Source organism: Drosophila persimilis, unplaced genomic scaffold, assembly GCF_003286085.1.
Source record: "Drosophila persimilis strain 14011-0111.01,24,50 unplaced genomic scaffold, DperRS2 tig00000002-arrow-pilon, whole genome shotgun sequence".
NCBI classification, from domain to species: domain Eukaryota; kingdom Metazoa; phylum Arthropoda; class Insecta; order Diptera; family Drosophilidae; genus Drosophila; species Drosophila persimilis.
The window spans coordinates 18920370-19051016 of NW_020825289.1; the positions used below are offsets into that span (position 1 = coordinate 18920370).

General features: G+C 48.7%; 7 protein-coding genes across 9 annotated transcripts; 4 read left to right on the plus strand and 3 right to left on the minus strand.

Moving 5' to 3' along the window:
* The first annotated feature begins 8179 nt into the window (after positions 1-8179).
* Positions 8180-53752, plus strand: LOC6592513 (la-related protein Larp4B). 2 transcript variants are annotated; one of them, XM_002017635.2, is made up of 8 exons: positions 8180-8521; positions 35021-35073; positions 37189-38371; positions 38441-39931; positions 51579-51741; positions 51817-52073; positions 52152-52355; positions 52422-53752. In XM_002017635.2, exons 3-8 carry the CDS (start codon positions 37298-37300, stop codon positions 52677-52679), a joined length of 3447 nt encoding a protein of 1148 aa, XP_002017671.2. In that variant the 5' UTR covers positions 8180-8521; positions 35021-35073; positions 37189-37297; the 3' UTR covers positions 52680-53752. The 2 variants fall into 2 exon arrangements, with proteins under 2 accessions (XP_002017671.2, XP_026842691.1); XM_026986890.1 differs by lacking the exon at positions 8180-8521 and adding an exon at positions 16181-16814.
* Positions 53753-59173: 5421 nt separating this feature from the next.
* On the plus strand, positions 59174-60438 carry LOC6592512 (CDK-activating kinase assembly factor MAT1). The gene has a single exon (XM_002017634.2). It carries the CDS (start codon positions 59341-59343, stop codon positions 60301-60303), a length of 963 nt encoding a protein of 320 aa, XP_002017670.1. The 5' UTR covers positions 59174-59340; the 3' UTR covers positions 60304-60438.
* Positions 60439-60562: 124 nt separating this feature from the next.
* Positions 60563-67552, minus strand: LOC6592511 (ubiquitin-conjugating enzyme E2 W). Of its 2 annotated transcripts, none has more exons than XM_002017633.2 (5): positions 67366-67552; positions 62345-62436; positions 62043-62145; positions 61744-61975; positions 60563-61666 (listed from the first exon to the last, which is right to left on the minus strand). In XM_002017633.2, exons 1-5 carry the CDS (start codon positions 67387-67389, stop codon positions 61653-61655), a joined length of 465 nt encoding a protein of 154 aa, XP_002017669.1. In that variant the 5' UTR covers positions 67390-67552; the 3' UTR covers positions 60563-61652. The 2 variants fall into 2 exon arrangements, with proteins under 2 accessions (XP_002017669.1, XP_026840780.1); XM_026984979.1 differs by lacking the exon at positions 67366-67552 and adding an exon at positions 63155-63581.
* A 377-nt stretch (positions 67553-67929) lies between these two features.
* LOC6592992 (D-aspartate oxidase) lies at positions 67930-69430 on the plus strand. Its single transcript, XM_002017632.2, has 4 exons — positions 67930-68318; positions 68381-68504; positions 68594-68739; positions 68798-69430. Exons 1-4 carry the CDS (start codon positions 68131-68133, stop codon positions 69345-69347), a joined length of 1008 nt encoding a protein of 335 aa, XP_002017668.1. The 5' UTR covers positions 67930-68130; the 3' UTR covers positions 69348-69430.
* Positions 69431-69709: 279 nt separating this feature from the next.
* Positions 69710-75077, plus strand: LOC6592990 (ras-related protein Rab-3). Its single transcript, XM_002017630.2, has 5 exons — positions 69710-70317; positions 73482-73740; positions 74088-74206; positions 74283-74454; positions 74537-75077. The coding sequence occupies exons 2-5, from the start codon at positions 73516-73518 to the stop codon at positions 74681-74683; spliced, it is 663 nt and encodes a 220-aa protein (XP_002017666.1). The 5' UTR covers positions 69710-70317; positions 73482-73515; the 3' UTR covers positions 74684-75077.
* Positions 71599-73435, minus strand: LOC6592991. Its single transcript, XM_002017631.2, has 2 exons — positions 73269-73435; positions 71599-73204 (listed from the first exon to the last, which is right to left on the minus strand). The coding sequence occupies exons 1-2, from the start codon at positions 73410-73412 to the stop codon at positions 71771-71773; spliced, it is 1578 nt and encodes a 525-aa protein (XP_002017667.2). The 5' UTR covers positions 73413-73435; the 3' UTR covers positions 71599-71770.
* A 2857-nt stretch (positions 75078-77934) lies between the features above and the next one.
* LOC6592987 (protocadherin-like wing polarity protein stan) lies at positions 77935-120273 on the minus strand. The gene is given in 5 exon segments (XM_026986491.1): positions 77935-79277; positions 81503-83398; positions 83461-90799; positions 91590-93324; positions 120150-120273. Coding segments are annotated over 4 exon segments (10980 nt in total). The 5' UTR covers positions 93127-93324; positions 120150-120273; the 3' UTR covers positions 77935-79069.
* Positions 120274-130647: the final 10374 nt, after the last annotated feature.

Genomic DNA, 130647 nt, shown 5'->3' on the forward strand with positions numbered 1-130647 from the left:
TATATTAGTTTCTCCTCATTGTCTTTATAACTTAAAGTCCCCTTTCCTGTATCAATAACCGCTCCGATTTTCTTTAATAGGTTAAATCCTATTAGTAAATCTGCCTCCATTCCATCTATTTCATAAAACACTTGCTTTGTGTTGAAAATTGTTATATTATGGAAATATTTAATTATTGAAAACCCATTCACTGTAGCAACTTTCTTATAGATTGGTAATTCATTTTTATTGTCGTAAATTCCTTTTTTTATATAACAGGAAGTTGCTCCCGTATCTATCAAAACTTTTAATTCTCTGTTTATTTTTTTGTCTACTCTTTTTAGGTAGGGCAGACCTACTTCGGGGGCTGATCTAAAAAATGATCCTCCTCAATGTTATTTATCCTCATTGCTTTATTAGCCGGTTGTTCCGACATTTCGTTTAGTTTTCGTTTCTGCGCTGGATTGTCGTTAGACTGATTATTCGGGACTACGTTTGCCCTAAAATGCTGGGCTTGGCTATAATTGTTATTATTTCTCCTAAAATAACCGTTAGTATTCTCCCGATAATTTCTATTGTTATTATTTCCCCTGAATTGATTGCTGTTCTGTCGGTTCCGGATTTGTATAGATTCGTCTACCTCCATTGGTTCTGGGGCCTGATTTTGTTGTCTATTACCCAAGAAATAGGGTTGTCCCCAAGACATGTTATTCCTCTGCAAATCCCTTTTTTGGTCGAATGGTGAACTGTTAGTCCTAGGTTGTCGTTGGTTGAATCTTAAGGTATTAAAATTATTATTCCCTGAATTTCTGGGACCGCTGAATTGGTAGGCAAATTGGGCCCGAATGTTATTAGATTGCAATTCCTGTACCTTTGCTAAGGCATTCGGTAAATCTGGGGGATTCAATGAAAATAGGATTTCAGCAATGCCGCCGTTTAGGCCAGTGACAAAAATGCGTAAGGCATTGTCTCTAATTTTTTTATTTGATTCCTTGGTGATCTCACTGTCCTTTCCGTGAGTCATTATTGTCTTATTTATTAACAAGGTCATTTTCTTGTTAACCTCGTTATAGAAATCTATAATTGAAAGGTTCCCTTGTCGGAGAACGCTTAATTCCTGTTCTATTATGTAAATAGGTCTCTTGTCACTGTAAACAAAGTCAAGCCGTGAAAGTATGGCATCAAAATTTAGAACTGTCCCGTGGTTGGTCAGTGCGTCATGTGCTGGTCCTGTTATTTTGTTTCTCAAAATTGTTAATGCAATATAATATTGCTTACTTCCTTTCTTATATAACTTCACTGCAGTTTCTGCAGCTTCCCTCCATCCTACATATTGGTTTAATCCACCATTAAAAATTGGTAGGGATTCTATTACCTTCAATGTGGTGTCGTCTCTTATTGTCTCGTCTATTGTTTCTGCCTGATAATCCGATACCTGATCGGATTTAGTTTCTATTTGTTGTTTTAAATTTACAATTTGCTCTTGTACTTGTGAAATTTGAAGTGCTATCAATTGTTTGACCAGATCTGCTGTGAGATCGGTCCTTGCTTGAGAGTTAATCATTTTTAGTTTTTCAAAATCTAAAGTTAGCTGATCCACTTTTAATTTTTCTTATATGTTAGTTTTTATAATCTTATATATCCTAATTGAACTTATATATTTATTAATACAACTCTTGCTCACGAAATATCCGGTAGGGGTCGTCCTTCTTAGTTTGGCAGATCTTCGAACGGGTCTTCCTTCTTAAATTTCTTTGCTCAGCTGGGTCTTCTGGGGGTCTTCCTTCTTTGGCTTCGCTGATCGTTTCACTTTCTTTGTATTTTGGTTTTGTCGGTTTTGTTGGTTTTGTTTTTTTAAAAACTTTGGGTTTCTTTGGTTTTTTTTGTATTTACGAATTGCCTTGATTAGCTTTTTGTTTTATTTGTATTTTGCGTTGTATTTGTATTTGTATTTGTATTTGTATTTGTATTTGTATTTGTATTTGTTTTTGCACACCCTAAGCTCCGGTTTGTTTCCTTTTTATCTCACTTTTTTTTATCTATATCACACAGTCACTCCGCGTTTTTAATTTTGAAGGATTTATTCCATTAATTAATTGTCCTTCGGGTTTCGGCACGACGCAACACTTTTATCATTCGGTGCTTTTTAGACAACGTCGCCCCACGTTGGGCGCCAATTAAACAACTGCGGTAGCGGATTGTGTTTTTAAAAAGTTTTTATTTTACTTCGAACTTCACTGATATAGATTTAAGTAGAGGGTCACAAAGGAATTCCGGGCCAAGGGATTGCGCGATCTTAATAATTAGCTAGACTTTGCGGTGTCGCTGCTGGATCAAGACTGATTTGAACTTTCTGATCTTTGCATCGTTGATCCCTTTCGGGAATCGTTTTTCTATAAACATTTCAATTGATTTCGCCATCCCGAGTATTAGATTTCGTCATCCAAAGAGAGAACTGTAAAAGGCCTAAAGTGCAGGATCTGCAGAAAGCCGGGAGTGAGATTGTTTATGAGAAGCCGGGTGTGGGCAAACATTGGTTTTCCATTTAGGCGAGTGTCAAAGAATGGGATTGCGGCGGGGGCGCTTGAGATTGTACATCTTAGAAATCAATTAGGCGGAGGCCCAAGATTGAAATTGTTTTCGTTTTGGAAAACCAAAGATTGTTTACAACTCGTATAAGAGCTCAATGGAATTGGGTACGTTAACTTGCATATAAACATAACCTCAACTATGGAACCTCAACTATCATCAATTGTAAATCATTTGCCAGAGAAAAGAAAACCAAAATAACAATAATTATTATTATTTTCTTTTGAGGACGTGGAGGGGCGTGACAAAATTAGTAAATGCATTTGTTTCAGTGTTGTATCCTGGGAGTTTCACTACTCAGAGATCTAAAACAAAAGAATGGACAGACAGACACTGATCTGGCTGTTAAATACCTCTATTATACAAATATATTCTTTGAGTACTGGCGATAACAATCCTTATCGGCGAAACACGCATCGAGCATCAATATTCCTCGTCATGCACCCAACATGTATGCTGCTTTTGAAGCATTCTCTTCAGAATTCGTCTGCCGGTTGTCGAAGAATCAATCTCGGGGCAATGGGAGCAAGGACTAGCCCACCGCGGATACACATAGTAGTAAGTATGTAGTATGTGTGCCAATATTTCCTTTGCCATTTGCTTAATTGGCGTATAATCGCATCCGACCTGCGGCACCTGCCTGGGTCAGTATCCCGCGGCACAGCACAGCACACATCCTGCACTCATTGAGTCTAGGGCTAGTGGCGGAATGGGACAGTGAAGGACGAGTGCAATCGATGACTTATAAAATATACACAGATGCACGCCCATTTGCGTGAGTGTGCCGTCCGGTTTGGGGGTCACTTGGGTAAGTGCCCATCGCCATTGGCCCCAATAGTACCCACAGCGATGGCTTTTGTCGGGAGTGGGGGGTAGTCGTGGTGCATGTAAAGTGATTTTGCCTCTACCCTGGCTTCCGCTTGCACTTGACATTGGCTTTGGAACTGGGCTTGTCGCGACTTTTTTGCTCATTCATGCGAGGCAGCAGTACGGCGGAGAGAAAGATGCACGGAACAGCGAGAGACAGAGAGTGGCAGGATTGGCCTGGTAGTGGCATAATCGCCTCTACGCTCCATCCCCAAACGCCTGTCCGTGCCCGTGCCACGTGCCGTGCTGGGGGGACTTTGAACAGCAGCCAAAAACCTTGACATTAGTTCGTCGGGGCACACAGTACTTACATATACCAGTCCGGGCAAGGATACGACGGATACGATACGTACTTGTGCCAGTGTGAGTGGCTGGGCTTCAGTCTTCCGTGGCAGCCTTACGCTATCCGTGAACCACCAGGCCACCAGGCCAGGTTAATTCCAATCAGAGTACCGTCAGCTCTGTGTGGGCCATCAATTATTCGACAGGTATTTATTGAAACAACTGTATTCTGTATGCTCCATTCACCACAATCGAATTGAAGTCGTTGTCGTTGCCTCTCTTCTGCCTGCTGCCCGCATAATAACAAAAACACAGATGTTCCGTCAGTCAGCAGGTCGCTCTCTCTCTCTCTCTCTCTCTCTCTCTCTCACTCTGCGCAGCCGCTGCCTGTACTTTCGCAGCACGGCAACACTGGCCCCAGAACCGTTAGTCGAGTCCTCCTCTAGCTTCCATTCCATACGCTTGCGGAACGCGCCTCTTAACGGTTGTGTCGACCCGGCAAAGAGTGAAGCGGTCGACGGTCTAACGGTTCAAGCGTGCAACTTCCGGCGGCATACAAACAGCTGTGCGTGGATATCATCAAGGAACAGGCTCGAGCGCTGTTTGACAGCTTCAAGCCAGATTCTAAGAAACGAAAATAAATTGTTAAAAATAAGTCTGTGCCGTGGATAGGATCGGTAAACCGAAATTAATGTAAATAATTCAAATACCAAGTGCTTTCTAACTAAAGTTATTCGCAAATATTCGCATTTCCTATTCGATGACAGACTGAATATCGATTACGAAGAGTCGATTTGTCGAAACTGAATATCGATTACGAAGAGTCGTTTTGCCGAAACGTTTTGTAAGTGCCTCAAGCTAACTGTTTCCCCTCCCCCCCCCCGCCCTCACAATCGGCCAGCTAGGCCGTTCCGACCCTTGGATTTATTGTGCTCTACATTCCCTTCTTGGCTCTTTGTGTGTGTGTGTTTATGTATGTTAATTAAATTACCGTTATGTGTGCTTACCACAGCACACACAAAGAACAACACTCACACAAAAAAAGCATACATATATCCCAGTAATTATACAAAAATAAAACCGAACCATCAAGACGCTCTATTCGGCAGGCCGAAGTTTATATACCCTCGATTTTGATGGATATCAATAGATCCATCTCTTCTGTGCTCTAAGGCTTTGAGCAGACAACAGAAAACCTTGTATAGGCAGCTCTACACCGAGGCTCATCGAAAGTCATTGCTTGGAATATCATCGTAGAACCACGATAGTTTTTATAAATAGATTGGGCATGGATTTGTTTTTTCATTTCTATATTAATCCGACTGAAATTGGACTGCCCTGCAAGGGTATAAAAACACACACAAAAGAGAAATACAACGAGCACTAAAAATCCATTTCCCATTTTCTTGGACTTACCCCGCGCTCATTGCATGTTATGCCCGCCCCGCCCCGCCCCGCCCTGCCCTGCCCTGCCCTGTCTGACACTTGGGGCACATTTCCAGTGTTAACTGGGCTGTGCGTGTGTTTATTACTGCGACTTGGGCCATTGGCACGTACTCCCCACCCAGTGGCCGCCGCCCCTACCCTAGTTACAGTTATTAAGCTCCTTATGACAGCTCTCATCAGCCCCTAACAATGCTATAGTTTTTGCTAATGCCACTCTTAAGAGTAGAGCAGAGCAGAGCAGCAGAAGTTGCTCTGAATGAGTCTTTGATGTGGCTCCATTCATACATCATCAAGGACTCTCTCTCTCTCTCTCATATATAGCCACATATATAGGTATATGTATATATAGACAGAGGGAAGAGGGAACGTATTTTACAGCCATTTGTAGCTTGTTTATGTTGCTTCCGCGCCACGCCCATCAATTGGATGATAAATGACAAATTGCGGCAATAAAAACGCAGAAGGGCTAGGACAAGTTGCCTTGGAAAAGGTCGGAAAAGTGACACAGCTGCGAATTTACAGGTGGCTTTTTATGTTCAATTATGTAGGTATATATGTATATTTCATAAGGAAATTCGATCTTGTCTCTGATGTTTGCCATGGTATGGGCCTCCACTCCCGCTTCGCCCCATTTTCGCACTTTGATCTGTCATTACATTGATGTTGAAAGCTTTTCAGTGTTCTTTTGTTCAATTCCCATTAATTAGAAAAAGTTCGATTTGAAGCCAGAGGGATGGCTGTTGCTGCAGCTGCTGGTTTTTCTCCTCTGGTCCTTTGTTCGTTGCAGTTGAGAATTGGCAATGAATGCGATTGGATGGGATACCTTCGGCTGGCACATTCGGGTATCCGTATGCAAATTGCGACGTAATCCTTGCCGAGCGTCGAGCGTGGGGGGGAGTCCTTCCTAATGATTATCAGCTCTGCATACTAATATCCTCGAATCGGACTGCGACTCCGACTACGGCTCCACAGTTCATTGAAACCGTATCGAGTCAAAAAAAGTGACAAGCCCCATCCGTTTGCTCCACTGTTTGTTTGTCGCCCTCGCCATCGCCATCGCCCCCGCCATTGCCATCTCCGTCTCTGTTTCTCCTTTCAGTAGCTCCATCTCTCTCTCTCTACCCACCCATGTGTGTGTGTGTGTGTATCTGTGTGCGCTTAAGTAGCTCAGTATGCGTGCATCTGTGTGGGTTTTGCGATTTCCCTGACGGCGTCGCCTTTTTTTTTCGTTTTTTCTTTGCCTTTTGGTTGCCTCTTTCATACGTCGAACCATTTGTGGCAATGAAAATGTTGTGCGTGAATTCCGAAATGATTACCTGAAAAAAATGAAATCTCTAGAGAGATTCTGTGTCACCCATGGATTTTTTGGTGGATTTTGGCAAACTTCTGGCATCAACAACTTTCGAGTTTTCTGTGGGAGAGCAGCACTTCTTTTTTAAGCCGCTTCATCGATGTTTTGGTGTGACTTTCGATTGGAGATCTCTCCTACGATAGAGCATTGGCTGTTAGAGATGTCATAGCGGTTTTTCTACTCACCTACGATTTCAATACGGGTATACGCTTGTTAGAAAGAGACCCACATTTTCTGAGCCACCTTCTCCTTCTATTCTCGTGCTTTTCGTTTGTTTGGCAAGTGCCAACTTCGTCGTCAACGTCGCTATTGTTTTTTCCCGACATTTTCCACTCCCCCGTACCCCGTTTCCAGCGCTGTTTCTTTTTTGTCCTGCCCAAGGGGTGTTTCGGTGTTTTCTCACATTACGTATACGCATTTAGTTCCAATTTTGGCTCCCCTTTTCCTTGGGCTAGCCTCTATTTTGATCGGTTGGCGGGTAAATGTGTGCCGGGAGGGGCGAGCGGTTGCTTCCGCCTCGAATGCCCGCCTGTGTACATACATATATTTCCGCTGAAGTCATAATGGGCAACAGCTGATAACACACGCCCCCCACAACCTCTTTCTTCGAGAGAGAGGCGGGAACGGGGCTATAAAACTGCTCGGGTAATGGGCGTTCTTTGGGCTTTGGGAGGATTTAGTTCCTGCTGTTATTGTTCTCGAGTGTTGGAGCATTGATTTGGCCCTCAACGGCTTAAAATATTGCCTTGAAAGTGAAGCTTAAATGCAAATTGCAGGGTGAGTGGCTCGAAATCGATTCAAGGGCTAAAGCCTGCGTCTGCAGTTTGCAAATCTCGGCTTAATGATGAGAAACAATTTGCACAGATATTTTGTTAAAGCATTCGCTGAAGGAGGGTAATATCTTAAAATATGAAATTTGATTTCATTGAAACGGGGAAATCTTTGAATGAGCTATTTTTCAAAGTCCGTTTGAACATGAATATCGAGTGAGTGCTCACTCCAGATTCCCCTACGTACTCCCCCCAGGAGCCTGCGAATAGCTCCAGAACTGGCTCGATGCATTGATGGATTCCGAGCAGCGCAGGCCGCTCAATCAATCATGCACGAATCCATGAAACTCGACTGAAACAGGCAGAAGAAAATAAGAGTCCATGGAGGGGCGGACTCTGGCGAACATCGCAGCTGTCGGCTGGCATTAAGAGCTGTTTGAATGGCGAATTATAATTGCATTGGAGCATTGGCTGGGAGCTGGCCCGGGTTGATTTATGTTGGGAAGAATGCGGGGCCCACGGGTCGTATGATAAAAGACGAATTTGTTGGGCATGGAAATGAAATTACAGAAGTGCTCGAAGCGGGCAAAAGCCCGCAGATACACACACACTCGCACACACACTCGCACATTTGCAATATTAATGATGTCTCTGCTTATGTAAATTGAAAGCAGAAAGGAAACCGCAAAAGACCAGAGACGGACAGGGAATCATCTGAATCATCATCATCGTCAGCTATAAAACAGTTTTTATTTATCCACTTTCAGTCGAAACGAAACCACAAAAGAGAAACTTCGCAAAGGGAAATCAGAGCAGACAAAGGATATCGGCATCCACTACAGGGAGATACAATCCAGTTGTGTACTCGTGTAAAGTATAGGCCAGGCCAAAAAGGACACGATAACAAAATCCCCCAGGCAGCACTTAAGGCATAAATCTCCCAGCTCAATCATCCAGCAGTGCGAGAGAGAGATAGAGAGAGAGAGAGACAGGCGACACTCGCCTCTGGAAAGAGACAAACGATATAAGTGGCTGCCTGCTGCTGGAAGGAGGCTGGAGCTGGCACCCTTATCATCGTCCTGCATGCTGATTCCGTTTGCCGAGGCTCTGTAAACATGCCACCACACAGACCGCACACCGTCTAGGACATAGGACGTACAAAGGACTGGCAGACAAGGCTCTCAAGGACATTGGTGGTGGCCCCAGCACCCACCACCCAGCACCCAGCCATGGCCAGGTAAGTCAAGTTTGACTTTCTCAAAAATGTATTCTGTGGTAATTTATACATTTGTGGTTTGGTTCGTTCCTTCGCTTTTGTTTGCCTGCCGCAAAATGTTTCCAGTTCAATGCCGAAGAAAGCCGTGAATGTCCTGAAAGCGGCTTTTGGGCTGGGAAAAAAAAGCTGTATCGAAGCGGCAGGCGAGCCATTTTTAATAATACAAATAAAATTGCCATTCAATTGCTTATCCGACCCTTGGCTGGGCGCAGAGGGAGGGCTTGTATGGCGCCCCCAAAACCTCTCGGGTACTCTGAGACCTGGACGTTGAGCAATACGAAGTGTCATCAGTCCTACTCTACGCATTCAAAGAGCAATAACTGTGAGGGATCTCCTACAACACTTCATATTTTGGGCTCCTAATGGCCTTGGATATGTGCGAATAGTTGTGGGCGTTTGCCAATAAACTGATGGTATTTGCACTCGATTTTCGCTCGACTGAAGGGCAATACATTGCAAAAGAATTTACAATGATTTATGAGCCCTTGACAGCGCCGTTTGTTATGGTTTCCTTTTCAATGTACAAAAGTGTTTAACAGATTGAATGTTTAATCCATTTACTTTCAATTACATATGGATTTCTATATGCCTTTCAATTCACAAAGTGACTTCTCATTCAAAATCATTTTATTCCATTTTTGAATGCCTTTTATGGTTTTCTTTTAATGGAATTTTCCATCAAACCCACCTCAGATACATTTCTGTAGTCGATTTTGTAGCAGAAGTTTGATTTTGTCCAACCGCATTTTGTGCCTGGACTAATTGATGGTCCTGCAGGACATGTCTCGCTTGGTCATTGGCATTTCTGTGGAAATCAAATGAAACCCAAATACCGCAAAACCTGGCCAAGCAGTTTCTGGCTGGAACGGCTTGTTTGATTTGCAAATTGATGAAGTTTAACCAAGGCCAATGCGGTTTCGGGCCAAGGCAAAATTCAATCAACGATGCTGTTGCCTGATGCGGAAGAACACAGCTGTCGATGATGGCTAATACGCGTGGCGTGGGGCATCAGCTTTACGACTGTTAATGGGTGAGTACTGGTCCCAGCCTTGTCGATTGTCGGGCCAATTGTAGTCCTTCGAGCGGCAGCAACACAATGGAAAAATTCCAAACGGATATGGATACATATCCGGCGCGTGCTAAGTACGCACCAGTGAAAAGACACTGAGGAATTGTTTGTCATTAATTTAATTCCACAGCGGAAGACACACACACACACACACACACACACACACCCCCCCCCACACAGACAATACACGGTTTTAAATTTCCTTCCCAGCCATGGGGGGAAAGCCGTCCGCCGCTTGGCAGGCAAAAAGGCAAAGGCAAGTAATTGGGGGGAGGAGAGTGCAGTGTTGTTACAACATAATACAAATTGTATGGGGGGGGGCATGGGAGGCGTGGTGGGTGAGGGGGCGAAATGACTGGCATGACTGCGAGGGAAACGGATTAAACGGATTGAACATTTCTCCCAAGGCTTTTACCTTTCAAAAAGTACAATATATCTAATGAGATTTCAATGAGCCGAAGGTTGTACTGGGTGTACTGGGTATCCTAATTCCCTTCCAGAAGATCAGGTCACATGTAGCGAAGAAATGGACTAGAGTCCCCTCAAAGTCCTTCGAGCCCAGAGGATGGTTGGATGGCTGCCACAGATGGACTGACGTGTGTGTTCCCGGTCGGATTTCGAGTGCAGAGCTTGGCTAGTCCCGCCAACAGCTCGGCAAGGGGTAGAGGGGCTGGCTGCCTCCACCTGCTGCGTGTGCGATGCGTCAGAGCAAAGATTAATGGGTTTTCAGGTGGGGTTTCGCCTCTCCTGTTTACTTTTGCCATTCATTCGATTATGGCATTTCCTTTTGCCTTTTGCCAGTTCTTGGCGTTCCGTCAGAATGGTTTCTTTTCGGTGTTTTCTTCTCATTGATTATGCAAACACACGTTTTGTGCGCCAATGCTTTCCACGCTGGAAGATGCGAGATTTGGCAGTCGGTTTGCATTAGATTTGCATATGGATTTGCAATATTTGAAAACGAAAGGAAACACATCTTTGTACACCCTCTCAGATCTACAAGGCGAATAAGAGCTAATTGGACTGCCGCAAAAGGGAGTTTTCATTCGAATTTCAATCAGAAATTTACAGATGTGCAGATGTACTTTCGGTTCAGTGGGTTTCGTGTTGAATCGAATCGAATCGTATGCAATTTGTTGGCCAAAAGTCGCTCACCCATAACTACATATTTCGTAGTGAAATTCCATATAACCTTGTTCTCCACGTGCCGGCCCCATCTGTTGGAGTGCTGCTGCCCGTCCTGTCGCATATCCTTGATGGTTCATTAGCAAAAGCCTCTTCCAGCGCTCTCTCTCGGCCTCTTCTTAGTTTATGCATAAGAAAATTTGTATTTTCTAGCAATGTCATTGGGGTCCGGCGGCCATTTCATGGCTGTTGCCTCTTATGTCATGACCAACGACAATTAACGTTTATGTCGCTTCTTGGCTTCTTGGAGGGAGGACTGCGGGGGGCATTTCTTTTTGCTTCCCTTTCGAGGGTGGTTGGAAGGCTAGAGAGAGAGAGAGAGAAGCCCAACAAAACTTTTGAAGCGGCACACTGCCAGAAAGAGAGGCGAAAGCTTCAAGCGAAAACTCCAATGGACAAGGACACGGTAATCCTTTTTCGAGGGAGCTCCAAAGGAGCTACTTTTAGACTTTTAGAACTTTAAGATCTTTTAGTATTTGTAAGATCTCTAAAGATGAATCTTCAATCAATCTTGTATTTTCCTCAGAGGCATTTTTGCTCGGATTCTTCCTCCAAAATGCCGAAAATTCTGTGTCACTTACAATGCTGAAGCTGAAAGAAAATGCAGATCTATAGAGAATCATCTGATCTACCAGATTCGCGAATCTGGTTAAGTTTGGATCGTTATTCTAGCGAGAATGTCGTTAACCGTGACTGACTCTCTCACGGCGCAGCTTAGCAGTAATAAATGAGTTCTTGTGGCAACTTTCAAGCGAATGATCGATCGTTAATGTGCGAACATGGTAAATTGCTGCAAATCTTTCATTAGTCGCCTTGTATTAGCCACCAATTAGAAAACACTTAATGCGGATAATAATTGCCAGCAATTAAAATAACTCGCCAACACTTGGTCGCATTATTGGAGCATGAGAATCGCCCTGGGGTGGGAGAGGGGGAGTGGGAGGGGGAGGAGAGCATTCAGCTTAAAGCCTCTTAAATGGCCTCTCGACTGCTCATTCCATGCCCCTTTCAGATGCCTGCCTGCCCCTGCATACTGAATAACTCATTAAAAAGCAAAACAAATTGTGGCAAACATTTCACAACGTAATTTCCTCGGGATTCCAATCGTTTTTCATCCCCTCGTGCCTTGGTGGGGCCTTCGTTATTTGTCTTGAGCTTTGCAGAAGACCATTTTATCAGGCTTAGATGCAGGTCCAGTCAGTGTGGTGGGGGGAGGGGAGGTGTCGCCAGCAGGCAGCAGCTTTCCGGGCCATTTGAGTTATTTAAACTGTGCTCGCGGTTGAAATTAACGCGATTTATATGCATTTATCGTGCCAGCAGCTCCTCTCCTCCGGGTCCTTTGTTCTTCTCTCCTCTCTCCGGATTCCGTTGTCTTAGTTAACTTGTTTCCATTGTGGAACACCCGGCTATTGTTTGTCTCCGGTCGGGTCTGAAGGGAAATATTTCATGGCGTTTGCCCCGAGCTTTTGCCTGGGGAAAAATGGGGCCAAAATCTTTGCGGGATTTTGCATGCCACCAGCGTGATTTCTAACTTTATTGCCATGGCAGGCGCGCTGTTTGTTCATCCCCCTGGGGCCTCCCCCACTGCCACCAGCCCGCCTACTTTTTGCCCTTTTCGAATCTGAAGGCGAATCGATTATTGTTTTTTTTGTTGCTGCTTCTCCTTCGCTTTGCCGTATTTTTACGTGTCGCGCCGTGACGAGCCCCGAGTTTGTTACGTGTTTTAACATGTTATTGATCTCCCAAGCCCCCCTCCACCGTCCCCCCTCCCCTTTCCCCCTTCCTGCTACTCGCAAAAGCTCTTTGGCTGTGGGCCGGGCCAAGGATTTGTGACCAACAAAAAAAGGTCACCACTAAAATATATTATTTAATAATTCCAAATCGACTTTAGGCCATAAATTGTGTTCATTTGAAAGTCAATTTATGGCAGCTAAAACTTTGATAATTCCCCATTAAAAATGGACATTTTTAATGCGGGAAATAATGAAAAATAAAAAGAAGAAACACGCCCATAGCATTAAATATTTATTTAAATATTAAATATGGATAAATATGACATTTTAGAAAACATAAACATTTAATTTAAATAATTAATTTTTTATATTAAATATGGTGAGGGCTTTTTTCTTTGGGTGTAGAAAATTGCCAAGAAATTGACTCGCAAATTGTTTGTCAGAAAAACCTAATTTTCGGGATATCTTTTCCACGGTAGCTACACGTTTTAGTGCCTTAATCCGAAGTAGATTTCCTTAGATCTAAGCTGAAGGCATAACGCACCACCATATGCCGAGAGGAGCTGCTGCATGGCGCGTGAGATTGGTGCTCACAGATTAAAGCAGGACGTTTTTATTCGCGGACTTTATTTATTTGATAGTTTCGGAGACAAATCTCTCATTGAGTCCAAAACAACTGCCAAAATTCGGCCAAAATCAGGATAATTATAGAACGCTTTCAGCCATAATTATCGCTTTACCAGTTATTTGCCATTTTTGGGTCATTATCTGTACAAATCGAGTTACCTTTTATTCTTATGATAAATCAGTGCCAGTTCAGAGCCATAATTTATGCGGCGTGGAGCTTTTCCGAGGCTGCACGGCTTTAACTTTGAATGGAGAACATCAGCACGAACTAATTGGATTCTGGCAATGAATGGCAGACAAGAGACCGACAGGCAACTGATGATGAATGAATGATTCAGTGGATGCCTGGTGGTCAAGTTGATGTTTTCCTTAAATGCCGGACCATGAACCCTTTAGGGTGCCGGCTGGCTAAAGTGTTTGCCTTGCCATCCAAGTCCAAGGAAGATAAACAGAAAGGGGGGGAGCAGATGACAACGACCGAGCCTCCTCCTAAGGGTCCTCCTCATTGTCATAGCATCTTTCAATGGCACAGAGCCTGCAATCAGGCAGTCGTCTTTTCCAGGGATAAACAGAGCCACAGCAGAGGAGGCAAACACTTGCAGAAAACCCTAAAGAAACTGAAACTCAGGAAAATATCTATACATATATTTATCCACATACATGTACACAGAACTCTGCTAGTTTCTCTCAGTGTGCGGTGCGCCCTGGGCAATAATCAGAAATGAAAAAAACGAAACAACAGAGGAATTGAAGAGGAGGCGCTGGTGGAGCGGACATCGAGTCCATCAGATGTGTCCATCATTTGGAAAATTCCTGGGATTAGTTGTGTTGATGGGGATCCAAGACCAGGACCCTCCTTAGACGGCTAGTCAGGTGCATCGGATGGAGACGACCTCTTTGGATGATGGCTTTCAGCTTAAGTTTACGGAGTCCTCAAATCGTGGATCTACGACATTCGAACTTTACTGAACAAAATCCCGCTGCTGTGTCCGTTATTCCTGCCCCAATTGCTGGATGCAGGGCCTGCTGCTCGTGAATTTGGCTGGAGGCAAGGGGCCTGTCGCTCATTATAAACTCGGCAACACTTTGCCCCACGAATAATGAAAAGGACTGATGCTGTGGCATCATTATCCCTCCTCTTGCCTCACTCCATCATCAGCATCCTGCTGCTGGTGCTGCTCCTGTGGCGTTGTCATCATCATCAAAAACACGAGAACTCTCTCTCTTTTCCCCTCTTTCCACTCCTTTCTGCCCGCTCTGCCCCTCAATTCTGTGGCAAGTGGTGATGTTGGCGTTTCGCTTGACTTCTGTTTGCTGCGTCAGGCAGAAGGACACTCGGTGATGGGGAGCGGGAGGGGCAGGGGCAGGAAGTTCTCCCGTAATCAACGCGAGAGGCAACAAATAAAAGTTGACAGGAACAAACAGTCGCACTTCCATTGGGCATTTCTTCAATTTTATTGCAGCAATTTACTGAGAGGACCTCTCTGAATGAAGATATTGTTTCTGTGATTTTTCCATGCCCCCCCTTTCGTTTACCAAGAAAGCAACATGAAAAGGGTACAATTTATGCCTTCGTTTTGGCCTTTATTTCTTTTTTGCTGTTTCGGGTTCCTTGTTTTGGAGTAATTAAATTTCTAGGCTTGTTAATAATTTGAATAATCATTATGGGAATAAAGGGACTACAGGCTAGCCACATTTCCAGTTGACTGAACCTAATGAGTACTTAATGGGGTCTTTTTTCGGATAGATCTAAAGTAACAGCTCCTTGCAAATTAATACGTTTTCGAGGAAAATTCTGTTCAAAAAGAAGTCGGTTTTTGAGATAATCCAAGCAAAGAATTGCATTCAGAGTTGTGGAAGGAGCACAATAGATTTGGTGAAGCTCTTATGTAACCTTTGTTGCCTTTTATAGATTAAACTTCTGACGAAACTCAGGGCATACATATGTGGTTTTAGCTTATAATTTCATTTCCATTTCCATTCCTTTGTTTATTATTCGTAATCTTTGGCAGAACTTCCACAAAATTAAACCTCTTTTGTTTGTTTGTCTACGATTAAATTATGTTTGGCAAAGGCATTTTGTCGGAGTTTCAAACGTTTTGATTGGATTTACTTTATGCTAGAGAATGCAGGTTCATTGTAGAGAGATTTAGAAATTCGTTGAAAAATATATTTGTATATGCATTTCTTGGCATGCCTGAGCAGATATTACTACATATATTCTATCCTATTTTGGTTTTAATTTAAAATTATAGATTACAATTAAGAGCAATACTTATAAATTCTAGCCGTGCGAAAGCAGGTGCAATGGAAATGTGGAATTTTCAAATATAGCCATTAATTGTCGAATATCTGCAGACTTTCTATAAAAACCAATCTATGAGCTTGAGGTTTTTGCATGCTAGATTTATATCCATGTAGAATGTCAAATGTAATTGCACATAGTTTCGCCTCGGGCCATGTAGCTGGGATGTAGATACTCTGTAGCACTTGTCAAATTGTATTGATATTCCGGAATTCTATATATCTCTTAATATTTGAGACACTTCAGGCTGATCGCTCATATAAATAGTCCCCAACGTCTTATAATTTTCAAAATAAAATCAAATATACATTCATTGCTGCTTTTCGATCGGTAAGAAATACTTCACTTGCCTTGTCGTGAAAACAACAGGTAAACAATACATTCTTGAATATCTCTACCTCTGCGTTGGTGCGTATTCAATATTTCATTCAAAAAATTTTAAATTAAGTTTCGATAAAAGTCACTGTGACCGCACGCAGCGTAATCGAATCGATCGCGGGAGAAACCAATAAAAGCTCAATCGTAAGTACGCAAATATGAGTCTTGTGCTTGTTATGGGATATGGGCAGGTATGGACTACGAAGAAACAGACGCAGCAGCGTAAACAGAATGCTATACCAACCTTACCTCACTCAACAACATAACCTCTCCGCATCATGTGGCCGAGGAACATTTTAAAGCACCAGCAACATTTGTTCCAGTGAGACGGTATATCGGTATATTTCTGAGGGTCAAACGATGTATTTTATCGAAAAATCCGCGGGTCGGGTCGTAGTGTGGGCAAAAAAACATCAAAAGTCGTGTAAACAGGCCAGAGTTGCCTTGTTTTTTCTCCTCGTCACCCCCCCCCAGCATCGAAGGGGGTCGTGCTCGTTTGTGCAAATAGGTAAATAAATTGTGAAGGAGAGCGAGAATATAAGCAAAAGGCGAAAAAGTGCAGCCCCAGCAACAAAAGAAGCGCACAGAAGTACGTGAGTGCGTCTCGTACCTGTGTGAGTGGAGTGCCTGAGTGTGAGTGTATAAGTGTCTTAAAAATTGCTCAATGGCCCACAAAACAGCAACGGCACTGACCAGATAAATAGCATACAAAAGAAAACTGTTTTCCTCCGGGGCACGTGAAAATTGTGTGTGAGACTCCTCTGCGGAGAAAGTGCAGCAGCAGCAGCAGAAGCGGATACAAAGTGAAAAGAAAACGCAAATAAATATTTTTTGCTGTTTTCGAGTTTATTTTTGTGAAAGTCAAGTCAGTGCGGAGGCAGGCACCTGGAGAGGCAGAGGCAGCTCTCTTTCTCTCTGCCACACATCTTTCTCTTGCGCGCAACAACAGTAAAAAGAGAGGTAAGAGTGACAGTGTATTTTTCTGTAAACATTTCCTCTGGGAACAGTCGAAGAAATCGTGTTAACGGGCGAAATGTCGTCATCGGTAGCTTATTATTATTATTTTTTGTTAAAAAAAGAGACGGTAGCACAGCAAAATCTCGAACCGTTGCGAAATTTCTATCTTTTTGCTTCGTTTTTTGTGTTTATTTGGTTTTGTTTTCTCAATGGCCGCTGCCAGTACATTTCCAGCTGTGTTGGTGCGCGAGAGCGAGAGAGAGACGAGTCAGCTGTGTTGTGTCAGCGTTTAGCACGTTGCTGCCATGGCATACGAAGCAGGGGGTAAGCAGAGAGAGCGGCAGGTAATGTACACTGCCCGGAGAGGCCTTACCGTCTGTTAAGTGTACCTTGGCTGCTTCTGTGCGGAAGATTTTTCTCTGCTTTGGCTTTCTGTGCATCACACCACTACCAAGTCGTTAATTGATTTCTGTGAACAGCAGCCTGTGAGGCAAACAGAAAACAGAAACGGCTGGAAATAAAAAGGAACAACTTTTAAGTTTTATCTAAACAAAACAGACTCTCTCTCTCACTCTCTCTCTCTCGGAATGGACGGCACTGCCAGCCTAAAATCGTTGCCGCGCTTTGGGTTGGCTACAAAAAGATGAGCCAGCGAAATTAGACAAACAATAAACTGCACAGCAACTTTGTTGTTCTATTTGAACATTAACAAGTTTTGATTTTCAGTGGCGTGGCTCTAGCAATTGTTTAATTTGTATAGCCCGAAATCCATTGATTTTTTCAGTACCCTTTTCTGAGGGCAGGCATGTTTGACCAGACTTTGGCAAATAAGAATCGTTTGCCTAATGAATGAAACATGTTCCGTTTACGAAGCTGACTTGGAAACAATAGGGTATCAATAGCGTCGGTGGCCGACAGCCTGCCTTCCTTTCTTGTTGACATTGAATTGGTTTTGTACGCGTGCTCGTGCACTCCGTTCGAATCGTTCCATCTGTATCTCTGTGTATCAGAGCCGAGCCCAGAGCTGCCAAAGTGCAATAAATTCACTTGAACTCTCCCGAGAAAAGCCAGCACCCCACTTGATCCCGCTTGCCCCTTCTCTGCGCTTTTAATCAATTGTTTGGCGCTGTCTATAAAGGCTATAATTAAATGTGTGTGTAAAAATAAATGTTTGGATGATTGCCGGTTGTGTTGTTTTGTTCTGAATCATCGTAATTAATGAACTTTCATGGAATTCGAATTTAAATATAATTTTTAAGCTTAAAATCCCCCCATGGTGATGATACGCCGTTCATCTGGGATGATTGCGCTTCAATTTCTGGCATTTTCACGGGGTTCCCTCTCAGCTACTTGGTATTTTTCGTAGAGTACCCAAATTCCCATTATTCCTTTATTCTATAGAACCTTGCACATATTTTTTTCTAGTCATACGATCCTCTGACCTTTGAAACAAAAAGTGAACATTGTGTTTGTGATCTTGGGAATATTTTCAAGTACAAGATTACCGGGGGCCAAAAAGGTTACATTCAGAATGAGCTTTCGGATCTATTTTCGTTGCGCCTGGCATTTCGAACAGGTTTTCAGCCCCATAAACTATGTATTCCCGATCATAACTAATTGGCGTGTCTCCTGCTCGATGAATATCTCATTTTCAAGAGATTTCATTCAATTTGTAGGCCTAAATCTATTCTGCCTCTTGCCGTTTCTACTATTCGTTTTATTTATTCAAAACGAGACTTCAGTAAAACCTTTCGTTGATTGATTGACAGACATATGTATGTACACATTTGGCAATCGCACACTTCCACGCATGGAAAAACAAACAACAACAAAGCAGCAGCAATCGACAAGCGACAATCGACACTATCGCTGTGAGACAGAATTTACATTTGATATCGCCCGCAGGAATAATAAATTTGCTTATCTAATCAAAAACACAGCCAAAACACCGCCATCTTAGAGCCATCGAGTTTCCGAATATCCGATTCGACGACTTACCTTATTTCAAATGAAAGTTTTCAATTCCAGAACTGGGAACACGACCTGCCATAATATACTATACGGTATAGTATAATAATATAATAGAACCAGAACAAGTTCTCCTGAAAATAAGTACGTTATCGCATATAGAATACAATGTTAATGATCGAAGAAGATTAATAAGGGAATTTAGTGATTTATCAGCTGTTAAATCTGCTTTTATCGAACTATTGCAATCATTAAATAGAACCAGTTTAACGTACCCCAGGTTTATAGTCCCATAAATACCTTCCTGGGTCATTGAATGATAATTTTCATACATTGTGGGGCCAGAAGTAAATAAAAATATTTACAAAGTCAAAGAGGCGCCGATATGTACTTTATACATCGTATCACAGTGTTTTGCGCCCCCGATCCGAAACCGTCTGGGGTCTCATATCGAAGTCTGAAGCGTGCGCGCGGGCCTATTAGCATAACTTTGCCTATTTGTACATAACAAATGTATCTTTCGACAGTGATATATACAACTGTTTTTGGTTTGTTTTTATCTTCATCTCGCAGTTGTGTGGGTTCCGCTAAGGTCAGTTATGGGTCACAAAGGTGTCGAGTCCTTGCTGTATGTTCTCCAAGATTCACTGTATGTGCCATTGCACATTGCCGTTGTTTACCCTTTGGTTTCATTTTGTTTTCCATTTGCATGGAAGTAAGCTCGAGAAAAACAAAGCGACTTGAAAGACCTGACACATCGTAAAGTTTCAGAGCAGAGCAGTTGTCGAGAAAAACTCAGTCAGTGTGACAAGTGCGAGTCGCCAATAAAATGGCCAAGTCAACAGGTAACAGCTAACAGGTAGAACGGAGAGTAGCAAAATTAAGAAAATTGAATGACGTGCCCGACGAGACAGTGGGACAGTCATTCAAAGTCGTCCGGGAGTCGGCGCAGTCAGCCATGCTGTTTTTGTTTTTGTGAGTGGTTCGGCGATAAGAGCCCGCTCGAGAGGAGAGTAGACTTTGGCTGTTTTTGGAGAGCTCTTTAAGTTTTTGTTTTGTTTTGTGTTTTTTTTTTTCGGTTTTATTGCTGCAACAACAGCAGAATTTGTAACCTCAAAACTGCTGTGGTGCTATTTAGTGGCTTATTTTTCGGTTTAATGGTCGGCAAAGCAGCCGTTTTTGTTGTTTTTGTGGTGGCGGTCGCTGTTGCCGAAATGCGTGAGCAGCTGAAAACTGGTTTTAAGCCGAAAGAACAACAACAACAACAACAAGAGACAAGCCAAAGACTATGCGAATATGGAATACCCACTACACGCATATTGAATACATTTTTTAATCCCTATTATGGCTGTAATATTTATTTGCATCGAATCATACTCGTAGCCCGCAAAATGTGCTTATCCTGGGTATGAAAAAAAACGGACAGCGCTGCCATTTCGGCCTCGAAGCTTTCGCGCAGAGAGAGAGAGAGAAAAGAGCAGTGCCTTCTGTGTTAGAAGCTCGCACGAATTTACAGCTGTTTCTTTTTATTCGATTACTCCCCCCCACCGCCTACCGCATGTCAGGTCGCAGCTGCTGTTTCTGTCTTCTTTTTGCTCATGCCCACACAGACATGCACGATCGTGTCTCCCAGGCTTTAATCTATGCAAATATATAAAAATTCTGTTTGATTATTTATGAGTTTTTTTCTATTTCCATTCACCGTAGATGTTTTTTTCTGTATACCCTTTGCTGAGTGGAGGAAAAGATATTTTCGCCGTCCTCGAAAGGAAGCAGCATCAATCAATCAATTGATCATTCCGATCAATTAAAATCGGATCACTATATGGCATGGAACACCTAGAACTGGAAGCGTATCTAAATCTTCGGCATCCGATGCTCAGTGCCTTCCTTTCTCGTTATTTATTGTTTTGTCGTTTTTGCGTTTATTGAATTTGAATTTCTAATTATTTTCATTATTGCAAATATGTATATGTATTCCTCTTCTTCCCACTCGCTCTCCGCCTGTCTGTTCCTCTCTCCACTCGCTCTCCTTGTCTGCCTGCTAATTGTGTAGTTGCATTTCCAGGCCCCCTGTGACCCCTGCCCCCCTGATTGCCGCTGACGGTGTGCCGTGCCATGTGGGTGTTATAATTTATTACATTTCTGTTGGTTTTATATTATTTCTGCTTCGAGAACTGATAATGGCGGAACGTGCGATTTAGCTTATTATGGGAATTATGGGAATGGGAATGGGAATGGAAATGGCGATAATTGTCTGGCTAATCTGATGTTCTGTAACGTTTCCAGGAACATGTTCTGTAAAACATCAGTTGAGGAAGTGGTCTAGCATTCGGCTGGAGAGATAAAACTGGCTGCAAACACACACAACCGCATTTCGTGGAACTCTTAGCCAAACAAATTATCTGAATAAGAAGTTTCGAGACCATAAACGGGCTTCAATTACTTTCCAGCTCGAATCTACAAATCCCATCAAGTGATTTCCTTATCCGCCATCTATGCCAAGCCATTATGAAACTTTCCGAGATGCCATCTTCTAACCTGTTCCTCTATCCGAGGGGATTGGCCCACAGAGTTCTTATGGAAATATTATTTAAAGCAGCAAAGGCAATGCCATATGATTGTAAAATATGTACCCGCAATATTTGTATACGAGTCGCAGTCATTGGTGGGCTCTTGTTATCAGTTCGTCTGGGGAGTGTTTATGGAACCCTGTATCTTATCGATATGGCCTTCTTATGATCTGCACCCGCTGCAGTGCCGAAGTTGGGCACAGGTTTTGGCCTTATTGCCTTACATTTATCATCATGATTCCTGCATTTGCCGCAAACATTTCACCGGCCCGCTGCTCTTGGCCCGGCCCAAAGACGGGCCCAGCCGGTGTCCGTTGCTCTGACCCACTTTCGAAGTCAAACCATTCCCCCCTGGGCATTCAGCAGAGTCTCTGATTCCCAAGCACCAGCACCAGCACCCAGCACAAATTCAAACAAATGCATTTTGCGGCACTTGGCCAACTTTTTGTGTGTGTGTGTGTGTGTGTATGTGTGTTTTGTGGCCGAAAGTGAATGCATGAGCATGTGCGTCTTGGGTCTCTGGTGGCGAAAAGAAAGCCGTTTCCTTGGCTCGCTTGGCTTTCACTCGCGTCACGTTTTTCCAGCCCAACCAAGCGGAGGAGCCATCCTCCTGCATCCACTCATCTGCCACGAAGCAACTTTATTGCTTCGCATGCCATTATCCAGATGCTGTAAATATTTTCATAAACACACGAATTGCTTGCTCCCTCTCTGGGAGGAGAAATGTGTACTCGTCTGTGTGTGTGTGTGTGTGTGTGTGTGTGTACCCCACTCTTGCCACATGATAAATTCCGTTTTTAAGAGCCCAGTCCAGGGCACTGAGTTGGTGCGACTCTTTGTCTGGGTGTGGGCTCTATTTTTATACAATTTTCATTTCGATATCATAAATCCAAGATTAGATATCGAATGGATCAATGTGTGGAGTCGTGCGATGCATCGCTACATCATTGAGGTTTTTTTTATTGGGATCCAGGCACTCAGGGGGGAGTAAAATGCAATAATCAATTTGTTCGTCGCTGGAAAAACACAAAGTCTCCAGCCCGGAGCCCATCCATGCAGAAAGCTACATATTCCCATCGGGTTCCCATATTCATATATTTTAATTATTTATTCCACTCTACCCTCAACTGCAACTGGTTTGCAACTTAATTCGATTCGAATCGGATTCATTTGCATTTGCATAATGATTACAATCTGTGGAATATGTATATGTTTTAGAAAGAAACAAAAATCGAAAAAAAAACAACTGCGAAATCCTTCAATAAATTTTCCACAATTTTTTTATGTTTTTATTATGTATTTATTATGTATTTATAAGTCGTGTATTTTGCATAAATAAATTCAACAATTGCTCTCAAAGCATTTTAATTTTAAACGCGACTTTTACACATTTCTGCTGCTTGTTTGTTTGCTTTTCGCTGTTTACCTTTCTCTCTCTCTCTCTCTCTCTCTCTCTTCTGTTTACCTTTCGGCTTTTCGATAATCATTAAAAAAAAAAAAAAAACGTTGTAGTACTTATTGAAACATTTACAATGCGAATCGAACATGCCAATCACGATTAAATTGTACCTACAGAAAAAGCCAATTCATTTTGGCTTTGCCTATAAAATATTTAATTGTATTATTTTGTTTTGTGGCGAGAATGGGAGAAACATTAATAGAATAAAACGTAAAATGAAAAACATTGGATTGGCAAACATTTACAATATTGAAAAGGGGGGAAAAAAAGGATAAAGCTTAAATTGAAATTATTGATTTATTGTGGGGGAAAACCGGTCAGCCTTATAACTCATGTATTCTAGGGACTATACGATGATTTAATCCCTATAACTCAGCCTAAAAAAGGTCTGTCGATTCTTTTCTCGTCTCTTCTCTGGCATCTCTGTATTTTTCGTCAACGAATCTTTGCCATGTAAAATTGTTAAATATTATAATTATTTCCCGATTGTGTATTCTCTTGGATTATTTTTGGGGAAGGCGAATCCTCAATTCGAGTCTCTTGAAAAACATTAAATTAATTCTTGGAAGAGGCAGGCCGCATCTGGTCTCAAAGCTCTCTCTCTATCTCTCTGTCTGTCTCTCTCTCTCAAGCCCACACTCATGGTTATTCAATTGCTTCGCCGAAAGTCAACGCCGAAATGTCCCTCTTTTCGACCAAGATCCCCATCTGCAGACAAATTTTTCATTAATTGCAGCGGAGGAGCAAATACACTGAGAAAAAAAAAACCAGCAAATAATATCAATCGAATTAAACTAAATTATTAATTTATGAGGCGGGAAGACCCTCTAAACCTCGCCTCCCTTGTTTGATGGACCGCGATCTATCAAGTACAGAAACGAGTTACATATATTGGGAAATACAAGCTAAACGATTTGTGTATTTTAATTATTTCAGTAATTTATCGTAACAATAACTCCAATAAAGCCTTATACACACATAGAACATCCATTCCGTACAGTATTTTCGCTCAGTGCAGCCGAAAGCGTTCTCGGGCTGTGCTTAATAGTCTTCCTTCTCGCTTTTGGTGCTCCTCCAGAGTTCGCCTACGTCAGCCTCCGTGCTGGCTCGCAGGGTGGCTGGCTGTTGCTGCAACGGACTTGTTGGAGCTATAAATATGCAATTGTGTACATACATATGTATGTATTAATGCTCGACATGTGCCTCGAAGGAGAGGGAGAAGGAGAAGGAGGAGAGCTGCCTCCCGCGCCATAGGCGCTACCACTGCGCCATTTTCCCCTTCTTTTGGCGGCCGGCATAAGCAAATCTTGTAACACAAAAGCTCTTTAAATATTTCACGGATGCGCACGTAAAGTGTGGCGGTTGAACGAGCGGAGGGGGGGTGGGTGTATTGGAGAAGGACCAAGTTTATTAGGCAAACTATTTGAGCCTGCAGCACGATGAGGGGGGAGTGCAACTAATTAAACAGCTGGCAGGATCCCCCTTCCCTTTCCATGCAATTGAATGCAGCAGCGGCGCGCAGGCAACTTTTTAACGCGCTTATCTCGGGGCATACACACAGTCCCCCTCTCTCTCTTTCCTTCTGTTTGTCCAACAAGTTTGTCCATAAACTTTTGCCAAACGGCCACGCCCCAAACCCACACCCACACACATAGAATTTGAGCTTTTGTTGCACTTTTTACATTGTTGTGTTCCGCGAATGGCTGGAGCTGAAGCGGGGGCGAAGGATAGTTGGGTTTTTATGTTTTTATGCTAATTTCATGGATATTGCCAATGCCGTCGGGGAGGAGCACACACATAAATCAGCATACTCCTAAGCCACCAATACATAGTCGTCGTAGCTTGTTGAGAGGGCATTTACGTAACGGTGTGACACAGACTCTAGTTTGCTCTCAGCCTCCGCTCTCTTGGTAACTCTCTCTCTCTCTCTCCCATTCTTTTCTATTCGTTTCCTCAAGAGAATGCAATGAAGTGAAGTCCCGCACACAAAACAGTTCTTTTTTTTCCGTCTTCTCCTTTGTGCTTCAGATCTTTTGTTTCGGTCGGCCGCACGTGAGCGAAGGCGAGCGCTGTTCCTGTGCTCCTTCGGTTGCTCGCTCCTCCCCTCCCTCCCGACTGCACTTGACGGTGAATGCACTTCGGGGAGCTTGCGGTGCCCGCTATTGTTGCTTTTGTACGAGGGAGAGAGTGCGGGAGAGAGATCGCCTGCTGAACTTCACGAGTTCTTTGACTTGCGAGCACTGCCCTGCTCTGATATGAATGGTTGGGAATGACTGCATGACGGAATAAAGGAATACCGAAATGCCGGGCGCGTGCTCTTTAAACAGGCGCATTCGAGGCGCATGTTTATGCATGCACATAGTTTGTGCATTCCTCTCCGCTCCGCCCCGTCGTGTTTATGTATGTACACCATCTCATCTCGCCGCAGTGACCTTCGGCTCTTGTTTGTGCAGTAATTCGCAATATGCAAAGCATTTAACGGAATTTTCGCGGAAATTCTTCGAGGCAATTGCTAAAAGGCGCAGAAACTGCGCCTCAATCAAGCGGAACTGTAACGGCATTTGCCGCCAGTCCCATAATTGCCTTCCAAAAGGAGAATGACTGGGCGGAGGGGGAGGAAATGGAGGATGGAGCGCGAGGTGTGAGGTGCGGCATTTCAATGCCTCGAGTGCAACGACAGTACTCAAAATAAAGTGCTTGCCTGACCCCCAGGCCTCACAGTCCCCCCCCAGCCCCACTTACAGTTTTTTACAAATCTGTTGACCATTTTTCGAGGCGCAAATTCAAATTTGACTCGGGCAGAATTATGGCTGTCGCACATCAACAAATTTACATGTCTAATCAGGCAGACAGGGCGGGGTGGTGGGGTGTTGGGGTGTTGGGGCATGGGTGGGGCCCATTTAGGGCGCGTGGCTGGCATATTCAATGAGTAACACGCATACGCATACACCGTTTGCGGTGCGGTTTCAAACGTGGTTCCCTGTTGCCCGCATGGCCACAAAACGTCCATAGAAGTAAAAGAAACAAAAGAGACAGAGACCCCGTAGAGTCATAAATGCAAACCCCCAATACTATCTCCCCCAAAGGCTGTACAATCTGTGCAAATAAAGAGACGAAAAATTGTGAAACTTTCATAGCTTTAAAAGCTGATGCCGTCCCACTCCCACTCCAACAGCCTTCCCTTTGGTTCTCCGTCGCCTTGTCTGCTCCTCTCGCCTGCACTTGGACACGAATATTGATAAGGAATCTACCATAAAGGCCATAAAAGAATAAACCTTTAGCTTCCACTGGCCATGTACTTGCACTTGCTCTCGGAAGGGTTGAATGCACTTTGGACTGCACCAAAGATAATCGTGGGATCAGTGGGTGGACAGAGAGAGAGTCGTCTTCATGAAATGCAAGGTATTAATGTGCGACAGAGCGAGTGAAGAGAAAGAGAAATAGAGAGAGAGAGAGATAGAGCGCTTTCTCTGTGAATGTCCAATTGAATAAAAAATAAATAAATACATTAAAATAGAGAAGAGCGACAGAGAGGGCAAAGTAAATTATGGAAATTAATAAAGTTTCCTTTCTCTCCTTTTTTTTTTTGCAAGTCCTTCTGCCTGTCGTGCTTCCACTTCGGGGCCAATGATCAACTCTCCTTTGATGCCAGTTCGAGTGCTTAATTGAATAAATGTACATACAATATTGTACAAAATGCAGCTGTTATTATTTTTTGATGTGCGTGTTTTTTATGTTTTTTTGTTTTTTTTTTGTTTATCGTGGGAGAGTGGCTGTCCCTGTCCCCGTCCCTGACTTTGAACTTGAATCTGGGAATAAATTAATATTTTTATGTGCACGATGTAGTACTGCGATGTGGTGTACTGCCTGCCCAAACATGGCCACAATGCTGTCGATTGTCTCTCATTTTTTTTCGTGTGTAATTTAAATTTATTTACAAGCGAACGCTAATGAAGTCATCGAAGCGAATCGTCGAATTGCGTAAGGTCTAGACTCTAGACAAAGCCCGTTCCGTAGATTGTGAATTGGTGTACAGTCTGGTGTGGAGCTGGGGAGAAGGAGAAGGCCATCAAACAGCATAGCAAACACGAACATAAAACTTTTCAACTTTACAGCTGAGTCATCCATCCATCCCCAGCCAAATAGAAAGATCGAAAATCGAAAATTGATTCGAATGCCTTGCCATTGGTGCCACTTGCAGATACAGATACAGATACACCGACCTCTGGCCAAAATCGTTATTTTATGTATCGTCACCATGATGATATCCAACTTTACATAATTCAACCGATTCTGAATCTTAGATTCGCACTCAGCGATCCATGAACCATATCTTCCAAGCAAATCAGGCGTTTGGGTTGTCAGAGTGAGTCAGATACATATGTATGTTTGTTTGTATGCAATGAGGTTAGTAGAACATCACATCTGAATCTGCTGTTAATGAGCTTTGTTCCTCCTACATGCCATATAATTTGATTCTGGAATCATCTATCGATAAAGTTTGTATCTTGCCAACCATTATAACCACATTTCTCAGCTTTTGAGCAACTGGGATCACTAAATATAGTATTATTAATGAAAATTAAAAGGCGACTAGGGCTGAATTAGGTTTAGGGTCATCTATTAAGCGTCCATGCATATGCGTATATACATATGTATGTATGTATAATATACATATAAATTACATTGTATATCGATTACAGTTCTTTTATTATAATTTTTTCATACTCGTTTTTTAAATAGCTGATTCCGAATAATTGCTAATTATTATAACTTTTTTTTGTATTGAATTTCTACATTATATATTTCTATTTATTTGTTCTGAATTTTTTTTTATATTTTATTATTATTAATTTATGTATTTTTTTTTCTGCTGTGGTATTTTTTTTTAGCTGCCTTTATTGAGGTTTTAAATTTCTTCATAGTATTTTTGTATTTTTTCTACATTTTTTTTTATCTAAATTTATAATTTGTTTTTCTTTTTGCGTTTTATTTCGAATTTTTTAAGTTTTTTTTTATAGTAAATAAAACAATAATAATGCACAAAACACGACACGACAAGCAACATCATCGTATAACTGATAAAAACAGTCTGGTGTAGGTTTTCCTTGTTTTTTATTGGTTTTTGCTGTGTTCTGGTTTCATTTATCTTGAATGATAATGATCCGCTGTCCGATTTACAACTCTGGCTGTTGTGGACACACTTCAATTGCAGTCGTTTATCTGAACAGGCAATCAATCGAAATTGATAGCCTGCAAAGCAAATAAGTTTATCAAGCTCGCTCGCTCTCGCTCTCGCTCTCTCTCTCCCTCTCTCCTCTCTTCCAATTGGCGGGTGTTTCTTTCTTTTCGAAACTCTCCAGATGGACGATCGAAGAGAACTCTGATTCATGCTCTGATTAGAGTCGATTATGGGTTCTGGTCTTTGTCAGAGTCATTCCATGAATCATCCATCCACACACACTGCGGCTGTGTGGCTGTGTGGCTCTTGTGGCTTCTCTTTGTTGTTTAATCGTGCTCCAACAGCGCAAAACCCCCACCATATAGCCATAATAGCCATATCAATTATGCAACTCATCGCACAATTATTAATTCAATGCCCAACTGCATTCGCATGCAGCCCCACTAGACAATAACTCAATTAGGAGCAGAAAAAAAAATATATTTTAAAAATTAAAAAAGTGCATCCAAATGAATTGCGATTGAGCGTCCATTGGGGGGCGTCAAGTGTGCAATAATTGATTCCAAATCGAAGCTCTATCGCCGGCTCTGTCGCCGGCTCTGTCGCTGGCTCTGCCGTTGGCTCTATGGCTGGCTCTATGGCTGGCTCTGTCGCTGGCTCTGTCGCTGGCTCTGTCGCTGGCTCTGTCGCTGGCTCTGTCGCTGGCTCTGTCGCTGGCTCTGTCGCTGGCTCTGTCGCTGGCTCTGTCGCTGGCTCTGCCGCTGGCTCTGCCGCTGGCTCTGTCGCTGGCTCTGTCGCTGGCTCTGCCGCTGGCTCTGTCGCTGGCTCTGTCGCTGGCTCTATGGCTGGCTCTATGGCTGGCTCTGTCGCTGGCTCTGCCGCTGGCTCTGTCGCTGGCTCTGTCGCTGGCTCTTCCGCTGGCTCTATGGCTGGCTCTGTCGATGGCTCTTCCGCTGGCTCTGTCGCTGGCTCTGTCGCTGGCCCTGTCGCTGGCTCTATGGCTGGCTCTGTCGCTGGCTCTGCCGCTGGCGTTGGGCTCCTCTTTTCAAAGTGCAATATCCAATATCCAATCTACGAGTCTGTTCCAGTGTGGCCCTGGCCATTGACTGTGTCTAAAATCATTAGCAAATCTCAAATATTAATCGGGTTAAGGCTAGAGGGGCGGCCTGGAGCCTCGGAATGACTGCCCGTTCTTTCTTCACAGTTTTCCCTGTTTTTGGGGGCTGTGTACTGAATATTTACCCGAATGTACGCTGAATATTCGCTTCTGGCATAATCAAAAGCCAAACAAAGTCTTTCCGCTTTGGCCCGAAGCCAGAAATAAAATTCGTAAACATTTCCCCATTGATGAGGACGATGATGCGGGGGCGGGGGCACCCTCTAAAAGTCACAGACTCAAAATAAACGCAATTCGGTGAATAATTTATGCGAATTATAAACATATCAAATTTTTGTGCAATTTTGGAAGACAGCAAAAGCTGAATAAAGTGGGTCTTGGAGGGGGTCCAAAATTATGAATTCCCTTTAAGGGAAGAGAATGCTCGGGAGAGCATAACAAATTTTATATGTATATTTCCTGATATTCATATTTACTTAATACTGAAAGCAGTACGGCCATTGTTCAACACCGATTGAGTGCTCGAAAATGCCTAATGGAAACATCAATCCCATTCCGGATCCGATGGCAAATAAAGGTTGAAAAAATGATTTACTCTGGCGGGGCCGGGGGGGGGGGGGGGGGGGGGGGGGGGGGGGGGGGGGGGGGGGGCACATGTGGAAATTTATGCTTCGTTTGGCTTTTCTGTTTGTTATTCAGGCATTATTTTCCCTTTTTCTTTCGTTATTTTCCATTTGCATGCAACAATATGCAGGAAGCAGTTTATATATTGAAAATATTTGACTTCTGAACTGAAAATTACTGAAAATACAGCCATTTATTTTCATCTGAATGGAGACAGCTCGCACTCGCTAGGCACTTATCCCCCCAAAACGGGCACTGGACGGCCCCGGACCCGTCGTCAGTATCAATTTGTGCTTGCTGCTGGTTGCACAATTCCGAGGGGGGTGGGGCGGGGCAACATCAATCAGAAATCAGATATGGTTCTGCTGGGATGAGTTGTCAACTGCACTCCCGGTTGCTGGTCAGAGTTCGAGTGACATCCTCATCCCGAGTGTCCTTGAACTTTGATTTCGAATTGGAAATCCTGCACTCTAATTCAGTTAAATTTTCAGCAACAATTTGTGTGCCAGGTTGCATGGAAAATTGTGGAAACTAATCAGAAATATTTCCATGTCAAATAATTCGAATGGAATGTTTGAAATTGATTTGCTGCGGGCTCTCGCGTGTGGCCTTTCCGCCGAACAATGCATCCATTGTCTACCTAATTTAGATGCAAACAATAGAAAATTCAGTTACAGATGCATTCATATTTGAGCTAATAATGGTGTGTGAGTGTGCGAATGGATTGGATGTACATATGTATGCAGAAAGTTGGGGGAAAGCCCAGCCCCATTTAATAATCGAGAATTTTTCAATTTTTTAACCATAATCTGCTTGCTGAACTCCAGAAATAGCGGAAAAAATAAATAAAAAGAAAATAAGAAAATAAATAAAAGAAATAAAAATATAAACAGAACTAATTAAATAAAAATAAATACAAAAATAAATCAATTAAAATATATGCAAAACTAATTAAATACAAATAATTTAAACAAAATGAATAAATAAAAATATATACAGAACTAGTTAAATAAAAAATAAATAAATACAAATATATACAGAACTAATTAAATAAAAATAAATACAACTATAAATGAATTAAAATATATATAAAACTAATTAAATTACAAAATTAAAAAAAAATGAATGAATTAAAATATGTATATACAGAACTAATTAAATAAAAATAAATAAATAAAAATATACACAGAACTAATTAAATAAAAAAAATTAATATAAAAAAATTAATACATTTTTAAATAGAAATAAATAAATAAAAATAAGTAAATGAGAATAAATAAATGAGGATAAGAAATAAATATATAAAAATAATTAAATGAGAATAAATAAATGAGGATAATAAAGAAATAAATAAGAATTAATAAAGAAGGTAAAACATAGCTTGTCCAACGTGTCGCCGCTCTCCCTGTCTCTCTTTCCCAGTCTGGCTTAGCAGTCATTTTGTTATTCTTTCGAAACGTGCTGTCAGCACGACACTCTTTTCTTTTCTCTCTCTATTTTTTGGGGCCAACGATTGGATGGGCAGGATAACTGTGTGATGTGGTGGCACACCTTATCTGTGTGCCTCTGCGTGCCACACCCGCACCACAATACATAGGTACATATTTGGTGACTTTTCCGCTTTGCTACTGTCAATATTTAACATTGTCATGTTCCAAATTATGTGCTCCATCCACTTGCCACATGCCACAGGCCACATGCTACTGTTTATTGGTGGGATTATCCTGGGCACCCCCACCCCCATCCCCCGACGCCGCCAGATATTTATTCAGTTTATTTCCAGAGGAGCAGGGAACCCATTTATGCGCTTAATTGAATGCCGTGTAGTGTAATTGAATCTGTGGCGAAGTGCTTTAATTAATTTGCTGCCGACTTGCATATAATTTATACACATTGAAGCGCTGCATTGATCGCTCACGGTTAACGGTTCACGGTTCGGTTTTCCACTCGTTTTCCCGCTCGTTTTCCGCTCGTTTTCCATATGCATACAAGAGTTTTAATTGCAAATTTTTCAATTAAAAACTATGGCGCCCACTGCGCTGCCCTCTCCCTCTCTCCCCCTCTCCCACTGCGGCTTAGCCCAAACGGGGTAGATTTTGTTTATACGATTTCAGAATTGTTTAATTGAATTTTCTGTAACAAATGAGAGCCAGAGAGCGAAAGAGAGAAAGAGAGAAAAACACAAACAGCATCGCATCGAAAGTTCAGAAGTGCAATTAATTTTTGTTCTGTGCTTTTACTGTTTTACTTTTTTACTGTTGTTTGCCTTTGGCTTTCGGTGCTTTTTTCGGCCCCCCCCTCTCTCCGTTTCAGCTTTTATTCTCAATTAATTTGGCCCAGGGCTATAAATCAGGCAAAAGCGGTGACAATTTAAGCGATTCTTTTCCCCTTTATTTGCACTTTTTTATGCACTTTTTGCTGTTGCAACAAATGGGATATTCAAGGGAAAGTTTAAAATGGCGAATGGATAACTCTCTGGATGAATGGGGAAACTCCTCTGCTCTGGGATAGCCAGAGGGACGGCTCCCTCCTCTCTGTTGCACATTATCGTAGTTTATGTCTGTGGCACGGAAAAAGGTACAGCTGCCATCAAAGGATGTGGCGCCTCTCTCTCTCCCTCTCTCGGCAAAAGTGTGTGTGCTTTTTTGTTCTTGTCCTGCCGTTGGAATAGTTTGCTCTTCCGCTTCTGTCCATCATTTGGCTCTGTTGTTTCATCTGCCTGGCCTCGCCTCGCCGCCTCACCGCCTCCCACGTCCTTTTGCATTCAATATTCCTGCAGTTCCTCCGGGAGTCCCGCTCTGCCCCCGGCTCTCTGTGCCACGCTTTTCCTTTGCCGTTTTATGACTTTTTCGAACCGGAAATGTTTTCACACGCCTGGCTGCAAAAACAAAGACAGTCCCATGAGACCTGCGCTGCGGCAGGTGTCTCTACAGTGTTTCTAATTTGTAAAAAACGAAAAGAAAAAGACGAAGAAAGTGGCTCAGCACAGACTCAGCGAAGGTCTCCTCCACTTTTGGAGCAGCTCGTATCGAGAAAACCCCGCTTCAAGGACCAGAAAGAAAAAACATATGTTCCACTGCTGCACGACGTTTACCAGCACTAGTTTATCGAACTGGACATCGTGCTCTCTCTCTCTCTCTCTTTGAAATCTAGTGTCATGACAGCTTTAGGCACGGAAATCATGTGCGACAAAGACGGCTACAGTGACTGCATTTGCATTTGTTCCACATTTATAGATGTGTGTGTACCATATAATGATTGCTGCCATGCTGTTCTCCCTCTTCCCTCTCCCTCTCTTTCTCTCTGCCAGTGTGGCTTAGCTCCCCATTCACTTGTAGGGGGAAGCACACATAATGCTCAGCAAATCATGCCTCTGGCCAAGAGCCTCTGCCATTGGCACTTTAATGGAAACGAGGAAGGAAGCTGCTGGTCGACAGCTGCTGGTGCAAAAGTCGAAGCGACTGCTCGATGTGGCTTTTGTGTTGTTTGCGGCTTTGCCACACACAAGCAAGCGACAGCTGCCACTGGCATTGCCACTGGCAGTGCCACTGCCACTGCCACTGCAGTGGTGTCCTGTGAGATTGAGATTTTGCAGAGGTCTTTAATTTCGTTCTTTAAGAGTTGCGCCTAGGCCTTCGTTCGAGCCCTGCCGTCGTCTAGACCTTCAAGTGCCTCTTGCCGCCATGGGGTGTGGCAAGTGAAAAGTCTGCCATTACGGATACGTGCACCTCCTGAATAGCGGCTCCATGTCCCAGACAGGCAGGCAGGACCTCAGTTCCCGGTGACTTCTCACCTTTCCAGCCACCCCTGGGATGGCCCGCAGAGAGGGCGTCTGCCTGGCAGTGCCCCTCCTATGATTATTCAAAGTATTCGAGAGGTATCCCCCCCCTCCCCATTTCCGTTGTGTAAGCAACATCTGTCTCTGATTATCTATTAGTGGAACAAAGTATTACTTTGCGATGCAAATGGCGATCCGATCGTCAGGCTATCGCCAGTCACTTTGGCTGCGTGTTGGCCGCGATTGAGATTTCAATCGAACTAAGGCCCCAAAGCCGATCGGAGCTGCCTTCGTTTTTGGCAGGAGACAAGTTTTGAGTGTTATTTTGTTTGTGATTGTGGAGGTCCCTTCAGTGCTTGTGGATCCTAAAGGATATCTGTGAGTCTTTCAAAGGGTATTCTGTGTGCTCTTAGTGTCGCTTGAATTTTATAGACTCGATTCCAGAGACACATGTATTGCTTTGCCCCAAAATAACAATACAAATCATGAAGCCAAGGCTTAAAGGATATCCCACTGCAAAGCTGGGCGACTTTATGGCGAATGTTGATTAATTTGCGGCTTCTATCGCTGCACCACGCGGCAGCTCTGAGCCTCACACTTAAGTTGTTTTTGCTGTTTTGTTGCATCCCAAAGACGTCAGCAATTGCGTGTTATTTTCGATTTACAATTTTCCATTTCCCCATTTCGTTGGCTGTGATTACGCTGCGGATTGTACGCTGTCATCAGGAAAAAGCCATCATCTATAATCGTTGAAACTTGATAAATGATGGGATGCCCGCTGTGCCCCTCTCGCTGAGGGCCTGTCCCTGGCAGAGAGTGTCCCATAAATAAAGCATAGCCCACTTCTCAGGGCTCTGGTGTGCCTGGGCACAGGTCTGCCTAATTAGTCGCCGAGGAAAATATACCACCGCTAATAGGTTAATAGCAATTAAAATGAATACTTGGAGAGCCCCGATTAGGGTTGTTTAGCCTTGACTTAATCACATAATCAGGTCCATAGACTAAAGTCAGTGGGGCCGCAGGAAGTGATAGGCTGTCCCTGTTTGCAGTGCCCACTGTACCGCATTCTCGTAGCAGCAGCCTCTGCTGCCGCTCTCCCGTGCTCTCCCGTGCTCTCTCTCTTCATCTCGCTGCTTTCTAGCTTTCCTTCGCTCTCGCTCGTGTCGAAGACTCGCTGGCACTCGGCTCGCCCGTCCTCGTCTTTAGGATCCATCATCGTCTTCGAATCGGTCGTCGTGCTCTATCGCCTTCCAATGTGGGGTTCTTTATTTGGTTAAGGTCATCTTTTGATTGGGTTTTGCGTACAGCAACTCACATATTTTTACATATATTAACAGCACACAAAATAGACTTGATTTAGATACACTATTTTAACCAGTAGCTCCTCTCCTAATCGGCTTCCTGGTCTCATGCCTAGTAAATATCGAATTCCATTGTTTATCCCCCAAATCGAGTTATTTATAATACAAAATCATTCCTAATTCCATCTCCTTTTGTTTTATTTCCAGCTTCATAGCAGAACTTTGGCATTTGAGTGCATTTCCAGGCAGATTAAATTATGGTAAGTAATATATTATTGATTTTATTTCCTTTTCATTGTGTGTTTAGTGTGTGCGTGTGTGTGTGTTTGCTTCTGGGCTCCCTTTTGGACCATTTTCAATCGAAGATTTTCCACTTTCCACTTCGATTGCTGTCGATTTGATGGTTTCTTTGGTGGCCAAGAGCCTCCAAGAGCGGGGGAGCTCCATCAATCTTCGTTTTGCAATTGCCCGCCCTTTGGGCTTCCTCTTAACGTGGCTTAAATGGCGTTTAATGGGAATGCACGAAAAACAACACGAGACAAATTTCGGCATTTCACTATGAGCGAGGAAAGCGATTAATTCTGCACCAAACCCCACTCTCCCCCCTCAAAAAAAGAAAAACAAAGAAAAGAAAGTCGGTTTCGGGGCGGAAGCGGGGGCATGCCACAGTCAGTGTCAGCCAGGCGGCAAATGTGTCTTGTAGATGTCCGCCCTCTTGCCACCTGCCCCCCGGCCCCCGGCCCCCTGCCCCATTTGGCCTTGAAGCAGCAGCCGATTGTGTGTGTGTGTGTTTCTGTGGGTGCAAGCAATTTATCTTTCACATTTTCCACTGCTGCGGTTTGTGGCTCCTTTTCTTCGTGCTCCTCCATGCCACTCCCTCTTCCTCCTCCTCCTCCTCCTTCGCGCTCGGCAATTATGCGTAATGCGCATTTTTCTCCGTTGCATACTTCGGTGCGTCGCGGGAGGAGCAGAAGGTTGGGGGCTCCTCCAGGCGGTGGCATGCCAAAAATTAATACAGCCACATTCCTCGGATGCCGCTCTCTCTCTCTACCTCTCTGTGGGGCAGCTTAAGCGTGAGCAATTCCCTGCCTTCGTAATTAAGTTGAACTTAATGGGAAAATGCCATTACCTTCAGTCCTGAACAATGAACAGGGCTACCAGGCGACCACATTTGGAGGATATCTGTGGATTGCAGCCAGAGAGAGAGAGAGAGAGAGAGAGAGAGGGAGACAGGGAGGTCTCTTTAAGGGGGAATATTCAGAATTTTCAAGCAAATTAAAGCCAAAACAATAATTTTTTAGGCTCAATCAATGATGTGTAATTCCCCCCGATTGTTATGTTGAATATTTATTACAAATAATTTAAATATTCGGCCAGAATATTGTAATCCATGTGCTTCCTGTAGAATTTATCTAAAATTCAATTTTCCGCCATGCCATTTATCAATTTGCATGAATTTCCATTGTCCGGGGAGTCCTTCGGTCGCATCCTGGCCACCTGCCACGGCGAATATTTCCGTTGCCTAGTTTCTGGCTGGAACCCGCGAATTTTCCCGCGTCTAATTTCCATTAAACTTGCCTTTGTTGCATTTCGAACAACATTTAAATGGATTGTGGGCGAAAGCCAAACCCCTGGCGGACGGCCTGGGCCATGATTGATTGGGTAACACTGAAAGCCACTTAATGCGGCCAGGCCTCACAACGGAACCCACCTGACCCTTCACCTTTTCACCTGACAGACTGACAGTTGACACAAATTCTAAATTCAAAATTCAATGATGGATGATGGATGGTGGATGGTGAAAAAGCAAAGGCATAAATCCCATGAGAGGCAGTGGCAAATGCGGAGGCATCCCTAAACGTTGCATGGAATTTGTTGAGGTGGCAATTTGCTGTTTAGTATTTCTAGAAATACGAGCTCCAATTGGCTCCCATTCAAGGCCCACTCCACTCCATAAGGACTCGCATTTGGCCCTGTTGCAGCTGCGTCTGTCCTGCCTTGCATAATTATGCATAATCAGATTACTCTGCCATGGAAACCATTAGCCATTAGCGATTGTGTTCTCTGATGGATGAGTAGTTGACTCTTGAATGCTGGATGGATGGGCTCTAGGCCTGGTCTGTGACTCGTTCGCACAACCTGTTAACGAAGAGGCACGAATTGAATGCACAACCCTTCGGGTAATCCGTGGGAATGGTCCCTCGTGCTCGTGCCCTTCCCAAACGAGTGTGTCCGTTCGCTTAGGGGCAATTTGGGCCGACCAGACCAGACAAGAATTGGCTCTGAATGGCTGCCGAGTATAACTTTAGGCCTTCTTTATTCCCATTTGTCGAATCTGTAGTTCTTATGGCTCTCTTTTGGTGTCTCGCTTGCAGGCCTTGATCAAGATGTTGCTGCCGTTGCCGGGCACGGCTAAGGACCTGTGCAGGACCACCAGTTCGCTCTCCAGCCACACAGCCACGTGCAGCTCCTCCCTGAGCCAGGATGAGGCCACCAATGCCGCCAATGTCTGCATCGACGGGACTGCAGACGACTGAAGTGCACGCCCATGCCCATGCCACACCGCAGCAGCAGCAGCAGCAGAAGCAGAGACTACACCAGACCCCGACAGAACCACTTGACCCCGACAGGAGTCTGCCACAGCAGAGGCACGCGACGCCCAACTCGAAGCTCCTGCCGCCCCTGGAGCTGTTGGTAGAGAACAAGATTAGCTACAGCGGCTCGGCCGTCACGTATCACCAGTCGCCAGATCTCAGAGCATCCCCCCAAGCCCATTCCCAATCCCATTCCCGAACAGCCAACAAACGGAGCTCCCTCAGCAGTCCCTCGTCCAGCGAGGACTGTGTGAGTGCCGCGAGGGCGAGCGTATTTGATGAGGCCGCCGAGAGCTTCGTGATCAACTTTCCGGCAGAGTCAGCGGCCGCGTCGCAGCACCAACTGCTGCCCCTGTCCGAGACGGTGCCCCTGCTGACCCACATCGAGGCCACCGTGGTGGACAAGCAGCGGTCGATTCGCCTCAGCAAGAACAGCGCCTCGCTCATCTTCACCAAGAAGGAGCTGGGTGTGGGTGTGGGTCTGGGTCTGGGTCTGGGCCACCACCAGAGACGACAGCACCACAGCAGCCTCTACGGGGCTGGCGGCGAGCGGACGACGCGCAAGACGACAAAGCACTTGCCGCCCACGCGCGGACAGCAGCAGCGGCGCAGTCTGCCGCTTAGCTACAGCCACACGAACGCCAGCAATCTGGTGACCACCGCCGGCGCAAACTACGCTCCCAACGGGGCAGGAGGAGGAGCAACAGCCGCTGCAGCAGGAGGAGCAGGTGGGAAGCTTGTGCCGCACAAGCATCAGCAGCATCAGCAGCATCACGGCCTGGGCCTCACCTCACCCACGGCTACCTCTGGTGTGGGGGGCGCCGCGGCAGGCGCTGGTGGAGGAGGAGGAGGAGGAGGAGGCGCCGTACCGCCCCCGGCCCACACGGCCCGCAAGCAGCTATCCTACTCCTGGTACGCGCCCGTCTACAGTGCCCTCGAGGAGGAGCTCGAACAGGACTCGCGGGTGAGTCGGCGGCTAAGCCACTCTCTGGGAAGAGATTAATCTTTCTTGTTTGTCTTTCTGTTTCCCCAGGACTCGTCGCCAATTCACAATCTGGCCAACACAAAGCAGCACCAACGCTCCGCCAGCCAAAAGGCCCCCTCCGCTTCTGTCTCCCTGCATGCCACGTCCCACCACGAGCACGCCCACGAGGCCGAGACGGTGGCGCTGCTGGAGACGCAGACGCGCAACAAGATCATCATTTCCTCGGCGAATGGCGATGCTGGCGGAGCAAGCAGCCCCAGTGGCGGAGGAGGCGGTGGCGGCGGGGGCGGCGGCTCTGGGGGAGGGCTTGCTCCAGACTTGGAGAGCTCGCTGGGGCTGTCCGGGGGCGGACAGCTGCCACGACGGCGTCGCTTCGAGAACTTTCTCAAATCCCTCGTGGGCCTCAAGGCCAGCAGCAACGGCCGAGAGCGGGAAAAGGATCGGGAGACTGGCCTGCAGCGTCCAGCCTCGCCGGAGATACGGATCACACGCACACCCTCGGAGCAGGACGTGGTCCTCCGGGATCCGGCCGGCCCCCAGCAGCTAGCCAACGGGCATGGGCCCAGGGGCAGCCTCAGCATCAGCGGATCGAGCAGCTCCCTGAACGTGGTCCAGCACAAGCTGTGGCACATCATGCGGCGCGAGGGCAGCGCCAGCAGCCTCCACCAAGAGAAGTCCCAGTCCATTGTCCAGTACACGGGACTGCGCAAATGCGAGACCGTCCTGGCCCTCACACGGCAGGGCCAGAGCCACAGCCACAGTCAGAGTCACAGTCAGGGCCTAAGCCTGTCCCAGAGCCGGAGCCAGGGCCACTCGATGGCCGGCCACGGCAGCGGGATCTTCAGCAGCGCCGGCGTCGAGCAGATACGACCCCTCAATCGGCTGCGGAACAGCGTGAACAGCATCAACGGCCACGGCGGGGGCGGGGGCGGGGCCACCTGCTCCCGCTGCTCCAGCCTGCTGTCCCTGGCGGCCTCCGGGTCGCGCTACTCCCTGGCCAACGGATTCGTAGTTCGCCCGGACTCGGCAGCCGGCACGGAGGAGGAGCAGCCGCACATCAACGTGAATGCCCAGATCCGACTCAGCGGCGGAGCGGTGTCGGCGCCCTCCAGCAGCCCCAGTCCCCCGTCCAATGTGACCACGGCCACGCTCCATTCCAGCTCCAACAACAATCTGTTCCATGCCAAGGAAGAGCATCAGCAGCAGCAGGAGGATGAGGAGGAGCAGCAGCAGCAGCAGCTGGACCAGTCGCCAGCGACTGGCGGGGAGCTCGGTCCGTTTGGCACCAATCATGCCTATCCCTTGACCGTCAGCTCCCTGCTGTCGATGGCCAGTGCCAATCATGCGGCCCAGGCCTGTTGCGTGCGCGACGGCATCACCCTGCAGCGCCGCGAGATGCTCGCCTCCGTGGAGGTCACACCCTCGGCCACGCCCACCAGCACTTTCCAGCCATTCACCTGCAAGCTGTGTCTGACCGACGTGGAGGATGCGGGCGAGGCCATGTCCCTGCTGCAGTGCGACTGTCAGTTCTGTATCGAGGTGAGTAGTCGGGGCGGGCGGGGGACTCCCCCTTAAAGAAAATTCCATAAATATTCAGAGATCCTTGGATTGGAAATTCGATAAGATTCAGCGAGCACATAATCGTAAAAATGGGAAAAAGGGGGAAAAGTCCGCTAAGCCCCAGCCAGGGGATTGTCCTTTCCAAGCACATAGATACACGGCCACACAGATACACCGCCACACCGCTACAGGTGCATATGTTGGCTTTCTTATTGCTTGCGCAGGGGCAGGGGCTGTGGCTGGGGCAAGGGCAAGTCACTGGAGCCCTGGTAAGAAATTGAAAAATGACGCCAAGGCAAACGCAATATTCTTTCGCATCTGCTGGTAGCTGGCAGCTCTCCGCCCAATGAAGGGGGGAGCAGGGATCACGGAGTAGGGTACTGGGAGCTGGAGAAATGTGTGCGAATATATTCTGAATATGTGTATAAATAAACTCGGTCTTGATGGCTTAAATTCAGCTTAAATTGCGACTGCTGTCTGGTCCAACATTCCATTTGGTAATCACCTTTACGGCTTGCCGAGCACTTTAATTATGGCTTCGGTCTACAAACAGAATTGATAAAGTAAACTCGTAAAGGATTCGTTATCCCATCTTAAACTGGTGAATATATCGCTTAAAACCCACAGAAAGAGCTTAAGCGCATATACCACTGCCTGGACCACATTGTCTCATATATTTACACTCTTAGCCATTATAAAATACTCAATACTTGGCCCGTAGGACGGTTAAACAAGCCGCCCGTCTTGCGGCAGCGCCCCTCGGTTCAGATTTTCTTTTTTCCTTAGGATTGCCTGACTAAATACATCGTATGTCGGGTTTGGGTTAATATTTGTTAGATCTTACGAACCTCCTTAATGGAGTTGAGCGCGTCTCTCTCTCTCTCCCTCTCTGTGCACACGAGCGCTGCAATAGAACAGGCAAATGACACGAATAACGGACAGACACGTAAGGGAGAACGCCAAGCCAGCGGAAGATCAGCCACTGAGGACAATCTTACGAGTCGACACATACACGACGATCATAGATCGCAAAGACGTAACGTTCTAGTTGCATGCCTAGAGGCGTTTAGATACTTGTCTGCCCCTGATCGCAGAGTCACGAAGGTGTACGTATATTTTAGAAGGTTTACCTGCGTCAGATCCCAACTTAACCTCCAATGAGGCTGATCTCTCGATGTACGTACGCGCACTTTCAATTACGATCTGTGGATCATGAAATGGTTTCCCCCAATCGGAACATTCAAGGGCTCTTACGATTGCGTCGAGGGGTTCTCATGTTTATTCGTGACTTAATTCAATATTAAATTGCATCTCAAAGATTTCTCAGAATACGTGTAGTATTTCATTAAAACATTCCTAATGGCTTCCCGTCCTGCCATTTCCAAGTAAATATCTTTCACAGCAGGTCAAAAGGTGAAGAAAAAACTTGTCAAAGACTAGGCCAATGATCATCATCGTTTCCATTTGCATCAGCATCCTAGAATTCCTAGAATTTGCATAGCAATTTGCTCATAGAGCAAGAATTTAATATAAAAGATGAAAGCAAGGAAGACGAGGGCAGGCAGGAACAGGTGCGCTTCAAGGCTTTAAGGCTGCAAGGTAACTCAACCGAGATGCTGTCCTTGCAGCTCCTGCTTTGCCATAACGGCGCTCTGCCCCATGCAGCTGCAACACTGGAGCCTCTACGAAGGGAGGCACAAAGTGCATGCAGCATTTTAAATAATTAAGTAAATGATTGGGCCATGGCAGTAGCAGCTCTGGTTGCTGTTGTTGCCATGTGTACCCAAGTCTTTCTTTAGCATAAATAAATTAACCAAAATTCACACGCTTAAGCAGCAGAGAGAGTGCTCTCAGGCCACACGAGACGCGGGCTGTCCCTAAATAAGTGAGTTTCCTGCTGGCTGCAAGTCCACGCACACATCCTGCGAGACGCCGAGAGCAGGTGTTGCGAGAGAGAGTGGACAGGAGAGGCCCTCCTCTGTTCTGGCCTGAAATTGACGGATGGAGAGACATATACTTGGCTGAAACGTGGTCGGATCGCTGGCCGTACGTGAGCTATTGGCCCGGGCCCTCACGTCCTTGGGGCGTGTCCGATGGCTACAGATGTATGGGAGTGTCCTGGCTGCTGTTGGCCGTTTGTCAACTGCTGCCGGGTCAGGGCTCCTTCAGTTTGTTGGCGCTGTTGAGGCATGCCGCAAATTATTGGCAAACATTGGCCATACATTCGCGGCATTCGTCTAATTGAAAAGGCAAAACAAAATTCCATTTGTTTGCTTCTCAATCTCCCCCTCCCTCGGCCCGTCGCTGTCGCTGTCGCTGCCTCCAGCTTGATGCCTGTCTCGCTCCATAAAACATTTTTGATTCACTGAGTTGACAAATTTCCCGTGTAAAAGCAGGGGGAACGGGCGATACGACATCAGCAGAATGGCCAGAACAGCAGAATGACGGGAATACATGATATTCTCGCGTGGAATGGCACGGAGCATGGAGCACGGAATGCCACTCTTGTGCAGCATCATCATAATTACATTTAGTCGAAACACACCCAACGCAAATGGTTGCTAGATGTTCCATCTATTGGGGTATCCCTAAAAGCAGAGACAGCTCTTCACGAGTGAGAAAAAACTCCCTCCGGAGAGAGTTACTGGATCCTGCGGAGTGCAGCGACAAGCGAATGCTCGGCAAGTGCGAAAAAACATCCTATGCACATGCATGTCGTGTGCATGACTTGAATGGAATAAAAACAGAAGACTTCCACAGATTTCCCTGCAATCCCTTGACTTTCTCTGTCGAGTGGGAGTCGCATTCAGCTTTTGTTCAAGCACAGCACTCCTCTTCACATCCTGTTCAAACATTTTGCAACTGGCTTCACCGGGAGCACACACACGCGCCACAAAACACACACTACCCACTACAGTCTCCACGTGCCACTCATAGTTCTCATAGTTGCTGCTCTGCTCGTCGTCATTTGCCTGGCATGGCAGCCCCCCAGGCTGCTCCTCGTGCGCATGAAAAATGGCGACGCTTATTAAACATGCTCCAATGGACAGGCAACGCTGCATCCCAGTCTCATTTCCATCGAGGGCCGGGGGATGAGCAGGGGCCCCTAAACTGGTGGAAATTCATGCGCCAGCGATGAGGTTTAAGCTCTGCCATTTGATGTGCTCGAGGAACGAACGGATTCGTCGCCCCCCAGGAGGTGGCGCCCATCTGTTTGAGTTGGTTACTGGGCTGTGGAGTGTGGAGTGTGGAGAGTCGGAGAAACAGAGAAAGCCTGAGAGAGAGTAATACATTTAGAACAACAAGAGAGACCCTCAGACAGAGGCAAGGGGTATGGGTATCGTATCCACTTAGTGGGTCAGGTCAGACAAAAGAGAACCATCGTCGTCGTCGTCGTCGTCGTCTGGCCTTAATTTCCTGTCCTCTCCAGCACCTTTAGGGCCCCCTTTGGCCGGAGTTTGGGGCATCCGTCCAGGGGTTAAAGCCAGCCCAGACGCCGCAGAGAGGGCAACGTATTGAAAGGCTTGCACATTCCACTTTTGGACGAATATGTGCCTGTTCTTTTGTGAGAAATGCTGAAAAGGCCTCTCCCTGGGGTCTGCTCTCCTATTTGTTTGGCTTACATTCCAACTCTGGGGGCCATACTCATTTTTGCAAATTTGTTTGTTGTTGTGCCTCGTCTGTCCCTTTCATTACTCGGCGATGTGGCAGGATTTCCCTTTCTCTGCTGGGACTCCTTTTTCGTTGCAGTTAATTGAGATGCTCTCCCGCCCGTCCTGCGGTGGCGCTGGCCACAAGCTGAAAAGTAAATTAACACGAAAAAGCGCGCACCTGGAGCTTGGCAGATGAGAGAAGCTGCTGCACCTGCTGACTGTACCCACACACACACACACACACGCCACACACACATCTGTGTGAATGAATGGCATTTACACATGCGAATGGAAGAGGGATGGGGAGGGGGAGGGGGAGTGGGTCTGTACGAAACGAGAGATTCAAAAAGAAAAGCCAAGCGAATCAACTCGCGAGAGCAATTAAAAAGCTCCACAGCAAATTGCTGTCAAGTACTCAAAATTCAAAAGAGAGAAAGCGCCAGAGAGAAGGAGGGGGGGGAGACCGAAAAGGGAGATGGGAGCGAAGCTGGATTCAGGCAGCAAACACAATTACAGAGAAGGATTAATTCGGGGTATACGAACATTGGTCGGAGCTCTAAATCGCATTTGAAGAATATTGAATCTATTAATCCCCATGTAAAGAAATATGTGGGGATGCAGCTCTTGCACTCACAATGCCATTGGTAATTGCAAAAAGCTCCTCCTCCGGAAAAACCTCCCATAGAACTTGTATGGCATCAATCTGGGTTCAATCTAGAAATGCAAATTCCCCATTCAGGGGATAAGTAGCAGAGAAAACCCGACCTTATTCGATTATGGGACTTGGCGGAAGCCCGTAAAGTGTCGAATATAACTCCATTCAAGGGCGTAGTGAGTGCACCCTTGGATCTAATTTGAAATCATTTCCATTTACTGTTTCATTTAGACTTGGGTACATTTACTAGCAACAGAGCCAAGAAGCCCCCTGTAGATACACTCAGGCCTGGCAGTGGAAATTTACGACTGCCGGCTAGAGAGAGAGTGGCTTTAAGGGAAGACATTCCCTCTATGCGGAGTCCCAACATTTTAACATTTTCCGGAAGAACGGGAAAACAAATAAAAAGCCAGAGAGCACGTGACTGGCATGGACCAAACAAAAAAGTGCTTGTAATATGTAAATGTTTATGGCCGAAGAGACTCGCGAAAACCGCACCCGAAGCGGCTGCAGAGGGAGGGGCATGGGCAGGGGCAGGGGCAGGGCCATGGGCAGGGGCACCCCTTGGCCTGCTCCCCGACAGGCAAAGGCAGGCGGAACTCTGGGGCCCCCCGAAAAGGGGTGCCAGCAAAAGCAATTTCCGCTCGGGTCAGGCAGCGTCACTTCCCCTTTAGCTTCAGCTTTTTCTCGTCGTGCGGCTTGCAGCTCATCTTTTCCCAGAATTAAAAAAAGCACTACAACTATAAAACAATAGATTTAAGATTTATTGGGGATCTGTCCCACAGCTGTTGCTGTTAACGTGTCGAAAATTGCCCAAATCCGCTGAAGAATATAGCCCCAACCTTTGGCCTGTTTTTTTTTTTGTTCTGTTCTGCTCATTTGCTATGCAAATGTTTCGTTTTTCCCGTTGTTCTGTTGAAAGAAATTGAAATTTCGGGCGCGTAGCAAATTGCCTGGCAAATGTTTGTTCCTTCTTCTGTTTTGTGGAGCGATTAATGCAGCAAATTGGCAGTGAAATTGCAAAGGCATCATCATCTGCTGGGGGCCAAGCTCGGCCCATTGGCATGGCCTAAACCTCAATCCCAGTGTCCTTCTTCCATCTCCATCACTCTATTTGTGTGTGTGTGTGTGTGTGGGCTGGACAAAGCGGAAGTGTTTGACTCATGAATGGCACTGAAAGCCGACAACTGCATTGGTCAGCTGAGTGTCTGGTAGTCGTTGGTCAATTGCCAGTGCCTGCCGGAGGAGCCCAATGTTTTGGCCACATAATGAGAGGCATGTGGTCGATGGCAAAGGGATGGGAAAAGCTGCAGCAGTCGCTCGACATGACAGTCGCCTCGATTGCTTTGGCAATGTCTTTCGTATGGAGCAATTCCCAAAGCTGCTTGTGGACTCTTGGGGTTTGTTTAAGGGATTTGTACGATGGCCGCATGGTTCTCCTGAATCCTCAAGTGTTCTGCCATAATTGCAGGATAAAAAGTTCTTTGAAGACAATTCAAGACTTGTTTCGCGACAAGTCCATGCAAGCGTTAGATCGTTCCCGAAATGCAAGCGAAGCTTTGAGTGCTGCTGCCAGCCGAAGGCAAACGAAAAAGAGCGAGACGCGATCTCTTTTCGGCGCCTTTTTTGCTCGGTGCGACTCGTTTGCTGGCGTCAAAGAGCACTCAGTAGAGCTGAGCGTAAGATAAAGAGAGAGGAAGCGAGCGTCATGAGCCAGACAATGAGCAAAGTAACGGTACATACATATAAAGCTGCTGCCGTCTGTAGGCAGACGGAGTAGTTCTGACAGCCACCCCGTTTTTGGAAGGGACGAGCAGTAGCAGGTGTTCTGACCCAGGTTCTGATGATGCAGAGCAGTGCAGGATTTCTGCATTTCCCGCAGGCTCTGATTGGGAGTCCTGTGCAACAGGGGGAGGGGTGGTGGCTCTGTTGCATTGGTTTGTGCTGGGGGCCTTTTGAGGCGAGTGCGGTGCGGTGCGGTGCGGTGTGTTTTCGATTGTAGTCCGAACACATTGGCTTGACGGCATTTCAATTGTGGCTCAGCTTTGAGCTGGGACTGTGGCCGTGTCAGTAGGTTCTCGAAATGGAAATCTCTGCCGGCGGGGATTCCAAAGCCCCCCCCCTCTCATGGATCCTTCAAAGGGAATCTTGCTGTACGAGTATTAAAGAGCATCAAGTAATGCTGGAAGAGTGGCAAGTGGAAGAGCCAGCTACTTGCCACAAAGTTTGCGGCCGAATGCACCGCAGACATTCCATATTTCTGTTCTCATTTTTGATGACATGCAGCACAGAAGCGAAACAAGTTGCAAACAAGCAAAACTTTGCCCCAAAGAACGGGCGTGGAGCGGGGAGGGGGATGGTTGGCAACAAAAGTTTGTTCGTTGGCGCATAGAAACCGCTAGTTGCTGTTTGCTTTACAGCTTCCTTTCTTTCGTTTCGTTTCGTTTCGCTTATTTTTTGTCTCTCTCGCTGGGTATTTTATTGTGGGACGAGCATAAAACTTTGCCATACGAAAGTTTCGGCATTTCTCCCGGAGAGTAAGATGTGCGAATGCATATTGCGGCAGGCAGGCAGGGAGGGGGCGAGAACATGTAACTGGATCTGGTTAGGTGTGTGCTTTTATATCATTTACAGCGCTCGAATATTTGACTTGCTCTCTCTCTCCGTCTGTGTCCGTCTCTCCGTCTCTCTCCGCGTAGCAGCGACTTCCCGGCCAAAAATGGAAAAAGTTTCGCTTGCTTTTGATGTGTGCGTCGTTTTCTCTTTACTTATTTGTATTTTTATTTTTAATTGACTAAGTCCCCTGCAGGATCAGGTGTAAAACTTTGGCAAAAGTGCACCCTTCGCTGTCAAATTGAATTTTGATTCAATTTGCGATGCCGTCGAGGGCTGACAATGTTGCCAAATTGCATTTGCACATTTCACACGTGGCTGCTGCAACATGTTCCTCCCGTTTCGCGACATGTCGCATAAAGGCACGCGCCAGCGAATGCGATTGCTGTACATCCCTGCATATGTTGCAGCAATTGGATTCCAGCCATCGGAGATGAGTAAATTGGCTAGCGTGCCCCACGCTGGTGGAGGCACAACCAGTCCCCAGTCGTAGTATTTAATTCTCAGCATACTTTGAGCTGTGAACGAGTCTGTTCTCAGCGAGTGCCGTGTCTCGTTTACTTGTCTGTCCGTTATTCTCTTCATTTACCTATTCTATTGCGGCAATCGGGTTGATGATAATATTCTGAGAACTCACAGCTGGAGAATACAATTTCCTGCTGGCAAATCATTCGCTGTAATGAAACAGACCAGTCGGACCAGTTGCCAATGCAAATTGCAATATTTGTCAAATATTTCTGGTCGATTGAGATTTGTCTAGACCGGAAATGAAAGCCAACCTTCCGTGGCTCCCGCTCCTTCTGCCAGAGGATGTCGTCGGTCACTGAACCAGGGACCAGCAGGTGCTGGCGTTTTAGGTCGACTGTCCGTATCATAGATACCCCCTTTTCGTGCTCTCCCTTTGGGCTGTGCCTCTTAAGGTTTTAGCATAATTTAAATAAATTTTCAACTAAAAAATACAGACGACGAAAGGAAGGATGGAAAAGCGACTTAGCGGCAATCCGCTTAGCCTGACGCAAAAATTTTAAATTAAAATCCCAGCCTCAACGTTTTTCTATTTTCCCTTCCGTTTCGTTTGGAACGAAATAGTTGAGGGCTCTGGAGCTGGGTATTTGTCGTGGACCGAGCATTTCCAATCAATCGAAATTCAATGCTCCTGCCGGGGCGGGTGGGGGACCATTAACAACGGATCCGGAAGTGGAGCCTTGGACATGCAATTTAAATTCAATTTTTCCACAAAAACCGAAACAGTGCGAGCGCCGACAAACACAGCGAAAAGGTTGTTTGCTTGTTTAGTGCTGAAACCCTTATGACAGCCAGGACATGTGAGCGGAATGGCAAGAGGGGGGAAGGGCGGAAGGATTCGAACTGTCATTGAAGCGGGAGACTCCTGAAATTGTACTGCTAGTGGCGAGGAATGAAGGATGCCATTCCAGGGTTCGGAATGCCATTCCTGTTCAACTGTTGGCATCAATGCGCTCCATTGGGAGTTGGTTGGGGCAAGAAACACATTCCATTGTAAGGAAGAATATCTCTTGATTGTATAGTGAATCGGTTGCATTCATTGCATTCCTGTTGCATCCACATACAATGCATATATTTATATTTATATTTATAGATGTTTAAGTCCCTGTCTGCTCTTGCATTTCAATTGAAGGCAGCATCATTAAATTTGCAATATTTATTCCGTTCGCTGCAGGCGGAATTTAAAAAGCAAACCGCATATGCCACTGCCACAGCTGCTGGTACTGCCACTGCCACTGCCACTGCCACACAATATTGTGTGTGTTCCAGATTGTCACAAACAAGTCACAGCGAATACGGCTAATGCTAAGCGGATTGTGTCGTCTCATATCCTGGGCCCAGACAATGTTGCTCCCACGTATAGTGCCGCTTTGTCATTGTGTCCCTTTGTTATTGGATTGACTTAATGGCCCTACCACCCACCACCCACCACCCACCATTCTCCACTGCTGCTGTCACACTATAAATAGATCAGTCGGAACACATGATATCTGCTAGATGCCAAATGCCATCTGATGGGTGATGGTGACGTTAATGTTAATCCGAGCTGCTCTGCCAATTGGCATTCAACACGTCGCCGTGGCCACCAGCGTAAATCACACTAATTAAATCTGAATGCGGCATTAAAAGTTTACGGCCCGGACTATGACCAGGACCATGGCCTGGACCTGGACCAGGACCTCGACTAGCACCACGACATTAATGTAATCATTTGCCATAAATTTGCATTTATGACGCGTCCCGCGCTGTCTCCTGCTCGTTGTCAGAGCAATTCATTAAGTGGCTGCCGCGATGTCCTGCCTGACATCTTGGCAGCGCAGAGAGGCGACACGAGGTGGCATATTAATTAAAGTGTCGTCGCTAATGAGTTAGATTAAAGCGGACAGGCGGATCCTTTCATTCGGTGCGAGCGTGCGTGTAATTGGCCATATCTGTGCCAGGATTACACCGTGTGTTGATGTGTGTGTGGCATTCATTATGCTTTTTATGCATGTTGCCCCTTCCGCTTCTCTGCCTGCAATTACCAGTCCGTCTTGGTCGCAGAAGAGTATGCTACAATAAACTTTATATACCCCTGTGTTCGCACATGGATTGGGGGCATATTATGTTCCTAGAAAGAAAGAAACCATCCTTATCAGGCGCCACTCGAGTCGAGCCGCTATCCCGCACTGTGCGTATTTTGTTTTTGCACTCTCGGTCCCATACAAAACCTAAATAAGGAGGCATCCCATAGTCGATACGCTCGCGGATAGCCTATTCAAACTTCATTTCATTCGCTCTTTCATATTTTCCCCAAGCGGAAATCTCCTTGATTGAGTTTCCATCAAGTGAAAAAAAATTATTTTAAAAGCGACGGAAACTTAACATTCCGCCAAGCGAAGCCTTGAAATTGCATCGAATGAATGGAAGGCAAGGAAATGTTTTTGAATAGTCCCTCTTGATAAAAAAAAGAGAGCGAGAAAGACCGAAAGTAAAATTTATACTGAAGCCATTTATCAGAATTATTCAGCAATAACTATGGAAATGCTGGCACCGGGTGGCGCGGGTGCGGGGGGAGCCATAGGGATGGCAGCGGGCCTGGGTTTTTCCGGCAACACGACAACGAAAATTGCTTAAACCTTGCTGAGGTTTGCCCGAACAGAACAATCGGATTTTGTGTCCAATCATAAAGAATAATATGATCCAACAAATTATGCCCATAATAAGGATAAATATGGCCCGTGGCTGTACCATCTACTCGCTCTTTCTCCCTCACAGAGTGGCTTAGCACTGAAGCTCGGGTTTTCAGGTCTGGGATGTTTTCAATCAAACTGTTCTAGGAATCCATGCCCATCTCTACTACGAGTACAAACTCATGCCCTTTTGCCCACAGAACGTTGTGTCCCTGGCCCTGACGTTGACTCTGTCTCTGGGAAATAAATAAACATATACTACATACATGTGTACAAACTCGTATAAGTATATTTTATGGCTGAACATTATTAAAACAAATTTATACGCATGTCATGTGTTTGTTTGGCCTTTGGAATCTTGTTGTGGCAGTTGGCTTTTTAATGGCCAACACAATTGCCGATTGCCGTGCCCGCCCAGGAGGCTGTTGCTCTGCCAATGGACCAAAGGACCTTGCTGCCAAATGTGCCCCATAAATGATTCCTGTTTGTGACTTGGCCGTGCCTGAGGGGCGACATTTTCATTTTCAATTGAAATTCCTTGAAGGCCTTTGATTTGCAGACATTTTAATTAAACTTTTTCAAATCTCCTGGTGCATCGATAAATTTGAGAGCAGTAAATGTGGCGAAGCCCTGCGCAGCATTGCACGGGCCCTGCTGCAGGCCACTAAATTGTGGCAGCAGCAGCAGGCTGCCATGGCACAGAGCCATCTGGCTCTCCCGAACCGCCAGCACAAAGCGTGTTGCGGCTGCTGTGACTGATGGCCAGGTAAAGCCTTCATCACAGGGATTACCCCGAGGCGAGGGCGATGGCGATGGCTGGCAGCTGCTTTAAACGAAAATTTTAATTTCAGTCGAATATCTATGTTCATCATTTTGGCCAACAAACAGAAAGTTGGCTCTACAGCCACAGCCCGATCTAGAGAGGGAAATTCACTTTTAATTATTTACGGCTAAACAGAAAGTTGGCCACAAGCAGAGTGGCCGCAGGAGACACTTTGTGTCCTGCGGACAGGGAAACTTTTTCTCAACTGCGCTGCCGCCTGCATCCCAGCAGAAAAGGGCGAAATATGGTTGGGGTGTCGAAGCGTTTGCGGGGCTTCCGGGGGCTCCCTTCCGTTTGCAATCCCATTACTTTAATGTGGGAAACGGCAACGGGAAGCGGAAGGAAAGGGCGAAACTTTTTAAATCTTTATTTATAAAAGCTTCCGCTGAGGCCTCAACTTTTCAGTGCCACGGTGCGAGGGGGCGAATGGAATCATTTTGACAGCCGCAGTTCTGCGGTCGTCCCCGAACTATGTGAACAAAATGTGTGCTAAATGCCTTGGGCAAACTTTTGCCCTCAACCAAGGCAGATATTTGGAGGCGGGGAGAACAAAAATAGGGCGACACACATACATGTGTACACACGAGAATATCCTTTGTGGCCGCTTAAATTGGATTATGTTGAAGACGTGAAAATTGTTCAGCTAATTGATAACATTTTGGGCGTTCCTTCCTCCATCCCACAGTGCATGCGCGCCTACGTGGAGTTCGAGATATCCGAGGGAGCCTATGAGATCTCCTGCCCGGACGCCAAGTGCCCGGCCCAGGGCGCAATCTCCGTTCCCGAGATCGCGAATCTAACCACAACGAATCTGCTGAAGAAGCACCATCGCTACCGTCTGAATCGAGGTATGAAGCACGCGTAATTCCGTCTCAATTACATCTCAAAACCAAGTATCCTTCTCCTCCACCGCCTACTCATAGAAATCGAGTTGGACAAGACACGCACCTGGTGCCCGCGGGCAGGCTGCGAGACCATCTGCATGGTGGGCGGAGCAGCGCATGGACAAACCAGCGCCATTTGCCAAATGGACGAGTCGCCATCGACTTCCCAGAGCTACACACCACAGCCGGACGCAGGCGGTGGCGAGGGCGGACCTACTCCAGGGGCAGCCGTACTCTCAGTGTCCGTGCACTGCCCCTCCTGCAAGGACGAGTTCTGTGCACTGTGCAAGAAGGCTGTAAGTGTGGGACTTCTTCACCGCCTAAGCCCAGCAGGCACTCATCCTTCTCTCCTTTGCCCAATCCTGCCATTTCAGTATCATCCGAACATTGGCTGCGAGGAATTCGGTCGCCGCCTGATTGCCGATGGCCAGGACGATATTGGCATTCCGTTCGACAACGAGCTCATCAAGTGCTGCCCCATGTGCGCGGTGCCAATCGAGAAGGACGAGGGCTGTGCCCAGATGATGTGCAAGCGCTGCAAGCACGTCTTTTGCTGGTACTGCCTGGCCAGTCTGGATGTGAGTGGCGGCGAGATGTGTTCTCGAGTCGGCGAGTAGCTAACGCTGTATATTTTCTGCTCTTAGGACGACTTCCTGCTGCGCCACTACGACAAGGGGCCGTGCAAGAACAAGCTGGGCCACTCGCGGGCCTCTGTTGTGTGGCATCGCGCCCAGGTCATCGGGATCTTTGCTGGCTTTGGGATTCTGTTGCTGGTGGCCTCGCCGCTACTTCTATTGGCTGCCCCGTGCATCATTTGCTGCAAGTGTCGCGGCTGCAGTGGCTCCAAAATTGACGAAGTGGATGCCGATCTGGAGGAGGAGGTCACCGCCTTGCAGGGCTAGGCAGAGGATCTCCTACGCGCAAGGTGTAGCATCAGGACGAAACGAAAAGAGACGAGACGAGACGTTAGGCGTTAGGCTTTAGGCTTCGACGGTTGCCACCTGTAAGGGCAGCTGCTGTAAATGCAATTACCGGTAGCATCTATTGTTAATGACGAGCAGCTTACGTACATTTACACTTATTTTAGTTATTATAATTATAATTGTATATGTGTTAACTAAATTGTGATATTTACAGTGATTCGATTTCTGATCTGAATCGACAAATTTGTTGAGAACCCATACAAAGACGCGATGCTTTCGATTCTTGCTGGGTTCTTTCTTTATATATTCTTTCCTCCCACTACTACCCGTATATACTCATGTACACACTATGTGCATGCATATACATACATACATACATGTGTATTTGACTAAATCAATCTGTATACATCATTAGGTCCTCTTTCTAGTGCGTAAGTTAGTCTAAATCTATTAGGGAGGGGTATGTTATGCCTCGTATTTCAACCTGTGCTTTTAATCACGCCGACAACCGATACCCCGAAACCACAAAAACCCGAAACCGCACCCACACATTCGCACCCAAAACACCTCTCTCAAGTATTACACATGCAAATAACGAATCCGAGCTCATTTCGGGTACATTTGTTCAACGGCTTGGCAATGCTTTTATCTACATACACACACACACACACAAACACACATACACATACATATATATAAAACAATATACTTGCATATATACTTGCATATATAGGAGGTGTATATGTCACTACTACTGTTTATTGAATGTATTTAAATGTAAATGTTATATGCAGCTAAAGCAAATGTACGACGACAGACAGACAGATTACTGCTGACGGAGCACTCGACAGAGCCCAAAGCCGGGCGTGTGCAGGCTGGGCTTGATTAATGTAAATTATTGAATTATTTAATGCATATACACTCAAATATACATATATCAAAATACGTTTAACATAATATGCGTGTATATTTCAAGGAAAAATATTTAAAATCTACTCTTAATGTGAACAACTACCGCGTATGCTGTTTCAAATAAAAATGTTAAAAGAAAACAACCCGAGCATTGATCTGGGTGGGTGGTGGGTGGTCAGGGCGTTAAGCTAAGCCTACCTACACCGAACATGTCGCCAATGCCAAAGGAACTTTCTGTGTCTTCAGCTACCGCCGCTCCATCATGAGCCAATCCATCCCTCTAGTAGCTCCTCGTCCAATCGGTTGGTCCAAGGGATGTGCTCCTCGGTGAGCAGTGGCAGCCACTGGCTGTCCTGCTGCTGCCCATAGCCATGATGCCGCTGCTGTGTCCACAATGTGGCGTCCCGCAGGATATAATTTCGGCCGCCCCTGCATTCATACTACGCCGAATCAAACACTGGGCTTCAGCTTCGAGACTCGTAAGTGAATCAGTATATAATTGTGGACAGATTTGAAAAATATCTACCTTCACAGGGGACTTGCATATGTAAGCTACGCTTTGCCACAAACCGAGTCGTAACCAATTTCCCCGCCAGGCGGAGTCCTATTCAAGCATTATCGAGGCGTCTTCGAGACAGACCGAGTCCTATTCCACCCACACAGAATCGTATCCCCGCAGGACAGAAGCGCACCTCTTGGAAGATGGGAACGTAACAAGCCATCGTCCCCCTTTCGACTTGGACATCGACGACAAGGACTTTGACTAGACTACTAGATTCTAGATAGATCACGTTGCTGTTAGGTTTAAGATAGATACAAATGTCTTCCTCTTTATTTATTTAGACTAAGTTAAGTTTTGATGAATAAAACTATTGAAAAATCATCCTTGCTCTATCCTTTATCGGGGGGAAATATTCCCATTACAAAAAGATCGGTTCACAAATAGCGGAAAAAACTAAATATTATTGATTGGAGAAAATGTCCTTGATCCTTGATAAGGACTCAAACAAATCAGGGACATTTTTCGATCACAGGAAGCCGTCGCACGCCTACATCGGCCGACAAAACTATAGAGTAGAGCCAGATTGGTGCAGGACCAACTGTCACAGGATCGCGAGGACCCAGACTGTCGAACGGCATCAAAATGTCCACTTCGAAAATCAGGCGGATTTTTTGAAAATTTAATGATGTAACCATCATGATTTTTTGCGAAAATCGTGAAAAAATGTATGTCCCTTTTTCCGATGGCAGTCGATTGGCAGGACTCTGTCGATCACGGAGAGGCATGCCACGCCCGGATCGGCTGCCGTATAGCAGAGATATAGCTTACAGAAAAAACCAGTATTTCAAAGATATGCAAATCCAAATCTTCGGAAGGCTATATCTCAGACAAATAGGGCCAGATCGGTGCAGGACCAACTGTCCCAGGATCGCGAGGACCCAGACTGTCGAACGGCATCAAAATGTCGACTTCGAAAATCAGGACGATTTTTTGAAAATTTAATGATGTAACCATCATGATTTTTTGCGAAAATCGTGAAAAAATTGATGTCCCTTTTTCCGTTGGCAGTCGATTGGCAGGACTCTCCCGATCACGGAGAGGCATGCCTCGCCCGGATCGGCTGCTGTATAGCAGAGATATAGCTTACAGAAAAAACCAGTATTTCAAAGATATGCAAATCCAAATCTTCGGAAGGCTATATCTCAGACAAATAGGGCCAGATCGGTGCAGGACCAACTGTCCCAGGATCGCGAGGATCCAGACTGTCGAACGGCATCAAAATGTCCACTTCGAAAATCTGGCCGATTTTTTGAAAATTTAATGATGTAACCATCATGATTTTTTGCGAAAATCGTGAAAAAATTGATGTCCCTTTTTCCGTTGGCAGTCGATTGGCAGGACTCTCCCGATCACGGAGAGGCATGCCTCGCCCGGATCGGCTGCTGTATAGCAGAGATATAGCTTACAGAAAAAACCAGTATTTCAAAGATATGCAAATCCAAATCTTCGGAAGGCTATATCTCAGACAAATAGGGCCAGATCGGTGCAGGACCAACTGTCCCAGGATCGCGAGGACCCAGACTGTCGAACGGCATCAAAATGTCGACTTCAAAAATCAGGACGATTTTTTGAAAATTTAATGATGTAACCATCATGATTTTTTGCGAAAATCGTGAAAAAATGTATGTCCCTTTTTCCGATGGCAGTCGATTGGCAGGACTCTGTCGATCACGGAGAGGCATGCCACGCCCGGATCGGCTGCCGTATAGCAAAGATATAGCTTTCAGAAAAACACAGTATTTCAAAGATATGCAAATCCAAATGTTCGGAAGGCTATATCTCTGACAAATAGGGCCAGATCGGTGCAGGACCAACTGTCCCAGTATCGCGAGGACCCAGACTGTCGAACGGCATCAAAATGTCCACTTCGAAAATCAGGCCGATTTTTTGAAAATTTAATGATGTAACCATCATGATTTTTTGCGAAAATCGTGACATAATTGATGTGCCTTTTTCCGATGGCAGTCGATTGGCAGGACTCTCCCGATCACGGAGAGGCATGCCTCGCCCGGATCGGCTGCCGTATAGCAAAGATATAGCTTTCAGAAAAACACAGTATTTCAAAGATATGCAAATCCAAATCTTCGGAAGGCTATATCTCTGACAAATAGGGCCAGATCGGTGCAGGACACACTGTCCCAGGATCGCGAGGATCCAGACTGTCGAACGGCATCAAAATGTCGACTTCAAAAATCAGGACGATTTTTTGAAAATTTAATGATGTAACCATCATGATTTTTTGCGAAAATCGTGAAAAAATGTATGTCCCTTTTTCCGATGGCAGTCGATTGGCAGGACTCTGTCGATCACGGAGAGGCATGCCACGCCCGGATCGGCTGCCGTATAGCAAAGATATAGCTTTCAGAAAAACACAGTATTTCAAAGATATGCAAATCCAAATGTTCGGAAGGCTATATCTCTGACAAATAGGGCCAGATCGGTGCAGGACCAACTGTCCCAGTATCGCGAGGACCCAGACTGTCGAACGGCATCAAAATGTCCACTTCGAAAATCAGGCCGATTTTTTGAAAATTTAATGATGTAACCATCATGATTTTTTGCGAAAATCGTGACATAATTGATGTGCCTTTTTCCGATGGCAGTCGATTGGCAGGACTCTCCCGATCACGGAGAGGCATGCCTCGCCCGGATCGGCTGCCGTATAGCAAAGATATAGCTTTCAGAAAAACACAGTATTTCAAAGATATGCAAATCCAAATCTTCGGAAGGCTATATCTCTGACAAATAGGGCCAGATCGGTGCAGGACACACTGTCCCAGGATCGCGAGGATCCAGACTGTCGAACGGCATCAAAATGTCGACTTCGAAAATCAGGCCGATTTTTTGAAAATTTAATGATGTAACCATCATGATTTTTTGCGAAAATCGTGAAAAAATTGATGTCCCTTTTTCCGATGGCAGTCGATTGGCAGGACTCTCCCGATCACGGAGAGGCATGCCACGCCCGGATCGGCTGCCGTATAGCAGAGATATAACTTTCGGAAAAAAGCAGTATTTCAAGGATATGCAAATCCAAATCTTCGGAAGATTATATTTCAGACAAATAGGGCCAGATCGGTGCAGGACCAACTGTCCCAGGATCGCGAGGATCCAGACTGTCGAACGGCCTCAAAATGTCGACTTCGAAAATCAGGCCGATTTTTTGAAAATTTAATGATGTAACCATCATGATTTTTTGCGAAAATCGTGAAAAAATTGATGTCCCTTTTTCCGTTGGCAGTCGATTGGCAGGACTCTCCCGATCACGGAGAGGCATGCCTCGCCCGGATCGGCTGCTGTATAGCAGAGATATAGCTTACAGAAAAAACCAGTATTTCAAAGATATGCAAATCCAAATCTTCGGAAGGCTATATCTCAGACAAATAGGGCCAGATCGGTGCAGGACCAACTGTCCCAGGATCGCGAGGATCCAGACTGTCGAACGGCCTCAAAATGTCGACTTCGAAAATCAGGCCGATTTTTTGAAAATTTAATGATGTAACCATCATGATTTTTTGCGAAAATCGTGAAAAAATTGATGCCCCTTTTTCCGATGGCAGTCGATTGGCAGGACTCTCCCGATCACGGATAGGCATGCCACGCCCGGATCGGCTGCCGTATAGCAGAGATATAGCTTTCAGAAAAACACAGTATTTCAATGATATGCAAATCCAAATCTTCGGAAGGCTACAATAAAATTTAGTTTTCTCCGCTATTTGTGAACCGGAATATTTCCCCGATAAAGGATACAGCAAGGATGATTTTTTTTTTTTCAATAGTTTTATTCATCAAAACTTAGCTTAGTATAACTAAATAAACAAGTGGTATCTAAATATATGGATGGGTATATGCTTAACAATATCCTAACAACAACGAGATTTATTTAAAGTCTAATAGCCCGCGTAGCCCTTCCCTTGGTCTTTATAGTCGAAGTCCTTGTTTTCGATGCGTAGATGGAAGGATGATGATGGCTTCTTATTTTCAGATCTTGAAGGGGTGCGCTTCTTTTCTGCTGGGATACCCTTCTGTCTGGCTGGAAAGAACTCGGTCTGTCTCGAGTACGAATCGGTAGTGCTTGGATAGGACTCCGTCTGGCGGAGGAAGTCAGATACGACTCGTTTTGTGGTAAAGCGTAGGGTACATATTTATGTAAGTCCCCTGTGAAGGAAGATACATTTTAAAATATATCCACAATTATATTGATTCACTTACGAGTCTCGACTCTCTCGTGTATAATCTTTTAAACCACAAAATGTATCCGCTGAATACAACTAGTCCAATACATCTATCGTCTCCGCTTCACAATGGAACTGAATTATGTACATATACCATAACTATACCTCTACTCCAGTTTCGGATACAAGGATGTTCCTTTTCATTGGTGCAGATTACAAAAATTAAATTAATTCCTTCAACTAATGGAAATATTTCACACAAAATATTACAATTCGTTTGAATTCGATTAATAAATGTAATCATTTAATCGATACCCAACGGCCTTTTGTCTAATTTGACTGTTTTTAGTATATTTTGAAGCAATTATTTAAAATAAGCCAGTCATACCCTGGGGGAAATGGATGTTATAGAATTGTGAATATGTTTGTCTTCCAAGGCTCAGTAGGTATCAGGATCGACATAAATATACACAAGATACTAATAATAAACATGAATATGTCTAAAGAATATCAATTTGAGAAAAGGTCTTAATAAATTACGTTTGATCTACATATAAAGTTAGCGAAATAGGGTGTACAAAGGCCTATACACACATCACGTCTTCGAATACCAGCAACATTGCGACTCTTTTTTTTGTTGAACTATTTTGTTTAAACCTTTTTTTACAATAAATACAATAAAAGCAAGAACTGAAAACTAACCAATTGTGTAAAAAATTGATGCATTAATTGGATAAAACTATGATGGCATGGCTAAATATTCTATATAGCTAGTAATATTCGTCGGAATATCAAAAACGAGGAATATGTAAAAAGAACTTGAATTCGTCAGTATATTTGCGGTATATTTTTAAAATGAGACGGTATATTTGGTATATTTATGATAAATCCGCGGCCACCTTGTTTTCTAAAATCTGTTAAAATCTGAAATAAATCCTGTTTTTCTGTTTTTTTCGAGGACAACGAGGCTCTATAAGGTTCCTCTGGCAGCATGGAAGACCAGGCATGCCCGCGGTGCAAGACCACCAAGTACCGGAATCCCTCGCTCAAGCTGATGGTCAACGTTTGTGGCCACACGCTCTGCGAGTCGTGCGTGGACCTGCTCTTTCTCAAGGGATCCGGGGCATGTCCGGAGTGCATGGTACCACTGCGCCGCAACAACTTCCGGGTGCAGCTCTTTGAGGATCCCATGGTGGAGAAGGAGGTGGACATCAGACGGCGCATCTTGCGCGACTACAACAAGCGCGAAGAGGACTTTGGCACGCTGGAGGAGTACAACGACTACCTGGAGGAGATCGAGGACATTGTGTACAACCTGTGCAACAACATCGAGATCATTGAGACGAACAAACGTATTGAGGCGTACAAGCGAGACAACCGTGAGGTGATTCAGCGCAACAAGACCCGAGTGGGCCGCGATGAGTCTGCCCTAGAGGAGATGCTCGAGCTGGAGCGCGTTCAGGAAGAGTCCCGGAAGAAGGAGCTCGATGAGCTGGAGACCGAGCACAAAAAGAAAAAGGCCCGTGATAAGCAGGCCCTCATCGAGGAGCTCATGTACAGCGGCAAGGATGCTGCCCAGATTGTGACAGAATTTGCCGAAAAGGCAGAGAAGCAGCGCGAGGAGGAGAAGCAGCTGCCGCCGCCGAAGCTGTCGAACGAGTTCTCCACGGGCATCAAATTTGGCCAGACGGCAGATCCAACCCTGATTCCCGTTCCCAAGTCGGAAGAGGGTCCGCTCTTTGTCTACGAGCCTTTGATCGCCATCACAGATGGTCCCACTCCACCGCCAACTAACGAGATCGAGTCATTGGGCTACATCTCCCACATACGGGCCGAGACACAGCAGGAGAATGCCGGCGGATTCACCGCAACCATGGCCTGTGAGCGTGCCCTCCAGGAAGCGCTGCAGGGTCTCTTTTACACCCCCACAGCTGGCGTGGCAGTGGGTATATGAGGAGACCAGCCTGACTGCCAACTGCTTCGGAAGCACGATAGGATGACAGAACCATAGCACAGCACGCTTATTTGTTGAACAAATGTGTCCTATATAATCCATTCATCTAACCGTAATATACTTAATATACTATAATGATTACAATTTACTTATTTTAGGTAAGAATACATTATTGGGAATAATACATACGACACAACTCCGCCAAATGCGGTATCGGAATGAACCCAGAAGCCAGATTCGGCGTGCGAGAGGTTTCTCATTTGATTACAGACTTGGTTTATTAAATACTTGCAACAGTACATATACATAGGCGTAGTACATATATATCCTAGATAATCATACATCGGGAATAATGTAGGGGGGGTTTCTTTATACAATATACAGATAAATTATATGGTAGTTCAACGAGTAGCTCGTCGCATTCTAGATCTACTTGAACAGTAAGAGGTAAATATGTTTTGCGATCGTGCCACAAGCGAGATTATTGGACAAATACATGATGCATGCCTGATGAATGGGGATTGGGAAATGATCGAAGATTACAGAATGGGCGGTGCGGTGTGGATGATGGTAATGAGTGCGATATTCAGATATGGCTTCTAATACATTTCAAATGTTTCAACTTAACTACGATGACTCATGACTTTCGATTCGTTTAGATGTGGGGGTTAAGGGTTCCATCTCCAGCCAGGACCAAGCAGCGGCTTCTCGAAGGGATGCCTGTGGAATGTGGAAGCAACTGCTGGGGACAAACAATTGGCAGATCGTGATTAGTTCACATACGCTTAGTTAGATGATAGCATAACATTTAATTTAGACGTTAATTTGGTCTTTATAATCTAATTTAAAATGTTAACATTTAGTAATAGGGTTTTTGCACACGCCTTTCGTTGATTATAGATAGCTAGAGTTAGAGTGGTTTGTTGCTTACAACGACGTCGGGGCCCGGCGGGGCTATGATTGTTTGCCATACTGATAACTAATGATACTTATCCCATTCTTGTTTTGATTTCACTAGTCGATTTTATAGTCGCGTCCGAGTGCACTTGGGTGTGGAGTCTCCTTTGTGGAGCTATGTAAGTTTCCCTAAAGCTAGCTAACGTTTAAGCAAATCAGTTTCTTGGCGCTGTTGGATGGTTTATGTGGATGACCCCGCTTCTGCTCGGGCAGTGCCGATGCCTTCTACTATTCCGATGTGGCTGCTCCCTTGGCTGTGTGTTTCTGTATATTTCTGTTCTTCTGTATATCTGAATTTCTGTGTCGGCATTGTTTGGTGTTTCTGAATGTTTCTGTTTCTGTTTCTGAAGCAAACAGCAGCAGCAGGCAGTAGTAATAAATTGCAACGTTAACTAAACAGAGTCATCTGTAATAAACAAGAGAATACATGATGAGTTATTAGTCCGTACATTATTCGATTGAGATCACTCCGTCCGTACGCACCGTGGTACCACCATTTAGTCTTTTTGGGATTTTTATTGCAGGTTTTAACGTAGAGCGCGTTGTCTGGAGGACGCTTCTTCTCGCGACAGCTGCTCAACATGGAAGCTATGCTAAGGCACACCGATTGCACCGACAGCGCCGGCGACCAGTCCTCTGTCAGAATGGACAGACAGATGTGTCCATTGCTGTAGACATGTGGGTGCACGGGTATATTGTTGCCAATAAAAGTCACCTGGAAATAGACAAAGGACAGTCAGTGTTTTCCGCGCTTTGTTTCATATTGCGTCGTTCGCTCGTACCTCAGGCGAATCGAAGGGATATTTATTGTTAAATTTGAACAGCAACTGGAAGTCCTCGCCATCGTAAAGGGTGCCCTCGAAACCTTTTATGTTTAATTTCCATCTGTAATCGAGACCAAAGTTTTGTGAGTATTGTAAGTGTCACCCAGTGAGAGCAAGAGCCCAACAATTGCGGGCTTTGTTGTCATAATCGCAAAAACTGTTCAGGCCGCTGCGCTGCGTTTTTGCTTTCATAATGAGCCTGTATGAAACCAGTTTCAGTTTTCGCTGAACTTGGCCTACTCCGGCTCGGCTGCACTTACTCGGATAAATTCTGCTGTACGCTTTCGGTGTCGACAGTGACACCCGGCGGCGGCTCCTTGATCAGGGACATCAGCTCTTTGTGAAGCCGGCGCTGTAGAGTACAAAGGAAAGAACGAATTAGTGAATGACTTTGGTAGGTGGCATGCCAGTTCCACCTCTCCTCCCCTCCCCACACCATTTATCTTATCGAAAAACACACCTTCAGCCCAGGCCACATTTTTTTTCCTTTCTTTTTTTTTGCACATAGGAATTGCGCTTTGTGCTCTAGAGTTCTCGAAAACCCATTTCAGCCCACCTTATCCCTGCGCCATTTCTCTTTTGGCTTACAAACGTCAATAGTCGCTATATACATACTTAGTCTGGTACCTAGTACATAGTATATGGTATATGATAAGATAAAAACGAATGTCACTGAAATTTATAGAGCTTTCAATTGTTTTTCCGTCTCCTGCCCATTAGCTCGCCCTCCCTTATGGACTACGGTCATTGGAATACCTACATACACTCGTACTCCCATTTAATACAGATTCAATATGGTCTTTGATAAGCGCAATTCTGCATACTACGTGTTAGGGATAGCCAGGAATATGAGGAATCACACCGATTTCCTGGAACCTACCCATACAATACAACTCATTCAATGACGCAACCGCAGCAGAAAACTGTGTACATACGGAATGTACATATGTACATAGATGTGTAATTCCCCGCTGATATCCAACTAAATGCATTCGGGCAGACATTAAATCCCGATCCCATGGGCTGGTCAAAGTTCAACCTTCTCGCTCGTTCGGTCTTTGGGTACTTGCCTCCCAGCGCGAGTTGTCCAGCTGCAAGGGCTTGCCGCATTTGGAGACGGGCGGCGTTTTCGGTTCCTTGGGCTCGGTTATTATTTCCGATTTTGGTATTTTGTCTTTTGATTTCTTGAATAACTTCAGCATATTGCACTTTTTGTTTAGTCTGAGAATGTTCTCACAATTGTTCACAATTTCGAATGAGACTGTTTGCCGCTCACTATTCACTTTTTCTCCGTTTCTCTCTCTGTCACTTTTCACAGGTTTCTGCTGTCTAGATAAACTTCAACTTTTAGTTCGGTTTTTCCGCTTTTGTTTCAAATTCCCCCTTTGGACCGCACAGCTTTTCCCAGGGTACCACGGGCGTGCATTTTATTTGCTTTCCAATTGGGCTTTCTAGTCGGACGAGAACCGCCAAGTGCGCCAACGTTCGTCGGACGACTGCAGGAAATCGTCGAGAGACTTGCGGGAGAGACTGCAAGGCGAGGCGCTTCGCCATGACGGCGCGACGTGTTTGCTGGTGTGCGTATCCGTCGTCGCCGACGCCAACGGCAACCCAACCCCCGCCCCACCCTGCCGCGTGCTGCAAAATACATATACATATATATATTTGCACTATCGAAAATGGGAATTCGCAGGGGCAGTGGGGAATATGGGGAGGTGGGGGCTGGGGGCTAAGGCTGCTGCTGTTGTGCTGCCAACAGACAGACCAAACTAGTTTGTAATACTCGTAATGCGAACAAGTTGCCGCCACAGCTGGTTGGTCTCTCGCTGATCACGAGATGGTCGCTCTCTGCCCCCCTTCCTCTCCGTATAGGCAGCAGTGCTTATCGGGGCACGCAGGCATTACCTGATAAGGATTTCGATTAGATAAGGCCAGGAATAACATTGCCAGCGCTTAACAAAAGGTACAAAACAGGCAAGGGGATGTAGTGCGTCGCGTACGTCAATGGGGCAGGCATTTCAATTGATGCAACAATTAAATAGTAGCCGCTGCCAATTGAAATGAAGACGATCGGCAATTGGCCTGGAGATGATCATTTACACAAGCTGCAGCAGGGCTCTCCCCGCAATGCCACGATTATCTAATTGGCTCAGAGAACACTTTAGCCAGATGCGAATTAAAGCAGAGACGTTAGATAGTAATGTAATGCATAGGTCGTATTCATAGCCCCCCGCCGACTGGGAGGGTGCCCCAAGTAGGCCAGGCCAATAAACACATGCCTGGCTGTGCGGGGGTGGGGGTTACTCGAGTTTATTTTAGACCCCATCAAATAAAGAAAGCTCAACAACACTAGAGAACGGAGCGATACGAGGAACCACCTAAAGCAATAAACAAATAAAATGCAATTCGATCTAATGCCAAAGTCTGGGAAAAACCACTCGCTGGTATGGGATTGGATGGGATATAAAGTAGGCCCTAGCCGCACACTCAGCAAAATCTATAGCCAATAGTATAGTCTGGCAGATTCCTGAACAATAAAAAGACCCAAACAGCCCCAACGCAGAGGGTAAACAAATAAACAAACGCTGACAGACACAGCAATGGGTTGGCGGGCGGTGGGGTGTTAAGGGTGCGGTGGAGAGGCTTTTGTTTCTTATTTTTTACGTCGTTTTCGAGGAATATTTTTTTGGTAAACAATTCTCGATTCGCTGGTGGCTGATGAAAAAGCGTGCCAAAAACAGATGCGGTAGAAAAGTATTCGTGGCAGATAAACTTTTCCACAGCTGATAAACCCCGAAATCGGGTGCTGGGAATCTCTGAGTGGGATGGGCGGGGGAGGCGGAGATGATTCACTTTCACACCCAAAAGTGTTTCAAAAATTGGATTCGTCCGGCCTTCGGAACTGAATCACGATAGTCCCAGTCCCTAGGGTAGACCGGAATAAACAAGGCAGAAGAACCACTTTAGCCAAATTGTGCAACATTCACATTCCCCAAAGCCATATAAAACGATTTCCGGAACAAGAAAATTGCTAAGCGCATTACGGAAGGGCCTGACAGGCGGCAGCATGGGCAGGGCAGGGCTGGGGCTTGTATTTGTATTTGTACTTTTGCTTTTGTTTTGTTGTTCTTTTTAGGTTGCTGTTGCAACCTTAAACTTGCTGCTAAATGCTGTTCCTTTTGCCCTTCACCAGCAATCGATAGGGCTACGTCATCATTAAGCCGCTCTGACGTCAGAGATCGTGTTTTTTCGGGATATAAATAATCGGAAACCTGATGCGCCAGTACCCAGCTCTACCTGCCTGGAGAGCGCGACATGTGTCACTGTACCAGCCCGCAGCGGTACCGCCACGTTCAGGTTGGATGACAAAGCAGAGGCAACAAGTACCAGTCTAGTAACGAGTCTCCGCCGCCGTGTCCGTCCCTGCCCCTGCCCCTGCCACGGCGCTTCTAGAGCATCAACTGAGCTGATTGCCTACGCTTCCATGTGTGTGCTCCAATCGTGAGCTATCAACGCGAGGACGTGCTGTTGGTGTCAACACGTGAAAGGCGCGTGCAAGTGCTATAAAATGCGATCAAAGGGGAGGAGCAGCGAGTGGCAGACACACTTCAATTGAAATTAAATGAAATGCATTACAATTTGCAAGCAGAGCTCTGTAAAATCACGGCATTGTACAGCAACAATGATTAATTTGTGTGTTTTATTGACAATTGAAAAGATGAGCTTCCGTAGCACGGACCGGCCACGGTGGATGCAGCCACTGCCGGGAAACACAAGTCTGTCGATCAATGGAAGGATCATTGAAAGTTGTGTGACAAAACTGTCACAATGATCGGAGAATTGCGCAGGCAAATAGGTCTTTCCTCTCTTCTGTAATCACCAGTGCCTAGATCTCGTCACGTTTTCTGCGGTCACTGACGGCGATAACCCGCCCCCGAGCTGGCGATTCCGTTAAAGGCAAACAGATTCGGCGAGATGATGGGCCACAGATGGGGCTGAATTCGACCGAAGTGTTATTTCAACTCTCTCGTTAATCGCTCATTGTTTCTGGGTAGCGCGTCAGTGGCAAACACTTCCTTATTAGTATTCCTCATTGTCTCAGATCTCAGATCGTGCCCGTCCCATGCATATTTCATGATGGATAGCAGCAGATCAACAAGAGCCCGTCAATCTGGATACTGGGCACGGCCTAAGAATGCGGACGACTTCTTAATTATCGACCAGAATGGCATTGGAGCGACATAAACTGGTTCTCAAGACTTGGCAGCACCCGTTTTATAGTTTGATAGTGATAGATATATACAATTTGGCTATTTATAAAGTGGCGCGAGGCGTAACTAGACGGTGGGAGCGCTCTGTAATTAATATTTTGAACGCGTGCCAAGATGTCACCCAGGGAAAACGAATGAATGCGTGTGGTCGGGAGCAAAACGGATCAAAAGTGGCGACAAAATCTCTCGCAGACGCTAGGAGCACCTCTCAACCGACTGCCGACTGGGTTTCACGTCACAATATCATAAAACGGCGCGTGCGGATTCGCGTGTCAACGAAAACTGACTGAAAGCGATGGACGCAGAGTCGGATGCGATGAGCTTTTATTTTCGGCAAACTGTGTGCGCCTGTGTGCGTGCTGAGAGGCGTGTCGCAGGGCACCCGATATGAGAGCATATGAGAGTGGGAGGCAATGGGGCGTACATGCCGGCAGTGAGGCACTGCACAGGATCGATGGACAAGGCAGACCCAAGGCTGCGTTGCTGGCGCATTGTTTACCGGGCATAAACAAAGTGCCAGCAGGAATGTGCAGTCGGTGCACTTGGTTGCATAAACAGAGAGCACAGGCCAAGGCTCATGCGGGTCGATTTGTTGATCCGTATTCGTGGGTGGCAATTAGCGGGTCGGCCGAAGTGACCTCAATGTGCAGAGGCCGTGCGGCACGACGGGACAAAGACGCTCTTTCATTGCCGCCGCAGCGCCTGCTGCAATTATATAATAATCAAAGACGAGATGAGACTCGGTCGCCACTCAAGGAAGCTGGAATGCTGGGCTTTCGCCGATAAGCCGCCTCGCACTTCTCGAATGCGTCACTCTGCGCCCAGGTCGCCGAAACGATAAGGTGACGTTGAACCTTGTGCAATGTGTGCGGAAGAGGAACGGGACGGTCCGATGGAGGTGGGCGAAGGGCGGATCCCCGCAGAAACCAGACGCCGGCAGCAGGCAAACATTTGCACAAGTGCGAGTGCGCGGGGAGGGAGGACCGTCCGCCGCTCCATGGAACACTCACCTCACTCGGCGACATTGCCGTCATGTTGCTCTTTGTGATATCCGTGGTGACGTGACGCCGCTGGGACTCCTTCTCCGCAGTGCTGTCGCTGCCACGGGACTTCAAACAAAACGGGGTTCCCGTTGTGGCGTAAAACAGTTTTTTATTCTTGTTTTTGTTGTTGTTTTTCGAAAAAAGATTAGGAATTGAATATTGTTGAGCGTCCAGTGTGACCGTTTTGGCAGTGCTGTGAAAAGTCTCAAAGTCTCGGCGTATGAAAATATCGAGAGCGCGCTGAGAAAGCAGCTGTTTTTTTGAGACTTATTCGCTTATTAAATATAACATTGTGTTGTATTGCTTACTCCCAGCACACTGAAAACGAGAAATATTCTCACTGATTTTGATTCTAGTCCGGATTTATATTGCTTGGACGGTTTTAAAGTCATAGTTTCTTCGTCAGCTATCGCTATCGATAGTCGGTAAACATAAACAGCTGATTGGGTTCAATTTAAATCTAGTTAATTTACTTGTTTGATAATGTTTATTTAATTAAAGTGTCGTCCGATTCCTATTAGATACGATGAATGAAGCGGCTCTCTTTTCTCGGCCAATCGAATAGAGACTATGAGGTGGTGGAATTGATAAACACAGAGAGAGGATTTATATAGAACTATATACTGATAGAATGGACTGATAAGCTGCACTCACTATCTTAATTAGTGCCGGCGCCGTTAAATACTTGTGCTGCAAGTTGCTGCCCCACAGTACCGGATTGGAGAATCAATCATGCAGTTCGGAGTCTTAGGCAGCGGCATAATTGGCCTCACGACCGCCCTGGAGCTGCAGCAGCAGTTTCCCTCGGCGCAGGTCTCAATAATTGCCGACCGCTTCAACGAGGACACAGTCAGCTATGTGGCGGCGGGCATCTTCCGGCCAGGCACCAGTTTCATGGGCCCCACCCAGGAAATTACGCAGTAAGATTGCCTGTTGCAAGGTCATGTCCAGCACGGCCTTCTAATCCTTCTGCCGATTGCAGGCAATGGATGACGGACGCCTTCAACTACTGGGATGAGCTGCGCCGCTCCAAGGAGGCTCCTCTGGCAGGGGTGTGCCAGCTGTCGGGCTATATCTACTCGCGCACCTCCCCCTCCATCGTACGGGTACGTTGCCAACCGTCTATCAGCGATTCTTATCTGAGTTGGCTTAATTCGATTAACGAGACATTGCCGTTTCTTGCTCTTTGCTTCAGAACCACTTCATTGAGAAGCTTCTTCCCGTGTACAGACGCGCCACGGATGAAGAGCTGAAGCTGTGCCAGGGCGGCTGGAAGTACGGCTCCTTTTTCACCACCTGCTTGACTGAAAGTCGCCTCTTCCTGCCGTATGCCACGAACAAGTGAGTGCCGGAATGCCGGAGCATAGCTCAATCATTCTCTAACAAAATTCATTCGCAGATTCCTTGAAAACGGCGGGCAAGTGGTTCGCCAGCATGTGAAGAACTTCTTCGATGTGCAGCAGAACTTTGATGTCCTGGTCAACTGCACTGGCATGGGCGCCAAGGAGCTGTGTAATGATCAGCACCTGGTGCCCATTCGGGGTCAGGTACTGAAGGTGCGAGCGCCGTGGATCAAGACGGCCTTCTATGGTGACTATGACACCTACGTGCTGCCAGGCTTCGAGACGGTCACCTTGGGGGGATGCCGGCAGTTCGATAGCTACAACACAGAGTGGTGCAAGTACGACAGCATGGCCATCAAGGAGCGTTGCTACGACCTGCTTCCGAGCCTCAAGAAAGCGGAGATTGTCAGGGAGTGCGTGGGACTTCGTCCGCACCGTGCGATCGTTCGCGTGGAGCCGGAGCTGGTCACGAATGCGGAGGGAAGGCGCCTGAAAGTTGTTCACAACTACGGACACGGAGGGTACGGCGTGACCACAGCTCCTGGAACAGCCAAATACGCCGTGAAGATTGTACGCGAAATGCTGGCTGGGAATAGCAAGCTGTAGGCTCTAGAGCGCTGGTGCATTGTTATTTGTTGATCATTAAACTGTTAAACTGTTTACAAGCCCAATCAAAGCCACGCAGAATCTTTGAACCTTTTTTGTGGCTCTTTACTTTGGATATTAAACCATAAACCGATATAAACTGTTGACGATACCCGATAAGATTTCAAATTGTTGGCGCTACGCCAATGGCCAATGGCCCACTGTGCGCATGTCCGCCCCGCCGCATGAATGGAAAGCTCGCCTGCAATTCGCCGCAAAAGCTACGCCCACACACATTTCCGTCCCCCGGACCAGACCCAGGAAAACAGCCCCCCAATCGATTTTCACTAGCAGATAGAAGGGACAGTCAGTAGCAGTGAGCAGTCGATGTGAAACAGTTATCTTATGAAAACGTATACAAAACTTTCCCATATTCGCCGTAGCAGCCAATTCGCCGTCCGAGAGCTCCAAATTTTTTCCCTCACTTGAGTCCTGCGAAGTCGACGTGTCGATGCGATATTTCTCGTTTGGCGAAAAAAGGTGAAACAGTTGAGAAAACAATTGAAAGGCATTCGCACTGCCATTTTGAAGCGACGCCTGAATAATTGAACGACTGCAGTGCTGTGGCAAGACGTGTGGGTGCGCGTACGTTCAATAATTGATTGGGTAACCGTAAACAAATAGCAGCAGCACGGACCAGGACCCTACCGTATGTTAGGCCAGTGCCAAGGCTAACTTCCAATACCTCACGACTGGACGGCAGCTAGAGCTAGAGCCCCAGCCACATTATCGATTTGCGTATATGTGTATGTCTGCGAAATAGCAGTGTACACCTAAACACCTATACACCTGTGCACATACTCCCACACGCACGCACATACACACACACACACACACACGTACTGCACGTCAACGGCAAGAACTTTGACGCACGGGATCTCGTGGTATCCGCACAGAGGAGCAGAAGCAACCGCATCAACCTCAAGACGCAGTAAGTGCCATCCATCCCCCCCCCCCCCCCCCCACCCCACACCCACATCCCACATGCCACATCCCATCGTAATATTAAGTATACGCCGCATTGCACTCTAATGCGTGGGAGATCGATTGCTTGGGTGTCAGTGAAAGTTACCGCCGACCGCAGACCCGACACGAAAACCCCAGAACACAGGAAAGTAGCTTGCTCAATTTGCTTTTGGTGTCTCTAAAACTTGAAGCTTGCCCCAATTAAAAGTTTGAGCTGCTGGCTAGGGAAGCCAGGGAGCGCAGCCCCCCAACGGAGCTCAATAGTTTGGTGGGAATGCAGCTTCTGCCCACCGAACAGCTGCTAAGCCATTTGAAAATTGAAGCACGAATGAACAGCAAGGCAGCAGAAGGCATAGCAGGAAGAGCAGGAAGAGGAGCAGCCGCAGCCACCCCTCACAGAGGGAAAACAACAGAAAAAAATCGATAATCACACGAAGCCAGGCAGATAAAAACATTTCCACACTGCCTCTGATAAGAGGCCCCTGCCTATTGACTCGTGCACGTCTGTCAGTCTCTGTGCCTCCGGCTCCTGCCACACTCCGGTACGGCCCTCTGATGAGCCTGGAGAGGGTTCTGCTCCTTGACAGCCTCAGCCGGGAACATTGGCTTGGGGCTGTCCTTTTGCCAGGGCCTTGACGATGACGCGCGCACTCCTCTGTGGACCCCAGAGCATGAACCGTCGTTCATCAGAAATCTGACAACATTTTGCCGCTGCGCAACTTTTGATTTAAGCGGGAGCGGTGGGAGTACGGGAAGGAGAAGCAGAATCAGAAACAGAAGCCATGGCAGAAGGAAGATAAAGTTGTCTATACACACAAATTATCGACACAATGTCGCGGCTTCCAAGGAGAGGAGCTGCCTTGCATATGGAAATTGTGAAAGGCGAGGGACGAGTAAATGGAAAAAAACTGTAAGCTGAAACTGAACTGCTGTCGCCGAGCGAGTCCACGCCATGGCAAGGCTGAAACTTTTCAAGGACGAGCGACCAGCGCTTCCCCCTCGGATTCTTATTTCTCGTGCCCACTCCCCTGCCACTGACGTGACAGCCATACCAACAGGCACAGCCGTACCAACAGAATGCCATCTTGTATACTTGTGGGTCAGCTGTAGGTAACAGACTCGCAGGGAAGCGGCCGGAAGAGAAGCCTGAGCATGTCCTCTCTGTTGTGTGCTGCAACACTTTCCCCGGATGACCTCCCAGCAGTCCCCTCGGGGTCCAAGTCGAAAGTACACAAGGCAGGAGGGCTATGATTCAGAAATATAACCGCAACTGTTTAATCCATACACGCGCAATTCAATTAGGTCTCGGGACAAATAGCAGTTGGCCTTGGATCCAGCCTGTGTCCGGATCCGTGTGATGAAAACAAACTAAACAACAATTTAATAATTAAACGGCCCTCTCCTACTCCCCTACTCCCCTACTCAATCTGGCCGTGGTACACGGGGATGTTGATCCCATCGCCCACGCCGCAGATGGCATCGGCGTTGCAGCTGGCCTGCTGTGCAGATCCTGGTCCCCCCACCGGATGAGGGGCGCACATGTCGCTGGATGTGGAGTCGCTATGGATGACAATGGCTGTAGAGCTGTAGTCCAGCTGCGTCGGCGTCAACTGCTCCTTGCGCAGGAATGTGGTCAATGACATGTTCGTGGAGTCGCTAGTTATCACGGTGGTCGTGTCCATGGACTCTATCAGCTCGCCCTCTTCCTCAGAACCAGCAGGGGCCGCTCCACGCTGCTGCTCCTGCACCTTTTCAACGGGTTCTTCCTTCTGTACGTCCGCCGCCTGCTGCTGCTGCTGGCAAAGGCCGACTACTGGCACGCTGGCCAGTTTGTTGGTATTCATGGGACAGAAGCAGTTTAGGTTGATGCTTCTGTTACCCAGGGCCTGGACGGGACGGGAGTTCCGTGTGATGGGAGTGATACCGTCGTGGCTTAGCAGCTGGCGGAAGTGGCGCAGCTGGAAGTCACTGATGGCCAGCGTCTCGGGGAAGATGAACCACTCGGTTCCCTCGTAGAACGGGGGTCGGGTCAGCGACCCACCGTAGGAGTAGAAGCCAGCCCGGAAGGCGGGCATTAGGTAGCAGAGTGGAAACGGTGATATATTCACGGCCTTTCCGGGCTGCTGCACCTGGCGCAGATTCTGAACGAGGGGGTCCAGGAACGGGTTGTGGGCCGACAGCTCAAACATGTAGGCGATCGTCAGGAGGTCGTAGCTGCTGGTACAGGACCGCGACATCCCGGAGCTGGCACGGTGCATCACCTGCATCTCCATGGGGAACTTGCGATGGTTGAAGGTGTGCTCCGAGCCCTCGCTGTTGCACCAGCCCCAATGGAAGCGCACCTCCACGAACGTGTAGCTGGCCAGAAGATCGGCTCCGCTGATGGTGGGCGTGTTTCCGTGGAACTGGGCCCGCAGGATCAGGGTGTGGCCCGTGTTCTCCACCTGAATGTTCGCCGGCAGTTCGTCGTAGTGGTTCCAGTTGAGCAGCTCCCTGATGGCCATGGGGCTCAGCTGCCGGTCATCGATATTGATGGGGCTCTGGAAGCCAGCCCCGTCCAGTCCTTCGAGTCCCCCCTCTCGCTGATCAGCCATGTCGTACCAAGAGTAGCAATCGTCTGTGGCCAGATCCGAGTGTGTGATCCAAATCTTCGGGTACTGCAGAACCCAGCGGAAACGCTCCCGCAGTATCTTTTGGCCCGTCTGTTGGGCGAGGCCCAGCACCAGGCAGAGTACGCTGGCCAGCAAAGGATGCTGCACCATCTGGCAGAAGCCCTGGCTAACGAGCAGCCAGAACAGCTGCATCACGAGGCCAATCAGATAGCCGAGCGTGGTGTCGAACATTTTCCTATTCTGAGAATAGACCGGAACACACAATAGGCATAAAGTTACACAACAGTTGTAAACGTAAACGTACCAAGAAATCAGTGAAGCAAAGTTGAAAAGGTTGACGCAATCTTTTCTTTTGGTTTATATATTGTTTAATATTTTCAGAGTCGACAGCTCGTGCGGGTCCGAATGTTTTAATGTGACTGACTTCTATGAGTTTCCCACTTCCCATTCACAGCCTGACAGACAATCCAAAGCCACCTGTACTGATCCTTTTCATTCGTTTCTTTTTCCTGTACAGTCGGCAGACGGACAGCAGAGAGCTCTGAACCGAAATGGCCAGCGGCGGGGACCCCAAGTGGCAGAAGGACGCTGCCGACCAGAACTTCGACTACATGTTCAAGCTCCTCATCATCGGCAACTCCAGTGTGGGCAAGACGAGCTTCCTCTTCCGCTATGCCGACGATAGCTTCACATCCGCCTTCGTCTCCACGGTGGGCATCGACTTCAAGGTGAAGACCGTCTTTCGCCACGACAAGCGGGTGAAGCTTCAGATTTGGGTAAGTCCACGGCCGAGGCCTAGCCACCAAGATGGGTAGATGGGTAGCACCTAGCAGATGTATCTTTCAAACTGCTTCGCTCTATGATTGCCGAAAGAAAGAGAAGTCCTCGAGTGGGTGGATTCATTGTGATTATTCGATTGGTTCTGACAGATAAATCATCTGTACAATCGAAGTATTGATTTCTGCACCTAGCAATGACGGCATCAAGTGAGCACAGGTCGTAGGTTGGCGCACTCTCGAATGACCTAAAGTCTGTCCGTGGCTGTGCGTGGGTTTGCCGGGTTAATTGTGCTTGTCACTGTCATAAAGCAAAGACCTGAGCAAATTTCGTTTGGCTTTTGCAGGACACGGCCGGGCAGGAGCGTTACCGCACCATCACCACAGCCTACTACCGCGGCGCCATGGGTTTCATCCTGATGTATGATGTCACCAACGAGGACAGCTTCAACTCGGTGCAGGACTGGTGAGAGCACACATATCCCTCACACACACTCTCTGCCACACACTAACTCGGCTCTCCCCTTGGTCTCCTCCCGCAGGGTCACACAAATCAAAACCTACTCGTGGGACAACGCCCAGGTCATTTTGGTCGGAAACAAGTGCGACATGGAGGATCAGCGAGTGATTAGCTTCGAGCGGGGCCGCCAACTGGCCGATCAGCTGGGCGTGGAGTTCTTCGAGACGTCCGCCAAGGAGAATGTGAATGTCAAGGTGAGTACCGTGCCACTGGAGACTGCGATAGTTGCTAGATGTGGATGTGTATGTCTTTCACCCTTCTCAATGCTCCCCCTAGGCTGTCTTCGAGCGCCTGGTGGATATCATATGCGACAAGATGTCCGAGAGCCTGGACGCAGATCCAACGTTAGTGGGCGGGGCACAGAAGGGCCAGCGCTTGACGGACCAGCCGCAGGGCACGCCCAACGCCAACTGCAACTGTTAGAGCGCCACCAGCCCCAGGAGAACGAGAACCCGGCACCGGAAAGTTAGAGAGAGGATCTACTCGTACAACAATCGTTCAACAACATTGACCGCAACTGAGGCAACAACAAACAGAAACAACATAAAATCAACAAAAACTTAAAGCTAGATAATTAGTCAGCTCATTAATCAAGGGATGGAGGGCGTTTATCCGCCAGTTAAACGATGACATGTATATGCAGGCATCCATGAATGATATGAAGGCCATGAGTATGCCAGCAATGCCTGTGTGCACTGTATTTGTAACCATATATGTATGTATATCCTTTGCGTTCGGTCGCCTCCGTGTAAATGTCAGATGTTATTTAATCAATGTTTGAATTTTAATTGGTAATCGATAATTGGTAATTGGTAAATTGTAATGTGTATCTTGTAACGTGTAATTTAATCGGCTGCCGCAGCGACGCACTACTTGTTGAACATGGACTTGACTGGACTTGGGCGACGATATGAGCAGAGGGCTACAGGGGGCTACAGAGAGGAGCTTCTAGGGCTAGCAGCACTAATTAAATGTGCACACGTTCTGTGCTGATAATAGTTATTTGATTTGCAACTGCAACTGCAACAGCAACTTCAACTTCAACTTCGTTCGCGATTCTCCATCTCCATTAAAACGGGGCTGGCAGCCTCGAGGCACTTTCCACTTGTATATACATATGCTGGCTTAACTGTACAGTTTGAATGCTTGGTCACAACGCACAAAGCTAGCAAATTGGTGAAATCGAACATAGTAACTAAAGCTACCACTATAACTATCTACATACATGTATGAAACACACACACACATTAAATCCCGATCCCGGCTTGCCTTGGCTGGAAGGCTGCAGAGGCAGATACAGAAACAGATACAGATGAATTAAGAGATACATAAACAGATACGTACATGCTCGTATATAAAGAGCTATGTACATGAATCGAGTGGCAAGCCATTATTATTATTAAATATTATAATTATTATTATTATGTACGTATGTATTTATGTAGTGAAATGGAAAATTTTAATGTGTTGCAATTGATAAATGAAATATATACATCAAATATACATACCTACTATATACGATAAATAGTACATACTACCCAGACTCAGAGCCTATAGCCCAGAGCCTATAGCCTATAGCCTATAGCCGATAGCCTTTAGCCTTTAGGTACTTTCGCAGTTTTCCCTGTCTCTGTTCCTGTCAAGTTCCGAATCCTTTCTGACAATAACGTGCTGAAGACAGACAAACTTGAGGATCGAATTGATCCTTGCCATCCCAGGTATCAAAATTGTTTTCCGTTCTAAACTTTAACCTCACAGCGCACAATTTATTGAATCGTTTAACCTGATGCCTAGAGTTGCGGGTTGCGTATTGAAATTGAAATCGAAATTGAATTGAATTGAGCCCACCGAGCCAGCTGACAGATCGGTGCATTTAATTTGCCAACTATCCTCCCGACACAGACATCCTCTTTTGATAAGCACACCCCGCCCAACCCCACCCCCCTACTTTTCTACTGTCGTACGCCTCGCTACGCTATTGTAAAAGACACAACCAACTGCTGCCGTGACGATATTTGTCAGACATGGAGGACACAGAGTTGAGAGGACCTTGTATATCTGGCCGCGGCCAGGAGGCTGAAACTGCTGAAACATAACTGAAATATAACTGAATATAAATGAATATAAATGAATATACATATGTATGTATTGGGAAATGCTCGTTAATGTTAAATATGTATGTGTATACGCAGAGTTTCACTTGAATTACGATTAAATTAAAGGCATATCGCTGTATTATAAATACCCAAAACGAATCGAGATAAACATACGTACTACAACACATACCCGGAGACATCCTGCAAGCCAGATCCATCTCCCCCTACACCTCCGCGTAGCCAGAAAAATTGCACAACGACTTGTTTAGATAAAGAACCAAAGTACAGAGGATGTGGAGTGGGAAAATAGTGGAGGGAAGTGTGAAAATTCTATACGAAAATGCCTTAAACAAACGACAGCTGACGCGTACATAGACTTTCCGGCATTCGATCTGTTTTGTAAGATATGTAGTTACAGCATTCGTCTAAACTAAACTGAACAAACCCGACTAAATTTAAAGTGAAATCAAACCAAAACCAAAAACTAACACAATAAGCAAACAATTGTTATCGAATTCATACTCGTACTCGTGCATAAAGCATTGGGTAAGCAAACGTTTTTGCGCTACATTGTTGTCATTTAACGAATAGTACATACATATGTATGTATATGGTACTAGCATATTGATTATGGCATTGTGTACTCTCAGCCGAAACCTAATATTTGTGAACCGTTCTCGTACTCGTAATCGTATTCCAAGTATTTCAAAAACAATGCCATTATTTGCATTCCATTTGAATTGCAGCAGAATTACCCAACTATAAAATGCATACGATACAATTATGTCAAGCCCAAAAGAAAACTAAATTGAAAAATTCAAATAAAATAATTCCGTATGTTATTCAATGATGGTTTTTCAACACCAACACATCCGCATACCCGTGCTTATGAGGATACTTACATAGATTTACACTAACACATACACGTACACACGTACACACATACATTCATAGATAATATACACATAATGGTATTGAAATTATTGTATTCCCATAATAAAATATATGCAAAAGGTGTATGGTAAAACAAACAACACAACCGATTTATTCCTCAACTCTTTTCCATTGAATCGAAACTTTTTGGGGGAGGCCATTTTTACTCTTTTGTAGGAGCGGACAACGATGTACCAGCTAGTACCAGCTAGGACAGTAGTCCTAGCAGATTCCCGAATTTCGACCTAATCCTCTCACTTAGCAGGGGGATGCCATCTTAGAAGGGTCCTTCTTTCTGTTAGCTGTAATATTCCTTCATTGTCTCCCTTTTTCAATGTATTATTTGTTTCCAAAAGCCAAAAAGTTTCGAGATGCGATCACTACCTAACGAAAGTTTCGTGCTCCAAACCCAAGCTTATTTTCTCACCTTTTTCGATATTGCTGTCAAGTCAGATTCAAAGACACTCTACAGATGAGAAGCAAGGTATCAGGTCAAACAGTACTGTTTGACTGTGAATTTGCAAATTTAGATGATATTATAACCTACGTACAACAGAAGCCCCCTCAGCAGCTGAAAATCCCATTTCCCTGGACAGTTTCAAAACGCGCACACCTTATTGGTTTTGTATATTTATTTTACACGATTTATTCATATTGATAAACTTTACAAGTAAATAAGTGTCCAATTCACATAGATATCATATCGTATAGTGTGTGTGTGCCACATTGAAGCGCAATCGGCGGCAAAGCTTAGAGCCCCAATGGCTCGTGCAACACTGCGGCGCGAACAGAACAATGGAGTCCAGCAGAGTGAGTGTTGCTTATGAATTATGTATTTATAGATTGTACACACTTTACATGGGCATGAGTGGCTATTGTTGAGTCGGGGATCAAACTGTTGAGCAAGCTTCCGCTCCGATACTTTCGATACTATAGACAAATATGTATATGTATGCATGCGAATATATGTATGCACTGTTGGATATGTTTATGGGGTCTGTGTCTGTGGTCCTCGTACTGCGCACTATAATATTCCTTCTAAACGTTTGTTGTATGCGATTTTGATTGTACAGTGGCCACGCTCTCGCAGGCTGAACGAGAGGCTGATGAATGCTTTCCAATAAGAGTCTCAAGGGGCTTGGAAAGTCGAACTCCGTTTCTTCGACTTTGAAATAATTTGGCATAATAAGCTCTATCTTCGATCGGGCTCTCGAGGCACCCAACGTGCCCTTGTCCCATTGTTTGCGCTAACTAAGATTGAATCAAATCGTACATCCTTCTGTCTTCTGGGGATACTTGAATTGGACCTAAATGCACAGGCTCTGTGCGAGTGTGAGTAATTGTACTGGTTTTTGCGTAGAGCTTAACTTAGTGGCAGAACAAAAATGCGTAAAATCAGTCTGACTTGTTTTTAAACGTTAATTATAAATACTAAATACATATGGTATAATACACGCCCTCACTCGCACTCGAGCGAACCCAATCTGTACAGTTTTCGAACAGCTGCAACTTGGGCTCTGCTCCGGTGAGTTGTATAAATTAATTAAATGCTAACAACTATGCATAAACATGTTCCTAACACTAGTACTCGTTTGCGGGTTTGCGGGGGAGTGCTAAGCGGTATTTAGGTAAGAGTAAAATGCATGTGGTTTCGACAGGATGAGAGTATTTTATGTACAGGATTCTAATGATGGACTTATGGCCTTTGGTGGCGCCGCCCCGTCGCGTCGCCCGCTTGCTGCCCCTGGAAGTATGCTGTGGCCTTGGTCCAGGAAGCAGCTCAGGCATTGATGGTGCTTCTGTAGTGCGGTTTGCGTCTTATTGTGGCAAAGTGTTGCGCCTGGTTCTTCTGCTGCAGATGCTGCACCTGCTGCTTCTGCTTCTGCCTCTGTCGCTGCCTCTGCGCCTGCCTCTGCCTCTCCTTTTGTTTCAACTGCAGTTGCTGGGACAGTCGTCACACTGTGGTCTCGTCATCATCAATATTCCGCCTGTTTGCGACAGAGAAAGGTGGCATTAGTACGGTTTAGTTCGAGATTCAAGACGCAGTCTGAAGTCTCTACAATATTTCTGCGTGCGCCACGTGCCGCGTGCTACGTGCTTAATGGAGTGCATTATTTATGGGTGCATGCCGGGACAAAGGTGTCATAAATTGCACTCGGATACTTAGTTTAACGTGCTTAATGTTTAGTGTTTGGGGTTTAGTGTTTTAGTTTTGGTTTACGGTTTAGTTCAAGCGAAAACATAATTTGTGCTACAGAACAACAAACAACAACTGAACGTTAATCTACGACTGGGTGGGTGGGTGTGTGGATGGTTGGTTGGGTGTGCACGGGTTGTGTCTGTGTGTGCGTGTGGCAGAGTTTCGGGTGTACAGTTTTGTTTGAATAGTAGATTAGACCAGAACTGACCGCATGGGTCGGTTATTCGAGTGCTAATGGATTCTTGGGGGGAGGCGGTTGTGGGCGTTAAATCATAATCGTTATTGGGCTCAAATGTCTTTGGGTTTAGTTCGAACTCAATCGAGACTGAATACATTAACATATTATGCATTTGGCAGGTACTAGAGGGGGAAACGGCTCTGCTCTGGCATTACGAGTATACGATTTTGATAGTTTGCCACTCGCAGTGGAGTACAGGGGAGCTATGGCTTTCGATTAACTGGGGGAGCTAGCTAGACGGTTCCTGTGTTCGGTTATCAGTTGTTGTTAGTACCATATTGTGAGCGACCAAGGATACTGCTGCCTCTGTTGCCTGCGTTGCAGCCAAATAATGTCGAACTGTGGAGATGTGGAGGTTGTATAGAGCGTCTGTTGTTGTGTTGATTCAATGGATGTGTGGGTGTATGTACAGATGTATGATTGATGCGTATGATTTGTGATTGAGAACATAACACAAGATTCAATTCAATTCAATTCAATTCAATTCAAAATTACGGGTTGCAATTGCATTACATTCGAATTACAAGTCACAGAGTTTTAAAATTCAATTATATTAACAAATCAAACAATAATGAACGGCACGGAACGGAGGCGGCAGTGGGATAAGGAGGAGGCGACACAATTTGGTTGGTATACAAAATCAATATTCACATTCAATGGTTCAATGGGAGAGGGGTTCAAATTAAATTGAAAACTGCGCACTCCGAACTTTGGCAGGGAGATCGAATACGAATCGGAGTCCGGATCCGAATCCGAATATCTTTACACACACTTAAGCTAGGTCAAACGATAGGAAAAAATGTAACACAAAACGACGATGGAAAATGGAGAATACAAAAATGGGTAAATGGAAAATGTAAAATGGAAAATGGGCGAATGTGATGTGCGAGTTGAAAATGCATTTTCCTTGTGGTTTACCTCTGAGCTGTTGATGTAGTTGTAGTTGTAGTTGTTGTAGTTGTAGTTGTGTGGTTGTAGTTGATGGTGATGTGGTTTTATTTGATTGGGGGTTAGACAGACGGCAGAGGGAGACGAGTCGCCAGCGGTATGTAGTATTTTGTATCACGTTGGATTATATTTTGTTGCCAATGCGTATACGTATGCGTGTGTGTGTATGTGTGTGTGTGTTAGTATGCGTTATCATTTTTTATTAGAGAGAGAGAGCAAAAGCACAAGATGGGAGAGAGAATAGAAGTGTAGAAGAATAGTCAAATTAGATTCGGTTCAAACGTTCCCAGGACCAGCTGAAAGGATATGTATAGAGGAATGCATGAGTGTGTGAGTGTACGTGTAAGCGTGCCTCCGCATGTGGTTGTGTGTGTGTGTGTGTGTGTGTGTGTTGTACCATATTCATTTGCATTGTTTCCGGTTATCTTTTTGTTCAACAGGAACGGAGGAGTGGATGGATGGGTGCCGGACAAAAGAGTTTATATCATTGTTGCCGTTGGTTGGTTGTTGTTTTGGTTTAGATGATGGGGAATGCCATAAAGAAAAGAGAACCGGAAACAAAGAGGACCCCAGATTAATGGCCGGAGTCAAATGTGAAAAACGAACCACAGTTCAAAAGCAAAACTAATCTCTAGCAGCAGACCAACAGCAAATCAAATAAACATAAATCGTACAGGACTCGGGATCGGAACAACATCGGTTACAAGAAGCACTAGCTGGCACCGCCCCAGGAGCCAGGAGCCAGGAGACAGGAGCCAGAAACCACAACCAAACCCAAGCAGAAACCAACACAAATTTGTGGGCTGAGCTCTCGGATTAACACTCACTCAGTGTCCGTGATGCTGGCCAGGGGGCCCAGCGGCTGCATGGGCGCCACCATGCTGGAGGGTGGCGACGAGGCCCGCGAGCTGTGCCGCGAGCCGCCGTTCATCGTGTGACGGGCCATCAGGCCCGGGTTGTTTACATCGTTCACCAGGCCCAGTCCCATCCCCATGCCCATGTTCAGGCCCAGGCCCGGGGGGTGCATCAGCTGGGAGCCGTGCAGCGAGGGGGGCTGCGTGTGGCTCAGCTTGCGCGTGGTCAGATGGTCCTCCTCGGCTGTGTAGGGAAAGTGGTATCCGTTCTTGTCCGATCCCTCCGACAGCCTGTCCTGCGCCTGCGCCTGCAGCTGCTGTTGTTGCTGCTGCTGCTGCTGGTGGTAGTCGTTCTTGAGCAGGGAGTGGACCGAGTGCAGCGAGTCCGTGGGGTAGGCGGGCTGCCTCTTGAGGCTGTAGTGGCCGTCGCGGGAGCCGTAGATGTCCGGGGTGATGCGGTCCTTGGAGAGGTAGGGCGACTCCGATTTGGCGCCCAGGTAGCCGCTGCCCAGGGTCCTCTGCTTGTCGTAGATGCTGTCGCTGAGGTACGCCGCATCCGGGTGGAAGCTGCGCATGTGCCCGATGGTCTGGGAGCCGCTGCCGCCGCCCGGGTAGTCCTTCTCGCTGCCGTAGTGGCTGGGCGGCTTGTAAGAGCCGTACTTGTCCGGGTACTCGCCGCGCCGCCCGTACAGACTGTCCTCGTAGCCGTCGCGGGCGTCCCGAATGTTCTCGAGGATCGAGGGCGGCATGTTGATCTTGTTGTGGTGCTGCTGCAGATAGCTGGTGTCCGTGAGGTCGGGATTGGGCAGGGGGTTGGGCGAGATGGTCATCTTCTGGCCGTGCACGTGCTCGTTGTCGGAGCCCGTGTCCTGGGACCATCGTCCGATGTTCGGCGGCGACTGTATGTACGTGTCCGGCAGCTGGCTGGACCACCTGGGGGCGTACACGGGCTTGTTGACGCTCGGAAAGAGCTGCGGGCTCTGAACCACGTTCAGCTCTGGGGGCGTGGTGGCCTGCACGTGCTCCGTGATGTTGGGCAGGTAGGCCGGAGTGGAGCTGACGGCCGTGCTGCGGTGCGTGCCGGAGGAGCGTGCCGTACGCGACTCGTCGTCGTCGCTGGAGTGGCTGGAGGCCAGCTCCAGAGAGCGGCCGTCGGTCTCAGAGCCAGAGTCGGAGTCCTTCCGTTCGGTTCGCCGCCTCGGGGGCTTCTCCTCGCCGCGACTCCGTCCCGTGGTGGAGGACTCGAAGCCGCGCAGGAAGCTGGGCGCGTCGCTGGCCGAATTGTAGTTGGAGGTGGACGTGGAGGTCTGCCGCAGCTGGCCGTCGCTGTAGGGACTCGAGCTGGTCTTGGCCGTGCTGCGGGAGGTGGTGCTGCTGGCACTGATGCCGATGTTCCGCCTCGTGGTCGTGTCGTAGGTGCCCGCCAGGAAGTTGTTCGGCCGCGTGGCCCCGTTCACGTTGTGGGAGCTGTTGCTGACCACCATCGAGGAGTCGAGCAGCGGCACCTTGCGGCCCATGCAGCGCAGGCAGGTGCGCTGGAGGTTCTCGCGCACCCGCTTGTTGATGATGCAGTACCCAATGAGGCAGAAGAGCGCGTGCAGCAGCACCACGCCGGAGAGCAGCAGGCTCAGCAGCTGCGAGTGCTCCGAGGCGGCCAGCACGGCGAGTACCCACATGACCCCCATCAGGGGCAGCGAGACCACCGACAGCCAGAGCAGCGTGCGCAGGTTGCCGAAGCCCAGAACGTGGTCCTTCAGTGTGAAGGCGGCCTTCACGGAGACAAACAGGATCAAGAGGTTCACCACGGACATGCCGGCAATGGGACCCACGAGCCACCACACCACGGGCTCGTACACGGACAGCCAACAGCTGCAAGGGGACAACAAATGAAGTGAGAAGGAGGACAAGGGACTATTGCGGGGAATACTTACAACAAACTGTTTCCGTACTCGTGGGCCCGGACGCCCACGGAGAGGCCCACAACGACGGCGGGAGCGCCGTAGCCCATGGCAAAGTAGAAGCCCATGGGGCCGTGGTTGATGTCCCGCATCTCGGTGAGCATGCGGTAGAGATGCACGCAGTCGACGGTGGTCCAGGCGAACGCCGCCAGCCAGAAGTAGTGCAGGCAGATGGCGATCAGCTTGCAGGGGAACTCGTTGTCGATCAGGTGCCGCCGCGACTGCATGCCCACGAAGAAGAGCAGCTCTGCGAAGAAGACGCACAGCACGATGTTCTGGTGGATGGTGTTCGAGTTGGTCTGCTGGCCGCGGAGCAGGGCCAGGGCCAGGAGCACGCCCAGCAGCAGCGGCAGGGAGACCATGAAGGCCGAGTACGAGGTGATCTGCACCAGGAGCGAGGGCTCCGGAATGTCCTCGGGATCAATGATGTCCACAACCACCGCGTAGTTGGAGATGTGTGTGCAGCTGCAGTTGATCAGGATGGGCTGCTGCGGCGAGGGCGCGAAGTCGCCGTCGAAGTCGGGCGCCTCCGTCTGGCAGCCCAGACGGGTCCACTGGTTGGTGAAGGAGTTCCAGCGCACGCACTGCGGGTTGGAGCGCGGGCCGAAGCGCGCCGTGTCCATGTCCAGCCACATCTGCAGCTTGATGGGCTGCAGGAGGTGCGGCGAGCCCAGCGAGCGGTAGACCATGCGCTCCGGCGCCTGCTGGAGCTGGTCCGAGGGATAGATGACCTCCACCTGCCGCTTGACCAGTCGTCGGTCCCGGTAGATGGCCTCGTTCTCGCCCTTCGGCTGCTCCTCGCTGCCGGAGGCTGCGCCCGTCCCCTCGTAGTTGGGGTTCAGCAGTTCCGTGGAGTCGGGGGGCAGGAGCTCCTCGCCCGAGTTGCCGTGGAACTCGATATCGTCCAAGTTGAGGTGGATGTGGGGCTCCTGCACCTCCGCGCCATCCTCGTTGCTGCTGGCCTCCAGCTGCTCCCCGGAGGAGGCTGGCGGCGGAATCTCGTGCGCCGTGATCCGGATGTCCTCGATCTGCTGTTCGCTGCTGCTGCTCGGGGCCTTGGGCACGTCGAAGACCTCCACGAACTGCTGCTCCGTGCTGCCAGAGGACGAGGAGGTGCTGGACGATGACGACGAAGAGGAGATCTTTCGCGACGGAATCTCGAAGCGCTGCTGCTGCTGCTCCTGCTCCCGCTCCCGCTCCACCGATGGCACCAGGATCTGCAGTGAGAGTATGGGCGTGGCCAGCTCCACATCGACGCCCCAGCGGCGCGTGATGGTCTCGTCGTAGAGGTCCGGCAGCAGCTGGCCCACGTCCTTGTACTGGGCGTAGGCGACGATGGCCCGGTAGTCGTTGCCCCGGCGGCTGCCCTGGGTGACCTCGTCGCTCTCGGGTGGCGTGATGCCGAGCATCTCGAGCGGGACGAGCACCTTGGTGTGCTTGTCGAACTTGTGCCTGTCCAGAATGTAGTTGTTGTACTTGGGGAAGCTGATCACGGGCTTCTGCTTGGCGGAGTGCTGCAGGAAGCCGCTGGTGTCGGGCAGCACCACGCTCTCGGTGGTGAAGGCGTTCGGCTTGAGGTACTTGCTCCGGTGGTACTCGCTGAGCTGCTCCGGCTCGTAGCCGAACAGGGACTCGGTGGTGACGATGTCCAGGCCCAGGGCCACGTTCGGCTGCACGATCTCAAAGGGATTGGTGTAGGTGTCGTGCTGGGAGCGCGCCAGCACCACCAGGTACTTGTTGAAGGCATCCACCAGGTCGTCGGGGCCGCGCTGGATGAGCTCCGAGGCCCGTCGCCACTCCGCCTCGTACTTGCGGTCCAGGATCACGCTCGCCGCGTCCACCAAGTTCTTGATGAAGTACTTGTCCTGGCTGTGCGACAGGTTGAGGCCGCTCTGCATCAGCTCGTAGTTGATCAGCTCCTGGAGGATGCCCTCCGTCACCAGCAGATCGGCGCCGTACAGCCGGTCGTGGCTGAACTTCAGCTCGTCCGACAGGTAGTCCATCTCTAGCTCGTGCGACCACACGTTGCCGCCGGCGTTGAGCAGGAACGAAGACTCCATCTTGTAGCGCCTGCCGCTGGGCCTGGGCGCCGGCTGCTTGGCCACGCCACTGCGGTCGACGGCCTCGCAGGCCCGCTGCAGCTGCTCCGCCATTTTGATGGCCACGAACGAGTTGAGCTCCAGCTCCAGGCGCTCCAGCTGCGACAGCTGCCGCCGCAGCTCCACGAACGGCTCCGAGGTGCAGTTGTACATGTCCGGAGTGGTCCAGCTGCCCGTCTGGCTGTCGCAGCTGCGCTGGCCCTTACCGCGCGCCGGCAGCGGACAGTTCTCGACGGTGACGCTGCCCAGGGGTGTGCGGGGCCACCAGATGCCCGCCGCAAAGGACCGCGGACAGGCGTCGTAGACCACCTCGCAGCCGTTGAGCGTGACCTCTGCGTAGGGGTTGGAGCAGGAGTCGCAGCGGCGTCCGATGACGCCCTCGCGGCACTCGCACTGCCCCGTGAGGCGGTTGCAGGCGCTGTTGAAGCTCCCGATGGAGTAGCAGTCGCAGGAGAGGCAGGCCGTCTCGTTGGGCGGCTGGTAGTGGTTCGTCTTGCAGTAGCAGTGGCCCGTCGTCTTGTTGCAGTCCGGATGGTAGCCCTGCTTCAGGTTGCACTTGCAGGGCCCGCACACGCGCTCGCCCCACCAGCCGCCGGGACAGGGCTGCTGCAGCTCCCTCTCGCAGTAGTCGCCGTGCTGGAAGCTGCTGTTGCACTCGCAGCGGTAGCCCCGCGCCAGACTGACGTTGGCCCGACACACGCCCGCGGTGCACGGGTTGACCGTGCAGATGGGAGCGCACTCCGCGCCCACGTAGCCAGCCTCGCACTCGCAGGTGGCCGCGTCCCAGCTGCTGGCGCAGTCGGAGTGGGCCGGACAGTTGTCCGGACACTGGGCCCGCGACTCGCAGCCGTCCTCCACGTTCTCCCGGATGGTGGGCCGCGACAGCACGGACTGTCCGGCTCCGATGCGCACGTCCTGTATGCAGCCCTCGAAGGGAGACGCCTCCAGCACGGCCCCAATGGTGCCGTCCACGCTGCCGATGACTATTTTGCCCACATAGAGGCCCTGCACCTTCTGGGACATGGGCACTGAGCCCGAGCGCTGGCCGTAGTCCACGGAGAACTGGACCTCGGAGCCCTGCTGCCACTTGATCTCCACGCGATGCCACGCGCCGTCTGAGAGGAAGGCCCCGGCCAGGTACATCGGCTCATTGTCGTACGTGTAGTAGAGGATGCCGTGCTTGAGGGAGACCACCGCCGAGCTGTTCTGCCCGATCTGGATCTGCATGATGAAGGCGTCGCGCTGGCGCGTGCGCAGCGAGAAGGAGGTGTGCCACGGCAGCTGGATGGGCCGCAGCAGGGGATTGAAGCTGAGGCTGCCGTCGCCGGAGAAGCGCCAGGGAGCGGGAATGTTCTCCTGGCAGTTGATGCCCGCATAGCCCTCGGGGCACTCGCAGGTGTGGGTGCTCCAGCCCTCGCGACAGGTGCCGCCGTTGAAGCACGGCTCCGAGGCGCACAGCGCCGACTTCTGCGGACACCCGGAGATCGTACCGTTGTCGGCCACGTACGAGTTGAGGTCCACGTAGCGGTCGTCAATCCTCAGGTCCGAGATGCAGCCGACGAAGTCGCGATTGGCCACTGGGAAGTGGGCGGGTATGCGCGGCAGTCCGCCCACCTGCAGGGGTCCCGTGAGATCGAGGAATCGATGGCAGGTCTCGGTCAGCAGAGCGCATCGCTTGTCCAGCTTCAGCGTGGTCTGGTTGGCGCAGTGCCAGCGGGGCCCCAGCTGCTCCCCCGACAGAGCGATGGCCGTGTCGCACTTGTCCAGGACCAGGGTGACGCTGCGGTTGAGGTACGCCACCTCCACCTCGTGCCACTGGCCGTCCGAGACCTTGGACTGCTGCTCGACGGACAGCCGCTGGCTGTGGTCGCCCAGCGAGTAGGAGAAGCTGATGTGCCCCTCGAGGATCTCCAGGGCGATGAAGTCGTGCAGCTCGTTGTAGCGGCCGTTGTAGAGCAGCAGGCCGTTGTCCTGGACGGTGGCGAAGCGCAGCTTGAGGTTGAAGCGGTGTCGCTGCTTGAGGCTCTCGAAGGTCAGGAAGGAGTTGCGGGAGAAGGAGCGGGAGCGCAGCTCGCAGGTGGCCGTGTAGGGCGGTGGCTGGGAGCTCAGGTAGTTGTTCATGCAGGAGAGCCCGCCCTCGCAGGCGTCCGACATGCAGGGCCGCAGCTTGCTGACGGTCGTCTCGCAGTTGAGGCCCGTGTGCGAGTCCGGACAGACGCAGGTGTAGCCGCCCTCGCGCCGCACACAGGAGCCCCCGTTCTGGCAGGGGTCCGAGTAGCACAGGTCCACCTCGGTGTCGCACAGGTAGTGCTCCTTGCTGCCGGTGAAGCCCTCCGGGCAGGAGCAGGCGAACGTGTTCACCGGATAGATGGGCCGGAACAGCACCGTGTCGCTGTGGATGAACTCCGAGGCGTTGCCGAACTTCAGCACCGTGAGGCACTCCTCGAAGTTCAGGCAGGGCTCCCGCACGCACAGGTTGTCGTCGAACGGCAGCACCTCCACGGTGGCCAGGCGCGCGAGGATGGCCCGGTTGAGGTAGACCCTCTCCTGAAGGTACTGTGGCGTGTAGAACTCCTCGTGCGAGACGTCGGGCCTCTTCGCCGAGAAGCTGACGTTCAGGATGCGCGACGTGACGTCCGTGTCGTCCTGTATGCTGAAGATGAAGATGTTCTCCTTGGGGCAGGGGATAATGGCCGCCAGGCCGTCGAGGAAGAAGTTGAGTAGCGGCGACAGGAAGGCCTCCTCCGTCATCTCATTCAGGCGCACCGTCACCGAGTTGAACAGCATGTCCTCCGTGATGAGGCGCACCGACAGCTGCATGATGGCCTTGGCCTCGTTGATGCCGTCCGAAACGGACACCTCCATCGTGGCGAACTTGGGCACGTTCGTATTGAGCTGCGGACTGAGTATCAGTCCGCCGGAGCTGCTGTTCAGCCGCAGCAGGTTGGCATTGTTGCCGGAGAGGATGCGGTAGTTCAGCTTGTCGCTGACGTCCGCATCGAAGGCCGGAATGCGTCCGATCTCGCCGCTGGGGAAGTGGTCGCGGAAGTTGTTGAAGATCACCTGGAAGTCGCGCAGCACCGGCGCGTTGTCGTTCACGTCCGTGACCAGGATCTCGATGTGGGCATCGTTGCGGAGCGGTGGACTGGCCGCCCTCACCACCAGCTCGAACCGCTTCCGGGACGACTCGTAGTCCAGCTCCGTCATGGTCAGCAGCTGGGCGCGCTCGGAACCTGGTCGCGTGACCAGCGAGAAGGAGTTGGAGTCGTCGCCGCCGATGATCGAGTAGTGGACCACGGCATTGACGCCTTCGTCCGGATCGTGCGCGTGTATCTCGCCCACCACAGAGCCCACGGGCGAGTTCTCCGGCACGTAGAGCGTGATCTTGTCCGAGGCAAAGGTGGGCGGCGAGTCGTTGACATCCTCCAACCGAATCTGCACCTCCACCGAACTGGACAGCGGCGGCGAGCCCTTGTCCACGGCAATGGCTGTCAGGTGATAGACGGCCACGCTCTCCCTGTCCAGGCCCTTGTTGGTGCGGACTGTTCCCGACGTGGGGTCAATCACAAAGGAGCCGTCCTCCACGTCGCGGTCGCTCAGCAGATACTTGATGCGCCCATTGAGGCCGATGTCCGGATCGCTGGCGGACACCTGGATGACCGAGGTGCCGACCAGCGCGTCCTCCAGAATGGAGGACTGGTAGAGCGGGTTCTTGAACACGGGCGCGTTGTCGTTGACGTCCGTGACACTGATCTCCACGTCGGTGGTGTCGCTCAGCGAGGGACTGCCGCCGTCCTTGGCGGTGACTGTCAGCAGGTATCCGCTGGTCGTCTCCCTGTCAAGGGGGGCGTTCGTGACGATCGCCCCCGTCTGCGGATTGATGGAGAAGGGGTCCGGGCTGCCCAGTCCGTTGATGCTCTCCTCGTTCAGCGAGTACGTGATCTGCGCGTTAATCCCCACGTCGCTGTCGGTGGCAGAGACCACCAGCACGGTGGTGCCCACGGGCGCATCCTCGAACACGGAGGCGCTGTAGGGCGCGTTCTCGAAGATGGGGGCAAAGTTGTTCGCGTCCGTTATGTTGATGTGCACCGTGGCCGTGTCGGAGCGTCCGCCGGAGTCGGTGGCCGTGACCGTGAGCAGGAAGCGCTTCTCCTGCTTGTAGTCCAGGGACTGGGCGATCGTGATGAGACCCCTGCCGTTCTGCGAGGTGATCGCGAAGCGTCCGCGCGTGTTGCCTGTCGTGATCTCGTAGTGCAGCCGCGAGTCCTCGTCCGGGTCTGTGGCCGTGACAGTCGTGACGGGCGTGCCCTGCGGCTGATCCTCGCCCACGTTCGCCTCGTAGTACTTGGGGTTGAAGGTGGGGTCGTTGTCGTTCACATCCTGGACGGTGATCACCACCGAAGAGCTGGCGGACTTGGGCGGCACTCCGCCGTCCTTGGCCACCACCTGGAAGGCGAAGCGGCTCTGCTCCTCTCTGTCCAGCTGCTTGATGGTCTGCACCCAGCCGGTTCGAGGATCGACGGCCAGCGGAAAGTTGTCGTCGCGCTCCGAGATGCTGTACGTGATCTCCGCGTTGGGGCCCTCGTCCGAGTCGTAGGCCTGCACCCGAATGATGTTGTAGCCGACGGGGACGTTCTCTAGCACGCTCTCCTGGAACTGGGAGGTGTAGAAGCGCGGCGCATTGTCGTTGGCATCTATCACGTTGACCAGCAGCTGGGTGGTGTTGCTCCTCGAGGGACTTCCCCCGTCCTGGGCGCGTATCACCAGCCGATAGCTGCGCACACTCTCGTAGTCCAGGGGCTTCACCAGACTCACGTCGCCCGACATGGAGTCGATGGAGAACTGCGACTGCGTGTTGCCGCCAATGATCGCGTACCGGATGGCGGCATTGTTGCCCTGGTCCGCGTCTGTGGCCCGTATGTGGGCCACGGTATTGTCCTCGCTGCCGCCCCACTGGTCCTCCGGTACCTGGACGGTGTACGTGCGCTCGCTGAACTGCGGATAGTTGTCGTTGTCGTCCAGGACCTTAACCAGCACACTGGCCGTGGCGGTCTTGCGTTCGCTCTGGGCTGCTGCCATGTCCGAGGCGGTCACCAGCAGGTGGTAGCTGTCCGACGTCTCTCTGTCCAGACTGCTGCGCGTGGAGATGACACCCGAGCGGGAGTCAATCCGGAAGATGGGCAGCTCCTGATCCTGCGTCGATCCGGTGCCATCTGTAAATGCCACAGGGAGAGATCAGTATACAATATAGCGAACGAATCTGGTATCGATCTTCTGTTACAGCCTGTTTACACTGGGGCTGCATCTCGGGTCTTTGTTGTTCTACGACATTAAAACGAGACAAATTCTTGCACTCCGGTTTCACCTAAGGACGTATATGACCAGAATGCCTCTCTGTTATTCCGCAACATCTGTGTCTGTCTCACTTCTCGCACCAACAACAGCTCCAACATCTCACTCCCCTCCGCCAGGAGCCGCACAATGCACGAGGAAAAGTGTGTGAGAGTGAGAGAGGGAAGGGGGCAGCGTAGACACTGTAAATGTGTTTCGGCTATAATATTAGCGGAGCCTAAGGTGTCACTGGTAACAGAGTGACCTCACAGGAGCGTGGATACAAAATTTGGTTAATCTAGCTTGTATAGTCCCTGAGATCTAGGCACTCATCGAGACGGACAGACGTCCGCCTCAACATGCAGACATGTCTACAAAAACTCGGCTATTGATGATGTTCTGTTTAGATCGAATAACAGTTCAAAGTATATGTTTCCGAAGGCCTGTTCTCTCGACCTTCCATAAACCGACTGTGTCGTATCGATAGCCACTTATCGGCTGGGTCTAGGCTAGGCTACTTGATACCCTGTCCCCAGTTAATGGTATCGGAAACGCCTCCGTCTGGCATCCACCAGAAAACTAATACGTCCCGAAACTCTTCGAGTACGCGGAAAAGTGGTACCCTAACGCCTCCCTAGTGTAAGCAAAGGCCTCGTCGTGCTGTCCACTTACCTGTAACTGTTTCGATTCCGTACTCTATCTCCGCGTTCTTGCCAATGTCCTGGTCGGTGGCTCGCAGGGTGATGACTGTGGAGCCCACGGTGGCGCCTTCCCTGATGCTCGCCTCGAACTGTTCGGCCTCGAAGGTGGGACTGTGGTCGTTGCAGTCGAGGACATTCACCTGGAGCGTGGTGGTGCCGGAGCGGGGCGGGAAGCTGTCGTCGGTGGCCACCACGCGGAAGTAGTGGACGTCCATGAGCTCGCGATCGAGGCTGGCCGACGTCGTGACCACGCCGGTGCGCGAGTCCACCTTGAAGAGCGACTGCGAGCGCGAGTCCAGCAGCGAGACCATGGAGTAGACCACGGGGGAGTCCTCGGGGTCGCGGGCCCGCACGGTGGTGACCGCTGCCCCGGACGCCTGCTCCTCCAGCACCGCGGCCACGTAGAGGGCCTGCTCGAAGTAGGGCGACTGGTTGCGCAGCTCGCGGCGCACGCGCCTGGCGATGTCGGTGTCGTTGAACTCCTGGTGGTGGTAGACGATCTTCAGGCGGTGGTCGGAGTCGACGATGTCGTTGCGGCTGCACCGGATGTTGAACGTGATGCTGACCTTCCACATTGACTCGTGGATGCAGACGTCGCGGCTGGCCACCAGGTCCCGGTTCCGGTGCTCGATGGCGAACCGCTCGTCGTTCACGTCGAGGAAGTTCACCTTGCAGAACTGGCACACGGTCCGGGGCAGGAAGGCGTTCAGGCTGTTGATGAACTGCGACTTGCGCAGGCAGATCTGGTTCCACTTGTCCGTCGTGTGGATGGCGTAGGAGGCGTACGTCTCCGAGATCCACTGCTTGGCGTCGGAGATGCGCCGATGGAGGGCCGGCTGCAGGTGCAGCGGGTCGGACGAGGGCAGTCCGCGCCGCTTGCGGCTGAGGATGCGGTGCCGCATCTCGTTCTCGAAGCTGTCGCCAAAGATCAGGTCTCCGGCCCGGAACTCGGTGCTGTTCTGGCTGTAGGCCTGCTCGAGCTGGTTGCCGTCCAGCAGCTGGACCTCCAGCGGCGCGGACCGCCTGCGCCGCCGCTTGGAGTAGCCCGTGTTGTCCTCCTCCTCGTAGTGGTGCTGGTGGTGGTGCAGCTCCTGCTCGACGCGCCTGTCCTCGTTGCAGCTGTGCCCCGAGACGAATATCCTCACCGGCAGGCTGTAGTAGTCGATGCTGCGCAGCCGGTTCGACGTCGAGTCCACGTAGAAGGTGAACAGGCTCGGGTAGTATATGCCGTCGCACTTGAGCGCCTTCCGCAGCTGGATCTGCCCGTCCTTGTGGCTGACCGTGACCAGGTGGTGCACAAAGTTGGCCGACTTGTGCGCGTTGATCTTGTAGTGCCGCTCCGAGCCCAGCTTGTACACGGAGGCGTTGAAGATGACCGTCCCCGGCGCCGCGTCCTCGTGCACCACGATCAGATACCCCTCGGACAGATGGTGGCCGGCCAGCTGGAGCAGCGCCAGCAGCCCCAGCCCCAGCCTCCACCAGCTACTCCGCCAGTCCCTCGTTTGCATTGCCACGACCACGACACTCGCAGTGGCTGTCGGTGTCGATGGTCGCTGGTCGATGTGTTTGCCTCTGTGTCTGAAGGAGGCTCCCTCCTGCGGGTGGTGCGTGGGTGTGGGTGTGCTGCGAGAGCCGACGAGCCACAGTGCAATCAGAGCTCCTATTCAATTATCATCGGTGGGCGGGCAGCGGGCGTGGCCATCTGTCTGTAAAGGAACACGGAGTGAGTGGGAGTCGCAAACATTTTGAGAGCCTAATGATATCCTCTTCTTGTGAAGGGATGCCCGTAAGCCACGAGCATGCAGGCTGCCGCTGCTCATGTTTTGACGGTTTTAAAGCTTTTGCTTTTGACTTAATTAAAAACTCTTCATGTCGCCGGCCTGCACAGAGTTTTCCACAAACACACCGCCACAACGCGGGGGGTGTATCACCCCCTTTTTCCCTTTCTTCTCCGCAGCAAACTCTGACTTTTCGAGGGTTTTTCGTATTAGCTAGATAAAACGAAATTTAATCTCTCGGGAGGAGGGCTCTTTGGCTCATTTTCTCCTTTCTCCACTTTTCACAGTTTGCCCAAAAATAAAAATACGGCTTAATCAGACAGGGGTGCAGGGCAGGGGCCCGGACAGGACAGCCGCAGCCAACAAAATGCAACAATGTGACACTGACCAGGGCTCGGGTGACCGTCACCCGGTGGCTATTCAGTTGCAGGAGCTGAAAATTTAATGAAATTCGATTTGATGTCCCTCTAATGGCCTTTGTGAATGCGTTTCGGGTTCGTTAATTAGCCAAAGCCAGCCACGGGCCCATACAGACCTGGCCCTGGGCGAAAGGGTGGCCTAAACAGGTGGGTCGGCTCGGGGTCAGGGGCCTTGGGGGCTGTGCTCGAGCTCCATTCCGAATTCCAGCTGCAACTAAACTGTTTGTTCGTTGTGCTTCATTTGGATGCAGATAATTCGCACGTTCGCCCCATGAAAGACACGTTCCAGCAATTCCCCTTCCCCTTCCAGGGGCACTGGGATATTGCGCATACGCAGTGCAGTGCAGGATGGCGCGCCATGTGGCCTATGAAATTAGCATGGCTCCTGGCTGCTGGAACCGACATCTGAGTACCTCTGGCCCCAAGATCACATCCCAGATCACAGGCTCCACGAGCAACAGAGAGACGAAGGGAGTGTTTTTCGGGGAGAAAGTCTGAAGACTGCAATTACATGTCGTGGCAGTCGCTTAACTTTCTGTTAATTGCAGTGTTAAAATGTTTAATTAAAATTTCAGCTTCGCCGCGCTCGCGGTAGACGTGTGCCAGACTTGGTGGCAGGCGGTTATTGTTCCGCCATGCGGCATAGTGCACACCGACAGGCACCCCATTCTCACCTGGGGCCTGCCCGGGGCGGCAGGCAGACGCTTTTCATGGTCCGTCAAGCCTGAAACAGGCGGCGAAACAGGCGGCTGCTGCCAGCAGACATGAAATTAATAAATTCTCACACGTTGCAGGCAACACTTGGAAAACAAAGAGGGAAGCAGGCCCGACCGGAGGCGCGTTTAGGGGGGGTGTTCGCTTCTGCCGACTAATTAATATTGGCCGACTGCTGCTGCAGTTTAGATCTGGCACAAATCAGGCCCGAATGCCAATTAGGAATGCGTCAGGCGATTACAAGTTTTCCACCAGTACGGCTGTGCGGGGCTTCGTATCGCCACTGGCTGGGCAGGAAGCCCGGCAAATATTTCCCACAGGTAACACACACCCGAGCGGGCGGGGGGGGAGCTCCTTGGAAGGGTTGCCCATAAACACTCGCGTTTTACGAGACAGCAATCCGCCCCCAAGACAGAGGCAGCAGCAGCTGGAAACTTTTTAAGTAGCAGCGTCCTGCGGAGCTGTTCCTGAAATATTATCCAGCCCCAAAGTTCTCCCATTCCGCCGGATTCATTTCGACTTTTTGTCCTTTCGCAAAGAGAGCGAAATGCAAGCGGAGAAGGCAGGAAGAAGGACACGAAACGTGTCAACTGTAAGCCTGATGGAAATTTATCACAGCCCCCGCCCCCGCCTCCGTCAAGTCGCTGTGTGGGCGTGGGCGTGGCAGCTCTGCGTCGCTAATGAGAAGCCCCAGGTAAAAGAGAGCTGAAGGCATTTTCATTCCATGATTTTTGATGAGCAAAAGCAGAGGAAAACTTGCTTGTTTGCTGCTAATGAAAATTGATCAACATTACGGGGGAAATGGTAGTCCCCGCTCCGCAGCTACGAAGCCTAAGGACTCTCGGGCAGGACTATAATTGAATTTCGAACATAATGAGACTCGAAAGCGGCGACTGGGGCCGAGACTGGGGCCGAGTGATTTCCCTTTTGGGGGAAAATTAATATTATGGCTTGTTTTGTTTTAACGAAGTGGCAGATATCCGTGGCATGCCGCGCGGGACTGACTCACTGCCTGTTCGGGGCTGTCTGGGTGTCTGCTGTCTGAATATTTCCATAAATTGGCGGCAAGGATAAGCGAGGACCTGCGTGCCTGGCAAGCATTAGCCGATTCCAGGGACATGAAATGCAATCAAATTCATTGTCTGGGACACGAGAGACGAGACACGACCCGGAGTTGCGTGCCGGAAATGCGCCTGTCTCCGGTCTAGACACAATAAGGAAAACAGGGAAAACTGAATGAAAACCAGTGGGAAACAAGCAGAGGGGGGACAGAGATGTGTGGTGAGCATTTAACTGCATTATCAAGGCTCTTTTCAGCCACCAGCCCCTGCGGCATACCCTGCGTATGCGTAATGTGTGGCCTTCCATGGGGGCATTCTTTGGGCGCACTTTTGAGGCCTCAAAACGGCCCAGACTGTGTATATTTTTGGGACACTTTTCGGGAAATTAATTTCCACCCCACGGGGCATCAATTAAATATCCGAGACAGCGTGCAGAAGGAAGACCCGTCTGAAAAGCTCCTTGCTGTGCAGGCAACTGCAATCGGGGCCAACAAAGGGAAACTGGCGGTGCAACAATGCGTCCTGGCGGCGGCTGTAGGGGGGTACAGGGGACCAGAATGTTTCCACAACAACGGAAACATAGAAAAACATGCATACAAAAGGAGGATAACGGCATGCCAAAGGAATCGCAGGAAGAAAAGCTTCCTTTGTTGCTGGGCTCTAGCTGAAGGCAGACAGAAGCAACAGGGAGAGCAGGGGCGAGGGGGGATTACCGAGTGCAATGCAATTGAGCTTAAACGATAACATTGTCCAAAGGAATGCATACGGAAAGCTGCAGAAAAAGGAGCAACGAGTGCGAGTAATGCACGGAGACACGGAGGGAGGCCACAGAGCCCAGCGGGGGGCACTGCACTGACTTGCAACATGGCGTACAAATTAAAAGTGTGCCAGCGGCAAGCCACGCAAACTGCAACCGGAAGAGCGGGGGAGACTGCGGATGACGGAGTGCGGAGACTGCGGAGACTGTCGGATAGAAATAAATTAAGAGCATTGTAAATTCCGTGACAAGGACCAGGCAGGACTCGAATTTAAATGCAAATCAGAGACTCTCCAGCGATCTGCTTGCGCTCCATTAGCGCGTATCGCGTGGAGAGGGATTTATGTTCTGCTGCCACTCGACAGTGCCCCTTAATTGTGGCTGGAGCGGGAGCGGGAGCTGGAACTAAGCAAAGTTCTCCCTCGTTCGCCTAACACAAAATCAATGCTCGGAGCTCGACCGATTCGCTCGAGTTGCCTGCCTTCCTGCCGTTCTTCCTGCCCAAATTGCTTAATTAATGTGGGAAGAATTTGTTGAATTAGTGCAAAAGTTGAGCTCGGAAGCGCTCAAGTTTCCACACGGAAAGTTTGCGCCCGAGAAACGGGAGAGTGTGGACTCTGCGCCGGCTTTAAGAATCTGTGGGATGCGTGCATACGCAGCACATCGATGCCAGAGGTTACTGCCAACCACCCCCCCACCCACACTCCCATTTGACGCACAATCCAGATGCCAGCAAAGGACAAGCCACAGGGCTGCCAGGAGCAGGAGCAAAAGCAGGAGCCGGGGGATCAGGAGATGACAAACGAAAAGCGTAAATGAAATGAGGCCATGAATAAAGGAATAAAGAGCAGCCAAAGCAGCTACTCGTTCAAATGCTCAGATACATATACCCATGTAGCCCCATATATATATATATATATGTACATTCGTATCCTATATCCCCGTCGCATTCATTCCGTTCTCTGTGTGGGGTGGGGTGAGTGGTGGAGGAGCTATGGATCTAAGTGCGTTGCAGTTTAACTTTTGCCGTCAAGTTAATTCAAATGCAGCGGGGGAGTCGGAATGGGAGTGCGGCTTGGAAGTGGGAATGGGGGCAGAACACTTAGTGGATATCTCATGACAAATGTCGGGAGTCGGGCGGTGCAGGAGGCAGGAGGGAGGAGGGAGGAGGCAAGAGGGACTGTTGACAAGCATTTGCTTTTCTCGCTTTTCTCGGATTTTCTTTTGTGGCATTGTCATCGTGCTGCTGCTGCTGCTGCTGCTGCTGCTGCCTCTGCTGCTGCACTGTTTTGCAATTAAGTTTTTGTGTGTTGCGGCTCCCACATATCGCTCAGAGCGCGAGACAGAGAGGGCGATAGGGCGAGAGAAAGGGGAAGAAGACAGCGAACATATGGCAACGCTTCACCAGGAAAACAATGGCTGATGCTCCCCTGCCGGAAATGTGATGCCACTCTATGAAGTTCCGGGCTCTACAGGGTTTTAGCCACCGTCTCTGACTCCGTCTCTGACTCCGACTGTGTGTCCTGGCCCTGAGCCTGAGCCGTGATAAGTTGCTCCACTTTGGCTGGAGTGGTGGCTGGGGGGCGCGGGTGGGGCCAGTCAAGCGCAAATCCCATTGAATTTATTTTTATAGTGTTGTAAAGTTGATTATGTTAATGCGATTCAATTCGCATTCGCATCCGACTTCGGGGTTTTATGGGGAATTTATGCAGTCCTTTCTGCCTATGAAATATGGCCAGTGATTTATCCTCTTCGAGCAGGCGAGTGAGCGTCGAGCGTCGAGCGATTTAAGTAAATTGAAAAAAAGGAAGCACCAGAGCGGCAAAGGATAATCGAGAATCCTGTCAAATGGGTGGAAGGACAAAGTGCCATCAATGGATCGGATGGAGCACCACCATTCGGATGCACATGCACAGCCCCCAGCCGACGGCGGCGGATGCAGAGGCAGAAAGGAGGCGGCTAGGGATGGGGGGTCCTGTCCTGGCATCAGCCATCACCCAGCAGCCATCAGCTCAGCTAATGACTAGGACAAACAAGCAGCATCAAGCAGCATCAAGCAGCTTCAAAGCTCTAAATGCGATTTCACTGTTACTGAAGGGTAATAGGATACACGAGACAGAGCCAGAGACGGAGCCAGGGACAGAGCCAGAGACAATAGGGAGGAGGATTGGTTGTTGCTGGAGGGAAAATGGGTCAGGGGGAGAACAATGGCTTTGGCACTATCAATCTGTAATGGGTCGGGAGTATGAGCAATCTTCACCTAATCCATTAATCGAAGCAGCTCCACGCTGGAGCATTGCTACACCTGCGAGTGGCCCGTCGACAGCCCCAATTAAGAGGCAGAGCCAGAGGCAGAAGCAGAAACAGAAACAGCGGCAGTGTAACGAATACTATTCAATTGCAGGCTACAGACAGAGCCTAATTAGCAGCGATGACAAATAATTTGCAGGCAAACAGAGACAGAGAGAGAGGCAGAGACAGAGAGAGGCCAGTAATTAGCCCAGAGCCACTCTGAAATCATTTCCATTTCCATTTCATACTCATTGAGTGTTGACTCCGATTAAAACAAACACGACACGACACACAGAGGCATTGCATGCCATACTATTCCCATTCCCATTCCAAGATAAACGACATTTGGCATCTGATATCAAAAGACACACAGAACTACATCCAGTAGGAATATCCTGCCTGCTGCCTTGCAGGAAAACAGGGACGTGGCCTGGTCGTGGGCCAAACTTGTCTCAAGTCAAGTCAAGTTTGTTTTTGGCATTTGAATGGATCTCTGACCCCCAGAACAGAGCCTGCACTGTCTTTGAATGCGGCTTTGATCCGTGTTTGCTGGAAAGAGACGAGGAATATGGCTCCATCCTCAGCGAAGAATCTTCTACGGAAGCCCTGATTCCACATTTGTCATAGACAAAGCCCCCCCCTCCCCCTCGCCACGAGGGTAGGGAGGGGGGTAGATAGACTTGATTACGCAGAAAGTCATAAGCATAAATAAACACACAGTTGGCATATGAATTGCCGAGCACGAAAGATAGCAGACCAGAGTCTCTCCGCATTACACAAACTTTGTGGAGACTCCTGCCTCCCACCTGCCTCCCTGCCCCCCTGCACAAGGACTGCGAGGGAAGTTGCGACTTGTAGTGCATGCTCTTGTGCGTTGCGGCAGGCCAGAGTGGAGAGGAGGCGGGTGTGGCGGGGAGAGCAGGGAGAGCAACGCAACCCCTTCAGGCATTATTAATGCGAGTGGCTGCCACTTGAACCCCTCCACGTATATGAAGAGCAGGCGGCGAAGAGCTGCAGCGATTCCATTTTTCCGCCAGCAGCTGCCCGTCCGTCCGCCCGTCCACCCCGTTGCTATCTGCAGCGGCAGCGGGCCGGCAAGTTTTGCTGGTAATCAGCATTGACAGTTTGCTCAAACTTTGTCCAGGAGTCCAGGAGTCGGTGGGAGTCGGGGAGTCGGGGAGCCGGGGAGCCGGGGAGCCCGAGAGGCAAGGACTTGGCCAAGTCATCTCGGGGGAGCCGGCTGATCTGCTGCGGCTTTAATTCGAGCAGCAATCGGCAGCCTTTTAATCAGCATTAAGTGCAGGGCCTTCGTGGCAACACAAGTTAAAGGATAAGGGATAAAGTGCGAGGGATAAAGAGAGCTACAGTGAAATGGATTTTTATTGTTTCCGCGCGACGACAAACAAATTGGAAAAGTAAATAAAACAAAGGCAGGCAACGGGCGGCACGAAGGATGGCAGCAAGGATGCTGGCTCTGGCGCTGGAAGGTTTTGTCGCCTGGCACAAAGGACATAATGAATACGCTTAACTTTTAAGTCACGCTGTGCGAGAGATAACTTGCGCGGAATAATGGCGCGAATAACGATGCTGACAAACAACGGGGACAGGCATGGGGCGGTGGGGTGGTGGGGCGAAGGGGCGAAGGGGAACGAGGGCCAGGACACCACAACGCGGATTGCTTTCCCATAAAGCGGCCACAGTTGCCACTCACCCGGCCCCTCAGCCACGCCCTGCACCTGCGTGTTGCCATTAATGTAAATGAGACTCATTGAAATGTCAATATGACTCTCGATGCCTCAATGAGGCATGCTCTCAGAGCAGACTCTGCGCAATTAAGCCCCACCACGATGGCGCTACACGCCCACCCAGCCAGCCACGCCCACGCCCACGCCAGTGCCAGTGCCAGTGGCAGTGCCACCCCCCTTCGAGCGAAGAGCCGGGCCTGACATCAATCGGCATATGGAGCGGACCTCTGGCCCTGCGGTGGGGCGGCGTTAGAGTGGCCAAAAACCCATTAAACCGTTACGCGCTGTTGCTGCAAATGAGTCATCGGCAAAAACCCTCCCTCTGCCGCCTCCCGCTCCCTCCTTCCACTGCCTAAGGGAAACCCCCGCGGAACCAGGAATCAATGTTTAAAGAGGAAATCATCGCGTTATTTCAGATGCCAACGAATTGAGCTTTGACCCCGGGCTCGGTGCCAGCGGAAAACTTACCCTTGACGGAATTTCAGGCGAGAAGGACACGGCTAGGAGGGATTTAATATTGGGAGGGGGGGCGCTTTATTTGGGGCATTTGTTTATATATTTTGTAATTGTTTATTGGATATCCCTCCCCTGCCCAGGACTCTAGGGATTGTGATCAAATCAGAGCTCCACCCATGGCTCTGATTAGTTTTCCCTTTGCCGAATATTCATTTGAGGCCAAAAAACAGTGATAGTCGTCAGCAAAGGATTCCCACAAATTGGTTTTCCATTCGTATGCGCTTACTGTCCGCACAGACACGGCGACATAAAGAGATATCGAGGGGATACGGGGGATAGAGGGGAGGCAGTGGGGGCCTAAGCTGCCTGCCACCTGACCGACAGCGCAGGGCCCTCCGCTTGTTCCTGGCACACTTTCCGATCTCGTCTTCTGTTCAGCTCCGTTTCGGTCGGAGAAATGTCAACGCTGCCAAAAATGTTCACGAATTTGTTAGCAAATGCAATCATTTTGTTACGTGGTTTTATTACAGCGGTTGCTGCCACCCCCCTGCCACCCAGCCACCCAATCCACTCCCTTGTGCCATCTGCTGTCCGCCCGCTGCAAAGCCAATAACACGAAAACGCTCGTTTATAGATGCCATCCCGTTCGGTGCTCGGTGCTCGTTGCCGTGCAGCGGGGCGTATACGTAACCGTGTGCAAATATTGTCTCAATTTGGAGCTGTACTACACTTGCTTGCCTCCGCTGAAGGGCAAATGGAGCTGGGAGAAGGTGGACGGGAGACGGGAGACGGGAGATGGAAGTTCAGTTGAGTTGCAAATACAGAGATGCAGATGTTTCAGCAGCATCCCACATTCCCCCAAGTGGATGCACTCGTATGAGTGTGTGGGGGTGGGGGTGGGGGGGTTGTGTGTGTTTGGGAAATAAACAATTTGTATGCGAATTTCGCCTTTGCCATACGAGAGGCAGAGCGCTCTGCTCAACGAATATGAAAATATTCAGCACAACTTTTCTTGGCCCTGCTCCATGCCTGATTCCTCCACCCCCCACCCCTCGATCTGCATAGGCAAACAGTGAGGAAATTGAAAGCAAAATATGATGATGTTCGATTTGCAGATTTTGTATGGCAGAGGCACTAAACTATTCTCTGCCACTCCGTTGCACCGTTGCGCCCTCCGCCTCCGCCTCCTCCTCCTCCTCCCTCGCTATGCTTTGCTTTGAGTGGGCCGTAGTCCGAGATACTTGGCCAAAACCATCTGGCCGAAATTAAAGGCTCATGCAAATGTCCTTGTGCGCTCCATTGAGCGACTGCAAAGCCGATTTCCGATGCACTGCACCGTGAACGAGCTCCGAAAGGGGGAGCAAACATTGAAGAGCTCTGATTGGGGCTCCATAAATACCGATACGCTGGCTCCTTCGGGATATCCATCATTAAAGGATCGCACAGCCCCCCAACAGCCTACGAATTTCGCATTTAATTAATGCCCCACCATAGGCAGCCATCTTTTGTGGAGCCCTCCACACCTGCCCGTGTGTGAGGCAGGCCTCCACTTCAGACAGAGCCCCGAGGAGCAGGCGAAGGACCTGACTGGTTGAGGAGCCTGGTCGCGAGCTGTCAAACCGCCGCGGGCAAAATGGCCACCGCCACCGCCTCTGCCACTGCCACTGCCACTGCGGCTGTCTGCATTTGTATTAATGACAGGCGTGCAAGGACGATGTGACGGGCTCAGCATAGACCTCTCTTTGCGGTGGAGAGGGGAAGCTGCCTCGGGCGCCTTCAAGTGCAGGGCCATGTGTGCATAACGAGGTCCTTCTGCATCCCTCAGTCGCTGCATCCTTGCAAATCGGAGTGGAGAGTGGAAGAAGGTGGAAGTGCTCGCATGATTCCAGCTAATAAACACCACATTTATTATGCCCCGGCCAGGGTTCCGTCCAGTGGCGACTTTTGCTGACCAATTAGCCACGTCTGTTGGCCAGCAGACCAGAACAGACACGAAAACTGTCAAGTGGAGCACGGAAAAATGTTAATCAGGGCAGCCGCCAGGTCGGATTGGTGGATTCGGGCATACGATGGCAGGGCCCAGCAATTAGCAGGGAAAGTGAATGCCATTGGGAAACAGTGTGGCAGCAGTGGCATGACCAGGCACAGACCTGGTTGCAGTTGCAGTTGCAGTTCCGGCAAGTCAAAAGTCGGAAAGTTGGAGCCGTCATCGCAAGAAATTTGCATTCTTCTCTTTGACTTTCGTTTTGGCTTTTCATCGTCATCATCAGCACCTTTCTTCGGGCCTGGGACCGGGCAGAATGCAAAAAGTATGCGCCCATAAACTACTTTTGGCCCCCCGTCTCCGCCCATCGCCCCAGCCGACTGAAACTGGCCAGCAGCAACTGTGTCAAGCAGTCAAACCAGTTGCCACTGCCGCCTGCTGCTCCTGCTGGACTGGACTCCAAATGCTGATTGCTCTCCCAGCAGCTGCGGCACCAGCGGCAATTGATTGAAAGAGCCAGCTCTTATTGGCCTGGCTCTTAGGTTTACCGTTTACCGTTTCGTGGTTGGCGGTTGGCGACTGGCGGCTGTTCGCTTTATTCTCTGGCAATTTATGCCTTGAACCCGGGGTTCGCTCCAGCAATCCATATACTCGAACTGTTCTTCTGAAGGCCACTCACAGAGTGGAGCCCTCCACGCCCAAAACTGAACGCAGTAGCCGTACATTTGCCCCTACATACCCCTCCCGGCTTGTGCAATCGAGAGCCCCAGGCTGGCCGGGAAAACTCGTTTGCAGCCTGTCTATTAATTTGGCATTACCAAAATGTATTCGTACGTTGCATTGACAAGTTTTAATCAACTTTCGGCTGGAACGGGAGTGGGCAGGGCCTCGAATGAAGCCACAGATGGAATGAAAATAAAATTAAATACTTGCTGCCTGACGTTTTGATTAGAAGTTTTCGTTTGAAATGAGTTTCGGAGTTGAGTGCTGCATGAAATGGTCGAATAAATTGTTTATTCAGTGTTCAACTTGTTGCCTGCCAGAGGGGGCTCCTGGGGGGCTTCCCTCACGTACGGAGCGGAAGGCTTTTCGCACGTACAAACAGCCAACGGGGCGGATGATGCCCGGAGGAGAGCCGCACAAACTTTCAAATGTTTGACGGTGTTCACAGCACTTTGAGGGATTGGCCCTTCTGGAGGAGCCACTCGCAAGAACATAAAACATAAAACATAAAACACACCCCCTCCCCCCCCCCCCTAATCCCACCAGTAAACGGCGGCAGCCCATTTGATAGAAAAGCCATTCACAAAACAAACACAAAATAAACCCAGGCTCAATTTCAGTTTCATTTGGCGAATGGCAAACATTTTCATTGTCCTGTCGGCCACAAACCTCCGGTCAGAGGGGGCCAGAGGGGCAAAAGCAAGGGCTTTTGGCCACAAAAGCAAATTAAAACGTTTCGTCGGCCAAAACCAAAGCTGGTTAATGTTTTTCAACTGTTTTTCCCAAAAATGCCAGGCCCCCCGCTGTCCCTATCCCCTCCCCCTGCCCCTCCGCTGTGCCCTGCTCGTGTCACTGCCATGCAACAATTAATCAAATTTAATTGATCAAATTTTTTGGCCAAAAGTACAGCCAGATTAGGACAAACAATGAGCCTCGAATCTGTTGTCGTTGCGGGAAGGACCACAACAGAACAGGACAGAACAGGACATGGACCGCCTCGGGGAATGAATATAAATGGAATGTTGGACATTCCAATGTCCGAATGGGAGCCCCAATTAAAGTCCATAAACATTTTGAATCCATAAAACCCTCATGCAAATATTTTCCATCTTTAATCGAACACGAAAAAAAGCAAATAATGTAAATATTTGTTGTGTTTTTTTTTGCAGTGGCATTGTAAAAACGAAACAATTGTTTCATTGAATATTGAATATTTAATGGATAGGAATCAATAAGCCGCTTGATCAGATCTTCAATGGAATTGAGTAATAAATGCCAATAGAGGAATATATTATATGTTGGGGAGGGTACTGGCAACCCACTGGGATCCCATTGGATCCCTGCCCAGCTGCTGCACTCAGTCCTCCGCGGATTCATTCATTCATTGAGTCAAAGGAATGCCAACTGAGGCGCTAACTGATCGGCCAAACAAAACTCTTCCTCGAGTGTTTTGGAGCTGGAAAAACCCGCTGGAGCTGAAGCTGTAGCTGGAGCTGGAGCTGGTCTCCGTCTCCGTCGATAGGCAGCAGCGCTAACTGTTGTTCGAATTTGTCTGTGGTCAGTGACCCAGCCAGAGAGCCGCGATGCCAGCGGGGCGGGGCCTAACCGGCAAAACAAACATGTTTCAAGGCACAAAAAGAAGCATTAAGCAAACCCCAGAGATCTCTGCTACACTTTGAAGCCCCCCACCACTGAAGAGAGGGGGAAGAAAGACATTAACTTTGGCCACCACATGAATACCGACCAACGCTCGTTAGCAGTCAGCGAGGGGTAAGGGGGAAGCGGGGGCCCCTTGCGTGTTGTATGCCATAAAGTGTGAGGGGCACGGGGCGGGACACGGGGGGGCACGGGGAACACACAGGTCCAAGAAGCTGTCGGTGGACTATAATTTGAGAGTCTTTGAGGCCGTGGATCGCAATTAAGTTCGGGGAAAGACGATCAACGCGTTGCGTCCCCCCACCCCCCTCCCCGCTCACGACTCCATTAGAACACGCCATTAGAACTACGTATCCCCGAATTACGGTCCGTAGAAAATTAATTCAAATATCTGAGAATGTCTGGAAATTATTCAGAGACCTACTCGGACGATACGCGGCCGTGTGAAATGGCCCGTCTCCCCCCGTCTCCCAGTTCCCTCTCTCTCTCTCTGGAGATGCCTTCAAATACACGCAGAGGGGGAGAAATTTCCCATTAAAACACGCATCATCAACCGCCCAGTCAAAGGTAATCCTCGGAAGCATTGGGAATATTTTCCATTTTAGCCGCCGCATAATGAGATTTTCATTGACTCTGGAGGCCAAAGCTGGCACAGCTTCGGCGAGTCCAGGACGAGGCACGACTATCGTAGTCATTTCTGGCCAATTCAAGGGAAGGCTTGTGTTTGTGGTTACCCCTAAGGCACATCTCCTAGAACCTATCGTTCTCAAAGGGTCATAAATTGAATCACTCTTCAAAAACACTGGGCACACCCCTCACAATCGCTGGCAGATTCAAAAGCGGAGCTGGGCATAATCAAGCACTCGACAAATTTCCATTTGAGGCCTCAAAAGCTGGGCGTGTGCGATCAGAGCCTCTCCCCAGGCACTCGTACTCGTAGCCGTGGGTCTTGTAGTGCGAATTCTGGAATCCACAACCCACATGCATCGTACTGGGTCTCCTGTATCCAGCGCTAATTAAGAGAGGCAGGGCAGGCAGGCCGGGGGAAAACTTTTACTAAAACTAAAAGCGAAAAGACGAAGACGAAGACAAGAACAAAATTAAATTAAACGCTAGTGTGGGAAAATGTCTTGGAGCGTAAACTGTAAGAACATTTTCCTGCTCCCGCTCTCCCGCTCTGCGAAAGAGTGGTTTCGCCTTTGTAGAGGCGGAGGGGAGCTGTGGGCAGCAGAGCGTGCAGCCCCATCTCGACATGTGTCAAGGTTACTCCTCAAACAATTAATAGGAAGCGATGCCAGCGCCCGGAAAGCCCTCCGCCTGAGCAGGCGATTCCAGGAGGGAAAATCTCAATAAAACCTGCCTCGAATCGGGGCGGGGGTAAGTGAAAAACGATGCCAGAGCAGAGCCAGCTGGAATTTTTATGGCCTTAAGCCCCTTCGAGCACACACACACACACTCGCACAGGGGAGAGACGGAGATTGGGATTGGGATTGGGATAGGCCATATAGGACAGGTTGAAGTGTAAATCATGTTAAGCCGGAGTGTTCCACATTTGCGGAGGCTCACCAATTATCAGCAGGGAGCCATCGTGCGGAGGAGGCTCGATTACACCCACAGGTTGAAAGGGGGCCCCAGAAGGAAGAGGCAGGAGGGCTCCGCTCCCTGGAGGAAGAAAATTGAATTTGTTTCCCATCAATATTTATCCTATTGGGAGCCAGTGGCCGGTGGAAACTTAATTTCCCCCCCGAAATGCGTAAGCGTTTTCCCCCCAGTTTTCTGGCCTGCATATTTTTGTATTTCTGTATTTCTGTGTGTTGTATTTACAGACTCTTCAGGCGGAATAGGCCAATTGGAAGACTCTTCTGCCATGGCTTTCCGCACACACACACACACAGGTGCACCACGTGTGTGTGGGGCTCTTTTTCTCTGCCGCAAAAGTTATTTACATTTCGATATACTCGTACGTTTACATAATATATGATTGCTGCAGCGGCGACTGGTAGTTGTGGCAGTGATTAAATATTTCATTTATGCCCCGCCGCTCCCTGGCCGGGACTCATCCTATTATATGGAATTAAGCAGTCCTTCATGGACTTTGCATGGCTTAAAATATCAATAAAAATACATGTAAGAACATATTTATGCTTGAAAACACTTGGAGTGGCCTTCCTGCCCCCGAAATGGCAATTAAATTTGAATTTAAATTAAATTAAGTAAAGAAAACCATAAAACACAAAGTTTATTAGCAGGATATACACTTTGACCCTTCCACTTGGTGGCTTCCTCCCCCCTGCCCCTGCCCCGGATCCAGCTGCCACGTGACTGCCAGTTGATCCTTCAGTTTAAGACGAACGTCACGTAGCAGGCGGCAGGACCAGCGAAATACTTTTCAAAATATCTATCCTTTTGAGCCATAAAACGAAAACAACACCAGACCCATTCCGCTCGACGTCTGGAACGTGACATAAATTACATTTTCCGCCATTAATCGCAAATATTATCAGCGGCTCCAAAATGGGAAACTTAAGTTGGAGCTGGCGGTGGAGCTGGCAGTGGAGCTGGCAGTGGAGCTGGCAGTGGAGCTGGCAGTGGAGCTGCATCTGAGCGGAAACTGTAAAACTTATCAAGTAACAACAGAACTTTCCGCTGGCAAAAAGTATTTCAATCTGTAATGCGCCAACGAGATGAGCCCCAAAGTTGCTGCAATGGGCTCCAAGTTGGAGCCAAGTTGGAGCCAAGTTGGAGCCAAGTTTGATTGGCGATTGTTGTCGAGTCGATTGGACAGATGATTGCCTCTGCCGCGTAATTTTTTTCAGTGGAGTTTTATATTGTTAAGCAGCGTTGAAGCCATCGTTCCACGATTCCTAATCGATTAGCATATGCATTTTTCACAGACTGTCAGAGCGCCCATAACTAGGCAACAGTTTGCTAGCCCTGCCGACAGCTGAGAGGGGGCACGGCTCGGGCCGGAGAACAATTGCAACACTATCTAAACAGACAGCCCTCTCAGCGCCCCCAGCGAGACGTGAAAGAGACACCCGAAACCCTCCCGAAACCCCCCCGAAACCCTCCCGAAACCCCCTTGACCCACTTGGGCTGACCAGAAGAAAAAAAGGCAAAATGGGGAAAGCATCTCTCCCACACTCTCCTTCGCCCCGGCCTGGGTTTATGGCTCTGTTCTATTTCATCAGCGTCAGCATCGGCTTAGAGCTCAAGCCATTCGCATCCTCCCCGTATCCCCCCTTCTCCCTCTCCTTGTGTGCATTCCTAACGCTATCTCTGACCCGCATTTGCCTCCCCCCCACGACCACGCTCTGCAGATCGCGCCTCATAAACATTTTACTGTCCGGAGCACGTTCCGCTTTGCGCCGAAAATGCGTGTAAATTGCTTCCACTTTGCTTTTGGCCGCTGCAAATGAAACTAACAAACGCTGACCGACTGCTGAATAGTTGGGACCTCCCTCCATCCACTCATCCACTCATCCCTCCATCCCTCCAACGACGTGACGGGCCTGAAACGCTGAAAAAATAATGGAAAATTTCCAACAATTTTGTAATAGAGAAACTTTCTGGGCCTCTGACCAGCCGCAGAGCAAACAATTAGTTTGTGCCCGACGGGGGGCAGGGAAAGGGGCAGGGACAGGAAAAGGCACATGGACATGGCTGGCAAATGTCAGATATTTATATATTTATATTCCCTAATCGCTTGCTCATGTCACGAGCTCATTGGCTTTGTCACACTCGACTGGAGGCTGAAGAGCGGGAGATATGCGAGGGGTTGAGGGGCATTAAATGCCAGAAATCATAGAACAGCATCGGAGACAGGAGACTCGACTGAAGGATGCTTCTCTTGGAAAAACAACAGCCAAAACCCATATGGATCTAGGCCACTCCTGAAATAGATTTGGATGTGCCTCCGAGAGACATCCAAGGACCATCCCGGGGCCATCTAGGCCTGCTTTCAGACCCATCTAGTCGCTGTTTAAATTTCAACAGTGGAAACACGATTGCTGAACTAAAATAAAGCAAACAAAGGGGATATTCCGCTAATATTAGCACCTCTAATTTAACAAAATAATAACAAATGCACAGATGGAAATATATAAACATTAAATGCGACTCAACTGTGAGAATATTTGCGTCCAGTTTAAATGCAAATCGGCAATCAGGACTTTCTCCAACCACTTCCACCCTCCCGGAGCCACCCTTGATCCGCCACGCACCGCATCCGCATCCGTCCCCTTCCTCGCAGACTATTAATAATGCTTAAAATTTAAGTCGTGGCAAATTGGTTTAGGCTGAGCCACAAATAAAGGTGGAATTCCCGTCCGAGGACCGAAAGGAAGAGGCGAATCCTGCCGCTCGAAACTGTTTGTGTCGCAGTTAATTATGACACTTAAGCTGGCAGCCGAAAAATGTCTACCTCTGGGCTCTGGCCGGGTGGCAGGGGCGCACATTATTTACCGTCAAAGAACCCACAACTAAACTGCGCTGACAGCGAATTTGCGTTTAGTTCGGATGCCAAAAACTTCCACATGGTTAACTAATTAAAAGTTATTGGGCCTCCCACTCCCACTCCCCGCACCCCCCTCCCATTCACATTGCTGGAAAATTTATTGAAATTTATTTCGTTTGTGCGACATGAAAGTCACATTAAAATTGAGCAGCCACGGACATGAGAGACGCCGCTCGGCGGCTAATGTGCCAGTGTGCCGGACTCGACAATTGCGGCTCCACCTGATGGCTCTCCTGGCTGGAGCTGGCTTTAATTAAACCAAATATTGTGCGATGCCCCAGAACCCAGAAGCCAGAACCCAGGCCCTCTTTTGGGGCTCTTTGAAAAGAACACAGGAATATAAAGGACCTTTTGGGTCGGTCATCTGCATGGAGGCCTAAAAGCAAATATTCATCTCGGGCTCGGACTCGGACTCGGGCTGGGGGCTCGGCAGCATCATGTTCCAGAATTTTTATTGGCATATTTGCCGAAAATTAAATGGAGCGTGAAGCAATCTTCCCCAGGACTCAGCTCCGGTCCCCTTTTTGGGTGACTTGCACACGCGGCGTATGCGTAATTTGTATGCCAATAAGGAAGGGGGGGGGGGGGGGCCGCAATGGGGGATGGGGAAAGACGAATTACATTAATTGCTGGGGCCTCCCTCAGGAGCATTCTCGATTGTACATTTTTAGTCAATTCTTTTGTTGATTTTTGCCAGCTCCTTGCCTGCCCGCTCGCTTTCTTTTGGTCCTTGATAATTGCTTCCATTCTCCATGCAGTTCGATTCGATTCGACTCTTCCCTGGCCCTTGGCCAGAAATTAATTAAAATGCAAATTATTTTCCAATTATGAAGAAAATCCCAATAGAAAGTGCTCTGCCATCGATTCCGCGTGAAAATTAAACCCAAATGCAAATGAAACCCACTCCCCGAGAAAACCAAACCCACACTCAAAAAAGCGGAAAAAGCACACACAAAATGGGTAGCAAATAAAACAAAGTAAATGTTTGGCCCTGAATTAATTGCGATTTTCCACTGTGTTTGCCCGTGACTATCGGGGGCTCATGGGCTTTGGCTGGTAGTCTGTGACTTCTTGGACTTCGGGAGGGGCTTTGGCGTTCCACAGATGGGAGGGAAGGGATGTCTCTTTCATTCACACACCCCTTGACCTTCGGCCCGCACTCATGTCCCATCGATAACCGCAGTCGTGCGTGGCTTCCGCCCAGAAATACAAATCAAAACCCCCTCTTACACGGTGGGTGAGGGGAATCAATCAGCGCTTTCATTGTCCAGAATTAGCATTAGTTGTCAGGACTGCAGGACTCCAAGAGCAACAGATGGAGCAGGCCGCAGAAAAACGCAAAAATGGCCAATCAATGGAGATCTGAAAGAGTGCACTCTCTCTCTCTCTCTCTCTTTCCCTATTTTTCCACCCGGCGACGGCATCTAATGCCATGTCCGAGGTAAGGGGCGAGCGAAATCAAGGGTTAATCACCCCTGCAGGGCATGCCACAGTATACTTACACGCACACAGCCATGCTTCAGCTCCCCATTCCCCATTCCCCATTCAAGTGTGTGTGTGTGAATGGGAGTCGCTACAAGACTTGGCCAAAAGTCGGATGGGAGTCCTGGGTCCTCACCAGCTCAGGCTAAGGGTGTTCCGCTCTGCCATGCCCTTCCCTTCCCTCAAAGAGGGCGCAAAGCATTTTACAAAATGGCGCACTCACATATGCAGCTGTCAATGTGTGAGTACTTGCTGTGAGGGGGCGTCGGGTGGGGTGTCGGGGGGGGTGCGGCTGGTGCTTACAACTTCAAGTTCTCGATTTGACTCGAGCTGAACTTTTGCGTGTTCCAATACCATAAATACTGCATGCCTGTCTGGGCCCGGCCTGTCCTGGCTGCTACACGTACCAAAAGGATATGCCACACACACACACACACACTCTTCCGCTGAGGATGTGGAGGCATAAACAATCCGTACCTGTATTATGGCAAAACTTTTCCTGGAATCGAATTTATTTATCTCTTGCGGCGGATTGTCTTTCTGTTCGGGAAACGTTTACTGTGCTTATCCTTCCCCTGCGACTCCGACACTCCCCTCCCCTCCACTGGCAATTCCCGTTCCCGATTCCCAATTAATGCCGGGGTTTTGTTAATTTTAATCAGGCAGAGTGACGGAGGAGTCCTGCCCGGAGAGAGCCACAGAGCGTTTGATTTGACAAATGATGGACGGATGGACAGATGGTCGGTCGAGTGGATGAATCATCCCCTTTCGCAGGACACGTTACACGCCCCCACCCACCCCCTTCGAAACACATTTTAGCACACAATCAAAATCCATACGAAATGAGCTCCGTCTCCGTTGGTTGATTATTTTTTCATTAGCGCCTCGGGGGGAACTCACGCAAGGACCCCCCCATCCCCCATCACGAGGGGAGGAATGACAAGGAAGTGTCACAGTTCATTTTTATTTATTGGAATAATTTCCGGAGTGTTTCTGTCATTCTGTCGGGCGGGCGGAATGAATCATTGGATTTACAAGCTTTGAATAAACAAATAAAATCATAAAATGAAACGAAACGAAACGGAATGGAAACCCTAAAAACACGCCAACAAAAGGAGCAGCACGGAGTTTGGCCCTAAAAACTGGAAAATTCATATATTTTAGAGGCATAAATAAGGCGGGGGCCAAATGCAGGGGAACAAATGTCAAACAGTCGTTTGAGGCCGCTCTCTGGGAGGGCCTTTGATGCAGCTCATCGAGGCGTTGAATGCCACCCCCGGTCGCCCCCGGTCGCCACCGTGCCTCCTCGGTAATAGAGTTTGATGCAACTTTTGCGGCAGGCTGGCTGGCAAAAGGGCCTTTGAAAGGGCCAAAGAGCGAGAGACGAGAGAGCAAAGCATAGAAAAGCTTACAAGCAGCACACTCCACCGCAGGACACCACTCGGCACCGCACCGCACCGCACCGCACCGCAGACAAGGCCAAGAACAACAGCCGGCATTTTGCCGAAAAAAGGACTTGCCTCGTGCTGAATTTATTGATTTTTGGCTAGCCGCCGCATCCTCATAGACGCCGCGCACTCACACAGATACACAGAGCCAGTGTGTGTGCGTGTGTGCACATCCTCCCCATACAACGATCGGGCAACAACCACCAAAAAAGGAGACTTGTGCGAGCGACTGCGTGGGGTTGTTTCGTTAGTTTTTCATGGGCTACAGGCAGCAGAAACAACAACAACAGCGGCAGCGACAATGGAAATGCAATCAACAGCAAAGGACTACTCGGCCGACAGCTGTTCTCGGCTGGCCCCAGACGGGCTTCCTTATGATATGCAAATATTTGTCCCCGCCATTTCTTGCAGTGTAAGAGGAACAACAGCCAGAGACGGACAAAGAGAGCCAGACAGGCGGCCAGGAAGCACTTTCCAGCGACACACAGAAAGGACACGGACGAGGCAATACTCTGCCCAGCTGTCCCGATCTGCCAGGCATCTCGATACAGCGCCTCCATTGAGATTCCAAGGGAAAAGGGCCTTGGATCTGGAACATCTGTATCTCCGTGTTCCGCATCGACCTGCCTCTATCTGCCGCAGGCCCCGCTTCGTGGCAGGGTAGAAACAACAATAACGGCCAACAGCAACGGGCTGCCAATGGGCTACAAGTGTTTGACTCTTCCCGGCCGGGAGGCAGCTCTAGACAAATGCGGACCCATTAGAGAGCGATGACGACAAGGGAGGAGGCTGGCTGCTAAGGGGATTGCGGCGATTGGGGAGATTGGGGAGATTGGGCATAATATGCAAAGGAAACTCGACAAATTACGAGAAAAGGCCGGAGAGGGGGGGCCAGAGCGGTGGGGGGGAGTGAGGTGTGCAACCTGCACACATGAATGAGCGAGCATACAGAGGAAAATCAGCAAAAGCCGAGCAAAAGGAAAAGGAAAATAGGAGAACCGTTGCCAAGTAGGGGGCGAAGGGAGGGGGATATTCAGTCGGTCGGGAGACGGCCACGCCCCAATGCACGTTAAACACACCTGCATGAGTCATGCCTCGAGCCCAGGGCTCCCTGCTCCCCCCCTGGCCCACCGCCTTTTGGACTTTCTGTTTATGCTGCAGGAGAGTTTATTAAGGGAAGGCAGGAGCAGCGGCGGCAGCAAGGACAACCAACAACCAACAACCACCCCAACAACCCTGCTTTGCTTTCCTTTCTTTCCCCTTCCCTTCCCCAGCAGACTGTCCCCGCTCTGAGGCCGTCTGCTAGCCTGCTATCCTGGCGTTGCGCCTCTGGCAGCGGCATTTATGGCGCAAACTTGTTTAATATAATGAACACGACGGATCGGAGCACGTGAGCGTGAGTCAGCCTAGACCGGAGTGCTGCGGAAAACCCACCCTGGGGGGAGTGGGCCCATGAAGTGCAGCGGGAAATCAACCACCAACAGACGCTGCCAGACCTGCCTGCAACCACCTTGCCGCAAACTCGAAACGAAATACAAACACAATTTCTCAGTCCTGTCAGTCCTGCTGCTGCAGATGATGCAATTATTATCGAACACAGGACTCTGTAGCTGTAGCTGTAGCTGTAGCTGTACCTGTACCCATATGAAAAGGGACTTGGCAAAGGGGCAATCTGTCCTCGAAGGACAATAAGTGCCTGAAAAGAACAGTCTTCGATTGCTATAAACAGAGACAGAACTGAACGACTCCTGGCCTTGAAGAGGGATCATTTTCAAGAGGGACTCTGTGGAGGACCTCTTTCTTATAGGAGATAAGATATAATAAAAAGTAGATGATTTTAGCAGCCAATTGGTTTGGTTATTTAACTTTCCATCAACTTAGAACAGAATGATATGGAACTGTGGAATGGAAACTCATTTCTAAAAAAGGAACAACTTCCTCTCCAAGTCCCCTCCACAGTCTCTGTGTCCTTTCGCCTTATCAGTCATGAAAGGGGGTCCAAAACGCAGATGTCATGCTGTAGGGAGATTCTCTGATTGGAATCGACCACAAAACGAGTTGTGTCATGTAAATCAGGGCCCTCTGGCTCTCTCCTCTGTCGGTGTCTCTTTCTCCGTCTCTGGCTGGGTCTCTGGCTGGGTCTGTGGCTTTGTCTGGCCATGTCTCGCCCATGTGGCGCCGCTTGTTTAAGGCTTCTTTATTGGCCCTTAATGGAGGTGAGGCATGTCCTGCCTTCAACCGCAATGAGCTCTGCATTTTCTAACGAGCTCCTGCAGTGGGCCAAAAGGCTGGCCAAAAAGGAATGCATAATTGTCCAAAGAGGACATTTGAAAAGGAAATATAATTGACACGACACTGGTTTGCGGACAAGGAGGCAGAGCAGGAGCACCAAAGAAAATTGCTAATGAATTCTCGAGGGATTGGAGTGGAGGACCGAACCGAAATCGAACCGAAATCGAACCGAAATCTCCTCCGAGGAGGAGACGTTGGTCCATTTCCCTCATTACTTTTCATTCAATTCGAGTCGCTTAATCTGGTCTGGAGACGGAGATGGGATAACCATCGAATGGAGGCCATCCAGGCGAAGGCGAGAGCCCTCTGTGCTACGCTTAAAGTCAGGACAGCGAATTGCAATCCATTTTAGCCGCTTCTCATAACTGTTGGCGCCAATAAATTTCAAATAAAGGATAACACGCACAGACAGGCACGCAAGCACGTACGCACACACACACACAGGCAGCCAGGCGTATAAGAGTCCTAGAGTTCATCTTTCTCAGCAAAAATACGGATACACACGGACACGGACACGGAGACATTCCTGCACATGTGGGGAGCGACGAGCTTCAGCGATAAATTCAATGAAAAGTTGTATCTGCAAACGAGTTAAGCTCCGAGCTAATCGCATCGAAACCCATAAACAGCCACCAGTCGTGTGGCAGTGTGGCAACTCTGGCAGCGTCCCAGAGTTGCCTGCTGCTGCAAAGCGTAAATTCAATTTTCTCAAATCGAAAATGTGGTGCGAACTTCCACTTCCGTATCGATAGGGAAGCCCACAAGGACACACACACACACACACATCCTGCCAGTGTTGGGCACGTTCAGTGATGGCTTAACAACTTCTTTATGCTTAGCCTAGCCCTCCCCTCCGCTCCCCCCCGCAACGCCATCGTCATCGCCATCACCATATCGTATCGCCATGGAAATGGCTTCTTGTTGCTTGTCGCGGGTCGCCTCTCCGCTCTCCGCTCTCCCCACTCCTCTCTTGTGGCATGTGCTGGTGCCAAGGGCTGGCAATTTCATTTAAATTTAATTCTGCTTTCTGGCACGTTGTCAGCGGCGTCAGTTTATTCAAATTCTCTGCTGTATCGCACACAAACTGGCATTTGTGCGAGTCAACAAGGAAGAACGAACAAGGAACAAGGAACAAGGACTCCTCTTGCCATAATCAAAATAGATTGCCATATGAAACTATTTGCCAGGCTTTGGATAGATAGTGCCACACTGTGAGAGAGGGGGAGTGGAGTGGAGTGGCGTGGCGTGGAGTGTCGTGTGGCATACGAAACACGCATGCTGTTCTGGGTGCCATCCCCGCCTTGGATGTGACTTCCATTTGATGGCAAACGATATTTGATAGTCCTGTAGACAAAAGGTGGAAAACCTCATTATATGATGCTCGAGCGGAGGCTCCACGCTGAAGGCAAAGAAAGATAATGACGAGGACCCGCATAATTGCCACAACCCCACGATGGGGCACGCACCAAAAGAAAAAAACAATGATACAGATATGGGTCAACTGTTGGACACTAAGATAGAGAAAGTCTTGCCACAGGGCAGGGCAGGGGCGGGGCAGGGGAGGGCAGGGCTTTGACAAATTGCTCGCAATCTATAAGTACGAGCGTGACTGACATGCAAATTGTGATAAATCAGAGGGGTCCTGGTCCTGGTCCTGGTGCGGTCCTTTCTGTGGGCCAACTCGACGGCGACGGCGGTAGAGATCGGGGAAGAGTTGACTGATTCGCTTTTGGCTTTCACTGGCTGCACTCAACGCTCCACTCTGTCTAGCGATTCGATTAAGTTATTACTGGGGCAGGCGGCAGGGGCAGGGGCGGCGGTAGGGGGTGTGGGAGTGTCGGTCAGCTTCATTAAGCCAATGAATTATACGAGCCACACCGCTCACCACTCGCCGCTCCACTCATTTTGTACTCTAATGAAGCGTAATTGAGGCAGTTTCTGCAACATAAACTTGTATGCCACCGACGATGCGTCCAAAGTGTCGCTTTAATCGAATGAAGTGCAGCGACTGCATCTGTATCTGCATCTGCTTGTTTGTCTGCTTATCAATTATGCAATCATCAGCTGGCAGCCATGAATCATCCATGAATCCCCGAATCCAGTCGGCATGGCATGGCATTCTTTTCATCCGAAAACAGAATTTTAATACATCCCCCACTCCCCTTGGGCGTCAGCACATTTGAAGTGTCTAATTAATGCAATTGAAACAAATTCCAGCATGCAAATGCAGTGCAGCACTCTCCCCCGGACCTTTGGGGGCCCGGGCATGCCTCATTAGCCAAAGTGCCATCAACTTTGGGTCGTCTAATTGAATCAACACTAATGGGTAGGACACTGGGAGAGGATTCCATATCAGCAGAGCATCTTCGGCCTCCAAACAGGGCCAAAACTAATTCTGCAAATTGATTAGGAGAGCGGCGGTGCAGTCCGGTGTCCGTCAATCAATCGATTTGCTCTGCCGCGGCCAGTCCCTGCCCGTGTTGCCCCAGAATCCATTAGGGTTTTGATTCGATTTGCCTATTCATTGGGCCGGAGAGCACTTGGCCATGCCACAATTGATACGAATGCTCGTATCGATGGTTTTTCGGGAATGTGCAAGAGCCCGACTATCTGCACATTTTAATTGAACAAATCTATGGATTATTTACTGGTCTTTTGTGCCATAATGGCACAATATGGTAAACGCAAAACACAGTGCTGCAAAATGTGGCTGCAACCAGGGCGGGGGATCCTGATGATGGGGGCTCTTCGGCCAAGCTCTTTGGTGTGATGATGGATTGGTGGGATATTATCTGTTACTGAGCCAGCAAAGCCAATAAACGGCCTTTTCTCTGGTCTTGTCCGGGCTCTAAGGGCTTTCTGCTCCACCTGCGCCATGCCTGGACTCCACCTGTTGGCATTTCTGCAGTTGAACAGATCAGAAACACAATTATAGACAAACTCCAATCAATATCCGATTTCGACGCAGCCCGAGCTCGAAGCTCTGGCCAAATTCCATCAATCATTCAATAGACGCCGCATGACACAGCCGCTCCAGCTGTGACTGGGCTGCCGCTGCCGCTGCTGCTTCCAACCAAAGCATCTTGTATCTGTGTCTGTATCTGTATCTCTATCTGAGGCTCTACTCGTGAGTCTGTGCGTGTGTGTGTGCTTGTATATGCATCAATTAAGCTTTTATTCTAACATAACAATTTTGAATGTGGCCGAAACCAGTTTCGAGTGGTGCCCCACAAGCCACGGGCCTACGCAAGTCTATCTGCTGGATACTTGGGGCCAAGAGAAGCCAAAACAAACAGCGGCTCGCACTCAGATTCCAAATGTCAACGTCATCGATGGGGGCATGCGAGCCCCGCGAATGCCGCTCCACGCATCCATGCAAATCCAGCACGTTCCGACCAGCTGTGCAAACACAGAGCCAATATATGGATGGATTGAATTCAACAAAGGACTGTTGATATTTTGATGGCTACGCCACAAATCAGACGCATTAGCCGCATGGCACGAGACACTCGGGGGGCATTCAAATGCTAATTAAACAGATTCAGAACAAGTTTGCCTGCCAAACCGGCCGGCTGACTGCGATTGACTGAGGTTAGTTCAGAGCAGGCCTCAAGGTGTCTCTAGGAACGATTCAGGGGAAGCCACAGAGGGCACCTCTTCGGGGCCCAACGCCTTGACTCCTTGACAGAGCCACAAAAATGATCGTTCCTCTCTGTCTCTCTGCCTCTCTTAGGCAAATAGCAGGAAGGTGAGCCAAAGAAACCGGCTTGGCCGACAGGTTGAGGTTGGATCCCCGTCCGGGGCCAGCAAGGATGATGCCCAGCCCCGGCCCCAGCCCCAGCCCCAGCCCAAGAGTGGCTTGGCCTGGCCAAGACAGCTGCAAAACCGCCATGAAGCGACCGCAGTGTGCCGGGGTGCTAACAAACTCATTTCGTAGCAGCCGCAGAAGCAGAGGCAGAATGGGTAAAGGTTCACTTCGGAGACTAACCGAGAAAGAAAGAGAGTGAGTGAGTCAGACTGGGAGCGGGAGCGGGAGAGACAGAGACAGGGAAGAGACCAACTGGTAGCCAGAGAAAACCAGTCTTGCAACCACTTTTCAGCTACTTGCAACCGCCAGACCTGAAATGGACTTGCCTCTTCCAACTGCAACAGCAGCAACAACAACAGCAGCAGCAGCATTCCAACTAGAAATGTGAATGTGAAAATGTATCTTCTGCCGAGACAATTATGATTACGATTATCGCTCGCAAAGCGGGCTAATGGCCCCGAAAAATATCTTAATAAATTGGCAATCCGACAAAATCGTCGACTGAATAATGTATCCAGCAGATACGTTTGCCCCGGCTCGCTGGAATATTTATGTAGCCAGACAAAGGCACAGATACAAACACACACACACTCGCACACTCTGGCACAGGCACAGCCATGGACATGGACATGGACACAAAAAGGGGAGACCAGTGTGAATGCAGAGAAAACAAAGCACTTGCAATGCTCAGATACATTTGTATCTCGTGCGAGCGTTTGATTCAGATTCACATTCCGAATTCGGTTATGTTTTGGCCCCACTCTCTCTCTCTCTCTCTCTCTCTCTCTCCCTCTCCCTCTCTCTCTGTCTCTGTGGCCTCTCTTTCTGTGTTTGCTCCCCACACTTTAATGTGACTTTTATGCGCTTCCTTCTTTTGTTGTCTCATTTCGTATTCAGTTTTATGTTTGTTTTGTGTTCCCCGACCCTATGCCCCCGCCCCTCCCTCCGCAACAGTTGCAACCCTGGCTCTAGCCGCGTTCAAACGCTCAGCGCTCAGCGTTCAATGTGTGAACTGTTCGGGCCAACCGTTTGGGCCCGGCTAATTGGCAGTGGCTGAGGGAAAGACTTTGAGACCTTTTGTGTTGCGGGCCTGGGATAAGCTTGGACTGAATCGGAACCGTTTAATGGGGAAGCCCTAGAAGAGGTCGAGTGCAGGACGCCAAATCGGGGGCACAGCAGGCGCAGATCTAAGAAATCCAAGAAAAATCCAAAAGATACCCTGAAACGACGCTCTGCGCCTTCCTTCCCGGTGAACGACACCTGTCATATGTCACACACAATGCCAATTAGAATGCAACAACATGGCGCCCACACAGGCACAAAAACACAGACACACAATCACGACACACACCGATGATACATACTGAAACATATCCTCGTGTTAACGGTTTAAAACTCACTTTTCGTTTGCCTTTTGTTGCCTCGTGTTGCAACGCGTCGGTTGTCGGCCAGTAATCCGCTTTAGAGGCCTCCTCCTGCCACAGCACATGCAACAAGGCCGCAGTCGGGCATGTTTAAATATTTACGATCTGGCATTTAACATTATATCTTTTCCGCTTAACTTATTTGTTGTATTTTTTCATTTTGTGTATTTATTACGGATACAACGATACAATACTCGATGTAGTATTTCCTTTTTTAATTCACTTTTGCACCAGGACTTCCACTTCCCCGCGCAGACTGTAAATTATTCTAGCGGGAGGCTGCCGGGAGGGTGGGGTGGTACTGGGACGGGCTGGAAAAGCCAACGCACTTTTCGTACCCAAAACGTGCACACCGCGCGCGCGAAAAAAACACTCAGCTAAGAGCCAAGAGAGGGCTGCTGGCTAACAAAACCGGTAATTTCGATGGCGGTGGATAATAGCTGGTTTTTGCCTTTGCTTCTGCCTTTGCTTTTGCCTTTGCCTTTGCTTTTGGTTTTGCGCTTCGACGATGCGCACGCGTAGCTCCAAGCGAAGGAGGAATTTGTTTAACGATAGCAAAATGCGACACGACACTGTATGGATGTTTTCTTGTCCGCTGGGTCCAAAAGATTGAAGTGAGCCGAGCAAGGCCGTGCATTTTCCACGCGCCCGATTGGGCCGGCCATCGCAAATGTTGCTGGCGATGTTGCCGTACTCATGTTGCTTGCAAACCGGTTGCAGGCAGCGGACCGAGAGAGTGGCTTTGGATGGGACTGATATTTGTACGAGCTTCGGCTGACTTCGGATACATTTCTCACTGAGAGAGAGACAGGAGAGAGAGAGAGTGTGTGTGTGTGTGGTGGAATCGCATCTCACCACTTTGGGAGTTTTGCGGAAAGAGCTAGACAAAGAGCGAGCAGGAGCCAAGACACTGGTGCCAGCGAAGGGGGAGAGGGCCCTACCTCACATTATTACACCCTGTATGCGGCGGTGTGCGTGCATGTGTGTTGTGCAGGGTGGGTTTCTGTGTTGCTGCAACATTGCTGCTATCCTGCCGCAACATCACATCCCCATGTTGTTGTCAATTAATTCCGAAAAACTAATTCCAAATTAGTACTTTTGAACATGAAAGAATGGCTTAAGAAATCCTTTTATCGTTTCCTTATATCTTATATATTATATAATCTAAAACCCATGAAATCTTGCAAAAGCTTTCCGAAACCCGAAAAGGTTTCAAAAGATCGTTGCTCTAGAGTTCTAGCGTACTACTGCTCGAAAGCCAGGTGTTCAAGCAGCGAAAAAGCACCGCTTTCGGTGTGATATCAGCGGAGTCTTCACGAAGGAGATGGACAGACGGACAGACTGACCAACGGACAATGCGGCGGTAAATATTCGATATACCAGCTTATAGTAACAAAAAATCCAATGATGGACGGCACTTTATGAAAAAATTGTTTGCAGAAAGCAATATGTTTGCCTTTTTTGTATCGGCTAAAAATTCAATTAAAAAAGAACCATGTCCGACCGCCAAATAGTTCTGTCGCGTAAATTCTCAATGAATCGCAGTCCGCCGTAAATTCACAATAAGTTATTTTTTTTCAAAGTTTTCGTCCGTCAACACTCCGGGATTTGCTGAAACTAATATGAAACTCAGTGGCCAATGTGCTCATATGGACTCGTATGTTCAAAGGTTTTTGTTGACATTTTGGGGAAATATCTGTTCATTATTCATTAATTTGTTGTTGTTTAAGCGTTGCATTCTTTGAGCGTTGGCTTTTTTTGCTTTGTTAATTGCCTTTTCAAAATAAATTTGCACTCCATTTCGATTTTTAGACTATTCACGAGCACGGTAACAGGGTCGTGGCCGAAAGTGCATTAAATTAGCTTTAAACAAAAATTTAAATTTAAATTTAATCAAAATCAAAATTAAAGCATCTCCAGATTTAGCTTATCGAAGGTCCAGGGTCCTTTTCATAAAGGGCAAATGTCAATCGGGCAACGTAATCGAAGCAATTAATGGCACATTACCCAGCAAAACGATTTGCCACAAGTCCCAAAACTATTTAGACATCCCCACACGTGCTCCACTTGACGTTCGATTGGACTTCAGTTTCCCAAATTATACAAAGTATTTAATGCAACTTGGCACCCACATTAGCAGCACCCACACGCCAGAAGGCAAGCCCCAACCGGACACACTCTTGGCCAGCAGCAACAAAAGCAACAACAGCAACAACAGCAACAGCTGTAACAGATTGTAATGCAAATGGAGATGTGGGGAATGTGTGCGGCAAGGAGTAAGCACTCACCGGCCACAAGGCAGAGCCTGTGTGTCTGTAGGTGTTGGCCAAGACACAGCATTGGGCCACTGACCAGGCTCCTTGCATGCAATTGACATTGGTCCTGGCGTTTGATTAATTGCTCTTGGCTGAGGCCTTTCCAAGCCATTGACTCGGAATGCTCCGCATGTGCTCATAGATCTGTATCTGTATCTGTTTCTGTATCTGAGCCTGTATCAATTTGTATCTCTGTTCTCTTTGTGTTTGTGGGGCAATAAATTGGACATGTTCGACATGCTTTCCAATTACTTGCGCTGGCATTAAACAAATGCAATCCTCTTGACACACGTCGAAAGTTGGAACCGCTTCCCGGCGTCTACTGCCAAGCAGGACGAGCTGCCAAGGAGCCAAAGGAGCACGGAACACGGAGCACGGAGCGCAGAGACGCTCCACTTGTCCCTGCATTTGGTTTATGCAACTGTCGCCTGCAAGCGATAGAAAAACTCACACAAAAAGAGGGAGGCAGGTCCTGCCGCTTCAATGAACCTCAATGGCCGCCGGGCGAACCAAGAAACATAACTCAAGAATGCAAAGGACGAGGCGAGCGAAAAGCGCAAGCAAAGGACGTCCACATCCTGCCTCAGCCAAGCCACCATCTTCAGAGGAACAAGTTAAGCGCTCCACAAGCGCAGCGTGGCCCATGCATAGTTTATGATACCGGATCCCGTGTCCCCTATCCCTTATCCCCCATCCCGGCACAGCTCCCGCCTCTCCCACTCACACTATCTATGCATTTCTCTGAATTAAACCAACTGCACAAAATGTCGCAGATAATTCAATGCACCTACACAGAGCATTTTTATAGCCCTCGTCCTGGACCGAACCACAACCCAGCCCCATCCTCATCCGTGGACGGAGCTCTCGACTCCTTGGCAGTCGAAAAGTGCCACGAGGGTAATTTAAAAATCCATTTGTGTTTTGAGATTTCGTCGGCAGGGAGAGACACCAGGCCGGGCGGGGCGCTGGGCAACAATTGCGGTGCCAACCGCCGGGAAACAACCAGAGGGAAATCGGGTGCCGCGTGGAAAGCTGAAAATGGAAAATGCGAACGGCGAACGTCGAACGTCGCTTGGCTGACTAGATGACGGCCAGACCTGACTGCGTGACACAATTTCAATTTGCATTGACAGCATGAATTATAGGAAATAATCCCCGAAGGAAAATGCGATTTTAGCGATGCTCCCAGCTCTGGCCTCCAGGTCCAGGTCCAGGTCCAGGTCCCGCTCCTGCCCCTGCTCCTTCTGTCAACCGTTTTGGCACTGACCCGCGTGGACATCCAGCTGTTATTGATATGGAAATGATGCGCCACGCCGCCCAAACTAGGGAGGGAACAGCGCAGGGGAAAGACCCGAAAGACTTGCAGTAATTCAAGTAAAAAAGAGCTCACGAAATAAAAGGAGATCAAATTTAAATTTCATGCGGCGCCAGAACAGATAATTTTGCCGAGCAGGACAGATGGAGAGGCAGTGAAAGATAGAAAGAGAGAAGGGGAGAGTAGAAACTCAATTGCTTGTTGAAAAGGCTAATGAGGAATGACTGGAAATAAGATGTTATGCATATATTCGTACAAATTTATTTTTAAATGTCACACGTTATTTACTAAAGGTAATTGCAAGAAAAATGAGGAAATATGAAAATCCTACGGTAAATGTGAGAATAAATCAAGAAAAGCAGTATTAAGAGAAAGACTCACCTGTTCGCATAATGCTGTAGCGTTGAATATGTTTCATTTTCCATTTCCTTTTGATGTCTTGTGGTTTTCTTTGTAGTCTTCATTTGATTTGCTGTTTCCTTGCATTGGGTTGTTGTTGTTTAATGATTTTTCACGCACACACACACACAAAACAAACACTAGCACTATTCAATCGATCACAGATTTATTCCCAAGAACAGAAACACACAAAAAACAAACAAATTTCCTTCTACTGCGTTGTTTGAAACGAAGAAATTGATTGCATTTATTATATTTGCACAAGAACAAAATAATTTGGCAACTTAATCGTTTGAACCGCTTTGAGTGGGACCGACCGAGAGGAACTGAGAAAGCTGCGATAAGAGTGCATGCGTATTCAGCCCAAAAGCTCTGCTTAGAAAAAAGCCTTGGAGAGCGAAAGCCGAACAAAAGCTTAGGGAGTTCTGCTAACTCTCTTTCGGGTCTTTCGGTTTGATCAAAGAAAGAAGAACGAAGTTTGCTGTTGTACTGAGCCAAAAAAGACCCGAAGAGACAGCGCGTAATTTCAGCAGCGTAGGCGAGTCAAAGCTCCTCTCTAGTGTACATAATATGAGCAGGTGATCTCTCTCGCTGTAAGCTCGCTCTCTAAATCACATGCCTCTGTAACGACTATACAGAATTTGTTCTTTCTCTGTTAACGCGCTGCTAACTGCAGAGATCTGCCATGTGTTAAATAAATTATGTATGTATGTAGCCTTATACATACATATGTATGTACATCTATGAAAATAGGTTATGTAGAGTGTTCTCTTTTTGTTTTTCCCTTTGATTTCGATCAGTGCCTCTCATTGCTTCATCCACGCCACGAACGGTCTCCAATTAGACACTTGAAATCCTATGTAGTGTCTTTTGGTCTTAAAGTTAAGGTGCTATTGTGATCCATTTATATTTGTGTATGCAAAAGTGTTCATATGTACGTCCATACACACATCCATTCACATCCTTTGCGAATGAACCAAAGGGATTACCACTTCCCGGGGACTCCACTAACTAACCAACATTCACCGCTAACAGCTACCCATACCATCTACCAGCCCCCTGGCTCTTGCAGCTCTCTCTCTCTCTCTCGGTAGTCTGTTTTCCTCTCTGTAAATTAGCGCTCCATCCACTCAGGGAAACACCTGGGAAACTGCACGGTTCTTGTTTTTTTTTTTTGAGCCACTTATAAGTTGATATAAAAAATGCATGCCGAGTGCATTACGCGCACTTCCGCCGGCAGGGGGCAGCAGGGGGCAACAAGGGGCGTGCAATAGAGCCAGCTCATTAGCCAGACGCCTTCACACTTCCATTGACCCCCCACCGTCCCGACCATCCCCACCATCCCTTTCAGACAGCCGCCACACTTCGAACTGGGGAAATTTGCGAGTGCGTAAGCGTGAGCGTGAGCGGGTCGGAGGCGTGCTCAAGTGGCCCGCCCAGCTGCAAGTCGGGAAAACTATGTCAAAAACTTTAAAAATATTCACTGCATCCATTGGCGTCGTCTCTGTCTCTGTCTCTGTCTCCATCCCCGACGCTTTTCCCTTCGCGTGGCGCTAAAATGTTTGTTGTTCCGAGTGCTTGCGTCTTAGAATGTTTGCCACTTGTTTGTGGCGCCGGCACCTGGTTGCAGGTGTGAGGTGTGAGGAATACTTTAAAAGTTTCCCGATGAAGGTACCCTTTCTGCTTCTGCTTGTGCTGCCAGCAGCAGCTGTAAATTATATGCAAATTACTTCGAAACGACAAATATACGTATCCGTGCGGTAAATCATGCGAAAAACAAAGTTGCTGACTCCGCTCTGCTCTGGCAGAATGGGGACTGCCTCTTGGAGGAGCTTGAGCTGCGGCTAGGTACGGGCCGACGGGGAGGAACAGGAAGGCAAACTAACAACACTTGAGAGCGTGCGAAACGTGTTCAAGATGCCGGCCAGACCGAGGAGTTGGGCGTCCTGCCTGGACGTCCTGCCATTCTGCCTTTTCTGCCACCATGGCATCCTTGAGCTGTATTGATATTTGTGGCACGTCACAGTCGGAGTCATCACGTTGCCGGAACGCAATGCCACCGTATCAGAATGCCACAATCTCAAGGCTGCTGCAACATGCAGTCTCAGTCTCCAGCTGCAGCCTAAAAGCAGGCAACACTCCTTTGCGTGACACTCACACAGGGACAGAGGAGCAGGGTAGCAGGGCCAGGCTTAAACACGTCACGTCAGCGTGCTGTCAATGAGCACTTGCACGGACATGGGACAGAATGGACGGGAATGCATACGGTCTCCTCGAGACTCCCCGCCTCCCCGCCTCCCTGTGGCTGTTCACAAATGTTTTATAAGTCATTTTTTATAAATTTTTTCCTGTATTTCAGCTTTATCCTGCCTTCCAGTGATTCTCACAGTGATGACCACATTTCTGTGCTTCCTTTGCAGTGCTTTGAAGAAGTGGAAGATCCAAGTAACAGTTCGATCCTAGACCCATGGACTAATCGGTTGGGAGAGAGCTCTGATTCAGAAAATATCGGCTTCTTTGCTGATGATCGGTGGATGGTTGCCTAGCTTCAGAGCTTCGGGAAGAACCGAGCACCTCTAACGACGTTGCCTGGCCCGGCCTCAGTGTGAATATTTTTTGTATTCATTTTCCATTTTCTTTTTGCTTTTTTCCTGCTACTGGGGTGCTGCTGCTGCCGCGCGCATGGCTTGATGCTAACAATAGCACTCCGGGAGGGGGGAACGGGCAACGGGGAATGGGGAATGGCGAGTGGTTTGATGCTGATGCCATGCCGGAGTTCCCCAGCTCAGAGCATCAGAGCATCAGCTCGCCTGGTTTGTCGAGTTGTCGGGGTTCCTTCCTGTGCTGGCTCACGCAATGCATACACATGCACAGATTGACAGTCTTTTAATTAAGAAGCCGTCAAAGATGGCGTTGGCACGCTCTCGAGCACTCGCTCTCCGCAGCCATTGGAGTGCAGCCGTGTCACTGGCAATTATGCAGTGCCTGGGCCCGGCACCCAGCCTCCCACTCAGAGGCCGCCCAGCCAGAGATGCTGCTGCAGCAGGCATCCCGCAAACGACAACGACAACGACAACACCAACGCCAACGCAATTCAATTTAACGTTTATTCACAAATTAATTGAATTTTTGGTATTCATTGTGCGAGCCGAGTCAGAAGGAGCAATGGAGGAGCCACACAGATGCCGATGATGCAGTGGACGCAGACGCTGATGGAGCTGCTGCCGGCCCAGGACATGGTCTGATCGATTAATCATATGGCCAGCTAATTAACCGCAGGCTCTCGCAGCTGTTGTCAACAATTAGGCTGACACCTGACGAACCGACGACAGGACAGACGACAGACGACCTTCCGAAACTGGCATTGAATCCCATCGGAAAAAACTATAGAAATGACTTGCCGGACACTGGGGAAGACAACAGATTGTTATCAGATAAACATACCCGTACTACTGGGACTCTTGGGAACTCAATGATGATATTCCCTGTGCTTTTAACTGCCTTCAGTCGAAAGTTCAATCAATTATATCACGAAAACCCTCTATGTGCGCGTATTCCCTTGATTGCAGGTGTCATATGGATCCTTTAGTGGGGAAATGTTTCACAGGAATGGGTGGGAGGAAGCCTCGTAACGAAGTTAATAATATTTTAACACTGTATCTGCTCTTTTCTGCTGAGCTGTGCTTATTTGAACTTTGAAACTCATCGTTAGGGAACTTTTTCTTGTTGTTGTTGCAGCTCGCGGGGCGGTTGGGGGGCCAAATTGCTTCCTCGCTGCTCGCTGTCTTTGATGGGACACAGGACAGCCTTGACAATTTATTCAGTTGCTCCTGTTTAACTTTGGCAGCTCAAAAGTTGTCCCACTTGGACTTTGCTAAAAGCGACTCAAAAGCACTTATTTCAGTTTGCCAAAGGTAAAGGGGCACGGACTGGGGCAGGCACTGTCGCTGGAGATGCTGGGGAAGCTGGGGAATGGCCCTGCAATAATTGCATCTTATTTTCGAGAGGCCAATGGAACCGAAGCTCCAATAAGTCTCCAGTTCAATTTGAAGCGTCACTTCAGGCGGCAGAGAGAGAGAGAGAGAGCGGCGCGGCACACGGGGTAAGTGCTACTTGAGGCTGAAGGACTGCTCGCATGCAAATGCACATAGGGAAGGATGAACTACATACATTAGAATGCAGTTATTTGGGGCCTTCAAAGTACGGCTTATGCTAATGGTATGGAAGCCCGGCCGAAAATACTTCGCATTTTGTGCTTTTCTGGTTGCTTGATTACTTATGCCCCTCCACCCCCCCACCACCGCACCACATCCGTTCACCCACCCGAAAGAATGCAACAATGTGCATAAATTGAGGCAAACTTTGAAATGGCCGCCGACGCTGCAACCAACAATGTAAAGTGCCACATACTCGTATAGAGAGAAAGTTGCAACATATTGCGCATAATTAGTGTTTATTTTTGCACTTTAATTGGTTATTAGAAGTGGAAGCAGCCAACTTTTAATGGCTCTGACGGGCCATCCACATAAGAAGCCAGAAGGGAAAGGAATGTCGGTGGTTACTTAATTCTTAAAGCAAATTAAGTGCATTGAAATTGATGTTGATTGTAGCCATTGGCAACCTCCGCAGGGGCGGGTGGGGCGCCAGCAGCCGCCTAATTGAAATAATTGACATTTAATGCCACATGTGGCAAAGTTCCTAATGTTAACTGGGAGGAGCCATCAAATGCTTGATACCACCTAATTAATCTGATTGCTCCACTTGGAAACGAGTCAAAAGAATTACAGCATCAATTGCTCGGCAAATACGAGTACTTGCCATCAATCTGTTTAGAATTGGTGTAAAATTAGCAATCAGTTCCAGTCTCGGCATTAAAAAGAAAGTCTTTTGCTTCTTCCACGGGGTGCCAGTCGGATGCCCCCCCTTCGACTGGGAATAGTTGGGAAGTTGAAGGTTTGACCCTTGAGGGTGAGCTTCAATTGGTCCATGAAATGAATATGAAACGGCAGATAACTCAAATCCTTTGCTCACTATGAAAAAGGATGTTTCGATCGGTTTTCTTGGGGAGTGGTAGAGGGGCTGTACTCGTACTCGTATTTGCCTCACGCGCCTCTTTGACAGTGCCTCAAGCTGCCTCATCTTTTCACACATGAAAGAGCTCAAAGCTCATTCCATTAATTTGCTCATTAATTGCCACCAACTGCCACTTGCCGTGTATCTGTTTGACAGCTTTATTTGCGTATCCATCCAGTTTGCGCTGCACTTTATGCCGCTTTTTTCCATTAATCGGTTCCTGTGGCGACAACGTGGCAGGTAAACATCATAATCGTGAAGATAGTGCAACCCACCACCCACCGCCCACCACCCACCACCCCCTTCACATACGGGCAAACATAAGCACTTTATAATTATGACACATTAATTAAATAAAGTGCACTTCCGCTGTCATTAACACGGCCAGATTCAGAGCCAGAGCCACCAGCAACGTGCACAATGACGAACTAAGACCCGCTCTAGCCGGTGGCATTGTTCGACGACTTCTACAGCTCCACATTCGCCGAGGGGACAACAAACAGCGACGACGGGGATGCATCTGCAGGTGAAGTGACAAACGCAGGTGCTCAGCCCAGCCCAGGCCCGCTCCAGTCCGGAGGCCCGTTGACATTTGACAGCAGAAGTCACACTGAAGGGCCTCAGCAGCAAGGGCGAGGTCATCACAGGGTCGCCTGAAGCTAGTTAATGGTCAAATGGCCGACGCTTAAGTCCGGGCCCCCCGTGAACCGGCAGACACACATGTGAGGCAGAGATGCGCCCGTTTTCAAAGTTGCTGCCACAGTGGTCCCATAGAACATTCTCCCATCTAATAGTGCAATCTTTTGAGTGTTCACACCACACAGTCTCCACTGTATTTCACTATTCAGTGCTGATTATAGTGCTGGGGCACCAAGGAGTGCTGAGAGTGCCTCGGCACTGATAGGCATTTGTCCGAGGCAGGCTGGCGGAAAGTATCCCACCCACTCCCCAATCCTTTCAAAGAGTATTCGGCCCCACTCTCCCACACACACACACACACAGTCAGACAATGACACTCGAGTCGTCGTAGCAGTTGTTGTCTCTGCTGCCGCTGCCGCTGCCGCTGCTGCTGCTGCTGCCGCTGTTGATGGCTACAGTTGTTGTCGTTGTCGTTGTCGTTGTCTGACGCCGAGTGTATTTGCTCTTTGTTCGCCAGCAGGGCTTTGTGCCGCGACTTGCGATGAACTCATAATTTGAACTCTAACACTGGGGGGGCACAGGCAGACGGGGGAGCGGGCAAATCGATATTGCAATAGGGCTTCCATCAGATATTTGTTAATTGAAAAATCTGTTCGTCGAATTTGGCTCATTAATTGGGGGGAGGCAGCGCAAACAGTACTATTTTGGGGATTTAGACTCTTTCGGGAAATGC

What these genes read in the sequence shown, in the direction of transcription:
- LOC6592513 (XM_002017635.2), top strand. Translation starts at nt 37,298, where the DNA reads ATGAGGCCACCAATGCCGCCAATGTCTGCATCGACGGGACTGCAGACG. An exon ending in ACTGTCAGTTCTGTATCGAG is followed by an intron (nt 39,932 to 51,578) that starts GTGAGTAGTCGG and finishes TCCATCCCACAG; the next exon opens with TGCATGCGCGCCTACGTGGA. An exon ending in TCGCTACCGTCTGAATCGAG is followed by an intron (nt 51,742 to 51,816) that starts GTATGAAGCACG and finishes GCCTACTCATAG; the next exon opens with AAATCGAGTTGGACAAGACA.
- LOC6592512 (XM_002017634.2), top strand. Translation starts at nt 59,341, where the DNA reads ATGGAAGACCAGGCATGCCCGCGGTGCAAGACCACCAAGTACCGGAAT.
- LOC6592511 (XM_026984979.1), bottom strand. Translation starts at nt 63,286, where the DNA reads ATGCTGAAGTTATTCAAGAAATCAAAAGACAAAATACCAAAATCGGAA. An exon ending in TGGACAACTCGCGCTGGGAG is followed by an intron (nt 62,437 to 63,154) that starts GCAAGTACCCAA and finishes TGTACTCTACAG; the next exon opens with CGCCGGCTTCACAAAGAGCT. An exon ending in GTACAGCAGAATTTATCCGA is followed by an intron (nt 62,146 to 62,344) that starts GTAAGTGCAGCC and finishes TCTCGATTACAG; the next exon opens with ATGGAAATTAAACATAAAAG.
- LOC6592992 (XM_002017632.2), top strand. Translation starts at nt 68,131, where the DNA reads ATGCAGTTCGGAGTCTTAGGCAGCGGCATAATTGGCCTCACGACCGCC. An exon ending in CCCACCCAGGAAATTACGCA is followed by an intron (nt 68,319 to 68,380) that starts GTAAGATTGCCT and finishes TGCCGATTGCAG; the next exon opens with GCAATGGATGACGGACGCCT. An exon ending in CCTCCCCCTCCATCGTACGG is followed by an intron (nt 68,505 to 68,593) that starts GTACGTTGCCAA and finishes TCTTTGCTTCAG; the next exon opens with AACCACTTCATTGAGAAGCT.
- LOC6592991 (XM_002017631.2), bottom strand. Translation starts at nt 73,412, where the DNA reads ATGGGAAGTGGGAAACTCATAGAAGTCAGTCACATTAAAACATTCGGA. An exon ending in TTTGCTTCACTGATTTCTTG is followed by an intron (nt 73,205 to 73,268) that starts GTACGTTTACGT and finishes GTCTATTCTCAG; the next exon opens with AATAGGAAAATGTTCGACAC.
- LOC6592990 (XM_002017630.2), top strand. Translation starts at nt 73,516, where the DNA reads ATGGCCAGCGGCGGGGACCCCAAGTGGCAGAAGGACGCTGCCGACCAG. An exon ending in GGGTGAAGCTTCAGATTTGG is followed by an intron (nt 73,741 to 74,087) that starts GTAAGTCCACGG and finishes TGGCTTTTGCAG; the next exon opens with GACACGGCCGGGCAGGAGCG. An exon ending in AGGAGAATGTGAATGTCAAG is followed by an intron (nt 74,455 to 74,536) that starts GTGAGTACCGTG and finishes TGCTCCCCCTAG; the next exon opens with GCTGTCTTCGAGCGCCTGGT.